At 44.7% G+C, this 122,149-nt stretch overlaps 1 protein-coding gene across 1 annotated transcript; it reads left to right on the top strand.

Annotated features, from left to right (window-relative positions):
• Window positions 1–6,762: 6,762 nt before the first annotated feature.
• Window positions 6,763–113,843, top strand: LOC129818378 (matrix metalloproteinase-17-like). The gene is made up of 10 exons (XM_055874207.1): window positions 6,763–7,376; window positions 55,059–55,191; window positions 65,717–65,852; window positions 87,376–87,662; window positions 92,085–92,261; window positions 99,529–99,631; window positions 101,248–101,330; window positions 104,321–104,473; window positions 108,396–108,653; window positions 112,178–113,843. Exons 1-10 carry the CDS (start codon window positions 7,140–7,142, stop codon window positions 112,504–112,506), a joined length of 1,896 nt encoding a protein of 631 aa, XP_055730182.1. The 5' UTR covers window positions 6,763–7,139; the 3' UTR covers window positions 112,507–113,843.
• Window positions 113,844–122,149: the final 8,306 nt, after the last annotated feature.

Here is a 122,149-nt window from a genome sequence, read left to right as displayed (position 1 = left end):
GCTGCTGGCAAGGTTGGTAGGCTTTAGCCTGTCTAGGATCAGCGTGCCGCTAGCGGCACCCCCCCCCCCCCCCCCACTGAAAAACCAGTGCCGCGTAATTCAAAAAAAATATTTTTTTTAAATATTTAACTTTCACACATTAAAGTCCAATACAGCTAATGAAAGACACAGATCTTGTGAATCCAGTCAACATGTCCGATTTTTAAAATGTTTTACAGGGAAGACACAATATGTAAAGATGTACATCTATTACCTAAAAACACATTAGCATAATCCACCATCTTTTATTTGTCCACCAACACCAGTAGCCATCACCAATTCGGCTAAACTAAGATATTTATAGCCCCTAACCAACAGATGACAGTCTGATAACATATTTATGGTATGGGATAGGTTTTGTTAGAAAAAAGTGCATATTTCAGGTAGATGGCATAGGTTACAATTGCACCCACCGTCACAAATGGAATAGAAAAACTACTTAGAGCAACGTGTTTACCTACTTACTAATCATCAAACATTTCGTAAAAATACACAGCATACACGAATCGAAAGACACAGATCCTGTGAATACAGACAATATTTCAGATTTTCTAAGTGTCTTACAGCGAAAACACAATAAATCGTTATATTAGCATAGCACATAGCACATAGCAGCCCAGCATTGATTCTAGCCAAAGTGAGCGATAACGTCAACATCGCCAAAAATATATAAATTTTTTCACTAACCTTCTCAGAATTCTTCAGATGACACTCCTGTAACATCATATTACACAATCCATATAGAGTTTGATCGAAAATGTTTATATTTAGCCACCAAAATCATGGTTAGACAATGTGAAATGTAGCCCAGCTGGTCAGAAAATGTCCTTGCGCCACTTAGACAGTGATCTACTCTTATACATAAATACTCATAAACGTGACTAAAAAATATAGGGTGGACAGGGATTGATAGACAATTTAATTCTTAATACAATTGCGGAATTACATTTTTTAATTTATCCTTACTTTTCAATACAGTTTGCGCCAAGCGAAGCTACGTCAAAAAACATGGCGTCCTAAGCCACTAAAATGTTTCGACAGAAACACGATTTATCATAATAAAAATGTCCTACTTTGAGCTGTTCTTCCATCAGTATCTTGGGCAAAGGATCCTTTCTTGGGAGTAATCGTCTTTTGGTGGAAAGCTGTCCTCTTGCCATGTGGAAATGCCAACTGCGTTCGGGATGAACTGAAAGCGTGCCCAGCTATTCACAGCGTTAAAGAAATAAATGTCCCAAAATCGCACTTAACGGATATAAATTGCTATAAAACGCTTTAAATTAACTACCTTATGATGTTTTTAACTCCCATAACGAGTAGAAACATGACCCGAGTAATATTACCCCCTTCACTAATGCTTGGAACAGGTGCGGGCCGGTGTCCTCTAGGCGCATGACGCAGCTCCAAAAGAATGACTAGTCTCAGGGTTTTTTCATTTGTAGTGCCTGTGAACGCGCAATCGACCCCATTGAAATCGTCATCACGTAAAGGCATCCAGGGGAAGACGTAAGCAGTGTCTGTATAGTCATAGCAATAACAGTGCCCTTTTAACTGACTTCAGAACAGTGGCCAACATTTCTGAAATCTGACTCCATGTCAGGGAAATTGCTGTAGAATGGGCTCTGTTCCACTTAGAGACAAAATTTCAACTCCTATAGAAACTATAGACTGTTTTCTATCCAATAATAATAATAATATGCATATTGTACGATCAAGGATTTTGTGGGAAGCCGTTTCAAAAATTACCCAATTAGGATAAATAGTCTCAACAGCGCCCCCATCCTCAACAGGTTAAAAAACTAAGCAATAACTAAATGTACTGACTCACATTCCTTTCAATCTTTTGCCCAGATTTTAGCAGAGATGCAGAGAAGCATATTTAGTTTCTTTAAAAAAAGAACCACCAGTCAGGAGGATACAGATAGCTCAAGAGTTAGGCTTAGATATGCAGAAAAAGATGCATATTTTTTACATAGAATTAAGCATAATGATTATGGCTTTAGATTGCAGCAAAAAGCTGTTTCAAGTGTTTGAAAAATGCAACATTTTCCAACCTATGGACGGGGGGCCTAGACCACCTCTGGACCACCCCTCTAGCAATCCTCACTAACTTTGTGCCCCTTCAGATTTTGGGGGTGCATGACGCCCTGGGTGACATCATATGACATGGAAGCCAGTGTCAAGTCGTTTGTTGTAATTGTCATTCACTATTTTTGATTGTTTATATAAACTGTCACAGGCACCTTTAACTTAGTATTCTAGCTTTACTACTGTACAACTAAATATCCAATTAGAAACAACATTTAAAAAACATTAACATAATGTTACTACTAGGTCTGCGACTTGAGATTGTAATGCAGGGATATTACCCCTTGGCTCTGATAACTTAATACTGCTTTTGTCGGGAACAAAGAAAACATTACTTATTTTTTGATAACTGTCTTGGTCCTCAAGGCATTAGATGAATGACAGTCAGAGACTGTTGTACCTAATGTGAACAGACAATGATAGAGGGGAAGGTGTTTGTGTGTGTTGGCTATGCATCTCTGGATAGCTTTAGGCCTCTTTTCGCTTTTATGAACATTCCATGAAATTGTGTTGATAATGAAGTCAAGGTTCAAACAGTCTGGCAGGAATTTTAACAACATCATAGAGACTGCTTAACCTCTCATGTTTTCTGTTTTTCATTGAAAGGCTGTTTTTGTGCATATGTTTCTGAAACATTTCTTTAAAGTGTCAACAGACTATAGTTTAAGCACACATAAAATCAAATCAAATGTTATTTGTCACAAGTTTCGTAAACAACAGGTGTAGACTAACAGTAACACTTTATTTACTCAGAACACCCAAACAAAACAACAAAAGAATAACGAACGTCACGTTCTGAAGGCTTCTCAGAGCTAACAAAAAACAACATCCCACAACCTAAGGTGGCAAAACAGGCTGCCTAGACGATCCATGGCTTCGTGCCATGGATCGTCCCTGGAGGCTTCGTGCCATGGATCGTCCCTGGAGGCTTCGTGCCATGGATTGTCACTGGAGGCTTCGTGCCATGGATCGTCACTGGAGGCTTCGTGCCATGGCTCGTCACTGGAGGCTTCGTGCCATGGCTCGTCACTCGAAGCTTCGTGCCATGGATCGTCACTGGAGGCTTCGTGCCATGGATCACCACTGGAGGCTTCGTGCCATGCTTCGTGCCATGGATCATCACTGGAGGCTTCATGCCAAGGATCATCACTGGAGGCTTCATGCCAAGGATCATCACTGGAGTGAGGAGACGTATAGGCAGCCTGGTGCGTGGAGCTGCCACAGGGCTTACCAGGCTGGGGAGACATACAGGAAGCCTGGTTCTGGGAGCAGGCACAGGACTCACCAAGCTGGGGAGACATACAGGAGGCTTGGTTCTTGGAGTAGGCACCGGATACACTGGGCCGTGGAGGCGCACTGGAGGTCTCGAGCGTAGAGCCTGTACAACCCGTCCCAGCTGGATGGTTACCTTCGCCCGGAAAAGGCGGGGCGCTGGCACAGGACGCACTGGGCTGTGCAGACGCACCGGAGACACAGTGCCCAGAGCCGGTGCAGGATATCCTGGGCCGTAGAGACACACTGGCGGCCAGATGCGCTGAGCCAGCACCACCCGTCCTGGCTGGATGCCCACTCTAGCCCGGCCGATGCGGGGAGCTGGAATGTAGCGCACCAGGCTGTGAATGCACACTGGAGACACCGTGTGCTCCACCGCATAACACGGTGCCTGACCAGAGACACGCTCCCTACGTTAAGCACGAGGAGTTGGCTCAGGTCTCCAACCTGACTCAGCCAATCTACTTGTGTGCCCCCCCCCAAAAAAAAAAATTGGGGGCTGCCTCTTGTGCCTGCTCTGCTGTGCTAACTCCTCGTACTGACGTCGCTCTGCTTTCGCCGCCTCTATCTCCTCCCTTGGACGCCGATACTCGCCAGCCTTTGCCCACGGTCCCTTGCCTTCCAAGATCTCCTCCCATGTCCATTTCTCCAGAAAACGCTGCTCCTCCTTACCACGCTGCTTGGTCCGTTTGTGGTGGGATGTTCTGTAACGCTCGTCTGAAGAAGTGGACCAAGGTGCAGCTGGGTACGTGTTCATGATACTTTATTTACTCAGAACACCCAAACAAAACAACAAAAGAATAACGAACGTCACGTTCTGAAGGCTTCTCAGAGCTAACAAAAAACAACATCCCACAACCTAGGTGACAAAACAGGCTGCCTAAGTATAATTACCAATCAGAGACAACGATAGACAGCTGTCCCTGATTGAGAACCATACCCGGCCAAAACATAGAAACACAAAACATAAAATTCCCACCCCACCTCACACCCTGAATTAACCAAATAGAGAAATAAAACGGCTCTATAAGGTCAGGGCGTGACATGTATAGCCACGTTATCGTTACTCATTGTGTATACACAGGGTACCAGTACTGAGTCGATGCGCAGGGGTACAAGATAATTGAGGTAGATACGTACATATAGGTAGGGGTAAAGTGACTAGACAACAAGATCAATAATAAACAGTAGCAGCAGTGTATGTGATGAATCAAAAGAGAGAACAGTCTGTGGCTGGAGTCTTCGACAATCTTTAGGGCCTTCCTCTGACACCGCCTGGTATAGAGGTCCTGGATGGTAGGGAGCTCGGCCTCAGTGATATACTGGGCCGTACACATTACTCTCTGTAGTGCCTTGCGGTTGGATGCCAAGCAGTTGCCATACCAAGTGGTGATGCAGCCAGTCAAGATGCTGTCAATGGTGCAGCTGTAGAACTTTTTGAGGATACAGACACCCATTTACATACAAAGCCGTGTATCATAGGGCTACCACTGGATATTAATTCAACTTGTTACAGTCTCTCTCCTTACTTGTGACTTTAAACGCCACAACACAAAGATGAAATAATGTATATCCACAACAAGAAAGTGTAACTCATCTGCTTAAGAAGAATATGGATGATCTGATTGTCTGTTTTCCATTGTGAACCCCTCTGTTTTTGTGTAATTGTGATGATCTCTACTTTTTTTCCAAATTGGTTTGTGGTTTTCTGTGATGTCTTTTGAAATGCCAGAGTAATGAGCGGGAGAAAATATAACAGCCTCTGTATTTCAGAGGCATACGCATTATTTTCAGTCCAAGGAGTTTGCTGCTGGCGATATATGTATATTTAATTGGGTGTCAGTTGGCTCCCTGAACACTCACTTGTACATTCTGGGGGCTCCTGGTCTCTAACAACTACAGAAAGCCATAACATGTATCCTTGGTTTGCTAAACACCCCAACTAGTTAACAAATTATGATATATCTATTTATGGTTTTATACAGGAACCGTGTTTGAAATGTAGATCCATAGTTTCAGGAGGAATGGATACTTAACTATTCTTTCAACTTCATCATAGATTCAGCCTATGGATTCCTATAGAGAGAATGATGGATAAATGGGGATCATTAGTGAGGCAGAAATCTGCTTTAGAGGAAAGTATATGTAGTATTCAAATAGATGGAAAACTTGTGTGTGTGTGTGTGTGTGTGTGTGTGTGTGTGTGTGTGTGTGTGTGTGTGTGTGTGTGTGTGTGTGTGTGTGTGTGTGTGTGTGTGTGTGTGTGTGTGTGTGTGTGTGTGTGTGTGTGTGTGTGTGTGTGGTGGGGGGAGGGAGGGTGCGCGCGTGCGTGCGTGCGTGTCTGCGTGCGTGCTTGCCAGACAAAAATAGTAAATTACGTCAGTTAGTTTGCTCTAGAAATAATTGCAGGCCGGTGGGCCCTTATTGCGTATCATCATTTTCTAGATATTGCAAGGCCCCATTTGTCAATCATTTCACCCTGAAAACAAATGTTTGGAGAACATCTTACAAACGCCCTAACATGGTCCTCAATTATGTCCTTGTAACTTGCAGGGAACTAGACAAAGGTCCAACAGAGAATGTTCCCTTGGGACCATCACGTGATGTCCTGAAGACTAGTAAAATGAAAGTCCTGAGAACATGTAAAGATTTTCAAAAAAGCTATTGACATGGTCCTCAGTGATATCCTGGTAACTTACAGGGAACTAGGCAAAGGTCCCCCAAAGAATGTTTCCCAAGGACCATCAAACAAGAGTAGTAAAATGAAAGTCCCGAGAACATCCTAAAAAGGTCCTAAAATGGTCCTCAGTGACTGACATCCTGGTAACTTACAGGGAACTAGACAACAGTCCCCCAGAGAACATTCTCCCCATACACTTAACCTAGCACCTCGCCCATGCTAAGCTTATAGCCTACCTACCCCTCTACACATCGTTGTTTCCACATAAGCTACTGTTGGCTTGCTTCATGTAGTCTATGCATAGGCCTAGATAACTTTGCAACATCACCAGGTACTATAGCCTCTATAAAATCTCTGTGGTAGGCATGGCCATTTAACTATGGGTTTCACTTGTATAATTTTACTTTTGCTAATGATATAGGCCTACATTTTACCCTGTGGACTAACATTGTTTTCATTCGAACAAATGTATTCAGAGATGCCAGACATCTCTAAACTGTGTATGTCTGTCTGATGCACACTGTTGCGCCTGCAACTTTGAAACCGAGGTCACAAAATTAAAAGGGCGTCATAGATTCAATACTATGCCCATTCTATGTGGACTGATTAATGTGCCTTTATTCTCTCCTCCCATCCCTGGCTAAATTCCTCTCCACTCTCTCACCGTGCGTCAGTCTCAGTTTCCAATGCTCCGCGCAGGGAGCGCAAGCCTACCTCTGTTTGCCGGTATTGCAGTGTTGCAGAGGGAATATTAATTGAACGGATTCATTTTCTTTGCTCCGTGGGTATCTTGCACATTCTGAGATACATAGCCTACATACTCCTATGCCGGGAAATATAAGTTATATATCTTTGTAAATAATTGTCGGCGTAATGTGGTCCACTGAGGAACAGCAATAGCCTATGACTGAAATGTTTTTCAGGACGCGGATCTTGGTGGAAACTAACTGCAAAATTCCTCAATGTTTTTATTGGCATCTTCGGCTTTGTGTGATATGTGTTTTATGTGTTTACGCGCAACAGTGAGGTAGACTTATCTTCCATTCCGTTTTGGAAACGGATGCGAGGGATCCGGACCTGGGTGATTTATTTGTTGGTGCGGGGGCAGGGACCCGTGTCTGAGCGCTGCATGAGCAGCGAGTGGCAGGGCATGATGTGTCAATTTTTTCGGAAGTGGAAGTCGGTGCGGCGCGTTTGGATTATTTCTCCAGAGATGCTCCTGCTGCCTATGTTTTGGTTTTTATCTCAGGCTCGAGCGGCACCCTCTCTGACGGCTGAGCAGATGGACATGGGGGTGGTAAGAGCCTATAGTCTTTCGACACTTTTACAATGAATCTTTGAACCTAGGCTACTGCAGTGGACACACATTTTTATGGGTTAAATACGTAGCCTACGCAGATTCTGGAATAATATAGCTGAACTTTTATCCACATAGGCCTACACGTAGGGCTGTTGAATAAACTACCTCATAGTTCATCATCAGCATATCAACATGATGCCATCTCTGGTGTGTAATTGTAAGCTAACTCCTACGTATTCAGTGAACATTGAGAAATCAAATAGGTTGCTTTATAGTCCATGGTATGGCAGTGATGAGGAAACGTCGCATTTTGTTGTAACCTAGTTATTGGCTTCAATCATTTAGAAACAGAAGTAGGGAAGTATCGTGTGTCCTGTAGTTTCTCCGGTGCATTTGCCTAATATATAAAAATAAATGTTCTGTGAAACCAGTCTCACTTTGGGTAAATATTTTAAGGGTAGGCTTATCATAATTATTTGGGCATACTTCATGGGCTATTCTATGTGAGCGATTGCTCCCTTAATGTCTGTCAGTGGTCAATGTATAGGCTAGATGCCAAGCTTGTTTGAGAGAAAATAGCTCTGCATGGTTCTCTATAGCACTGTGCAGTTTGTAATAAATCTTAAAGTGCGGATAAATACAGGAATTACCTATAAATCCATCCCTTTATTTATCCGTGTCCACTTGCACAATGTGATGTAGCCTACACTTCCTTGTGTCATAATCATATGTAACCTGGTCTCAGAGCATTTTGTTTCATTCTGTATATAATTTCGAGTATGATATGTACCTTTGGATGGGGTTTATTCATTTGTGTATGTCCATCATCCATTTCGTATCATATGTGAAGAATAACAATTCGTATGATATGGTACGAATTTGCAAAACATACAATATGTTCCTATTTGCAAAACGAATGATATGTTACGAATTCCCATTTGTTGTGGCTAACGTTAGCTAGGTGGCTAAAGCTAAAGTTAGCTAGCTGGCTAAAGTTAGCTAGGTTAGGGTTAAGGTTAGGCGTTAGGATGAAGGGGAAGGGGAAGGGTTAGATAAAAGGGTTAAGGTTAGGGAAGCTTTTCCCAAACTCGTTCCTTGGCACCCCAAGCGGTGCATGTTTTGGTTTTTGCCCCAACACTACACAGCTGATTCAAATTATCAAAGCTTGATGATTAGTTGATTATTTTAATCAGCTGTATAGTGCTAGGGCAAAAACCAAATTGTGCACCGAGTTTGGGAAACCCTGGGTTAGGGGAAGGGTTAGCTAAAATGCTAAGTAGTTGCAAAGTCGCTAAAAAGTAGCAAGTAGTTGAAAAGTTTCTAAAATGCTAAAGTTGTCCTTGATTATATTTAAACATGCAACCTTTGGGTTGCTAGACGTTCGCATTATACGCCCACCCATCTGTCTTATGTAACTATACCAAGCGTAGCATATCCTACTAATTTGAGTATCCCGGATGTAGTTTTATTATGTTACGTCTAGTCTATGAGACCCTGCTGTGTGGACACATTTATGCACATGCCACAGAACCTTGAATGAATGCTTTGAACATTTAAAGACACAAATCAGAATCATGACTGTCATATCGCCTTAGGGTGGAGAGGTGAGAGAAGAATTTGAAGAACAGTACTCTTGAGAAATTGCTACCAAAATGTTAGCAGATTTCAAACACAATATCGCCCAAGTGTGTAATCATGGAACCATAGGCTTTTGGGGCTCATGGAGAAGTGACCCCTCAAGACATATCTTACTGTGTGAAATTTACTGAGTGGTTCAATATTTCTGCTCGCCAGAGGAGCCACGGATGATGGTGAAACGATGGCGAGGATGCTCATGCCTCTCAGGTAGTTGACAAAAAATCACCACTAAAATAATCAGTTTATAGGTCATTGACACTAATAATCAAAGCATTGAATTAGTTGAGAGTTGATAAATTCTCTAAATGGCCCTCATTTACCCATTAAAGAAGTTGCCCAAAGCTATTTGATTTAGACTGTATTATCAGAGTAAAATATCTATTTTTTCATTCAGGCTTGTATTCAATAAGCACTATCCAAGCTTTATAATGATTGCCCATTCTATTGAGAGGATTATTATCATCCCCAAAATACTTTTGTACAGCATTACAGTAATCTGTGCTGCCCCTACCCACCCCAAATACCTCTCTCTTTCTCTCTCTCTCACAATATGTAGCTGTTCCTCCCTACTTTTCAAAGTTAATTCTCTAATATGGAGCCTGTATGGGCAGAATATTATCTTTTCTCAGTGATAGCCCCTAAACAAGGGTCACACAAAGGTTTTTTCATGTGCTGACCTCCACATGGCCCTTTTGGAGCCCAGTGAATGGTGTAGGTGCTGTACGATCGCACATTTGGCGAAGCTGCTCCATGTCTCTGTGTAGCTGACACATTAAACACAGTGGAAACTCTAATTGCTCAGGTGTTACTGTGTGGACCAGGGCCTGCTGGCACCATTGCTGGGATGTGTCAGTGCAGAAGTTGACCAGCTCAGTGGGTAATAGGTTGGCAAATGACTGAACCTTATCAGTGTGGCACAGCAAGGAAGCAGAGGGCTTAGAGAGGGGATCAATCTGCACAACCAGCCCATCCACAACACATGCTTTACAGCAGAGATGTGATCAGGTGATTACACAGACGATTTAACGTACAATACGTAGAAGTTCCCACTACAGGAGGGTGTTGGTCAATACCCAGACAGATGGAAAGACTTCTGTCCCCTGGATTGCCACCCCATCTCGCCTCCTTCTGCGGCCGGCTGGGTTTAAAGTAAGGTTTGCATGGGGCAGGTGGGTGTGTTGCTCACTGAGAGGCCATTTTCCCTGCTCAGCAGAACCATGTCTGAGACGACAATGCACCAGGGGCTTGTGGTGAGCCCCCTTTCAGACAGCCCATCAGAGACACACCAGACACTGTCTCGATGTCGGGATTATTGTAATTGTACGTCACATGCACAGTTCGATATGCAATTTCACAACATACGTCAAATGGACACATAAAAGGTCTAATTAGCACTATATGCTTTCTGCCCATCATATAATTTTTCCAATATGGTTTTCAGTCTGCTGGTGCTGAGAGCCCTAGCTCCCCAGGGGACAACTCTCACAGCTCTCAGACTTCTCTTTAGATGTCATACAGACCAGCTGAGGAAGCACTGCATTTTTAATCAGCCAGCAAATCACTATTGTATAGGACATGTATTTGCCTACATTACATTTACAATGAATTGCAGTAGAGAGAAAACAACCTCTTTTGCAAAACTAGAGTTGTTATCACACCCTAAATTTAGTCACAGCTCTTATGAGAAACAGTGTGAAATGGTTCTGGCTGAAATGAGTGAAATGTGTGAAGATATGAAGTGCTACTGTTTGACTCTTTCATCCTGTTTGGAGATAGGCAGGATGGTAACGACCATACCTCACCAGCCTGTCTCTGTCCAAAAGTGGAGAATCTCATTTTGCTTTAATATGACAGCACCATCTGGTCCCATCTTCAGTGGAGTGGAGAGGATAGGAGGACACCACTCCCAGAAATATCTCACACAGCCCAGCCAGGCACACCAGCACAGCCACTCTCATTGGGACACTCCCCCCTTGAGCACCACACAGTCCAGCCGTATCACTTTCTCACAGCTCACTCCGTCCCACCTATAGTGCTTCTCCTCTGGAACTCTATAGATAGGATGCATTCCTTCACCAACACCTAGCTGTTCCAATTACCCAGAGATGCGTCGTCAAGAGAGGGATGAAAAATAGGGATTGATTGACGGGTAAAGGAAAATGGGTAGGAGTTAGTGTGGCTCTGAAAGGAGCAATCAAACAGAGGCACAAAAAGTGCACACCAAACAAAAAAAGCTGTCTCACCACTTAGACAAGGGGCCCACATGAAATTAAAATTGTCTCTGCGTCTGGGAAGGAACTGTCTCTCTGGACTAATGATTTGGGGAGAGATTTGCACCTGTGGAGAGGAGAAAGGAGAAGTTTTTATTTAATTGCCCTCGGCAGCTGTAGTCGTGACCAACATCAAATCAAAATGTATTTGCCACATGCGCCGAATACAACAAGTGTAGACTTTACCGTGAAATGCTTACTTACAAGCCCTTAACCAACAGTGTAGTTCAAGGACAAGAAAGTATTTACCAAGTAGGCTAAAATAAAATGTAATAATAAAAAGTAACACAATAAGAATAACGAGGCTATATACAGGGGCTACCGGTACCGAGTCAGTGTGCAGGGGTACAGGCTAGTTGTTGTAATCTGTACATGTAGGTGGGGGCGAAGTGTTTATGCGTAGGTAACAAACAAACAGCGAGTAGCAGCAGTGTACAAGGGGGGTGTCAATGTAAATTGTCCAGAGGCGATTTTTATGAATTGTTCAGCAGGCTTGGGGGTAGAAGCTGTTGAGGAGCCTTTTGGTCTTAGACTTGGCGCTCCGGTACCGCTTGCCGTGTGGTAGCAGAGAAAACAGTCTATAACTTGGGTGACTGGAGTCTCTGACAATTTTATGGGCTTTCCTCTGACACCGCCTATTATATAGGTCCTGGATGGCAGGAAGCTTGGCCCCAGTGATGTACTGGGCCGTTCACACTACCCTCTGTAGCGCTTTGCGGTCAGATGCCAAGCAGTTGCCATACCAGGTGGTGATGCAACCGGTCAGGATGCTCTCGATGGTGCAGCTGTAGAACCTTTTGAGGATCTGGGGGCCCATGCCAAACCTTTTCAGGCTCCTGAGGGGTGAAAAGTTTTTGTCGTGCCCTCTTCACAACTGTCTTGGTATGTTTGGACCATGATAGTTTGTTGGTTATGTGGACACCAAGGACCTTGAAACTCTCAACCCACTCTGCTACAGCCCCATTGATGTTAATGGGGGCATGTTTGGCCCACCTTTTCCTGTAGTCCACGTACAGCTCCTTTGTCTTGCTCACATTGAGGGAGAGGTTGTTGTCCTGGCACCACACTGCCATTTCTCTGACCTCCTCCGTATAGGCCATCTCATCGTTGTCGGTGATCAGGCCTAACACTGTTGTGTTGTCAGCAAACTTAATGGTGGTGTTGGAGTCGTGTTTGGCTCACTCTAAATTGCGCGCATGCTCGGGCAAGCAGCTCCCGGGACTGCCAAGCAGAATAAATATCAGCCCGCACAGAGAAGCACGAGATTGCACTTCACTCAACTTTCTAGAGTTTTCCCCCTTCCTTAACTGTAAGAGTGTTTAACTGGCGGCAGAGAAGTCAGACGCAGGAGAGAAATAACTGTGTTTCCAACGGCACAGTTTATTTACAAAAAAACACCGGAAAACATAATAATAAAAATCAATGGGTAACACATCCTGATGCACACCAGTACAGACGTACACGTACAAAAACAATCACCGACAAGGACATGAGGGGAAACAGAGGGTTAAATACACAACATGTAATTGATGGGATTGGAACCAGGTGTGATGGAAGACAAAACCAATGGAAAATGAAAAATGGATCAGCGATGGCTAGAAGGTCGGTGACGTCGACCACCGAACACCGCCTGAACAAGGAGAAGGAACAACTTCGGCGGAAGTCATGACATTAACACTATTAACGTTTCCCTTTACTGTGGGAATTGTGATCAAATCAACGCAAAATTAGCCACTTTTAATGCAACATACCGAAACATAACAAACTATGCAAGAGATTTTGTTGTTTGCAGAACGCATCGGAGTAGGATTCTATTGCATTGACACAGTCGTGCGTGTCAATGCAATAGAATCCTACTCCGATGCGTTCAGCCCATACCCTACAGACCAGTGCGGCATAACCAATCAGAGCTGCAGTAGGCATACAGTATTTGCAAATAGACCATTGCCCAGTGGTGGAAAAAGTACCCAATTGTCAAACTTGAGTAAAAGTAGAAAATGACTCAAGCAAAAGTGAAAGTCACCCAATAAAAGTTTTTGTTTTAAAATATACCTAAGTATCAAAAGTAAAAGTTTGAATATTAAAAAATTCCTTATATTAAGAAAACCAGATGGCACAATTTTCTTGTTTTTTAAATTTACGGATAGCCAGGGGCACACTCCAACAATCAGACATAATTTACAAATAAAGCATTTGTGTTTAGTGAGTCTGCCAGATCAGGGGCAGTGGGGATGACCAGGGTGTCATCCCCACCCTGGTCAGGGAAAATGTATGGAGTAAACATTATTTTCTTTAGGAATGTAGTGAAGTAAAAGTAAAAGTTGTCAAAAATATAAATAGTCAAGTAAAGTACAGACACCCCCAAAAAATACTTATATAGTACTTTAAAGTATTTTTACTTAAGTACTTTACACCACTGCCATTGTCATATATACATCTGTGCCATTCACAGTGCCATCTGGGCAAGAGAGGTCGTGAGTAGATGCGGTTGTTTTGAGATAAAAGCGAGAGCTGCATGGAGCCACGTGTGCACATTTTGTTCATATCCTTTACTAGTTAGTGAGTTATTAGCCCAGTTATAAATCATTTGTAGTCAGCAATAGGGGAGTGATTGCTTCCTACAAGATCACAAACATGTACATTTGTAGACATCTTTGAAAAGTGAGTCAGGTAAAGAGATTTTTTTCATCTTAAAGGGACAGTGTTGTATTTTGAGACCGGCTTGAATAAACTAAGTAGCCAAAAAGCAGAGGGTAGCATAATTTGTCTGATTCTCTGTAAAAATGGTATGGGAATAATAATGCATTTTATTTTGTAAAGGGATTTCTTGCATCAAACAACACAACAACATTTTCAGTCACCTCCTTGTCTGAAGGACAAGTGGATAAACAGGTTAATGTCAAGCCCTGCATGTTTTTTCAGAAGTCTCATGGAATGTAGGCCTACATTGAACACCATACATTGTCTGCTACTGTAGGTTGAATGATAGAACAGCTATTTCCATGTTGAAATGTTATGGGATGCATTGTCTCCATTGTTTTTGATGGTAGGCCCCTTTGGTAGACCTACATTATGATCAAATAGCCTACTTGGCCACTGTTAAAACTGTAACTTAAGCAGGTACAGCCTCAGTGTTCACAGTAAACTCACGCCGGAAGTTGCAAAGGAATTTTCACAATTTTGCGCTCAGCACACCTGAAATTTGCTCTGTCAAACAGAATTCGAGGGAACATTGGTCTTGACTAAAGTGTGTTGAGTTATGTGACTAGGTCAAAATTGTGTGGGATTTTAATAATAATAGTCTGGTCTGCCTTTTCTTTCTCACAATCCTCTGGTTCCAATGCTGTCCACTTTTAGCACCTCTGTCCTACTTTCAGGAGGCACTGTGGATGCCTGTGACCTCACATCCATTGCACGGTATCGTGGGGGCTCAGATTTGGGGCAAGGAGATTATTTCAGGAACAATGTCTAGGGGGAGGAGGCCACAGTGCAAGAGAGAATATTACGGTACGGAGGAAGAGGGAGAGAAAGAGAGAGAGGCACTCAGATGTGTGATATAGTATAGCCATACCCACTCAGAAAGAAAGTGAGATCTAAGACAGACCTCCAATCCCTCCATATCCAACCTGTCATCCCTTCCTTGTTCAAGTGTATTACGGTGCCGACTGTAGGTTCTTGAGGAGATTGTCAGATTTGCTGAAGGGTTGAGGACAGCATCAAAGGCCCTATCCGTGAGGTTTTGCAGATCCTGACACCTCATTGGCAGGAATCCCAGCTCTGCCTTCTGGGATTCCTGCTTGGCAGCTGTGCTGACCTCATCCTGACCCTGTCAATCAACATGAAGATAGACATATCCAGACCCTTGGTAGATCAAACACTCATACTTTGCAGTATAAGATAACAAAATCAAGAAGTTTGTTCTTGTGAAGCGACCACACGCCGAACAGCCACATAAGCATACATAAACTCACACACACCAAAGTGGATTACCTCATACTATTCCGAGCAACATTGACTATGATCAGAGAAACAATACTTCACTGGCCAGAAAGCTGTACTTGCAATCTCTAGATTTATGACAAGCCATTGTAATCTTGCATGCATCGAAAAAAGAGATGTTCGAGGAAATTCCAAATGCCAGAAAGGATGGCAGACAGTAGTAATGGATCACATTGTGTGGGCGATGGAACGGGAATTACTTTTCGCTGCAACAGAGCTGCACGCAATCTCCCTCTTTCTCCATTCGCTCACAAGGATTTTTTAAACTGAGGTTTACAAACAAAGCTGCTCCACTCCAAGGCAACCATATTGAAAACCCAAAATCAACTCCATATGCTCCCCTGTCTTATGTTATCCAAAGGGGTCCCCCCTCTCCCTGACTCATCTCAGATCAAGGGAATAGTCACCATCACCATCCAAAGGACCACAGACCTCTTGTAATTACTGTGGTTTTTTGTGTTGCGCTGGCTTGCCTGTCGCAGCTTAAAATAACCCAGAGGCCAGCCATTCTGGTAATGCACAACCTTAAAGTACTATCAATGATACGCCAAAGCATGTCTGCATGTGATCGGGTGTGTATATGTGTTGTATGCATGCATAATGCGTTCATGTGAGGGCAAGTCAAAACAGTCAGTAAAGCAGTCACTTCCCACTCTGAGGAACCAGGCCAAATTAATGTAAAAGCCAACCAGTTGCGGATGTGGTTGACAGCCCCCTTTGGCTTTTAATAAGTTTGTTCATTTTCCAAGTTGTTCTGAGCCACGCAGCAGGTTATCCTGCCGTTTGGCTCTCATTAGCATTTGTCAGTTATTAACAAGATGAAGAAGAGCAGAGGAGAGAAAAAATGGAAGCGAAAAAGCTTCTTCAGATGCAAGGAACGTCAGAGAAATCATTTTGGTGAGTGGAGGCGTTTGATGTGCAGCGTAGAATCAGCTTCAAGTCTGGAATGGGGTCTCATGACGAGACCCCATTCCTCTGCTGGTCCTTACGGAAGAAGGAAGGGAGGACCAGGCTGGGTTAGCTAGCAGCTTGTTTTCAGAGGTCTGCTAGTGCTAATGGAATTATGTTTAATTTACAAACACGAGAGGCTGATGGGATCAGGGAATGGAATTGGATTGAGTTATTAGGTGAGAGTAATCAGTATGTGATGAAAATCATCTTAACCACACATACAGTATTGGAGAGTAATTGTTACATTCAAGGTTGCATCTATAGGTCCTCATTAGTGCAACAATTAGTTATTGACAGGATTTTCTCTCAGCAGAGCCCATGGGAGACAAAGAGAGGTGAGAGTCTATTCTCTGTATGGATGTCTTAATGAAAATGTAATGAATTAAAGTGCTGTGTAAAAGTAGTTCAGAAGAAAATAAGTTACTCCTTGATTGACACTGCTTCTCTAGATTTCTCACAGCCCATACAAAGTGCAAAACCACCACATCACAAACCTGTATCAGTCCATGAGAAATGTTCTAGGTGGAGAAGGCAGGCCGGATCCCTGTGTGGACTGGGTTGGCTCAGTAGGGAGCCAACTAAAGGTAATGCCCCTCGCTGTGTCCTTGATATGGACTCCTCACCTCACTGGCTTCAGTCAAAATGGATTTTCAATAAATGGATCACTGCCTCTGAGTAAGACAACAACATTATAAGTCACACTGGAAAATGTAATCTGCTCAGAAAATAGTGTATATAAGCAGGGATAGAAATGGGCTTATGCTTTAACCTCTTTGCTGCTTGTGGCTTTTAGGTGTTCCTGTACTCACATACGTTTCACTGGCTTTGTAGAAAAGTCCACAGATCTGCTAAAGAGCTCTTCCAAAAGTGGATTTTTGTTTCCTGATTAGTTCATTCTCTGATCTTTATAACAGTGTTGCAGTAGATTCAAGCCCTATATAGGGAGTCGGTATAAATGTTTGATGTACACACTATGTTATGTTGTGATACAAGAGGTGCTCAATATCTTACTCTCGTTCTCTCTTTGCCATCTCGTTCTTCTCCCACTCTTTCTCAACTCCCTATGACTTTCATTTAAATAATCTGCACCTCCCTTTTTCTTCTTCTCTCTCTCCCATTCTCCCACCCTCTTTCTCTCAATCCCCTCTATGGCTTTGGCACAGACACTCATCCCTGGGAAGATGCATAGTGATGCAACTGGAAGCCGGTTGGCATTTAATGACCCAACAAGTCAATATGACCTTAATGGTTGGCCGCTCATTAAGTTATGTGCCGCGTCATCAGTTCCATACTTTTTTTGCGCCATTATTAATTTGATTTCAGCCTGGCGCTGATCTGAGGGGCCGTTATTGGCACATCGACCAGGAGTAATGGGCCGAGCCCAGCTAGAATGAAGCTGGTGCACTTTATAGCAGGGTCACAGTAGAGTGTCTTCTATATTTATGTACAGTCGAGGTTCCCAAACTTTTTATAGTCCCGTACCCCTTCAAACATTTCATCTCTAGGTGCATACCCCCTCTAGCACCAGGGTCAGCGCACTCTCAAATGTTGTTTTTTGCCATCATTGTAAGCCTGCCACATACACACTATACAATACATTTATTAACCTTTTATGGCTGCAGCCCGGTGTCGGTACACTTATGACAACAGCCAGCTCAAGTGCAGGGCGCGAAATTCAAAATATATTTTTTAGAAATATTTAACTTTCACACATTAACAAGTCCAATACAGCAAATGAAAGGTACACATCTTGTGAATCCAGCCAACATGTCCGATTTTTAAAATGTTTTACAGCGAAAACAGCACGTATATTTATGTTAGCTCACCACCAAATACAAAAAAGCACTAACATTTTTCACAGCACAGGTAGCATGCACAAAATCAAGCAAACTAACCAAGAACCAACCAAACTAACCATCAAACAACTTCATCAGATGACAGTCTTATAACATGTTATTCAATAAATCTATGTTTTGTTGGAAAAATGTGCATATTTCAGGTATAAATCATAGTTTACATTGCAGCTACAATCAGAAGTTGCACCGAAAGCAGCCAGAATAATTACAGACACCAACGTGAAATACCTAAATACTCATCATAAAACATTTCTGAAAAATACATAGTGTACAGCAAATGAAAGACAAGCATCTTGTGAATCCAGCCAATATTTCCGATTTCTTAAGTGTTTTACAGCGAAAACACAATATAGCGTTATATTAGCTCACCGCAATAGCCAGAAACACAAGCCATTTACCCGCAGCAAAAGTTAGCGATCGTAACAAACCAGCAAAAGATATATAATTTTTGACTAACCTTGATAAGCTTCATCAGATGACAGTCCTATAACATCAGGTTATACAATACACTTTTGTTTGAAAATGTGCATATTTAGAGCTGAAATACGTGGTTATACATTGTGCTAACATAGCATCTCTTTCCTAGAATGTCCGGATATTTTTATGACACTCACCTATTCTGACCAAATAACTATTCATATACTTTACTAAAAAATACATGTTGTATAGGAAATGATAGATACATTAGTTCTTAATGAAATCGCCGTGTTAGAATTCTAAAAATAACTTCATTACCACATCCAGCTTACGTTATAACGAGAGAGAGCCCAATATCTGGGCGCAAAATAATTGTCAACATATTCCGACAGATATATGAAATATCATCATAAAATGGGTCCTACTTTTGATGATCTTCCATCAGAATGTTGTACAAGGGTGTCCTTTGTCCAGAACAATCGTTGTTTGGTTATAGAACGGCCTTCTTCCCTCTCGAATTAGCAAGCTAACTAGCCAAGGCGCGAAGCTCTCCATCTTCACCATACCCAGAGAACGCAAGACGCCTAAACTCCCGAAAATATTTCAATAATCTGATGAAACTATATTGAAAAAACATACTTTACGATAATATGATCACATTTATCAAATAAAATCAAAGCCGGAGATGTAACACGTCTATAGCGATTGCTTTTCAGAAGCCATTACCGGTGACCTCTATGCGCTTCCTGGACAGAGGAATTCTGGGGTCATGTCATTCCAAGAGCTCTCTTTTCACTATAGAAACACCTAGAAACCCCATTTCACCTCTCACAGCCTATGGGACATCTAGTGGAAGGCGTATGAAGTGCATGTATACTCATACATATCAAGCACATTTATAGGCAGGTCCTAGAACAGAGCATCGATTTCAGATTTTTCACTTTCTGACAGGAAGTTTGCTGCAAAAGGAGTTCTGTTTTACTCACAGATATAATTCAAACGGTTTTAGAAACTAGAGAGTGTTTTCTATCCAATAGTAATAATAATATGCATATTGTACGAGCAAGAATTGAGTACGAGGTCGTTTGAAATGGGTACCTTTTATCCGGCTACTCAATACTGCCCCTGCAGCCATAAGAAACATAAGAATGAGTGTGTTTTTGTCACAACCCGGCTCGTGGGAAGTGACAAAGAGCTCTTATAGGACCAGGGCACAAACAATAATAATAATTAATAATTTTGCTCTTTATTTAGCCATCTTACATATTAAACCTTATTTGTTCATAAAAAATTGTGAATAACTCACCACAGGTTGATGAGAAGGGTGTGCTTGAAAGGATGCACATAACTCTGCAATGTTGGGTTGTATTGGAGAGAGTCTCAGTCTTAAATAATTTCCCACACACAGTCTGTGCCTGTATTTAGTTGTCATGCTAGTGAGGGCCGAGAATCCACTCTCACATTAGGTACATAGCTGCAAAGGGCATCAGTGTCTAAACAGTGTCTGAGCGCAGCCCTATCCAGAAATCTGGCAGTGGCTTCTGATTAAATAAAATTTTCACAGAACCGCTTGTTGCAATTTCGATGAGGCTTTCTTGTTCAGATATCGGTAAGTGGACTGGAGGCAGGGCATGAAAGGAATAATGAATCCAGTTGTTTGTGTCGTCCGTTTCGGGAAAGTACCTGCGTAAATGCGCACCCAGCCTACTCAGGTGCTTAGCTATATCACATTTGACATTGTCCGTAAGCTTGAGTTCATTTGCACAATAGAAATCATACAATGATTGAAAGACCTGTGTGTTGTCCTTGTTAATGTAGACAGAGAAGAACTCCAACTTCTGATTCATAGCCTCAATTATGTCCCACACATTGAATATAGTTGCTGAGAGTCCCTGTAATCCTAGCTTTAGATCATTCATGGAAGAAAAAACATCACCCAGATAGGCCAGTCGTGTGAGAAACTCATCATCATGCAAGTGGTCAGACAAGTGAAAATTATGGTCAGTAAAGAAAACTTTAAGCTCGTCTCTCAATTCAAAAAAACGTGTCAATACTTTGCCCCTTGATAACCAGCGCACTTCTGTATGTTGTAAAAGCGTTATGATCACTGCCCATATTGCATAATGCAGAAAATACACGAGAGTTCAGGGGCCTTGCTTTAACAAAGTTAACCATTTTCACTGTAGTGTGAAAATGTGAATCACATTTTTATTTGGCGTACCCCAGTTTGGGAATAGCCCATGTACAGTATAGGAATGGAAATATGAGCAGCACAATAATGCCCTTAAAGTGACCAAGAGTCCTTACTTGCACAAAGACACCTTAAGAGCATGTGTTTATTTATTTATTTAACGAGGCAAGTCAGTTCAGAACAAATTCTTATTTTTAATGATGACCTAGGAACAGTGGGTTAACTGCCTTGTTCAGGGGCAGAACGACAGATTTTTACCTTGTCAGCTCGGGGATTCGATCTTGCAACCTTTCGGTTACTAGTCCAGCACTCTAACCACTAGGCTACCTGTCACCCCAAAGAGATCCTATGTAGCCCAAAGAGATCCTATTAAATTACTATTATGTAATTCTAGGATGTAACCTATGTTCAGTATTTTCTTCCTGTATTCATACATGCACTGTTCCATTTGGTAAACAAATAAAACCTTGCCATGTTCAGCTCTGCAATATCCAATTTTCCTATCTATTACTGAACAAAAATATAAACGCAACATGTAAAATTTTGGTCCCATGTTTCATGAGCTGAAATAAAAGATCCCAGAGTTTGTTATCCATCCAGCTGACAGGTGTGTCATATCAAGAAGCTCTTTTAAACAGCATGATCATAACGCATGTGCACTTTGTGCTGCGGACAATAAAGGCCACTCTAAATGGTGCAGTTTTGTCACACAACACAATGCCATAGATGTGTTACGTTTTGAGGGAGCATGCAATTGGCATGCTGACTGCAGGAATGTCCACCAGAGCTGTTGCCAGATAATTTAATGTTCATTTCTATACCATAAGCTGCCTCCAACGTCGTTTTAGATAATTTGGTAGTACGTCCAACTGGCCTCACAACCACAGATTACTTGTAACCATGCCAGTCCCGGACCTCCACATCCGGCTTCTTCACCTGCGGGATCATTTGAGACCAGCCACTTGGACAGCTGATGAAACTGAGGAGTATTTCTGTCTGTAATAAAGCCCTTTCATGGGGGAAAACTCATTCTGATTGGCTGGGCCTGGCTCCCAAGTGGGTGGGCCTATGCCCTCCCAAGCCCACCCATGGCTGTGCTCCTGCTCAGTCATGTAAAATCCATACATTAGGGCCTAAGGAATTTACTTCAATTGACTGATTTCCTTAAATGAACGGTAACTCAGTAAAATCATTGAAATTGTTGCATGTTGCGTTTTTGTTCAGTATAATTACCTCTGCATCTAAAAAGAAGAGTTCGGAGAAAGAAAGAGATTCTGTTCTTCCGAGTCTTTTGTGGCATGACTGTTCCTTTTCCTTCCCCAGTCCAAGAATATGGGGACCCAGCTGAATCCTCTACTTTTGTGTGCTCTCTCTCTTTGTTCAGTAGAATCTTATACTGGACTAAGTCAGGATTTTCAGCGTAAGGTGAAGATAATAGAGAACAGGCTTAATGTGCAATGCGTCGTGTTATTATCAATTTCTCCAGATCAATTGTCTCCTCCATCTGCCTGTGGTTTGCATCCCGCAGCCCTAACCACCTTTTCCACTTTACCAATACACTGCTTTAATTATATGGTTCTGTTTCACCATGTGCCAATATGTCAGACTATAAATAAATTTGACCGGGAGACAGTCCCACAAAAAATCCTCCTGATTCACACAAAAATATACACTCAAGATTTTCCCTGTTTTTGTGGAACGATCTGAAGTCGATGAATATGGTTTGCGATAACTTATGGAAGTGTGTAAACATGCCGTGTGAAGTGTTAAATTATATATTTATAAATTAACACATAAGCAGGCATTCTATTAATTTGCTAGTCACATTTGTCATAGAGCCCCGTAGCCCACTGCTGCTGCCTGGCTGCCAGACTGCCATTCATGAATGTTATATTCATGTTTCTGTCCTCTTAGATCTCCCTGCTCTGCCTAGGGGTAAGTGTCTGGGGCTGGGGTTTGACAGCAGGCCCTGCAATGAGGCGAGCCCCATGGTCCCAGTGTGGCGTCACAGACTTATATACATGAAGACGGGATTTAGGGAAAGAGGAGACTGAATAGCTAATTAACAGTCATTAGTCTCATTAGTGAGATGGCTACTGTGATCAGTGGGTGCTGCTGTGTGCGGTGGTATCACTACCCACCCTTCCTACCATGCCAGCTAAGCTCTGTATGGGCACCCCTCCTCACCATCCAGCATGGCAAATGAGATCTAATTTAGCATGAGCCAAGCAAGAGGAACTCACAGGCCACTGCATACATTGGATCACTGACACACACGCATGCACACATACACACACGCACACATACCCACACTCACACTTACACACATGCACATAGTGCTGTAATGCCACAGTATGTGGGTTATTTGAGTCCAGACCATTTTATTAATGGGAGTGTTGGTGGAGTTTGAACTTTAGCACCATTTCTAAAAACAATCCTATCTATGGGTGCCAGGTAGCAGCTACTGTCCCCTCAGTCTCCAACCAAAACACAATCTCCTGCCTCACCTTATTTCTTCAGAATTGGTTGTCCATTTTCAATTTAAGAGTTTTTTGCTTCAGCAGTACTTGTTTTAACTTTGTTCATTCAATAGTCTTTAGTGAAGTCTTTGCCTCTGAAAATAGCCCTTTCTCCATCACTGGTTGACGGTGATTCACAGTGGGACATTGTTGTGCTGTTTCATGGCCGTAGGTGTTGTGTTCTCTCCATGAACAAGACACACAATATCTAGACTATGTAGACTGTCTTTGGCCCTGCCATTCTAGTGGCCCCTGGCATTCCACCCACTCTGAAAGCTGCTGGCACAGTCCCCGTACTCAGGTAACACAGGAAAACTTTATGTCACAGTAAGTCCTCGTCACCCAACACTTTGATGCACTTTTCACCACCCGGGGCAATTCTGAAAGGTTGTTTTCATTGTGTTATTGTGATGTTCCACTTCCTACCTTTTCTGGGGAAACTGCTAGTGTGTCTAATGCAGTTTGTTGCAGCTAGGGGTTGTAACATCCTTGTGTGTGAAAATGGCAGTAGAAACTTTCACACTGTCTGCCTTGCAGGATGAACAGTTTGTTTATCCTGTGGCGTTGATGGGGCTTGTAATATCCATTGTCAGGTTTTTTTTGTATGTGGTTTAAGTGTGTGGGGGTTCAAGGCCAGTTTGTGCTGTTACTCAATGTGTTGTCAAGGAGGCTCACGGCTTAAACTAGGAGAGCAAATCTGTCTCTATGCCACTAGTCTTTACCTTCCTGGCCATGAATTACATACAGACACATACATAAATACTCACACACGTAGTTGTACATAGACATACACACCAAAATATAAGCACAACATGTAAAGTGCTGGTACCATGACTCAGGAGCTGAAATAAAAGATCCCAGAAATGTTCCATATGCACAAAAACCTTGTTTGTGCACAAATTTGTTTACATCCCTGTTAGTGAGCATTTCTCCTTTATCAAGATAATCCATCCACCTGACATGTGTGGCATATCAAGAAGCTGATTAAACAGCATGATTATTACACAGGTGCACCTTGTGCTGTGGAAAATAAAAGGCCACTCTAAAATGTGCGGTTTTGTCACACAACACAATGCCATAGATGTCTCAAGTTTTGAGGGAGTGTGCAATTGGCATGCTGACTGCAGGAATGTCCACCAGAGCTGTTGCCAGATAATTGAATGTTCATTTCTCTACCATAAGCCCCCTCCAACGTCATTTTAGAGAATTTGGCAGTACGTCCAACTGGTCTCACAATCGCAGACCTTGTGTATTCACGCCAGCCCAGTACCTCCACATCTGGCTTCTTAACATGCGGGATAGTCTGAGAACCAGCCACCCTGACAGCTGATGAAACTGAGGAGTATTTCTGTCTGTAATAAACCCCTTTTGTGGGGAAAAACTCATTCTGATTGGATGTGGGTGGGCCTATGCCCTCCCAGGCCCATCCATGGCTGCGCCCCTGCTCAGTCATGTGAAGTCCATACATTAGGGCTTAAGGAATGTATTTCAATTGGCTGATTTCCTTATATGAACTGTAACACAGTAAAATCATTGAAATTGTTGCATGTTGCATTTATATTTTTGTTCAGCATATATACACATACTGACACTCAACCTCATTCATTTAAATGGTAACAATAACACTTAAACTTACACAAATAAATGCATATGCATACAGTCACACTAACGCACCCTGGCTAGTACACAAAGTAATAACTCACAGACAAACACAAACCACTCACCTATTCAACCAGCCTGAGGATTTGCATTCTCCCCAGCACACACACACAATTTCCTACTGTCAACACACACACACACACTTAGGGATTCTCCATAACACTGGATGGCGTATAACAGTTATGCAGGTGTTCCTTGGCAGGTCTGGTGGATGGCAGTCAGTCGATGTGTGTGACTGTGCATGTCTTTCTCTTCCCTCTGTGACATATGGAATAAATATCACAGTAGGGCACCAGGCCAGCTTTATTCAATCCTTCAGTGTGTGGCGTTTGGCACGGCGCCATGTCAGATTGGTACCCAACAGAGATCCAACATCAAATGGTTCTAGAGGTTTGGACCCACTTTGGCAGTTAAATAAAACTACTGTTTTATGGGGTCTCTAAATTGGCTCCGACATCACAGTTTGTTTATTTTCTAACTTGAGCTGACTTTAGTTTACTATGCGTGTTCTCCCTGGCGGGGTTTAATTCAGAAGTATACATATAAACCGCTGACTAACTGAGAGCCTCTGATGTGGGATTTGGTGTTTATTTTCAGTGTAAATACTTGCCAAGGGGTGATGGGGCCAGAAATGGGTACTTCCTCCACCACAGTGAAAAGGTGCCAATGGTGGGATGGATGGTATCTTATCAAAGCTGTTTTTAGGTGCGCCTTAGCCTCCATCACTGTCACGTTACCACAGTGAATCAGTCTACAGTTAGGCCTCCTTTGAAAAAATAGTACGCCGGAGGAACAGCTGCCCTCCGGAACAGCCCCATTGCTCCCCCTTCACACACAGACAAACACTTGACCGGTCCAATGCAGATCGCTCTCATCGAGCTGACAACAGTTACCATTAACCGGTCGAGGTTAGCCCCACACAGAGGGCCAGTGTGAAGGATCTGCCATATTGATCCCCCCCCTCCCCCCCTCTCTATCCGTCCCAGTAGGTTTGAATGAATCACCTGTCCTGTGTCTATGAGGGGTGACCTGCCTGTTCAATAGAATCTGATACCCATTAGCCTCGTGTCGCTGATGTACCTGCTGGGACCATGCTGACTGTTCCTTGATTTCCCTCGGTCTCTCTCTTCCTCTCTGTGTCTTTGTCTCTCCATTTCGCTTTTTCTATCTAATTTTCTGTCTCTCCCCCTCTATTTCCTCCCTCTCCCTTCCATCCCCTCTCTCTTTCCACCCGAACCCTCTCGCTCTCCTTCCTCCCTCTCACCATCTCTGTCAGCAGCCAGTCCCTCATCATCAATTCAAATGAAATCAGATTATATTTGTCACATGTTACCTTACCTTAAAAAATGTAATAAAAACACAATAAAATGACATAACAATAACGAGGCTATACAGGGGATACCGGTACCGAGTCAATGTGAGGGGGTACAGGTTAGTCAAGGTCATTTGTAGGTAGGGGTAAAGTGACTTTGATTGGATAATAAACATTGAGTAGCAGCAGTATAAAAACAAAGGGTGAGTGTCAATGTAAATAGTCTGCTGAATCAAATCAAATCAAATGTATTTATATAGCCCTTCTTACATCAGCTGATATCTCAAAGTGCTGTACAGAAACCCAGCCTAAAACCCCAAACAGCAAGCAATGCAGGTGTAGAAGCACGGTGGCTAGGAACAACTCCCTAGAAAGGCCAAAACCTAAGAAGAAACCTAGAGAGGACCAGGCTATGAGGGGTGGCCAGTCTTCTTCTGGCTGTGCCGGGTGGAGATTATAACAGAACATGGCCAAGATGTTCAAATGTTCATAAATGACCAGCATGGTCAAATAATAATAATCACAGTAGTTGTCGAGGGTGCAGCAAGTCAGCACCTCAGGAGTAAATGTCAGTTGGCTTTTCATAGCCGATCATTGAGAGTATCTCTACCGCTCCTGCTGTCACGCCCTGACCATAGTTTGCTTTGTATGTTTATATGTTTTGTTTGGTCAGGGTGTGATCTGAGTGGGCATTCTATGTTGTATGTCTAGTTTGTCTGCTTCTGTGTTTGGCCTGATATGGTTCTCAATCAGAGGCAGGTGTTAGTCGTTGTCTCTGATTGGGAACCATATTTAGGTAGCCTGTTTTGTCTTTTGGATTGTGGGTGTTTGTCTTCTGTGTCAGTGTTTGTCGCCACACGGAACTGTTTCGTTTGTTCACATCGTTTATTGTTTTGTTTAGTGTTCTGAGTTTAATTAAAAAACATCATGAACACTTACCACTCTGCGCTTTGGTCCTCCTCTCTTTCTCCCGAAGACGATCGTTACACCTGCGGTATCTAGAGAGTTGAAAACAGCAGGTTTGGGACAGGTAGCACGTTCGGTGAACAGGTCAGGGTTCCATAGCCGCAGGCAGAACAGTTGAAACTGGAGCAGCAGCACGGCCAGGTGGACTGGGGACAGCAAGGAGTCATCATGCCAGGTAGTCCTGAGGCATGGTCCTAGGGCTCAGGTCCTCCGAGAGAGAGAAAGAAAGAGAGAATTAGAGAGCATACTTAAATTCACACAGGATACCGGATAAGACAGGAGAAGTTCTCCAGATATAACAAACTGACCCTAGCCCCCCGACACATAAACTAATGCAGCATAAATACTGGAGGCTGAGACAGGAAGGGTCAGGAGACACTGTGGCCCCATCTGATGATACTCCCGGACAGGGCCAATCAGGAAGGATATAACCCCACCCACTTTGCCAAAGCACAGCCCCCACACCACTAGAGGGATATCTTCAACCACCAACTTACCATCCTGAGACAAGGCCGAGTATAGCCCACAAAGATCTCCGCCACGGCACAACCCAAGGGGGGCGCCAACCCAGACAGGAAGATCACGTCAGTGACACAACCCACTCAAGTGACGCACCCTTCCTAGGGACGGCATGGAAGAGCACCAGTAAGCCAGTGACTCAGCCCCTGTAATAGGGTTAGAGGCAGAGAATCCCAGAGGAGAGAGGGGAACCAGCCAGGCAGAGACAGCAAGGGCGGTTCGTTGCTCCAGAGCCTTTCCGTTCACCTTCACACTCCTGGGCCAGACTACACTCAATCATTTAACCCACTGAAGAGATGAGTCTTCAGTAAAGACTTAAAGGTTGAGACCGAGTCTGCGTCTCTCACATGGGTAGGCAGACCATTCCATAAAAATGGAGCTCTATCGGAGAAAGCCCTGCCTCCAGCTGTTTGCTTAGAAATTCTAGGGACAATTAGGAGGCCTGCGTCTTGTGACCGTAGCGTACGTGTAGGTATGTACGGCAGGACCAAATCGGAAAGATAGGTAGGAGCAAGCCCATGTAATGCCTTGTAGGTTAGCAGTAAAACCTTGAAATCAGCCCTTGCCTTAAAAGGAAGCCAGTGTAGGGAGGCTAGCACTGGAGTAATATGATCAAATTTCTTGGTTCTAGTCAGGATTCTAGCAGCCGTATTTAGCACTAACGGAAGTTTATTTAGTGCTTTATCCGGGTAGCCGGAAAGTAGAGCACTGCAGTAGTCTAACCTAGAAGTAACAAAAGCATGGATTAATTTTTCTGCATAATTTTTGGACAGAAAGTTTCTGATTTTTGCAATGTTACGTAGATGGAAAAAAGCTGTCCTTGAAACAGTCTTGATATGTTCGTCAAAAGAGAGATCAGGGTCCAGAGTAACGCCGAGGTCCTTCACAGTTTTATTTGAGATGACTTTACAACCATCAAGGTTAATTGTCAGATTAAACAGAATATCTCTTTGTTTCTTGGGACCTAGAACAAGCATCTCTGTTTTGTCCGAGTTTAAAAGTAGAAAGTTTGCAGCCATCCACTTCCTTATGTCTGAAACACAGGCTTCTAGCGAGGGCAATTTTGGGGCTTCACCATGTTTCATTGAAATGTACAGCTGTGTGTCATCCGCTGTTACGCACGCCTCTAAAAGGAGGGAACGCAACTCCCTGCTGCAACTCAACTCTCCGTGAAGCGAAAGAGGTATGGACCGTAGGTGCGAGAAAGGACGACAAAGGCAGAATTTACCGTTACTAGGATTTGTTTCCTACACGGTAATATGGGGAAAAGGGGCTGGACGGAACCAAAGGAAAGAAAGTAAATATCAAAGCTCCTCCTCTCCTATCTAACCTGCCTACCCACTTAACTTACCTAACTTAGCACCACCTGGTGCCCTAACCAAAATACAGGGGGTGGTCCGCCCAGGTCTTACCTAGTGTGCCTAGACATTGAATATACTACGGGTATATGTATGCCCTCGGGCCTCTTGCCTAAGCACTCCCTAAGTCCCTTCCCCTTCCCCCCTGGGAACAAATGAAACAGAATAATTATTAACAATTTCACAAACACTTTACAACAAAACTGAGTAAACTAACTCAGGCCACTAAAGAACTTTTGACAAAGCAACAAACACAGAACATATCAAAGCTGCTACCAACAACAACTAACACATTACATACCACACTTTCTGTTAAACAACCAACACTATATCATAATCTAATTCTCCAGCAAGGATCTCAGCCTGCCTATCATCTCTCTCTCTAATCTCTCTAATCTCTCCAAAATATTCAATCTTCTCTCTCTCTAATCTTTCTCATGATCTTCCTTCTTCTGAACAGAACACTGGCTTTTATATCTTCTGGTGGCAATGGTGATTAGAGTCAGCTGCTTCTTGACGAGGGGGCGGGGTCAGCTCCAATCATCAATTAGCCTGGGGTCGACCAATCAGCTGCTTGGGGAGTTACAGGAATTTCTCCTGAAACGCACACACTCAAATACAAACCAGAACACAGAAACTGGGGAACGTAACATCCGCATAGCAGTGAAAGTTAACATTATGTTTTCGAATGACATCCCCAAGAGGTAAAATATATAGTGAAAACAATAGTGGTCCCAAAACGGAACCTTGAGGAACACCGAAATTTACAGTTGATTTGTCAGAGGACATACCATTCACAGAGACGAACTGATATCTTTCCGACAGATAAGATCTAAACTAGGCCAGAACTTGTCCGTGTAGACCAATTTGGGTTTCTAATCTCTCCAAAAGAATGTGGTGATCGATGGTATCAAAAGCAGCACTAAGGTCTAGGAGCACGAGGACAGGTGCAGAGCCTCGGTCTGACGCCATTAAAAGGTCATTTACCACCTTCACAAGTGCAGTCTCAGTGCTATGATGGGGTCTAAAACCAGACTGAAGAATTTCGTATACATTGTTTGTCTTCAGGAAGGCAGTGAGTTGCTGCACAACAGCTTTTTCTAAAATTTTTGAGAGGAATGGAAGATTCGATATAGGCCGATAGTTTTTTATATTTTCTGGGTCAAGGTTTGGCTTTTTCAAGAGAGGCTTTATTACTGCCACTTTTAGTGAGGTTGGTACACATCTGGTGGATAGAGAGCCCTTTATTATGTTCAACACATGAGGGCCAAGCACAGGAAGCAGCTCTTTCAGTAGTTTAGTTGGAATAGGGTCCAGTATGCAGCTTGAAGGTTTAGAGACCATTAGAGATACACTTAAGTGTCTCTCTTGATCCTAGGTCCTGGCAGAGTTGTGCAGACTCAGGACAGCTGAGCTTTGGAGGAATACGCAGATTTAAAGAGGAGTCCGTAATTTGCTTTCTAATGATCATGATCTTTTCCTCAAAGAAGTTCATGAATTTATTACTGCGGAAGTGAAAGCCATCCTCACTTGGGGAATGCTGCTTTTTAGTTAGCTTTGCGACAGTATCAAAAATAAATTTCGGATTGTTCTTATTTTCCTCAAGTTAGAAAAATAGGATGATCGAGCAGCAGTGAGGGCTCTTCGATACTGCACGGTACTGTCTTTCCAAGCTAGTCGGAAGACTTCCAGTTTGGTGTGGCGCCATTTCCGTTCCAATTTTCTGGAAGCTTGCTTCAGAGCTCGGGTATTGTCTGTATACCAGGGAGCTAGTGTCTTATGACAAATGTTTTTAGTTTTTAGGGATGCAACTGCATCTAGGGTATTGCGCAAGGTTAAATTGAGTTCCTCAGTTAGGTGGTTAACTGATTTTTGTCCTCTGACATCCTTGGGTAGGCAGAGGGAGTCTGGAAGGGCATCAAGGAATCTTTGTGTTGTCTGAGAATTTATAGCACGACTTTTGATGCTCCTTGGTTGGGGTCTGAACAGATTATTTGTTGCGATTGCAAACGTAATAAAATGGTGGTCCGATAGTCCAGGATTATGAGGAAAAACATTAAGATCTGCAACATTTATTCCATGGGACAAAACTAGGTCCAGAGTATGACTATGGCAGTGAATAGGTCCAGAGATATGTTGGGCAAAACCCACTGAGTCGATGATGGCTCCGAAAGCCTTTTGGAGTGGCTCTGTGGACTTTTCCATGTGAATATTAAAATCAACAAAAATGTGAATATTATCTGCCATGACTACAAGGTCCAATAGGAATTCAGTGAACTCAGTGAGGAACGCTGTATATGGCCCAGGAGGCCTGTAAACAGTAGCTATAAAAAAGTGATTGAGTAGGCTGCATAGATTTCATGACTAGAAGCTCAAAAGACGAAAACGTCTTTTTTTTGTGTAAATTGAAATTTGCGATCGTAAATGTTAGCAACACCTCCGCCTTTGCGGGATGCACGGGGGATATGGTCACTAGTGCAACCAGGAGGTGAGGCCTCATTTAACACAGTAAATTCATCAGGCTTAAGCCATGTTTCAGTCAGGCCAATCACATCAAGATTATGATCAGTGATTAGTTCATTGACTATAACTGCCTTTGAAGTGAGGGATCTAACATTAAGTAGCCCTATTTTGAGATGTGAGGTATCACGATCTCTTTCAATAATGGCAGGAATGGAGGAGGTCTTTATCCTAGTGAGACTGCTAAGGCGAACACCGCCATGTTTAGTTTTGCCCAAACTAGGTCGAGGCACAGACACGGTCCCAATGGGGATGGCTGAGCTGACTACACTGACTGTGCTAGTGGCAGACTCCACTAAGCTGGCAGGCTGGCTGACAGACTGCTGCCTGGCCTGCACCCTATTTCATTGTGGAGCTAGAGGAGTTAGAGCCCTGTCTATGTTGGTAGATAAGATGAGAGCACCCCTCCAGCTAGGATGGAGTCCGTCACTCCTCAGCAGGTCAGGCTTGGTCCTGTTTGTGGGTGAGTCCCAGAAAGAGGGCCAATTATCTACAAATTCTATCTTTTGGGAGGGGCAGAAAACAGTTTTCAACCAGCGATTGAGTTGTGAGACTCTGCTGTAGAGCTCATCACTCATCGCCAGAGACAATTACTCGATGCCGACACATCTTTCTAGCTGATTTACACGCTGAAGCTATGTTGCTGAAGCTATGTTGAACAATTAATAAAATGGTCACCCAATCTTATAGCTTTCCAGCAGGTCAGTTCATCAAATTTCTGTCCTGCTAGAGCTGCCCCGGTCAACTGTAAGTGCTGTTATTGTGAAGTGGAAACGTCTAGGAGCAACAATGGATCAGCCTCGTAGTGGTAGGCCACACAAGCTCTCAGAATGGGACCGCCGAGTGCTGAAGAGCGTAGCACATAAAAATCGTCTGTCCTCGAGTTGTAACACTCACTACCGAGTTACAAACTGCGTCTGCAAGCAATGTCAGCACAATAACTGTTCGTTGGGAGCTTCATAAAATAAGTTTCCTTGTGGCTGAGTGGAAGCATGTCCCCGCTGCAATGTTCCAACATCTAGTGGAAAGCCTTCCCAGAAGAGTGGAGGCTGTTATAGCAGCAAAGGTGGGGGGGGGCAACTCCATTTTAATGACCATGATGTTGCATTGAGATGTTCGATGAGCAGGTGTCCACATACTTTTGGTAACTTAGTGTATACTGTGCAGTACCCTGTCCTGTGTGCACTTCTACAGTAGTACTCTAATGAAGGTGGTATGGATGAAGACACAAGCTACTGCAGCAGAAACGTTTTATTGAAGTAGTGAGATATAGTGAAGCACTTGGGAGAAGCATTATAGTGTTTTCTTTCCTTCTTGACTCCCCTGTGTAGAGAAACCCCGAGTCATATGAAAGTAGTCATTTCTCATCAGGTCTCTCGCTCTCTCTCTCGTAGTGTGGTAGATGATATATAGTGAGGAAGCAGTGGGCTTTAATCCTCTCATTATGTACAAAGCCCATTGGAATGATTAAGTGTGTAAATATCCCCTGTACCTGTTTTTCCTCCATGTTAAAAGCTCAAATAAAGCGGATGCCTCTGCTTCGTGTGCATATTATCAATGCGTCCCAAATGGCACCCTATTGCCTATAAAGTGCACTACTTTTAACTAGGCCCATCTCTGGTCAAAAATAGTGCCCTAAATAGTGAATAGGGTGTCAATTGGGACGAAGCCTGTGTGTGTGCTGTGCATAAACATGCTGATGTAATGTAATGTAGGGCATTCGTCTGGATGGGCACACTTAATGGACATGTTATCGCAATTTATTATGCATCCTCTTCTAACATCCACATTATACGCACCTCCGAAGATGCATACATTGTGCTCTCCATTATGCGCCATGCAGCAGCATACCTTTCAGTGGTGTTCTCCAAATGACTGTGTTGTCTATGTGCTTGTTGTTGTACTGTATTATTAATAGATAAGAGGAAAAAGTGTGGTGGTGTAATGATTTTTATATAATCTAACTGTTTGAACATCTAAAAGCAATGTTCTTGTTCATAGCAGACAACCTTTGACTAAGCTGCCTCCCAGTGTAGAAAGTGTCCTCTGTTAATACCACATTTTGGGAGTAGTTTGACTAGGATGCTTTGGAGATCTGTTTGAACATGGAAGGAAGCAGGATAAGAAAAGGTAAAAGTATGCAAATATTTAAATGCATTTGTATTTGATAAAGTGTGTGTGTGTGTGTGTGTCTGTGTTTTTTATTTATTTATTTATTTTACCAGGTAAGTTGACTGAGAACACGTTCTCATTTGCAGCAACGACCTGGGGAATAGTTACAGGGGAGAGGAGGGGGATGAATGAGCCAATTGTAAACTGGGGATTATTAGGTGACCATGATGGTTTGAAGGCCAGATTGGGAATTTAGCCAGGACACCGGGGTTAACACCCCTACTCTTACGATAAGTGCCATGGGATCTTTAATGACCTCAGAGAGTCAGGACACCCGTTTAACGTCCCATCCGAAAGACGGCACCCTACACAGGACAGTGTCCCCAATCACTGCCCTGGGGCATTGGGATATTTTTTAGACCAGAGGAAAGAGTGCCTCCTACTGGCCCTCCAACACCACTTCCAGCAGCATCTGGTCTCCCATCCAGGGACTGACCAGGACCAACCCTGCTTAGCTTCAGAAGCAAGCCAGCAGTGGTATGCAGGGTGGTATGCTGCTGGCTTGTGCGTGCGTGCGTGCGTGCGTGCGTGCGTGCGTGCGTGCGTGCGTGCGTGCGTGCGTGCACTCTCCAGTAGTGGATGGCTTTCGTCTGCTAGATGATCGATCCCCCTCCTGCGGTGTGTATTAATGTAATTCTGTGTTGAATGCTAAGAGGTGCCATTGTATCGATCGACATAGACCTGTTTGTTTGTGCTGCCACCAGCTTCCTGAATATGGATGTACTGGAACAATGGAACTGGCAGCAAGGAACACCCTCTCTTCTCTTGTTCTCCCGCTCTTTCTCTCTCCCTCCCTCTTTCTGTCTCTCTTTCTATTTCTCTCTCTCTCTTTCTCTCTCCCTCTCTCAATCTCTTCATGCGGTTTATTGTTTTCTCAGTTGAATGTTTTATGGTTAAGTTTGATAGGAACATAAAGCATAATCCTGCATCTATCTTGGCTTGTGGTCCCCTGGAGAACTTTGATACTTTGATGGAAGTTACATATAAAGCACATCCCTCTTTATATAAAGTGCCCCCTCTTTATTTTAAGTACACCTACTTTATGTTACTTCTCTATCTGTCACTTTCCTCCACCCTTCACTAGTCAGTACTTTGTCCATCCTATGGTGTTAGATGGAGTTGAGCGTTTGGACTGCTCGCTAGCTGGGTTTCCATTCCCTGCTTCACTTGTTTTGGTGGTTAAATCCCCTCTTTCCCTTTAGCTCCTGTAGCTGTGTGTGTGTGTGTGTGTGTGTGTGTGTGTGTGTGTGTGTGTGTGTGTGTGTGTGTGTGTGTGTGTGTGTGTGTGTGTGTGTGTGTGTGTGTGTGTGTGTGTGTGTGTGTGTGTGTGTGTGTGTGTGTGTGTGTGTGTGTGTGTGTGTGTGTGTGTGTGTGCGAGAGAGAGAGAGAGAGAGAGAGAGCACCTCTGCACCTCGCTCAGTCTCGCTGGTGATCGTTATGGTCCAAAGTATGCCCTCCACAGACTGCACACAGCACAATATGGTTATGAACCAGCTGTCAGTCAGTTGATGTCTAACATACAGTATATACGCTCTATAGCCTTAGTTAAAGGTGTAGGATCATGTTTGGTCCTTTATTATTTATTCAGAACTTGACAGGACATGCATTTTTTTACATTAAAGCTGATCTTAGATATGTTTTTACTGGCAACTTGTAGCCAGAGCCAACAACTGCAGTCAGCAAGTTTTTCCAGTTTTTTCCAGTTATCAGCCTAAGAAACAATTACATCTTTCCTGGGAATTTGTCGCTGGTGAGTTCAACTGAGGGAGTTGTGTTTGATAAGGAAACTTTTGATTAACGTCAGGATGATATGGGAACAGAGACCGCTGGAGACCTAACCTCCCCCCTAACAACCCCCAGTCCCCAGAAACACAACTCCTTCTGTATTTTGAGAGAAGAGAAGATAGAAAAAAGCATCAAAGACGCAAGATAGCATCAAGACAGGGATTAATTTAGCTCACTCATAATCCACAGCACATCTGGTGTTGGATAAAGTGTCTGTAAGGTTCTGAAACCCTCCGAGCGTCGCCTGCACCTCTCTTCTCCATCTACTTCTCTTATTTTCATCCCTTGCTCCACTCGTCGATTTCCACAGGTGAGCTCATCCTTCACTAAACTCTGTTTACTCTCAAACACAAACAGTGTTTTGCTTCTCCACTCCTCTCCTCAGCCAAGCTCAGAGCACACGAGTGTTCCGAATCCTCCCGTCGGTATATCACAGACACAAAGAAAGCCACATAAATCGTTTCTCTGAGATTATAGGGCTTTTGATCGGAAATGGGGAGATGTAACTGCTTTGGCGAACGATAAGAAGTTTTGGGCTGTAATGTAAATGGATCTTGACAGTTATTGAAACTACCCGGCCTCATTCTTAAAAAAAGTTGATGTTGTGATGTAATCTCTCGATCAGGAACAAAGGGCCTCTCTGAATATTCTGAACCGTAACAGTTGTGACTATGTGTGCAAGTGTCACGTTCCTGACCTATTTCTGTTAGTTTGTTGTATGTGTTAGTTGGTCAGGACGTGAGTTTGGGTGGGCATTCTATGTTGTCTGTTTCTATGTTGGTTTAAGGGTTGCCTGGTATGGCTCTCAATTAGAGGCAGGTGTTTGGCGTTCCTCTAATTGAGAGTCATATTTAGGTAGGTTGTTTCACAGTGTTCGTTGTGGGTGGTTGTCTCCTGTGTCAGTGTCTGTATGTTACGCCACACGGGACTGTTCCGGTTTTTGTTAGTTCGTTCGTTTTATGTAGTCTGTTTTCCTGGTTCATGCGTTCTTCACGTTGTATGTAAGTTCGTGTCCAGGTCTGTCTACATTCGTTTATTTGTTTTGTAATTATTCAAGTGTTCGTCGTGTTCTTCTGTTTTTGTTTATTAAATCATTATGTATTCACAACCCGCTGCATTTTGGTCAAATCCCTGCTACTCCTCTTCGGATGAGGAGAAGGAGGAAGCCCGTTACAGCAAGTGTGTGTGTGTCTCCGTAGGAGTGTTTTTGTGTTTAGATGTGTTCGTTTCTTTCTCTTGGCCTTTTCACAAAATATCCAAAGTAAAATCAGCCTTTCTTCGATATCAGATGTGCTACTTTTCTGTTTACACTATCCTTTAATTAGCCTTGGATGTGGTGTGGCCAAAGCCACGTTCACACTTCATTATACTTCATATCGTGGAGGAGCATGGTATCAGCTCATCTGATCTAATCTGACCTGGCCATTGCCATGAAATAGCTGTGTAAACACTATTTGGCCAACACGGCTACTGAGGGCTAGGAAGTACTATGAGAGAGAGGGGTCAGGGGTTGAGTCTGGCTTGATGATTCACTTCCTGTCAATAAGGCAGATGAAGGAGCCCTGGCCTGCAGCTGGTCCTGAGGGCCCCACAGAGAGGAGCATTGTGGGATGGAGAAGGTCATCAGAGGGGGACACAACAGGTCCCGCTGTTCGTAGCGGGTGTAGTGGCATGGTGAGTTGGACCAGCTGACTAGTTACAGTGGGGTGGCAGGAAGCAGGAGGAAGGGGCAGGGTTGTGCACTTTGACCTCTCGGATCTCAATATGAGAGTCCTCCCTTGTTGTCCAATGGAATCTCCCCGCCTCATCTGACAACATGTGTTAAATGTGATCCTGTCAGTGTCCTAATCCACAACAGGAGGGACTGGAACTAAATACAAGGCTCTGATTAAGACTTGTGTTTCTCTCTCTTTCCTTCTTTCCTTCTCTCTCTCTCTCTCTCTCTCTCTCTCTCTCTCTCTCTCTCTCTCTCTCTCTCTCTCTCTCTCTCTCTCTCTCTCTCTCTCTCTCTCTCTCTCTCTCTCTCTCTCTCTCTCTCTCTCTCTCTCTCTCTCTCTCTCTCTCTCTCTCTCTCTCTCTCTCTCTCTCTCTCTCTCTCTCTCTCTCTCTCTCTCTCTCTCCTCCTCCCCCCCCCCTTTCTATATATCTCTCTGTCTTTCCCTCTGTCTCTGGCTCTCTTTATTTATCTCTCTATTGCCTCTACCTCTCTCCCTCTTCTCTATTTACTCTCATTTCTTTTAAATGTTCCCTTCCCTCTCTCGTGGGGAGCTTCACTAATTATGACATCACTCTTGTTTATCAGCGCATGCCAATATACATGAGACATCCAGCAGATGTGCAGCTGGATAGAGGGATAAAGAGGAAGAAAAAGAGGAAGAAACGAGCACTTTTCTTTTTCCTACGTCTGTTTCGAGTCCCTACTGTATCATGCTCCGCTGCATGTTTTTAGACGATTAGGATTACTGTTGGTGACTGGTGAGATTATGGATTACACAGAGAAAAGAGGGAAAGTAGTTTTATTTTACTTTCACAGCGGAATAAAGGAAAAACCTATAACTCCAAATATTACATTCTGTGGATACTAATCTGGTGATTGAAACTCCACATGGGAGTGTGTGTGTGTGTGTGTGTGTGTGTGTGTGTGTGTGTGTGTGTGTGTGTGTGTGTGTGTGTGTGTGTGTGTGTGTGTGTGTGTGTGTGTGTGTGTGTGTGTGTGTGTGTGTGTGTGTGTGTGTGTGTGTGTGTGTGTGTTCTCACAGCCAGGGGCTAGTCTGTGTCCCCTGCCTGCTCTGAAGCTCACTCTGACTCTGTGGTCTAAAGCATGTCCAAGGTCTCAGAACAACCCGGGGGAGCACAGTATCCACCAGTATCCTCTACAGACCTTCTTGGTGTCCCTTTAATCCATATGCTCCCCTAATCTGCCAAATCCGTCCGACCAGGCTTTCAATTTGACCCGTGACCCTGAAAGTGATAGGGTCCAGCAGTGTGGAGCCTAGCTGGCTCTCAGGGGGATTGGGAGTTTAGAGGGAACAGGGAAGTGTTTCCTCTCCAGTGTGTGACTAGAAGTCTGAGACGTGATCAGAGAGCTAGGACAGCAAGACATACTCTACCAGCACTGCCTCTGCCTTACTATACTGCTTCTCACCACCTGTTTTATACATACTCTACCAGCACTGCCTCTGCCTTACTATACTGCTTCTCACCACCTGTTTTATACATACTCTACCAGCACTGCCTCTGCCTTACTATACTGCTTCTCACCACCTGTTTTATACATACTCTACCAGCACTGCCTCTGCCTTACTATACTGCTTCTCACCACCTGTTTTATACATACTCTACCAGCACTGCCTCTGCCTTACTATACTGCTTCTCACCACCTGTTTTATACATACTCTACCAGCACTGCCTCTGCCTTACTATACTGCTTCTCACCACCTGTTTTATACATACTCTACCAGCACTACTTTATCTGGTCTTGTATGACAAATAACATGTACAAATAGTATGTAAAAACACACACATGTTGCCAATGACCTGGTAAAAGACCAACAAATAGTCAGTAGGCAGGTCCTGTACAGTTACAGTACAACATCAGATATCGCCATAGACATGGAAGACATGGACCGGTTCCCCCAGAGGGCTGAGAAAACTTCCCCATCTCACTCTCCTTTCCCCTTCCCTCCTTCCCCCTGCTCCTCTCATGACTGCTAGGCATCTCTGCCAAGAAAGACGGGGGCCAGAGGAGCGAGAGGAGTATAAGGGGGACGGAGGAGGTTTCTCAGGACAGACTGACTGTTTCTGTGATAAGGTCTGAGGCCTAGCTGGTAGACTGACAGTGTTGCCACTGGAGCTCATCACCGATCCCACTTTGGGATCGGCTGAGAGGCTGAGATGGGATTTTTGGAATTCTGTCCAGCGTCTCCTCTCTCTCTCTGGGTTCTTTCCATTAATGAATCAGACAGACCTGAAACAAGGAAGACCCATTGATTTTCCTGCATCTTTCAGAGGTGTGTTTCTGCAGCCAGGACTTATTACTCTGAGACTGTAGCAGGGTTTGGTGTCGTTAGCACCTCCTCGCTTGCCCATCTCCTTACAGTGTCAAACCTCAGGGGTGCTCTTTCACTCTACATGCAGTAGGCTGATGGATGGATGAAGCTCCCTGTGTCTCTCCCCCATATCCAATCTGCATATTAACCTTTTACTGCATCAGGTGGCACAGAGGCAGACATCATGCCAGGTACAACTGGCAGACAGAGAAGACAGAGGGAAGGGAGATATTGTAGGATAGTGGAAGAGAGAGAGAGAGAGAGAGAGAGAGCACCTCTGCACCTTGTGCGAGAGAAGGAAGGGAATGGTAAGATAGTGGAAGAGAGAGAGAGAGAGAGAGAAGGATGTAAGGGAATGGTAAGATAGTGGAAGAGAGAGAGAGAGAGAGAGAGAAGGATGTAAGGGAATGGTAAGATAGTGGAAGAGAGAGAGAGAGAGAGAGAGAAGGATGTAAGGGAATGGTAAGATAGTGGAAGAGAGAGAGAGAGAGAGAGAGAGAGAGAGGGGGGGGGAGAGAGAGAGCGAGAGAGAAGGATGTAAGGGAATGGTAAGATAGTGGAAGAGAGAGAGAGAGAGGGGGGGAGAGAGAGAGAGAGAGAGAAGGATGTAAGGGAGTGGTAAGATAGTGGAAGACAGATACAGAAGGTAGGACAGATCCAGGAGGATCGATTTGTCTGCTTTGTTTCGTCAATAGACAGCTCAGAGGTCAAATGCGATTCCATAAGGCAACAGCAGCAGCCAGGTCTGAATAAAATACTGTACACACTAATCACACAAGGACAAAGACACACACACATCTTTTTGTTTTGGCCTACAGCTAAACGCTTTTTAAGTCCAATCAATTATAAACAACCATCAACATTGCTGTTGGTTTTTGATGCGTTGTCTACAAGGTTGTCTGGGAATAGAAAACCAGCCTGTTATTACCAGTCTTGTTATTGGAGGTCAGGCTCTCTCTCTCCACCTCTGATCTGGCTTGAGGTGTAAATAAATGGGCTTTTGTGCTTGTTAGTGAAGACATACCCATCCCTTTCCTGAGATTTTTCACACACACACACACACAGGTAATCACAGTCACCCATACGCCCCACTACCACCCGACAGTTAGATAGATTACATCGTTCAGGATTCCTGACACTGCACAACACTGACCTTCCTCTCTGCCCACACACACACACACACACGCGCACACGCACACACGCACACGCACACGCACACACACACAAACACTTGGACTGCTAGTATCTTACTGCAAGTAACCCAAGGAGAGTGGTTCTTGGGCAAAGTGCCTGTCTGTCCCTTACACTGATTTGTTGGAAGATGGTTTTCTCATTGCTTGACTGATGGACTGATGATATAGGGTGAAATCATCTGTGATGTGATTGAGTCAAATCCCATATCCAGACAGGCATTATATTCGTATTCCCTTTATCGGTCCAGTGGTGTATAACTCTGATTCTAAAGGGTGTAAACCAAATGCATGCTCTTCAACCGATCGCTGCCTGCACCTGCCCGTCTGTCCAGCATCACCACTCTGGACGGCTCTGACTTAGAATATGTGGACAACTACAAATACCTAGGTGTCTGGTTAGACTGTAAACTCTCCTTCCAGACTCACATCAAACATCTCCAATCCAAAGTTAAATCTAGAATTGGCTTCCTATTTTGCAACAAAGCATCCTTCACTCATGCTGCCAAACATACCCTTGTAAAACTGACCATCCTACCGATCCTCGACTTCGGCGATGTCATTTACAAAATAGAGTCCAATACCCTACTCAATAAATTGGATGCAGTCTATCACAGTGCCATCCGTTTTGTAACCAAAGCCCCATATACTACCCACCACTGCGACCTGTACGCTCTCGTTGGCTGGCCCTCGCTTCATACTCGTTGCCAAACCCACTGGCTCCAGGTCATCTACAAGACCCTGCTAGCTAAAGTCCCCCCTTATCTCAGCTCGCTGGTCACCATAGCAGCACCCACCTGTAGCATGCGCTCCAGCAGGTATATCTCTCTGGTCACCCCCAAAACCAATTCTTCCGTCCTTTGGACGCCTCTCCTTCCAGTTCTCTGCTGCCAATGATGGAACGAACTACAAAAATCTCTGAAACTAGAAACACTTATCTCCCTCACTAGCTTTAAGCACCAGCTGTCAGAGCAGCTCACAGATTACTGCACCTGTACATAGACCATCTATAATTTAGCCCAAACAACTACCTCTTCCCCTACTGTATTTATTTATTTATTTATCTTGCTCCTTTGCACCCCGTTATTTATATTTCTACTTCACACATTCTTCAACTGCAAATCTACCATTCCAGTGTTTTACTTGCTATATTGTATTTACTTCGCCACCATGGCCTTTTTTTTGCCTTTACCTCCCTTATCTCACCTCATTTGCTCACATCGTATATAGACTTATTTTTGTACTGTATTATTGACTGTATGTTTGTTTTACTCCATGTGTAACTCTGTGTTTTTGTATGTATCGATCTGCTTTGCTTTTTCTTGGCCAGGTCGCAATTGTAAATGAGAACTTGTTCTCAACTTGCCTACCTTGTTAAATAAAGGTGAAATAAATAAAATTAAATTGCTGGTGTTTGTCCTAGCCTTTCAATCATAGGCTTTTTTAGAGCTGGATAAGCAGGTGTGAGGACTGTTGCAGGGTAGGTGGCCTGGTGTGGTGTGTGTGTGGGGGGCTATATTGTGTTGTAGCTGGTGAGAGGGATCTCATCTTCCACTTCTTAAAGAACCACACTGGAGTTGATAACTGTACCAGGGCAATGCCACGGAGTGTGCTATAACTCGTCATGCATCGATTTCCAAGCCAGCGGGAGGTGGAGAGCTCACATGCACACATGCACACACACACACACACGCAAACACATGCACAGGATTCAGCAGGTGTAAAACAGTACAGTGAAATGCTTATCTTGCGAGCTCTTTCCAAACGATGCACAATAGAAGGTAGTAATACAGATAAAAACACATGAAATAAAATGTGTGAAATAAGACATGTTAAATGCGAGAGTAGAAAATATTAAATAAAAAGAAACAGGAGAATGCAGTTACTGTATGTACAGGTCTTATATGCAGTGCAGTGTCAGTTCCATTACTTCAATGTGCAGGGCTATTGGAGTGATTGAGAAAGGAATGTACATGTCAACAGGGGTTAAAGTGGCTGGACCAGGATAAATCTTATGGTGATAATAATCATAATAAAAAATATAGCATCATCGAATGGTAATATTAATTACTATAATCAATCAAGAGTGAACTATAATATAATCAATCATTCACATAGAAACGCAAACTCATGCACACATACACAAACACACACACACACAGAAAGAGAGAGGGGGAAAAAGAAACTGTCACACACTCACATAGAAACACGAACATATGTGCACACACACACACAGAGAGTGAGCTCTCTCTCCGTACAGAGACACAGCTGGAAGCCAAGTTAACACACAAACAGTGTAAGCAGGGAGTGGAGCCCAGAACAGTCAACATGAGACTGGGATGAGAGAAGAGGAGAGGAGAGTTGTCACTCTTTCAGTCCTGCTGGTTAATTAATACGTCAACATAACCAGGAAAAGTGACCTGTCATGGAAAACATCTTGACCCTAACGTGACATCCGTCCTGATATCAGTATGTCTCCACAGATGGTAACATATGTCCATTCGTTGTTCCATCCGAGGGTCAGAACAGTGTGGTTTAACTGTTGTATGATCATGTCTTCCTCTGAGTCTGTTGTGTTGATGGTCAGTGATTAAAGAGTCGTGCCTCCACTATCTATACCAGGCCTGTGCAACTCGGGGGCCTGATTGGTGTTACACTTTTCCCCCATCCCTAGAAAACACACCTGATTTAAACTAATTGCATTTTTAACTGAAGATGTTGATTATTGGAGTCAGGTGTGTTAGTTGGGGCTGGGGCAAAAGTGTGACACCAATCAGGCTCCGAGGACTGGAGTTGCCCAGGCCTGATCTATACTGTCCTCCTGCTGCGTCATCAAAGATTTATACACAGTGTTCTCACACACACACACACACACACACACACACACACACACACACACACACACACACACACACACACACACACACACACACACACACACACACACACACACACACACACACAAACCCCTGTCACGAACTCGGATACCTCCTGCGCCTCGACCTGTTGCTTCCTAAGTTTTATTTTGTTCATAAGGGTTTGTGTCAAAACCTGTTGCCAACTAGCCAGCTAGCTAGCTAGTTAGGTTGCAATAGAGCCCGTTTTGCCTGCAATAGCTCCCGAAAGTTTGTATAATCTGTGTTTATTCCTCTCTTGTCCGGGACAATATTGACAATCTGTAGTTCCAATGCAGCAATTGTTTGCTTGCGGAGGATTACAGGAATGAGGTGGCTATCCTTAGCAAGCAATTCTGTGTGAACTTACAAGGAAAATGCAAATTGGATCTATTTTTGTTCTCAACTCCTGTGGCTGGACAGCGCTCGGGCTTGATGGATGTATCCCGCCTTGTCATCTGTCCCTATCTGAATGGCCTGTGCTACCTGGAACTTGCCTGCCAAGGAAGCTGTCTCCATCTGCTTCTCCTCCTCCATCACGTATGGAGCCAGATGATTCTCCAACCAGGGCTGGTCCCATGTCACAAGTTGTGGAAACCGAAGGCAGTGGTATGTTGCTAAGTGGACTGGAGTGTCTGCGAAAGGTTCGGAGCAGATTGACATGAGGAATAGCTTTGCCACCCTGGTGGCTGATGTACCTGTGCCTTCATCGCTGGGACTGCCTCCAACTACGCTGACTCCAGCAGCGGCTTTGTCGTCTATTTCCGGCTCCTTTCCCTCTCTCTGGATCTGACTGGGCTCTGCCTGCTGTGTGAGGTCTGGACCTATCGCCGGGAGCTGCGGACGCACGCTATCCTGCTTCTCGTGGGCCCGTGAAAGGTTCCACAAACTGTGTGAGGGGTAGGAATGGGCGGATTTCTCCATCCCCTTGTATTGTATTGGGCAGTTCAATGGTGAGAAATGTCTCAGTCGCTGGAGCAAAAATGTTGTGCTATCCAAGAGCATGAGTACAGGACATCAATAAGCTGCTCCCAAACATTTTAAACCTGCATCAGGAAAGTGAGTCTATCATAGTTCATGTGGTATTCAATGACATTATGAAGGTCAATTCAGAACAGTTGAAGATAGATTTTAAAGAACTGATTGGGTCTCTGCTTGACACCAACAAAGGCCCATAATATCTCGCCCTCTGCCATCCCTAAATCATAGCATTGAAAGTTTCCGCACACTTTTAGCCCTCCATAACTGGCTGCGTGACTATTGCAGCTCTGTGGGGGTAACGTTTATTGACCATTTTGATACCTTCTGGAAACAAAGCTCAATTTATAAGGAGGATGGGATCCACCCAAATGATTTGGGTTCCTGGATCCTTTCACAGCATTATAAGGCTGCATTGAGACAATGACTTATCAATGACCCAAGCCCAGCTCAGTTAATCCCAACCATTGGGTTGCTGAGTTGTCATAATAATCCAGCAAATGTACATTATCACAGGGGCGTTGGAAGACACAATGTAAGTAACCTAATATATGTCCCTCTAAATGCCCTGAATGCCTCTGCTGATGTTACAGCTTTTGTATGCAGTAATCATGTGCCTATGAACCAGTTATACTGTTAGCACTGAGGTGGTGTGCCGTAGTAGGATGTCCACTGTGTGCAGCTCACCCTGCACTAACATAAATAACATGAGAATTTCTGCTTCTGCTAAGCTTCCCAGTAAAGTAATAAAATCAATCAAGCATCCCAGAAAAGTGCTAAAAATAGCCCACATTCACATATGTAGCAAGGTTCATGAAATCAATACTTTGCAAGTAACAGATCACATTCATATTCTGACAATATCTGAAACTCACTTAGATAATACCTTTGAGAATACAGTGGTAGCAATACATGGTTGTAACATCTACAGAAAAGACAGAAGTGCCAATGGTGGAGGTCTTGTTGTTTATATTCCGGACCACATTCCTGTAATATGGCTACAGGTTCACCTTAAGCCCATTCTTGTGGGAAGCTGCTATAGACCACCAAGTGCTAACAGTCAGTATCTGGATAACGTGTGAAATGCTTGATAATGTATGAGATATCAACAGAGATCTATGTTTTCTGGGTGATTTAAATATTGACTGGCTTTCATCAAGCTTCCCACTCAAGAAAAAGCTTCATACTGTAACTAGTGCCTGCAACCTGGCTCAGGTCAACCTATACGGGTAGTTACAAACAGAACCACGTCACGGGCACCGACATCTTGCTTCCAGACAAACTAAACACCTTCTTTGCCCGCTTTGAGGATAACAGAGTGCTACCTACGCAGCCCGCTACCAAGGTCTGTGGGCTCTCCTTCTCCGTGGCCGACATGAGTAAGACATTTAAACGTGTTAACCTTCGCAAGGCTGCCGGCCCAGACTGCATCCCTAGCCGCGTCCTCAGAGCATGCACAGACCAGCTGGCTGATGTGTTTACAGACATATTCAATCTCTCCCTATCACAGTCTGCTGTCCCCAAATGCTTCAAGATGGCCACCATTGTTCCTGTACCCAAGAAGGCAAAGGTAACTGAACTGAATAACTATCGCCCCGTAGCACTCACTTCTGTCATCATGAAGTGCTTTGAGAGACTAGTCAAGGATCATATCACCTCCACCTTACCTGTCACCTTAGACCCACTGCAATTTGCAACCCTCCCCAATAGGTCCACAGACGAGGCAATCGGTATTACACTGCACACTGCCCTATCCCATCTGGACAAGAGGAATACCTATGTAAGAATCCTGTTCATTGACTACAGCTCAGCATTCAACACCATAGTACCCACCAAGCTCATCATTGATCTTAAGGCCCTGAGTCTCAACCCCGCCCTGTGCGATTGGGTCCTGGACTTCCTGACGGGTCACCCCCAGGTGGTGAAGGTAGGAAACAACATCTCCACTTCGCTGATCCTCATCACTGGGGCCCCACAAGGGTGCGTGCTCATGCCACTCCTGTAATCCCTGTTCACCCATGACTGCGTGGGGATGCACGCCTCTAACTCGATCATCAAGTTTGCAGATGACACAACAGTAGTAGGCTTAATCACCAACGAAAATGAGACAGCCTATAGGGAGGTGATGAGGGCACTCGGAGTGTGGTGTCAGGAACATCAACAAAATAAAGGAGATGACCGTGGACTTCAGGAAACAGCAGAGGGAGTACCCCCTTATCCACATTGACGGGACAGCAGTGGAGAAGGTGAAAGTTTCAAGTTCCTCGGCATACACATCACGGACAAACTGAAATGGTCCACCCACACAGACAGTGTGGTGAAGAAGGTGCAACAGCGCCTCTTCAACCTCAGGAGGCTAAAGAAATCTGGTTTGTCATCTAAAACCCTCACAAACGTCTACAGATGCACAATTGAGAGCATCCTGTCGGGCTGTATCATCGCCTTGTACGGCAACTGCACCGCTTACAATTGCAGGGCTCGCCAAGGGTGGTGCGGTCTGCAAAACACATCACCGGGGGAAACTACCTGTCCTCCAGGACACCTACAGCACCCAATGTCACAGGAAGGCCAAAAAGATCATCAAGGACAACAACCACCCGAGCCACTGCCTGTTCACCCCACTACCATCCAGAAGGCGAGGTCAGTACAGGTGCATCAAAGCTGGGACTGAGGGACTGAAAAATATCTTCTATCTCACGGCCATCAGACTGTTAAACAGCCATCACACACACGGAGAGGCTGCTGTCTACATACAGACTTGAAATCATTGGCCACTCTAAGAAATGGATCACTAGTCACTTTATTAATGCCACTTTAATAATGATGTTTACATATCTTGCTCTACTAATCCCAGATGTATATACTATATTTGATAAACTATCAAAATAAAGAAAGTCGCACACTGGCTGCACATCTGATTGGCAAACATACTGCAAATTTACAAATCATGTGACTAAAATGAATGAAAAGAGTAAGAAACAAAGATAAATGGTGTAAAGAATGATAGTAAAAATCTTTGGAGCACCTTAAATGAAATTTTGTGCAAAAAGGCAAACTCAGTTCCATCATTAATTGAATCAGATGGCTCATTCATCACAAAACCCACTGATATTGCCAATTACTTTAATGATTTTTTCATTGGGAAGATTAGCAAACTTAGGCATGACATGCCGCTAACAAGCACTGACACTACACATCCAAGTATAACTGATCAAATTATGAAATATTTCTGTAAAGTGAGTGTGGAAGAGGTGAAAAAATTATTGTTGTCTATCTAAGCCTTCTAGAAAGTGTGTGCCTTCTGGCCTGGAGGGAAGCAAAAGTAATTCCGCTACCCAAGAATAGTAAAGCCCCCTTTACTGGCTCAAATAGCCGACCAGTCAGCCAGGTACCAACCCGTAGTTAACTTTGGGAAAGAATTGTGTTTGATCTGATACAATGCTATTTTACTGTAAACAAATTGACAACAGACTTTCAGCATGCTTATAGGGAAGGTCATTCAACAAGCACAGCACTTACTCAAATGACTAATGATTGGCTGAGAGAAATGGATGATAAAAAGATTGTGAGAGCTGTTTAGTTAGACTTCAGTGCGGCTTTTGACATTATTGATCATAGTCTGCCGATGGAAAAAATGTATGTGTTTTGGATTTACACCCCCTGCTATATTGTGGATAAAGAGTTACCTGTCTAACAGAACACAGAGGGTGTTCTTTAATGGAAGCCTCTCCAACATGATCCAGGTAGAATCAGGAAGTCCACAGGGCAGCTGTCTAGGCGTCTTACTTTTTTCAATCTTTACCAATAACATGCCATTGGCTTGGAGTAAAATAAGTGTGTCTATGTATGCAGATGACTCAACACTATACACGTAAGCTACTACAGTGAGTGAAATCACTGAAACACTTAACAAAGAGCTGCAGTTAGTTTTAGAATGGATGGCAAGGAATAAGTTAATCCTAAATATTTCAAAAACCTAAAGCATTGTATTTAGGACAAATCATTCACTAAACCATAAACCTCAACTTAATCTTGTAAAAAATGATGTAGAAATTGAGCCAGTCATGGTCAAAACATATTGATACAACAGTAGCTAAAATGGAGAGAAGTCTGTCCATAATAAAGCCCTGCTCCACCTTCTTAACAGCACCATCAACAAGGCAGGGCCTACAAGCTCTAGTTTTCTCGCACCTGGACTACTGTTCAGTTGTGTGGTCAGGTGCCACAAAGAGGGACTTTGGAAAATTACAATTGGCTCAGAACAGGGCAGCACGGCTGGCCCTTAAATGTACACCGAGTGCTAACATTAATAATGTGCATGTAAATCTCTCATGGCTCAAAGTGGATAAGAGATTGACTTCATCACTGCTTGTTGAAGTGTTGAAATGGGTGAATGCACCGAGGTGTCGGTTTCAACTACTAGCACACAGCTCGGACACCCATGCATACCCCACAAGACATGCCACCCATAGTCAAGAAGAGACTATGGGAGGCGCACAGTACTACATAGAACCATTGCTACATGGAACTCTATTCTACATCAGGTAACTGATAAAAGCAGTAGAATCAGATTTTAAAAAACAGATACAAATACACCTTATGGAACAGCGGGGACTGTGAAGAGACACACACAGGCACAGACACATGTACACATGATAAGACACACACTCTACACACACGTACACATGGATATTGTATTGTAGATATGTGATAGTTGAGCAGTTCCCTGAGGGAACACACTTAGTGTTGTGAAAGTTTTATGAAATGTGTTATTTTAAATTGTATATACAGTTGAAGTCAGAAGTTTACATACACTTATGTTGGAGTCATTAAAACTCGTTTTTCAACCACTCCACAAATTTCTTGTTAACAAACTATAGTTTTGGCAAGTCGGTTAGGACGTCTACTTTGCGCATGACACAAGTAATTTTTCCAACAATTGTTTACAGACAGATTATTTCACTTATAATTCACTGTATCACAATTCCAATGGGTCAGAAGTTTACATACACTAAGTTGACTGTGCCTTTAACAGCTTGGAAAATTCGAGAAAATGATGTAATGGCTTTAGAAGCTTCTGATAGGCTAATTGACATAATTTGAGTCAATAGAAGGTGTACCTGTGGATGTATTTCAAGGCCTACCTTCAAACTCAGTACCTCTTTGCTTGACATCATGGGAAAATCAAAAGAAACCTCAGACCTCAGAAAAACAATTGTAGATCTCCACAAGTCTGATTCATCCTTGGGAGCAATTTCCAAATGACTGAAGGTACCACGTTCATCTGTACAAACAATAGTACGCAAGTATAAACACCATGGGACCGCGCAGCTGTCATACCGCTCAGGAAGACGCGTTCTGTCTCCTAGAGATGCAAAAGGTCAAATCAATCCCAGAACAACAGCAAAATACCTTGTGAAGATGCTGAAGGAAACAGGTACAAAAGTATCTATATCCATAGTAAAACGAGTCCTATATTGACATAACCTGAAATGCCGCTCAGCAAGGAAGAAGCCACTGCTCCAAAACTACCATAAAAAAGCCAGACTATGGTTTGCAACTGCACATGGGGACAAAGAACGTACTTTTTGGAGAAATGTCATCTGATCTGATGAAACAAAAATAGAACTGTTTTGCCATAATGACCATCGTTATGTTTGGAGGAAAAAGGGAAGGCTTGCAAGCCGAAAAACACCATCCCAACCGTGAAGCACGGGGGTGGCAGCATCATGTTGTGGGGGTGCTTTGCTGCAGGAGGGACTGGTGCACTTCACAAAATAGATGACATCATGAGGACGGAAAATTATGTGGATATATTGAAGCAACATCTCAAGCCATCATGAAGTTAAAGCTTGGTCGCAAATGGGTCTTCCAAATGGAAAATGATCCCAAGCATGCTTCCAAAGTTGTGGCAAAATGGCTTAAGGCCAACAAAGTCAAGGTATTGGAGTGGCCATCACAAAGCCCTGACCTCAATCCTACAGAATATTTGTGGGCAGAACTAAAAAAGCATGTGCGGGAAAGGAGGCCTACAAACCTGACTCAATTACACCAGCTCTGTCGGGAGGAATGGGCCAAAATTCACCCAACCTATTGTGGGAAGCTTGTGGAAGGCCACCCAAAACGTTTGACCCAAGTTTAACAATTTAAAGGCAATGATTCCAAATACTAGTTGAGTGTATGTAAACTTCTGACCCACTGGGAATGTGATGAAAGAAATAAAAGCTGAAATAAATAATTATCTCTACTATTTTTCTGACATTTCACATACTTAAAATAAAGTGGTGATCCTAACTGAACTATGACAGGAAATTTTTACTAGGATTATGTAATGGTCTGGGTGTAGCTGGTGCAGAGGAGTCAAATATTCCAAAAACATGTCATAATACCGATCCCACAATAATGGACCGAACATACATAAAACAATCACGCATAAAAACCATGGGGAAAACAGAGGGTTAAATAATGAACATGTAATTGGGGAATTGAAACCAGGTGTGTAAAACAAAGACAAAACAAATGGAAAATGAAAAGTGGATCGGCGATGGCTAGAAGGCCAGTGACGTCGACCGCCGACCGCCGCCTGGACAAGGAGAGGGACCGACTTCGGCGGAAGTCGTTTCAGATTAAATGTCAGGATTTGTGAAAAACTAAGTTTAAATGTATTTGGCTAAGGTGTATGTAAACTTCCGACTTCAACTGTAACTGCCTTAATGTTGCTGGACCTCAGAAAAGGTAGCTGCTGCCTTGGGGATCCTTAATAAATACAAATCCAAAATACACACACATTGTTGCATCTGTCTCTCTCATTGTGCTTTCACTTTCCATTTTCTCTCACCCCCTCACTCTGTCTTTCTCTTTCTCTTATTACCTCTTTCCTTAATCCCACACTCTGTTTTCTCTCTGATGATGTGGTGTCCTCCTTTAGGGTCTGTTCTCTCAGTACTAAGCACTGTCCTCTCTCCATCCTTCTCTCGCATCATCTCTCTCTGGGTATTAGGAGTCTCTTAGAGGCAGCATGATGAATGCCCAAGCCAGTGTACAGTATGAAAAGGCTTAGACTTATGCGTTATTCTACTAAATCCAATCCATTAACAAACTGGGGAGTGTGGTGGCAGTTGGACTATTGGGCGACACAGAACCTACCAGCTCAGCAGAACCGCACCGAATCAGAGCAAACCCCTCGGCCCACAATCTTCCATTCTCTCCACTCTCCAGTCAGCAGACGACTGAAATGCTGATGTCTTCATTCTTCTAAATCAGCTGCTATAGATGTAAAAATGTTCCATTTCAGTTTTTTCTCTAGTAGCTTTTGCAGCTTTCAGATGTGTTAGATTGGCTTCCATAAATCAGACAGTAAACAGAGTCTCTGGTCCAGTGGCTGTGTGTGAGTGTCCATATGTGGTAGAGTGATGAGTTGTCAACTAGCTGCTGAGTTAAGCAAGCAGGAAGTCAGAGTGCTTTGGTTTGGTTTGACAGAACGGTTAAGGTGCATACACACTGCTTACAGCTGCCTCCTTCGCAGAATCAACGCTTCAGAAGTGTCACTTTTCTCTTTCACACTCCAGGATTTGAGATGTCAAACATACACTTACGCACGTGCGTGCACACACAGACACACACACATATACACTCACAGACACACACACACACTGAATAGTGGAGTCCAAGTGACTCATTTTATAGTTTTGTTCATTCGGGGGAGTTGGTTTGAATCTGATTCATTTTGGTATTTTACGAGGTAGGAGGAGTTGTACATTTTGATTAAAAAACGTAACTTGATGTGTTTCTAGTGCAAGTTAGAGTCCCTAAAACTTAGCCAGAAAGTTTTCGCAGTTTGGAGCACTGAACTTTAATAATTCCATGGACGGGGAGGCACATATCATTGGTAGAATTGTGGTGTCAGCACAAAGCAATTTGACTAATGGAATATGTGGAGTGTTGTCAATAGAAGGGGGGGGGGGGGGGGTTCCTGGCTATCGATCCAAGTCATTTATCACTCAACGCTGATCAAAAGCCCATTTAAACCCAAAACCAGCTCTGACTGCATGCCCAGAGACGGAGGAGAAAATGCTTGAGTGGATATGACTGTTTAAGAGAGGAGGTCAGAACTCTCATTAGAGCCAAACATGATTAACTCTCTGGAGATTTATCTCTCTAGTCATCAGTGTTAGGTGTGAGTAGTGTGCATTTACTGGAAACACACACACATATGCAAGCTCAAACACAGGGATGCACAAACACACACACTCATTGTGGGCCGCAGATACGAGATCAAACTGAGTTTATACTTTGGTTACCTGTTCATAGGCACCTTTTCCACACATACACCTACACACCAGGGTTTACGTTAGCTGGCAATAAATAAAAGCCGATAAATAAAACTGTTACCGGACAAAATGACAGAGAAAAAAAATCCCATTGCAAAATAATTATTTTTATTCATTGATGGAAATACATTTGATCGTCATGCTTATCAGTCTATAGGTTAATTAGTGGAATTAAATTGGCCTGTGTGTATTTTTGTTAGTCATCATGTAGCCTATCTTATTTATCCAACACAACTATCACACGTGCACAGCATACAGAACCTATGTTGAGTGGGATTTCTCCTGCAGCTCCTCGGCTGGTTGATGCTGGAGTAAAACATGTGCTTGTATAAGCCCATCCCAATTCTAAATGCAATCACGTGTTAAAACCTGTTTTGGTGTACGATTAAAAAGAGCTGGGCCTACTATTTTGATTTCTTAACTGGTAATTGAAGCACGCCTCCCATTCACCATTCAAGTGCAGGCAATAGGCTATCAGTTTGTCACCACCACTTTACAATGTAAGCTGAAGACAGTATGTATTTTGAAAACATAGGCCTACTTAATTGTTTGATACCTGAATGTTTTACTTCATATTATGAGACATATCTTACCTTGATTCATAGTAGCTTATAGGCAAATCCGACCATAGAAACATGGAGGCAATTATTTTATAAAGACTTCATAGGCGGTGAGTGAATTTGGGGAAGTTTGGGGAAGCTTACAATTTATCCTAACATTACTACCGATCTAAATGCCAGTTATGATTTTCATATGCGCATTTTCGTGGAACATTTTGATTTCAATAATAACGTTTTAGTTTCTCAAAATCATTGTCACATGATTAATCATAAAAATCTGAATTAAAATTGTAAAAATGTAAAAGTTCAAATTCAACTAATGCGAGAGCACCAGGCTCTACCATATGGACACATTGATACACTGTGATCCATTGGCTGCTAAAGAAATGAGTGCATGGAACTCAGCATGTGGACTATAACTTCCATTGTCATCTAAGTCAAAATACATAAAGCAGACAAATAAAAACAGTAGAAAATATAATAAATTCCCGTTCTTTAAATTGCATTAATCTCTCTACTCAGCCTTTCTATATATCTTGACTTGAGCTACTCTTTATTTAAATTCCCCATTACATATATTTACTACTTGTGATATATGTAGTGGGGAATTGATTTTAAAAAACTATCAAAGGGCAAACCATTCACACAATGAAACAGTGAATGTGCAAGAATTAGCGGTAGACAGCTGAGCCATTCTGGAGAGAGACTTGCCTATATCTTTGCCACACACCCCTCCCCTTCTTTTGTCTCAATTTTGAATTATACTCAAGACACTATCTTCACACTTATTTTAAATGCTTTTAACTAACAGACCTAACTTAATAATCAGCTAGGCCTATTGCCACGCGTTCTGTCCAAATTGCATGCTTCCCAAGTAGGCATACAGTAGGCCTACAAGCTGGTGATTTGAAACAATCGATAGCTATAAAAGAAATTATCCTCGATTCCTCTGTGGCTAAGTCATGCTTTCTGGTGAAGTATTTTGAATGATTTTTTTTTATTTCTGTATAGGCCGGAGTAATTATATTATTTTGGCAAATTTATTTCAATTGACTTCCCCAGCCTATTTGAAGTGCCACCTATGCAAGACTTCCTCATATGCCATTTCTCTCCTGTGCTTTTGGTTTTCATATCAACTTTCCTTCGTTGTCCAGAAGCCAAAGGCATAATCCTAGTCATATTAGCAACCGATCCTAGTTGCATCTTAGCATCTTTTGTTCCCCCTCTTTCTAAGTTTCTAACAGAGATTTTCATTTTGGTCAAATATGAAACTGCTCTCATCAGTTTTCCCGCGAATTGCATTCTGGCAAATGTGTGAAAATTATGTTTTATTGTCCGCTTCATTACAGGAGTGGAATGTTCTGTTAAGATGAATTACCATAATTTAAATGTGATTTCTGTCATTCTGAGCACCGTGGGTGGACGGCACCACAACAGAAACCCTGCAACACACATAAACACATTCTAACAAACAACAATTGAATTCATAAAAACACTCACAGGAATGATTGGATTGGCTTTTAACACTTCCTGTTGTCTCTTCCAGGATTGGCTGAGTAAGTATGGGTACCTCCCGCCCCCTGACCCAGTGACTGGACAGCTCCAGACCAAGGAGGCCCTGACCAAAGCCATCAAAGCCATGCAGAAGTTTGGAGGACTGGAGGAGACTGGGGTGCTAGGTGTGTGTGTGTGTGTGTGTGTGTGTGTGTGTGTGTGTGTGTGTGTGTGTGTGTGTGTGTGTGTGTGTGTGTGTGTGTGTGTGTGTGTGTGTGTGTGTGTGTGTGTGTGTGTGTGTGTGTGTGTGTGTGTGTGTGTGGCGCGTGTGTGTGTGGCGCGCGTGTGTGTGTGTGTGGTGCGCGTGCGTGCGTGTGTGTGTGTGGCGCGCGTGTGTGTGCGCGTGTGTGTGTGTCTGTGCTAGGCTTGGGCGATATACCATATACCGGGGTATTTTGGGGGGGCTGCGTGCTACGCAACAACAAGTATAACTGTAAGAAATCTAAGATGTGTCAAATAAGTTATATCCTGCTCATAGCTCCAGCCTTGCATTTGGTTTCCTAACTTGCTAGATAAGTGGCTAGGTGTCAAGATCAAACTTCTTGGTTACAGCAGTGACATTCAATCCCCTTCGAGATCAAGATCACTGTTGCCTAAATAGATTCATTTTTTTAATAGTGCCCCTTGTGCACATTCAGAAATACCATATAACCCAGAATGGTACAGAAACGGTATGACGGATATCACCAAACCAATGTTCCCTCAAATAAAATTTGCCAATTTGGTCTGCTGAGCCCAAACTAGAACATTGTGAAATTTCTGTTCAACTTCCGGCGCACGTTTACTGTGAACACTGAGGCTGTACTCGCTTTAAGTTACAGTATTAACAGTGGCCATGTAGGCTATTGTGGCTATTTGATCATAATGTAGGCCTACCAAAGTGGCCTACCATCAAAAACAATGGAGAAAATGCATCCCATCATTTTTTATTATGTAAATAGCTGTTTTTTTGTTGTTGTTTTATTTAACCTTTATTTATACAGGTTTTTTCTCATTGAGATAATATCTCTTTTCCAAGAGAGACCTGGTCCAATAGCAGCAGGGAGAACAACGCTTCAGACAAAACAACTTACATACACTAACACAACATTAAACAAAACTATAAACACACAATACAGTACAACAATTACATATTATATTAAAAACACAAACATCTTGACTAAAAACAGCTGGCCTAAAACAATTACACTCTTCTATGATATATACATCGATCAAGTGTTTAAACTCCACCAACGAAACTCGATCATCACATTTTAAAATGTTCAGGAGTGTCACGTTCCTGACCTATTTATGTTAGTTGTTATGTGTGTTAGTTGGTCAGGACGTGAGGTTGGGTGGGCATTCTATGTTTTCTGTTTCTGTGTTGGTTTTGGGTTACCTGGTATGGCTCTTAATTAGAGGCAGGTGTTTGGCGTTCCTCTAATTAAGAGTCATATTTAGGTAGGCGTTGTCACAGTGTTCGTTGTGGGTGATTGTCTTCCGTGTTTGTGTTATGTCTGCACCATACGGAACTGTATACGGTTTGTTCGGTTTATGTAGTCTGTTTCCTATTCGTGCGTTCTTCGTGTTTATGTAAGTTCTCATGTTTAGGTCAGTCTACGTTGTTTGTTATTTTGTATCATTTCAAGTGTAGTTCGTGTTCGTTTTTCGTCTTGTCATTAAATTCATTATGTGTTCAAACTTCGCTGCGCCTTGGTTCAATCCCTGCTCCTCTTCGGATGAAGAAGAGGAGGACAGCCGTTACAGAATCACCCACCACGCTAAGACCAAGCGGCAAGGGAAAAATAAACGGAGTAAGGGACAGGAGAAAAACAAGGATTTCTGGACATGGGAGCAGATAATGAATGGAGAAGGTCCCTGGGCTAAGGCAGGAGAAAATCGCCGTTCTCAGGAAGAGAGGGAGGCAGCTAAAGCCCAGGAGCGGTGGTTTGAGGAGGCAGCAAGGAGACGTGGCTGGAAGCCCGAAAAGCCATGGGAGCAGCTGGAGGCACTGGGGAGTGCAGAGGCTACCGGAGAGAGGAACCGGAGCTATGAGGGAACGCGTCTGGCACGGAAGCCCGAAAAGCCCGTAAGTAATTCCCAAAAATTTCTTGGGGGGGGGGCTAGGAGGTAGTGGGCCAAGGGCAGGTAGGAGACCTGCGCCCACTTCCCAGGCTTACCGTGGAGAGCGGGAGTACGGGCAGGCGCCGTGTTACGCAGTAGAGCGCACGGTGTCTCCTGTACGAGTGCATAGCCCAGTGCGGGTTATTCCACCTCCCCGCACTGGGAGGGCTAGATTGGGTATTGAGCCAGGTGTCATGAGGCCGGCTCAACGCGTCTGGTCTCCAGTGCGTCTCCTCGGGCCGGCATACATGGCACCTGCCTTACGCATGGTTTCCCCGGTTCGCCTACATAGGCCGGTGCGGGTTATTCCACCTCCCCGCACTGGTCGGGCAACCGGGAGCATTCAACCAGGTAAGGTTGGGCGGGTTCAATGCTCAAGAGTGCCAGTACGCCTCCACGGTCCGGTATTTCCGGCACCACCTCCCCGCCCCAGCCTAGTACCTACAGTGTCTACACTACGCACTAGGCTACCAGTGCGTATCCTGAGCCCTGTTCCTCCTCCACGCACTCTCCCTGTAGTGCTGTATCTAGCCCGGTGCCTCCAGTTCCGGCCCCACGCACTAAGCTACCAGTGCGTCTCCAGAGCCCTGTACAAACTGTATATTCTCCCCCTACTAATCCTGATGTGCTTGTCCTCAGCCCGGCGTCACCAGTGCCGGTACCACGCATCAGTTATAGAGTGGGCTTTGAGAATACAGTGTGCCCTGTCCCTGCTCCCCGCACTAGTAGGAAGGTGCTTATCCTTAGCCCGGTGCCTCCAGTTCCGGCACCACGCACCAGGTCTACAGTGCACCGTATCCGGCCAGAGCCATCCGTCTCCCCAGCGCCATCTGAGCCATCCGTCTCCCCAGCGCCATCTGAGCCATCCGTCTCCCCAGCGCCATCTGAGCCATCTGTCTCCCCAGCGCCATCTGAGCCATCCGTCTCCCCAGCGCCGTCTGAGCCATCCGTCTGCCAGGAGCCTGCAACGCCGCCCGTCTGCCATGAGCCTGCAAAGCCGCCCGTCTGCCATGAGCCTACAGAGCCGTCAGCCAGACAGGAGCCGCTAGAGCCGTCAGCCAGACAGGAGCCGCTAGAGCCGTCAGCCAGACAGGATCTGCCAGAGCCGCCAACCAGACAGGATCTGCCAGAGCCGCCAACCAGACAGGATCTGCCAGAGCCGCCAACCAGACAGGATCTGCCAGAGCCGCCAACCAGACAGGATCTGCCAGAGCCGCCAGCGAGCCATGAGCAGCCAGAGCCGTCAGAGAGCCATGAGCAGCCAGAGCCGTCAGAGAGCCATGAGCAGCCAGAGCCGTCAGAGAGCCATGAGCAGCCAGAGCCGTCAGAGAGCCATGAGCAGCCAGAGCCGTCAGAGCGCCATGAGCAGCCAGAGCCGTCAGAGCGCCATGAGCAGCCAGAGCCGTCAGAGCGCCATGAGCGTCGAGAGCCGTCAGAGCGCCATGAGCGTCGAGAGCCGTCAGCCTGCCATGAGCGTCGAGAGCCGTCAGCCTGCCATGAGCGTCGAGAGCCGTCAGCCTGCCATGAGCGTCGAGAGCCGTCAGCCTGCCATGAGCGTCGAGAGCCGTCAGCCTGCCATGAGCGTCGAGAGCCGTCAGCCTGCCATGAGCGTCGAGAGCCGTCAGCCTGCCATGAGCGTCGAGAGCCGTCAGCCTGCCATGAGCGTCGAGAGCCGTCAGCCTGCCATGAGCGTCGAGAGCCGTCAGCCAGCCATGAGCGTCGAGATTCGTCAGTCAGCCATGAGCTGCCCTTCAGCCTGAAAAGGCTAGATACCCAGAACTGCCCATCAGTCCAGAGCTGTCTCTCTGTCCGGAGCTGCCTTTCAGTCCGGAGTTGCCCCTCTATCCTGATCTCCCTCTCTATCTTCATCTACCTCTATATTCTTATCTATCCCTCTGTCTTGATTTATCTCTCTGTCCCGGTGTTGTCCTTATTAGGTATGTTATTAAGAGGATTTTGTGGGGGAAAAAAGAGGGTGGACATTCTTGGAGGGAGGAAGCTAGGATGGATTATGGTGGGGTGGGAACCGCGCCCGGAGCCTGAGCCACCACCGTGGTTAGATGCCCACCCAGACCCTCCCCTAGACTTTGTGCTGGTGCGTCCGGAGTTCGCACCTTGTGGGGGGGGTAATGTCACGTTCCTGACCTATTTATGTTAGTTGTTATGTGTGTTAGTTGGTCAGGACGTGAGGTTGGGTGGGCATTCTATGTTTTCTGTTTCTGTGTTGGTTTTGGGTTACCTGGTATGGCTCTTAATTAGAGGCAGGTGTTTGGCGTTCCTCTAATTAAGAGTCATATTTAGGTAGGCGTTGTCACAGTGTTCGTTGTGGGTGATTGTCTTCCGTGTTTGTGTTATGTCTGCACCATACGGAACTGTATACGGTTTGTTCGGTTTATGTAGTCTGTTTCCTATTCGTGCGTTCTTCGTGTTTATGTAAGTTCTCATGTTTAGGTCAGTCTACGTTGTTTGTTATTTTGTATCATTTCAAGTGTAGTTCGTGTTCGTTTTTCGTCTTGTCATTAAATTCATTATGTGTTCAAACTTCGCTGCGCCTTGGTTCAATCCCTGCTCCTCTTCGGATGAAGAAGAGGAGGACAGCCGTTACAAGGAGAGAATTCCAGGACCACGGTGCTAAAACTATTTCTACCATGACCTGTTCTAATTTTTGGTACTGTTAGAAGCAAATGAGAATGGGACCGTAATTGATATTTATTTACTGACCTGACTAAAAAAGAACAGAGATAAAATGGCATTTTACCCAATATGGCATTTTACCCAAAATCAGTGTATACCAGTGTTTAAGCCTATGCAAGGTCAATGACGACCAGCCAACAGCGCTGTAGAGATCATAATGATGTGTTAGACGTTTCTGATTTGTAATGAACCTGAGGGCTGCATGATACACTGTATCAAGTGCTCTCAGGGTAGTGGCTGAGGCCTGCATATATATAACATCACTCAAATCTAAAACCAACAGTAATGTACATCGTACCAGCTCCTTCCTGGCCTCAAAAGAAAAACAAGCCTTATTTTCAGCTTGAGCTTCCTTATCAAGTTCTCTACATGCACAGTGAAGCTCAGCTTATCATCAACCCACACCCAAATATTTGTACACTTTAACTTGCTCTATAGTATGTCCAGCCAATGTAGCAATGACATGATTAGTAACATGCCTGGCATTTGAAAATACCATGCATTTTGTTTTACCGAATTTAGAATCAGCTTTAAATCATACAGATTCTGTTGTATGATGTTAAATGCTCTTTGGGCGTTTTCAAAAGCTAAAGATAAACTACTACCACTTGAATAAAGAACAGTATCATCTGCATAAAAATGAACATCAGCTGTTTCAATAAGATCCCCAATGTTGTTGATATACAAAATGAACAACAGTGGGCCCAAAATAGAACCTTGCGGAACACCTGAGCACACCTCTATGGACTCAGATTTACAACCATCCGCCATTCCACATTGTGTACAATTTGATAGGTATTTTATAAACCAATCTAGAACATGACCAGTAATTCCACAACATTTTAACCTTTGCACTAACACAGCATGGTCCACGGTGTCAAAAACCTTCGACAAATCAATAAAAACAGACACAAAATGTAACTTCTTATCAAGAGCACAGTGGATGTCATTTAAAACCTTCAATGTTGCTGAAACAGTGCTGTGGCCAGACCTAAAACCTGATTGCATTCCATTTAAGATGTTGTTTTCTTGGAAGTAGGTCTTTAGCTGCCTACTAACTAAGGACTCCAGTATCTTTGACAGTACAGACAATTTTGATATAGGTCGAGAGTTGTCAAGTAGCGAAGGATCTCCACCTTTCACGAGGTGCAGTACAAAAGCAGATTTCCATTACTTGCGTTAAAGGTTAAAAATACATGTTAAGGGGGGAGCAATGATGTCTGTGGCTAGGTGTAGGAGGCGGGGGTCTAGTTCATCAGGGCCAGGGTATTTTTTTAAATACATTTCTTTCAGGGCTTTACACACTTCTGAAAGAGAAGGATGAAAAAGAGAGCCCGGTGAAGGAGTGCACAGGGCTGCCAGGTACATTTATAGGGGGCTCAATTATACCTTTGACCTTTTCAAATAAACTGCCTGCATCTAAAAAATGCTGGTTCAAGGCTTTCAGAATGGAGGTTCTCTCAGTGACAATCTGTGTGTCGACCAACAATTGTTTAGGAAGCTGTGTATCTTTTCTGCACTCCAAACCTTTCACTACTTGCCAAAATTTGGATGGATTATTTAAATGTTGTGAAGTAGATTTCAGGTAGTGGTCTGCTTTCAATTTACGGATCATAGCCACACCCATATTTCGAAGACGTTTATAAGCCATCCAATCATCTGCCAAACCAGTCCCTCTTGCTTTAGCCCACATAGCATTTCGTTCCCTTATGATTTTAGTAAGTTCCTTAGTAAACCAAGGGTTCTCTCTGCCCTTAATCCTGAATTTTTTAAAAGGGGCATGCCTATTGCATACATCCTGGAATGTATTGTGGAAGTAAGAAAAGGCTAGTTCAACATCAGGGATTAATTCCATTCTATTCCATTCAATGCTAGATACATTGTGTAAAAAACCTTGAATATCAAACCGCTTCCAGTTTCTTTTCGTAATAACACGTGGAGATTTCATAGGAATTTTACCATCTCTCTCACAGGCAATAGCACAGTGATCACTTACAGTGGGGCAAAAAAGTATTTAGTCAGCCACCAATTGTGCAAGTTCTCCCACTTAAAAGGATGAGAGAGGCCTGTAATTTTTATCATAGGTACACTTCAACTATGACAGACAAAATGAGGAAAGAAAATCCAGAAAATCACATTGTAGGATTTTTTATGAATTTATTTGCAAATTATGGTGGAAAATAAGTATTTGGTCAATAACAAAAGTTTCTCAATACTTTGTTATATACCCTTTGTTGGCAATGACAGAGGTCAAACGTTTTCTGTAAGTCTTCACAAGGTTTTCACACACTGTTGCTAGTATTTTGGCCCATTCCTCCATGCAGATCTCCTCTAGAGCAGTGATGTTTTGGGGCTGTTGCTGGGCAACACGGACTTTCAACTCCCTCCAAAGATTTTCTATGGGGTTGAGATCTGGAGACTGGCTAGGACACTCCAGGACCTTGAAATGCTTCTTACGAAGCCACTCCTTTTTTGCCCGGGCGGTGTGTTTGGGATCATTGTTATGCTGAAAGACCCAGCCACGTTTCATCTTCAATGCCCTTGCTGACGGAAGGAGGTTTTCACTCAAAATCTCACGATACATGGCCCCATTCATTCTTTCCTTTACACGGATCAGTCGTCCTGGTCCCTTTGCAGAAAAACAGTCCCAAAGCATGATGTTTCCACCCCCATGCTTCACAGTAGGTATGGTGTTCTTTGGATGGAAGTCAGCATTCTTTGTCCTCCAAACACGACGAGTTGAGTTTTTACCAAAAAGTTATATTTTGGTTTCATCTGACCATATGACATTCTCCCAATCTCCTGCTCAAGACCTGCTGCTCAGATTTTTTTTTTACATGGCTTAAAAAGCATAAACCTGTGCAACATTAACCAATTAAAAACAGTACTGTAACAATGAGGTTTGTGCAGTAAGCTATAGGCCCAATACATTATCACCGCATGTTGGCTTTGCTTGAATTTCCCTGCCAATGCACTGTAGTTCGGGAGATTTTTTTTAATTATATAAAAAAATGTGACGTAGGCTATATGATCACGCCGATAATAGATCCTTTGTAGCATTACTTGTGAAGCACAGCTGAGTGAGCATACATTTAAATCATTTGCTTTTCATTTTTATTTTACTGGGCTGATGGTGCCTGCATCTGATGGTCAGTCTCAGAGGAAGGAGAGAGCAGCAGACTCTCAACATCCCTTCGCTCTCCTTTTCCTCCACTGACAATGACCAAAAAGGAACACTGTCTTCCAGATGATGGCGAAACTCAAATCGCACCGCATTTTCCGATGACACAACAGTGGTAGGCCTGATCACCGACAACAACGAGACAGCCTATAGGGAGAAGGTCAGAGACCTGGCCGAGTGGTGCCAGGACAACAACCTCTCCCTCAACATGATCAAGACAAAGGAGAAAATTGTGGACTACAGGAAAAAGAGGACCGAGCACACCCCTATTTTCATCGACCGGGCTGCAGTGGAGCAGGTTGAGAACTTCAAGTTTCATCACCAACAAACTAACATGGTCCAAGCACACCATGACAGTCATGAAATGGGCATGACAAAACCTATTCCCCCTCAGGAGACTGAAAAGATTTGGCATGGGTCCTCAGATCTTCAAAAGGTTCTACAGCTGCACCATCGAGAGCATCCTGACTGGTTGCGTCACTGCCTGGTATGGCAACTGCTCGGCCTCCGACAACAAGGCACTACAGAGGATAGTGCGAACAGCCCAGTACATCACTGGGGCCAAGCTTCCTGCCATCCAGGACCTCTATACCAGGGGGTGTCAGAGGAAGGTCCTAAAAATTGTCAAAGACTCCAGCCACCCTAGTCATAGACTGTTCTCTCTGCTACCACACGGCAAGCAGTACCGGAGCGCCAAGTCTAGGTCCAAGAGGCTTCTAAACAGCTTCTATCCCCAAGCCATAAGACTCATGAACATCTCGTCAAATGGCTACCCAAACTATTTACATTACCCCCCCCCCCCCTCTCCACACCACTGCCACTCTCTGTTGTCATTTCTGTGTCATAGACACTTTAATTAACTCTACCTACATGTACATACTACCTCAACTAACCGGTGCCCCCGCACATTAACTCTGTACCGGCACCCCCCTGTATATATTGTTATTTTTTACTGCTGCTCTTGAACTACGTGTTACTTTTCTCTTATTCTTATCCATATTTTTTTCAAACTGCACTGTTTGTTAGGTGCTCATAAATAAACATTTCACTGTAATTTGTATTTGTTGTATTTGGCGCATGTGATTAATGAAATTTGATTTGATTATTTCTGCCTCATGGACAAATTCATGTTGTTACTCTATTAACTTATTATGGCTGCAGGGGCAGTATTGAGTAGCTTGAATGAAAGATCCACAGAGGTGCCCAGAGTAAACAGCCTGCTCCTCAGTCATAGTTGCTAATATATGCATATTATTAGTAGTATTGGATAGAAAACACTCTGAAGTTTCTAAAACTGTTTGAACTATGTCTGTGAGTATAACATAACTCATATGGCAGGCAAAAACCTGAGAAAAAATCCAAACAGGAGGTGTAAATTCTGAGGCTGGTCGATTTTCGACCAAGATCCCATTGAAATCATAGCGAGATATGGATGAGTTTGCACTTCCTACGGCCTCCACTAGATGTCAACAGTCTGTATAACCTTATCTGATTCCTCTACTGTGAAGGGGGGCCGAATGAGAGGGGAATTAGTCAGGTCTGCCATGACCTGACCATGCTTTCACCATGCGCGTTGACATGAGAGGGAGCTCTGTTCCATCGCTCATCTGAAGTCAATGTAATTCTCCAGTTGGAACGTTATTCAAGATTTATGTTAAAAACATTCTAAAGATTGGTTCAATACATCGTTTGACATGTTTCTACGGACTGTTACGGAACTTTTGGACATTTCGTCAGGTTTTAGTGAACGCGCTTCCCTGACGTTGGATGTGTTTACCAAACACGCTACAAAAATAGCTATTTGGACATAAATGATGGACATCACCGAAAAAAAATAACATTTCTTGTGGAAGTGGGAGTCCTGGGAGTGCATTCCGGGAGTGCATGAATGAAATATGAAATATTGAAATATTCCTTGATACTAAAAAAAAACCCAAGCCACTAATAATAACACCAACGTATGCCTGTAGACACACGTTCCTACTCATTCATTACTGCTGCAGGGGTTGTTGTAGCACTGAGTGGAAATAGGAAAAACGCACATTTTATGGCTCATAAAAGTGTTGAATACAAAGTGTTGACAGTGCTGAGTAAGAACTGAAACATGAGCTCACATCTCTTTGCTGTATTCGTTGACAGTCTCTCTCTAGTCATGGTTCTAAACGTGTTGAAATCTCACAGCATTAACTTTGCTGCAGCTTTCTTTTATGCCTGCTATTTTACTGCAGACACAGTCATCTGAGCCACCCGATTGGCCAGCGGTAAGCTTATAGTGCACCTAATTTACTCTCTGGGCCCACCGGGAAGGCAGAGTTTGTACCTTCAGACACATGAAATGGTTCAAAATGGAAACTGTTCACCTGTTCACAGGGCAACTGAATCGGGTGCACCTACCGCCAATAGGTTTTTTCGCAAAAATGTTTGGCGATCGACTAGGAATGCCTTGGAGACAGGTTGGTGACCACTGCTCTAGAATCTCGTACTTCTGTCTGTGGGCTGATATTTCTGCCAACCCTAGTGTGTGTGTGTGTGTGTGTGTGTGTTGAACACATTGTCTTTGCCTTTGTTGTTTTCGTTCTGCTAAAACAATACAAGAAATGTAATGGATGGACATGCTCACTTGTTTATGACTCTATATGAATGTGTACATCTGTTTCTGTTCCCCTGATCAGACAAAGCTACCCTGGGCCTGATGAAGACCCCGAGGTGTTCTCTCCCAGACCTGTCTGAGACGGAGGTGATGGTGGGCCGCAGGAGACGAGCTCTGGTCGCCCAGAACAAGTGGAGCAAGAGACACCTCTCCTGGAGGTATAGTCCCTGTCACAGTTTCTGTGTTATTTGATTGTTGTTTCCTTAGATTACCGCTGGAGGGCACCCTTACCCTGTTTTCTAGTTTCCAGGTTACCCTGATTATTACTTTTTAGATTCACCTGTGTTTAATTACCTTCTCTGTTCACCTGGTTGCCTTGTTTCTGTTAATACTCTAAGTAAAAGTTCTGGATTTACCATTACCTCTGCTTGCTGTGTTTCTCTGCGCCTGGGTTCAAGTTCGTACAAGCATTATTGTTACAGTAGACCAACGCCTACAATGGACCCATCAGAGATTTCTCAGTCGTCCGAGGAACATTCCAAACTCCACCATTTACGGTCGGCTCTCACCCACCATGGAACTGTGATTGGTCGCCATGAGGCACGGCTGCAGACATTGTAGGAGGATTTAAGAACTCTTGTGTCCGCTCTGCAGACAGGACAGACGGGAGCAACTGCTGCTGCATCTGTGGCTGTTCCTAATCCTCCACTCCCTACCAGCTCAGCATCTTCCTACCTTCGGGAGACTCATCTCCTGGCACCGGAGCGCTATGAGGGGCATCCTGGGAGGTTTTGTGGGTTCCTGCTCCAATGCTCGCTGGCCTTCGAGCTGCAGGCATCAACGTTTCCGACCGAGCGTTCCAGAGTGGCATACGTTATCTCCTTGCTCTCAGGACGGGGTCTGGCCTGGGCCACAGCCATATGGGAGCAGCAATCAGACATTTGTTTTAATTGGCAAAGCTTCACCCAGGAGATGAAGGTTTTTGATCACCCCATCAGTGGCAGGAACACTGCTCAAAGACTCATTGCGCTTCGGCAGGGCAGCCGGAGCGTAGCTGACGCCATTGACTTTCGGACGCTCACCGCTGAGAGTGGTTTGAATACAGAGGCACTTCACTCAGCCTTTCTGAACGGACTCAGCGAGGTTCTCAAGGATGAACTGGCTTCCCGGGACAACCCTGACACTCTGGATGAGCTTATCGTTCTGGCCATCGGGATTGACAACCGGCTTCGGGAACGTCGTCGTGAGAGGACGGATGGGCTCCGAGTTGTTTCCAGTGTATTGGGTTCCGCTGAGGGAGTCAATTCTTTGTTTGTTCCACTGCCTTATCCGTTTGTCCTGTACCCCATCAGAGTTCTCAATTAGGCTATGGGTTTCCTTCATATCCTTCATAGGAGCCGATGCAATTGGGAATCACCAGACTTTCCGCTCTGGAGATAAGGCGCAGGATTAACGAGCAACGTTGTCTTTACTGTGGACAGTCTGGACATTTCCGTGCCTCCTGTCCTGAGCTGACGGGAAACGGGATGACTCGTCAGTAGACGGGAGAATACTGGCGAGTCAGATACAGTCTCCAGCTGCCGACACGGTACGCACCTTGCTTCCAGCCAACCTGCGGTGGGACAATGGGCAGTTGGACATTCCTGCTTTCATAGACTCTGGGGCTACCGGCTGTTTTCTGGATCACACATTAGCTCGCCAACAGGAGCTGCCTCCCACTAAGCTGGACATTCCGTTGTCGGTCACTGCGCTGGGTGGTCAATGCCTAGGGTCTGGGAAGGTGAAGCAGCTCACCATGCCATTTCAGCTACGAGTTCTGGATTATCATGTGGAGTTTATCCAGTTAAATTTGGTGCACTCTCCTGAGCTTCCCCTGGTTCATGGACATCCGTGGCTTTTTATCCATAATCCTCAAATTGACTGGCCCTCGGGAAGAGTTATGGGATGGAATCCCCCTTAAGTCCACCTGCCAGCAACTCTCTCCACATCTTTCCGTCCCTGCTCGTCTGGAGGCTTCTGAATCTCCTGTTCGCCCGACTGGGAATGACAAGCCTGATCTTTCCCGCATACCTCGCGATTACTGGGATCTGTGTCAGGTCTTCAGCAAACAAAGGGCCAGTGAACTGCTTCCTCACAGGTCCTACGATTGTGCCATCGACCTCCTGCCCGGCACCACTCCTCCGAGAGGAGGGCTGTAATTCTCTCTCAGGTCCAGAGACTGTTTAAATAACATTACCATCAAGAACCGTTGCTCTCTTCCTCTTATGTTATCAGCCTATGAGAGACTCCAGGGAGCTATGGCTTTCTCAAAATTGGATTTACAGAACGTGTACAATCTGGTGCGCATCAGACAGGGAGACAAGTTGAAGACAGCGTTCAACACCCCAAATGGACATTATGACTACCGTGTCATGCCGTTTGGACTTACAAATGCCCCAGACGTTTTCCAGGCCCTGTTTAATGATGTGCTGCGCGACTTCCTTCACCAGTTCGTGTTTGTATACCTGGATGACATCCTCATCTTCTCCAGGTCCATGGTTGAACACATCCAACATGTTCGCCGTGTTCGTCAAGGACTCCTCTCATCACTTGTTCGTGAAGGCCGAAAGTGTGAGTTTCACGTTCCTCAGATCTCCTTCCTGGGGTACATCGTGTCTCAGGGCTGTGTACGGATGGACTCCCAAAAGGTAGAAGCAGTGGTCAACTGGCCGCGACCCAGCACAGTCAAGCAAGTCCAGCGTTTTTGGGTTTTTTCTCATTTCTACCCGGAGATTTGTGAGAGACTTTAGTTCGGTGGCTGCGCCATTGACAGCGCTCACAGAGGGCTCGGCTGGGCATGTAAGCTGGACCCCTGCTGCTGAGAAGGCGTTCCAGGGCCTGAAACGTCAGTTTTCTTCTGCACCCATTCTAGTTCATGCAGATCTTTCTCTTCCCTGGGTGGAGTACGCACACAGCACTCTCCAGTGTTCCTCCAATGGCCTGTCACCATTCCAGGTTTTGTACGGATACCAGCCTCCTCTGTTTCCACATCAGGAGATTGAAGTGGTGGTTCCATCCGCTCAACATCTCTCGTTGCCGCCGGACCTGGAAGAAGGCTCGGTCAGCGTTCCTGAGGTCCTCAACTCGGGTTCAACGTCAGGCCAACCGTCATCGCCGTTCGAGTCCTCTCCTGCGTCTACTAGGGATCTGCGTCTGCGCGTGGAATCAAGGAAGTTGGCACCCAGGTGTGTTGGGCTATTCACGGTTCTACGGCGCATTAATCCAGTGGCCTATCGTCCTCGTCTTCCCCGGTCCATGAGGGTTCATCCCATCTTCCACATCTCCAGACTCAAGCCTGTGGTGTTCAGTCTTCTGGTTCAGGCCACTCGGCCTCCACCTCCACCTCACATGATAGCGGGACAGCAAGCCTACACCGTGCGATGCATCCTCTCCAGTCGCCAGTTCCGATGTTGGACTCAGTATCTCGTGGACTGGGAAGGTTCCGGTTCTGAGGAGCGATCCTGGGTTCCGGCTTGGGACATTCTGGACCCCGGACTCATTCAGGTTTTCCGTCGACGTTCAACTACCCCTGGTGGAATGTCAGGAGCCGTTCCTTGTGGGAGGGGTCCTGTCACAGTTTCTGTGTTATTTGATTGTTGTTTCCTTAGGTTACCGCTGGAGTGCACCCTTAACCTGTTTTCTATTGTCCTGATTACCCTGATTATTACTTTTTGGATTCACCTGTGTTTAATTACCTTCTCTGTTCACCTGGTTGGCCTGCATCTTTGCTTAGGTCTCATGCTTTATTACTGTGTTCTTGTGTGGTTGCCTTGTTTCTGTTAAGAATCTAAATAAAAGTTCTGGATTTACCCTTACCTCTGCTTGCTGTGTTTCTCTGTGCCTGGGGTCGAGTTCATACTAGCATTATTGTTACAGTACCTCTACGATAGACTAAACACACGAGACAACATCAGTCTGTTCTATCAATGTGAAGCTGACTGGGGATGGAGATGTATGGTGGACATGGTATGGTAGAGAGTACGGTACTAGGATGGTATAGAACATATACATACCTGCTTTGCATACAGATGTAGGATCTTAGTGTGTTCACTCATTTGTTACTGAGAATTTTCCTGCACTACAGGAAATGCAAACTTGTAGTTAATTCAAGGTTTAAAAAGGCTTCTAAAGTCTGTAATTTACACTTTAAAATGTCAGACTTGATTTGCAAAAAAAATCAATTAATTATAATGTACATAATAATTCACATTTCCTGTTGCTGCAGGGTTATTTTCCTGCTGTAGCAAACTTGCTCAAGATCCTACATCTGTAATACAGTCTAGTCCATGGCTGATGATGTACATGATTTTGAGAAATGTGTATTGGATATCAGGGAGGATGTGGGTTGGATGTGTTGGGATACTTTAAAAAATGGGTGAAACATTGCACGAACACCTGCATGTGGACCTCTGTGCTTGGATGTGTGTTCAGGCCAGGGTCATGGGGAGGGGAGGATGATACCATTACTAGATTGCATGGTAATGGACAATTGGACAGTTAATTAGCCAATGAGTTGAGTCATAGGGTCATGGAAGGGGTCATCAATGGGTTAACAATGGGTTGACAGCAGCTCGTAACATCTGTCCAAGATGTACCTCAACCCAAACATAGGGTTAGTAAAGAGAAGGGGAGTAGAAGGTCTGCCTTTATGGTGATATAAGCATGCTCTGAAGCTTAACCAGCAAGAGCAGGAGGTAGATTGGATACTGAGCTGCTATAAGCTGGTTTGTGTGTGTGTGTGTGTGTGTGTGTGTGTGTGTGTGTGTGTGTGTGTGTGTGTGTGTGTGTGTGTGTGTGTGTGTGTGTGTGTGTGTGTGTGTGTGTGTGTGTGTGTGTGTGTGTGTGTGTGTGTGTGTGTGTGTGTGTGTGTGTGTGTGTGTGTGTGTGTGTGTGTGTGTGTGTGTGTGTGCATTAGAGAGCTGAGAGAGATGGATGGTAATGTTGCTGACAGCTACATGCCTTTATCCTCTCTCACTCGCACACATACTCACTCACACACACACACACTCTCTCTCTCTTGCTCTCTCGCCTGCGTTTTAGTGCCAATCATATGCCTTGCTCCTGTCTGCTTGCTCCTGCTCTCCTCTCACCTGTACTGTCTGTCTGTCGAGACCAGGGAGAGTGTGTGTTTATACACACTAGTACTGATCTGTACTGTACAAGAGTCCTGAGGACACTGGATGCAGAGCTGGACTTTTCCTTCCCACGTTTGTTTGTTTGGGCTGTAGAGCTCAGAGAGGAAGAATATATTTTCTATGCTTCTTTACCTGGGGTGGTTGCATTGTAAAGTAGCACCCATTGATTATCTATTGACTTATATCCAGTCTGGCCTCGCTGCATGGTGCAAATGAAAGCATCCCAGAAAAGATGTTGAATCCATGTACCCTTCAGTCATCTATAGTCAACAGGAGTTGTTTAAACAGGTGAAGTTCTCTCGCAGGAAGTTATTCTCTCCTCTCTCAGTCACTGACTGGCCTCGGGGTCTACTACCCCCAGTGAGAGTAAGGTCAGGAGTCAAATACTTTAACAAGGTTCCTTAATGGTTTGTTTGAGAGCGCTGGAGATAAGATTCTGGAGTAGAGCAGAGGGTCATGGGGCAGAGGCTTGGCTGGGAGTGTAGTGGGCAGAAATATTTTATATGTGTATGATATACAGTATATTATATACACATCACATGCAATTCGTAATAAGACTAAGCAATTAGCCTACTAAAATGTTTATCTGACTCTATAAAGATAATTAAAATAAACAAGCAATCATTAGGCAATGAGTTGATGTTCACTAGCAAGAATTGGTCTGAGAATTGTCTATATCATAGGCTAGATATTCATTTAATATTGTACAATGGATTCACATACAAGGTATAAAGCTTAAGTTACAAGTGATTAACAAGCATTACAAGGCATTATTCTAAGCATATACAGTACCCGTCAAAAGTTTGGACACACCTACTCATTCAAGGAATTTTCTTTATTTTTACTATTTTCTACATTGTAGAATAATAGTAAAGACATCAAATCTATGAAATAACACATATGGAATCATGTAGTAAACAAATCAAAATACATTTTATATTTGAGATTCTTCAAAATAGTCACCCTTTGCCTCGACGACAGCTTTCCCACATACAGTGGGGCAAAAAAGTATTTAGTCAGCCACCAATTATGCAAGTTCTCCCACTTAAAAAGATGAGAGAGGCCTGTAATTTTCATCATAGGTACACTTCAACTATGACAAACAAAATGAGAAACAAAAATCCAGAAAATCACATTGTAGGATTTTTAATGAATTTATTTGCAAATTATGGTGAAAAATAAGTATTTGGTCACCTACAAACAGGCAAGATTTCTGTCTCTCACAGACCTGTAACTTCTTCTTTAAGAGGCTCCTCTGTCCTCCACTCGTTACCTGTATTAATGGCACCTGTTTGAACTTGTTATCAGTATAAAAGACACCTGTCCACAACCTCAAACAGTCACACTCCAAACCCCACTATGGCCAAGACCAAAGAGCTGTCAAAGGACACCAGAAACAAAATTGTAGACCTGCACCAGGCTGGGAAGACTGAATCTGCAATAGGTAAGCAGCTTGGTTTGAATAAATCAACTGTGGGAGCAATTATTAGGAAATGGAAGACATACAAGACCACTGATAATCTCCCTCGATTTGGGGCTCCACGCAAGATCTCACCCCGTGGGGTCAAAATGATCACAAGAACGGTGAGCAAAAATCCCAGAACCACACGGGGGGACCTAGTGAATGACCTGCAGAGAGCTGGGACCAAAGTAACAAAGCCTACCATCAGTAACACACTACGCCGCCAGGGACTCAAATCCTGCAGTCCCAGACGTGTCCCCCTGTTTAAGCCAGTACATGTCCAGGCCCGTCTGAAGTTTGCTAGAGAGCATTTGGATGATCCAGAAGAAGATTGGGAGAATGTCATATGGTCAGATGAAACCAAAATATAACTTTTTGGTAAAAACTCAACTCGTCGTGTTTGGAGGACAAAGAATGCTGAGTTGCATCCAAAGAACACCATACCTACTGTGAAGCATGGGGGTGGAAACATCATGCTTTGGGGCTGTTTTTCTGCAAAGGGACCAGGACGACTGATCCGTGTAAAGGAAAGAATGAATGGGGCCATGTATCGTGAGATTTTGAGTGAAAACCTCCTTCCATCAGCAAGGGCATTGATGATGAAACGTGGCTGGGTCTTTCAGCATGACAATGATCCCAAACACACCGCCCGGGCAACGAAAGAGTGGCTTCGTAAGAAGCATTTCAAGGTCCTGGAGTGGCCTAGTCAGTCTCCAGATCTCAACCCCATAGAAAATCTTTGGAGGGAGTTGAAAGTCTGTGTTGTCCCAAAACATCACTGCTCTAGAGGAGATCTGCATGGAGGAATGGGCCAAAATACCAGCAACAGTGTGTGAAAACCTTGTGAAGACTTACAGAAAACGTTTGACCTCTGTCATTGCCAACAAAGGGTATATGACAAAGTATTGAGATAAACTTTTGTTATTGACCAAATACTTATTTTGCACCATCATTTGCAAATAAATTCATTAAAAATCCTACAATGTGATTTTCTGGATTTTTCTTTCTCATTTTGTCTGTCATAGTTGAAGTGTACCTATGATGAAAATTACAGGCCTCTCTCATCTTTTTAAGTGGGAGAACTTGCACAATTGGTGGCTGACTAAATACTTTTTTGCCCCACTCTATGCTAAGACCTCGTTGGCTGATTTTCCTTCACTCTGCGGTCCAACTCATCCCAAACCATGTCAATTTGGTTTAGGTTGGGTGATTGTGGAGGCCAGGTCATCTGATGCAGCACTCCATCACTCTCCTTCTTGTAGAAAATAGTAAAAAATAAAGATAACACCTTGAATGAGTAGGTGTGTCCAAACTTTTGACTGGTACTGTAGATCCTACAGTTAACTTACAGGATAAGAGAATTGATCATACAACCTTCCTCTATTCACTAGATACAGGATAAGAGAGAAAACAAATGCATTTAATTAAATTCATAACATCTGAAGGTATAACCTTTCAACCCAAAACCAACCACCATTGACTAATAAAACAATACCAAGTTTACAGTAACCTTAACACTCCCAGGCCAAATTTCCAAAGTGTGTCACATTATTTAAAGGCTTGTGTGAGAGATGAGACCTATGTAAATAAGACAGAATTCCTGAGAGGATAATAAAACCTCTTTGAGAATAATTTAGAGTTCACCCTGTACAGATACAAGTTACCAGAGAGATCATACATCCATATAGATAGCATCAGAGGTATCCTTAGTGAACAAGTTTCACGTAGATACCAAACATGTATAGTATAGTATTATTCTATCACATTGAATATTCAGTCCTCTGAATACTGTAACAGAGATATTTACATGTTGGCCCCTCAGAGGAAAAAGGGCTGACTAGTCCTTGGGCATTGTACTTTGTTCCTGAAATATTAGCCATGCAACTCCTGGTGTCAGAGAGCACATAAATTAGGGCCATACCTACAGGAGCTGTGTTGGGAGGGACACACACTCAGTTAAGTACAGCAGAGTCCACCCTGCAGAGTTCCACAGATAGATACTGTAGATATATAGTATTGTCAGTGGGCTAGCACCCCTAGCGTGTACTCTGTGAAGGTTATTCTCCAATGGGCTGGATTCCCATATTGACAAAGTAAAGGAAAGGGTATTTGGCCTGGAGTGAGTAGCAGAATCAAGACAGAACTCACAGCAAATCCAAAACAGGCTCTAACTTTAGTAAGTTGAGTTTCCATCTGAGATTTACCCCAGTAAATCCCAGTACATAACAATGGCTAACTGTGAACTTTAACACCTCACAAAGCAACTCTCTTGATGATACAGAGGTTGTTGATTCTGCTCGCCCCAAGACTTTATCAAATCAAATGTTATTGGTCACAGACACATATCTAGCAGATGTTAGTGGCCAGTGATTCCAAGTCTATGTATAAAGGGAAGCGGCCTCTAAGGGTCAGGGTTGCGTAACCGGGTGGAAGCCGGCTAGTGATGGCTATTTAACAGTCGGATGGCCTATAGATAGAAGCTGTTTTTCAGTCTCTCGGCCCCAGCTTTGATGCAGCTGTGCTGAGCTCACCTTCTGGATGATAGTGGCATGAACAGGCTGTGGCTCGGGTAGTTGATGTCCTTGATGATCTTTTTGGCCTTCCTGTGACATCGGTTGCTGTAGTTGTCCTGGAGGGCAGGTAGTTTGCCCCCTCTGGAGAGCCCTGCGGTTGCGGGTGGTGCAGTTGCCGTACCAGGCAGTGATACAGCCCAACTTGAAGCTTTCCACCTTCTCACACTCCTGATCAATGCTTAATTTGATTGATCAGGATCCGGCAACTCTCCGTCTTGGACTGTTTCGTTCCGGAACCTATTTGGCCAGATCCCGTACATCTCGTGGCATGAAAAATAATGTTCACTTTTTGCAATGTGAAAAATTATAATTCTACGCACCCCCCCGTGGACGTAGCCATGGCTGTGTGAGAAGCTTGCCTGTATCTCTCACAGAACTAGAATGAGATTTTCTTTCTATGATCTCTCTGCTGTGATAGACATGAGCCTGCAACTCTCATCTCTCCAGCGTTGCACTTCATCATTTATTACCTTATAGAATAATAGACACGGGAAGGGTTCTGGAGTACCTAAATTTGCCAACATTATAGAATTACTGCTGTCTGTTCAGAAAGAAATTAAATAATTCAGAATATCCTATTACACGATGAGAAGGCCCATTATTTAGCCACAGAGGATCAATAGCTTTTTTCTTTAATAGCCTAGCTGTGGATTGTGTGTAGCCCAATAACATGGCATAGCCTACAGTCGGGAACGTGCAGCAAATCTGTCAGTGAACAAACAGCATGCAGACAAAACAGGCCTTTGGCAATATTTAAAATCCAATTGCACAGGTTGGAAAGCAAATGCTCCTGCTGAAAATAGAAGACTTTAATCTGTCTGCTGTAGGCTACCAAAATATTTGATCTACTTCCAAATATTGTTTTAGACTTTTGACACAAACGCATCGGCAATCACCAGTGAGTGAGCTGCGCATCAGTGGGGGAGTCAGTGAAACTGGAAAGCATTCTTAGGACTATTATTTCCTCGTCAGATTGTAGCCTACAATATTTGTCTCCACACACCTAGGCCTAGGCTATTGATGGATTCAAGACAATGTAGTTTTTGTTGATTTCAGATACTCAGTTTGTCAGTGTCAAAGTAGCCTGTCATTTTGATAATTTGTGCGGTTTAAAAAAAGATTCTGCCAAGGTCTCCAGTCATGTAAAATTACATAGAATTGCATGAATTGCATTTATAAAGGGCCACATTTTCCTGGGCCTTAGGCTACAAAATAATGTCCAAAGCTGAAGAACATCGGCACATCCAGGTACTTTCCGCAGGTGCTGGAGTTGTAGGAAAGCCCATGGAAAGCAGGAAGGAAAACACTGCACACTGCTGCTCATGCTCCCAGGTGAAATGTATTCATAACAATGATTCGCCCCTTAGGTCTTCATCAGGCATCCAAATCCCAGGAGGGGGTGGAAGGTATTATATATAGTGGCACTACTCAGTGACATCACTTCCTGAAACAGCCTTATTCTAAAATGGATTAAATAAATGAAAATTCTCAGCAATCTACACACAATAACCCATAATGACAAAGTGAAAACAGGCTATTATAAAGTAAAATAAAACAGAAATACCTTATTCAGACCCTTTGCTATGAAACTTGAAATTGAGCTCAGGTGCATCCTGTTTCCATTGATCATCCTTGAGATGTTTCTACAACTTGATTGGAGTCCACCTGTGGTAAATTCAATTAGAGAAAAAACCAAGCCATGAGGTCGAAGGAATTGTCCGTAGAGCTCCGAGACAGGATTGCGTCGTTGCACAGATCTGGGGAAGGGTACCAAAAAATGTCTGCAGCATTGAAGGTCCCCAAGAACACAGTGGTCTCCATCATTCTTAAATGGAAGACGTTTGGAACCACCAACCTTCTTCCAACTGGCCACCCGGCCAAACTGAGCAATCGGGGGAAAGGGCCTTGGTCAGGGAGGTGATCAAGAACCCAATGGTCACTCTGACAGAGCTCCAGGGTTCCCCTGTGGAGATGGGAGAACTTTCCAGAAGGACAACCATCTCTGCAGCACTCCACCAATTAGGCCTTTATGGTAGAGTGGCCAGATGGACGCCACTCCTCAGTGAAAGGCACATGACAGCCCACTTGGAGTTTGCCAAAAGGCACCTAAAGACTCTCAGACCATGAGAAACAAGATTCTCTAGTCTGATGAAACCAAGATTGAACTCTTTGGCCTGAAAGCCAAGCGTCACGTATGGAGGAAACCTGGCACCATCCCTACGGTGAAGAATGGTGGTGGCAGCATCATGCTGTGGGGATGTTTTTCAGCGGCAGGGCCTGGGAGACTAGTCAGGATGGAGGGAAAGATGAATGGAGCAAAGTACAGAGAGATCCCTGATGAAAACCTGCTCCAGAGCACTCAGGACCTCAGACTGGGGCGAAGGTTAATCTTTCAACAGGACAACGACCATAAGCACACAGCCAAGACAAAGCAGGAGTGGCTTTGGGACAAGTCTCTGAATGTCCTTGAGTGGCCCAGCCAGAGCCCGGACTTGAATCCGATCGAACATCTCTGGAGAGACCTGAAAATAGCTATGCAGCAACGCTCCCCATCCAACCTGACAGAGCTTGAGAGGATCTGCAGAGAGGAATGGCGTCATACCCAAGAAGACTTGAGGCTGTAATTGCTGCCAAAGCGGCTTCAGCACGTACTGAGAAAAGGGTCTGAATACTCATGTGAATTTGATATTAATGTTTTGACTTTTGAACAAATTTGCAACATTTTCTAAAAACCCGTTTTTGCTTTGTCATTATTGGGTATTGTGAGTAGATTGATGAGGGGAAAAAACAATTTAATACATTTTATAATAATAGGCCAATTGATAGGCCAATTTCAGACCTGAATGGCGTAAGGATAAAGATTGATTGGCTGGTGAGAGCAGGGGTTGGTGGACCCAGCTGTTGGGACATGTACCCGTAACAGCCCCAGCATTAGTCAGACAGATGACACAGCCTCCTAATCACACTGTTAGCCCAGTTCATCACCCAGCAGACTGCCTCCTGCTCGTTAGCGGCTAGATTAATCACCTAAACAGATAGGTGGGGAAAGCAGAGCAGCCTCCCTCCCTCCTTATCTGTCTGTCTACTGCTCTAATTCACTTCCCAAAGGATCCTACTGGCTGGCTGGCTGTCTGGCTGGCTAGCTGTCTCGCTAACTGGCTGGCTGGGTTAACATGCTGCAGTGGAAGAAGGAGACACTCATGATAAGCATCAGTAACTCTGTCAACATGACCTTACTGTACCTTCTGATTCCTATCTGAACCGACATTCAATAAAATGAGTACAATGGGGCTGAGAATAAGCATGGATAAGAGTGATAGGTTAGACACAGTATAGGTTGTCCACAAGTGTCCAGCCAAGATAGGTGTTAGGGATACAGTATAGGAGAGGAGAGAGTCGGGTGTATGTGAACCAAAGGACAGACCAAAAGAACCTAAGGAAGCCCCATCACATGAGCATTATACCATAGCTGGGTGATCCAATAAGGCTGTTTCCATAAAGAGATACCTATAACAAGGGGACACCACATTAATCCCTCCCCTCTCCCTGTGCTGCCATCATTAGAGCTGTGATTGACAGCTGAGATAGAGGAAGAGGGACCTCACTCCTGACAAATGATGGATTATTATCCTATTATTATCCTAAATCCCATAAATTCACAGATATGTAACTTTGTGATGAGTTTTTTTACCTCTCAGTTGTTATTCAGCCCAGTGTGACAAAGTTGAAGAATAAAGGCACTGTTAAGTTCCTGTGTCAGCGGTCACTGAGGTGTGAGAATAATTCTTCAAATTTTCTCTTCGTCCTAGACAGTTTAGAAAATCAAATCAAATCAAATGTTATTGGTCACGTACACGTGATTAGCCAATGTTATTGCGGGTGTAGCGAAATGCTTGTGCTTCTAGCTCCGACAGGGCAGTAATAGCTAACAAGTAATATATAACAAATTACACAACATATACCCAATACACATAAATCTAATTAGGAATGAATTAAGACTATATACATATATGGATGAGCAATGTCAGAGCAGAACGGACTAAGATACAGTAGAATAGTATAGAATACACTATATACATATGAGATGAGTAATGCAAGACATGTAAACATTATTAGTGACTAAGATACCGTAGAATAGTATAGAATAAAGTATATACATATGAGATGAGTAATGCCAGATATGTAAACATTATTAAAGTGACTAGTGTTCCATTCCTTGAAGTAGCCAGTGATTTCTAGTCTTTACCTATAGGCAGCAGCCTCTAATGTGCTAGTGATGGCTGTTTAACAGTCTGATGGCCTTGAGATAGAAGCTGTTTTTCAGTCTCTCGGTCCCAGCTTTGATGCACCTGTACTGATTTCGCCTTCTGGATGATAGCGGGGTGAACAGGCAATGGCTCGGGTGGTTGATGGCCTTGATGATCTTTTTGACCTTCCTGTGACATCGGATGCTGTAGGTGTCCTGGAGGGCTGGTAGTTTGCCCCCGGTAATGCGTTGGGCAGACTGCACCACCCTCTGGAGAGCCTTGCTGTTGCGAGCAATGCAGTTGCTGTACCAGGCGGTGATACAGCCCGACAGGATGCTTTCAATTGTGCATCTGTAACATTTTGGGAGGGTTTTAGGTGGCAAGCCAAATTACTTTAGCCTCCTGAGGTTGAAGAGGCTCTGTTGCGCCTTCTTCACCACACTGTCTGTGTGGGTGGTCCATTTCAGTTTGTCAGTTATGTGTACGCCGAGGAACTTGAAGCTTTCCACCTTCTCCACTGCATCCTTTGCTGTTTCCTGAAGTCCACAATCATCTCCTTTGTTTTGTTGACATTGAGTGAGAGGTTGTTTTCCAGGCACTACACTCCCAGAGCCCTCACCTCCTCCCTGTAGGCTGTCTCGTCATCGTTGGTAATCAAGCCTACAACTGTTGTGTCGTCTGCAAACTTGATGAATGAGTTGGAGGAGTACAGAAGGGGGCTGAGCACACACCCTTGTAGGGCCCCTGTGTTGAGGATCAGCAGAGTGGAGGTGATGTTTCCTACCTTCACCACCTGGGGGCGGCCCATCAGGAAGTGCAGGACCCAGTTGCACAGGGCGGGGTCGAGACCCAGGGCCTCAAGCTTAATTATGAGCTTGGAGGGTACTATGTTGTTGAATGTTGAGCTGTAGTCAATGAACAGCATTCTTACATACTGTAGGTATTCCTCTTGTCCAGATGGGATAGGGCACTGTGCAGATTGATTGCATCGTCTGTGGATCTATTGGGGCGGTAAGCAAATTGAAGTGGGTCTCGGGTAGCAGGTAAGGTAGTGATATGATCCTTGACTAGTCTCTCAAAGCACTTCATGATGACATAGGTGAGTGCTACGGGGCGATAGTCATTAAGTTCAGTTGCCTTTGCCATCTTGGATACAGGAACAATTGCCATCTTGAAGCATGTGGGGACAGCAGACTGGGATAGGGAGAGATTGAATATGCCCGTAAACACACCAGCCAGCTGGTCTGAGCATGCTCTGAAGACGTGGCAAAGGAATGCCCACAATCCTTGGTAGTGGGCCGAGTCAGTAGCACTGTGTTATCCTCAAAGCGTGTGAAGAATGTGTTTAGCCTGTAATGTGTTTAGCCTGTCCGGAAGCAAGACGTCGATCTCGGCGACGTGGCTGGTTTTCCTTTTGTAGTCTGTAATGGTCTGTAGTCCCTGCCACATATGTCTCGTGTCTGAGCCTTTGAATTGCGACTCCACTTTATCTCTATACTGATGTTTAGCTTGTTTGATTGCCTTGCGGAGTGAATAACTACACTGTTTATATTCTTCCATATTCACAGTCACCTAGCCATGGTTAAATGCGGTGGTTCGCGCTTTCAGTTTCGCGCGAATGCTACCATCTATCCAGGGTTTCTGGTTAGGGTAGGTTTTAATAGTCACAGTTGATACTTGGTACATGTCCTATACACTTCCTTATAAACTCAGTCCCCGTATCCGTGTATGCGTCTAGATTATTTTCGCAAGTTACCCGGAACATATCCCAGTCCATGTGATCAAAACAAACCTGAAGAGTGGATTCCGATTGGTCAGACCAACGATGAATAGTTCTAAACACGGGTACTTCCTGTTTGAGTTTCTGCCTATAGGAAGGGAGGAGCAAGATGGAGTCGTGGAGGGCGGGTGAGTGCCTTGTAAGCATTCCAGAAGTTTGAATAGCAATGGTCGAGAGTCTTAGCAGCGCGAGTAGTACAATCGATATGTTGATTGAACTTCAGCAGCCTAGTCCTCAGATTTACTTTGTTAAAATCCCCAGCTACAATAAATGCAGCCTGTGGTTTCCAGTTTGCATAAAGTCCAGTGAAGTTCTTTGAGTGCCGTCGTGGTATTGGCTTGAGGGGGGATGTAAACGGCTGTGTCAATGACGGAGGAGAATTCTCTAGGGAGATAATATGGTCGGCATTTGAATGGGAGGTATTCTAGGTCGGGTGAACAAAAGGACTTGAGTTCCTGTATGTTCCTAGAATTACACCATGAGTCGTTAATCATGAAACACACCCCTCCACCCTTCTGCTTCCCGGAGAGATATTTCATCCTGTCTGCGCGATGTACTGAGAATCCTGTTGGCTTTATCGACTCCGACAGAGTATCTCGAGAGAGAGCCATGTTTCCGTGAAACAAAGTATGTTACAGGCCCCGATGTCTCTCTGGAAAGAAATCCTTGCTCTAAGCTCATCAACTCTGTTATCCAAAGACTGAACATTAGCGAGAAATATACTTGGAAGCGGTGGGTGGTGTGCGCACCTCCTAATTTGAACCAGCAGGCCGCCTCTAGTGCCTCTCCTCCTCCAGTGATGTTTTGGGTCGGCCTCTGGAATAAGTTAAATTGCTCTGAGGAGAGTGAACAAAGGATCTGCTCCAGGGAAGTCGTATTCCTGGTCGTAATGCTGGTAGTCCTGGTGAGTTTCCGCCGCCTTAATATCCAATAGTTCTTCCCGGTTGTATGTAATGACACAAAACATTTCCTGAGCTAATGTAAAAAATAGAGCAGAAAAAAACAAATTACTGCAAAGTTTCCTAAGAGCTAATCGTGATGCTGCCATTTCCGTTGTTCACCATCATACAGATGGATGTGGGTGTAAGGGGCAGGGGCTGTCCCCTTCAGAGGAACAAAGAGAAGAGGACCTGTCTCGTCAGGGCTGATAGAGACTCACACAGGGGTCTCTTTTAATTTAGGAAACTCTCTTTGGAGCTTGATGTGCGTGCGCGCACGCGTATGTGTGTGTGTACGCGCGCGCCTGCCTGCCTGCCTGCCTGTGTGTGCATGTGTGTGAGCATGTGTCTGTCAGTAAAGAGAATCTGTGTGTGTGCATGTGTGTGTCAGTGGAGAGAGAAAAACAGCTTGTTTCAAATCGGGGCCAGGGAGCCATGGGAGGTGAATCCTGATGACAGATTTAAGTGGGAAAGAGAAAAATGACTTAGTTTCAGCACTCTTAATCTGAGTCATCAGACTATGGGAGAGGCAGTGCAGGAGCTGTGGCTGGACTTGCAAATTAAAAGTCAACATTTGAGTTGCGTTTGGAAGACTTCGGGGAGGCCGGCAGCCAGTGCTTACTGTATATCCATCTCCGGTCAGAGTCACTGACTGCTCATCCCTGTACGGACTACCTAATGGTCAGCCCTCAAAAAAGACTGCACTTAGTCATCCATCAAATGAAGGTGTTCATTGCTCAGAAATCCTGCCATGGACAAATTGTGAGGGATGGGGAAATGGCACAGGAAATAAGCTGCCGTTATCAGACCCTCTGTAGCTTATTGATGACCTAAGCGACCCTGAAAGCATTTGTACAGTGTTTCCTATCTAGAGTGTAGTAGGGCTGGGCGGTACACCATATTTTACTATATACTGGTATTGATGAACGGACCGGTTAGGGTTTTTACTTTACCTTCTATAACGGTATTTGAAGGTTTGGTTTCTTAAACTGGATAGGCCTTGTGTAAAGTACATTTTTATAGTTTACTTCGCCACTTAAGTCATCTCTCTCTGCTCTCTCTCCATGCCGCATTACACACAGACCTAGCCCCGCCCCCGTCGCTCAAGGAGCGCATTTGTTGTTCTTCGACCACGAGACACTTGCGTTCAGTCTGCAGGGTCAATGCAGCACATGCAACAATGTTGATGACAACGATGCTGTTTTCACTTTGCTTCTAAATATAAATTCAATAACGTTCTATAATTACACTATGCGTTTGTGTTTCTTATATCTGCAAACAGCTAGTTTGTCTTTTCTTAGAAAGTTGGGCCTAAATCTTGTTAGCCGCTAATGCAAAACGCTAGTTAGCTACGTGGTTAGCTAGCTATTAAATGTACTGAACCATAGCAAACGTAATTAGCTATACAGCCTAATAATGCCAGTGATGGTGTAAACATAAATCAACATGTTGTTAGTGCAACAGTGTCTTCTAAATCAAAGAGGAATACGTGAAGCATGGATATGTTCGTTACATGAAGTAGCTAAGAGAAAACGTTCAATTCCTACCCTGTCATAATAACTCCTCCCTGGCATTTTAATTTGTTGTCATGTCGAACAACACTATTCTATTATAGAATTAGAATAATAATTATATTTCCATGATTCCTACAGTTCACCCAAGTGTTTTGTTGTAAATTGCAAGTAAATTCGCAATTGCAACATTTGGTTAAAAATAAGGCCTAGGTTGTTTGCCAATATCGTGCAACCCTACGTGGCAGTGTTGAAATGATCTCATATTAGTGCAGCCAATTGAGAAATATATTTTTTTAATAAAACAATCAGAATGGAGAAAGACTCATTGAAATCACTTAGAATGTATGTGTTGCAACTCTAGGGTCACTCACTACTCATGAAGCTTTTATTACTTTTATTATTAAAGAACAAAAAATACCATCAAATATCATCATTACATACCGTGATATGATATTTTGACCATATCGCCCAGCCCTAGTGTGCTTTAGCATTTAGATTCTGTTCTGGAGAATAATGCATGCATCTTGTGCATGCGTCTAATGCATGCGTGCGTGCATGCGGGTGGAGTGCGTGCGTGCATGCGGGTGGAGTGCGTGCGTGCATGCGGGTGGAGTACATGCATGCATGCGGGTGGAGTGCGTGCGGGTGGAATGTGTGTGTGCGGGTGGAGTGTGTGCATGCTGGTGGAGTGTGTGCGTGTGGGTGGCATGTGTGCATGCGGGTGGCATGTGTGCATGCGGGTGGAGTGTGTGCATGCGGGTGGAGTGTGTGCATGCGGGTGGAGTGCGTGCGTGCGTGCGGGTGAAGTGTGTGCATGTGGGTGGAGTGCGTGAGTGCGGGTGGAGTGCGTGAGTGCGGGTGGAGTGTGTGCGTGTGAGTGGAGTGTGTGTGCGGGTGGAGTGCGTGCAGGTGGAGTGAGTGAGTGCAGGTGTAGTAGGTGCTTGTGGAGTGTGTGCGTGCGTGCGGGTGGAGTGCGTGCGGGTGGAGTGCGTGCGTGCGGGTGGAGTGCGTGCGTGCGGGTGGAGTGCGTGCGTGCGGGTGGAGTGCGTGCGTGCGAGTGGAGTGCTAGTGTAGTACACCCTCTTCCAAAATTCTACCACTGTAAAGCCCCTCAGTCAAACTACAGCTCAGGGTCAATTATCCCTTTGTGTGTCATAACCTTATGTCTCCACAAGGATTTACAGTGCTCACACACACACACACACACACACACACACACACACACACACACACACACGGATAGCCTCCAGTTGCCATGCCCTGTCAGCACAGCCAATGATGTGACACCATAATGGTTCCAGACTCATCCAGGCTGGTTGAAAGTGTCAGAGTCAGAGTCAGAGTCAGGGCCTGTGGTCGAAACAGCAGTCTGTCACACACAGAAAGGTTACCTCTGTCTGTCTTAAGTTTCTAAAGCATAGAAATAAAAGTAATTGTAATTCTATGGTCTAAACTTCTCAAGGTTCTATCGTCTATTACTCACCTCCAAGAATTGGAAAATGTTTTGTTTGTGCTGTTTGCTCTTGCTTTGTGCACTTGCATTGTGAATGTCAAATAAAGGTTTCACAATATTACTAAAGTATTTATTCATTAAAAGGTTTTTATCATACACACATTATGTTGGACTTCGCCAGCGGGTATAGAAATTCTCAGCGTAGCAATCATATTTCCTACTTAATGCTATTCCTAGACCGGCTCCAGGGCCATGATGGTCAATGTATTTTTAATGTACTTGCTCAGATAGCGGGTGTGAACACAGCCAATGTCATGGGATTCTAGAGCTCATCTGTGATGCAGGGGAGGCTGCCTCTGACCTTGGCTAGCAGGCTGCTATTACCCACCCTTCCACTACTCCCCACTCCCTGACTTCACTGCCCTCCCCGTCCCTGCATCAAAAGCTATTGAGCATGTGAACTATCTATGGGTTCCTTTAGCCATATACACTGAAAAAAAATATAAACGTAATATGTAAAATGTTGGTCCCATGTTTCATGAGCTGAAATAGAAAATCAGATATTTTCCAGATGCACAAAAAGCGTATTTCTCTCAAATTTGGTGCACAAATTTGTTCACATCCCTGTCAGTGATCATTTCTCCTTTACCAAGAGAATCCATCCACCTGACAGGTGTGGCATATCAAGAAGCTGATTAAACAGCATGATCATTACACAGGTGCACATTGTGCTGGGATCAATTAAAGGCAGTATAAAATGTGCAGTATTGTCACACAACACAATGCAACAGATTTGTTACGTTTTGAGGGAGCATGCAATTGGCATGCTGACTGCAGGAATGTCCACCATAGCTGTTGCCTGAGAATTAAACGTTAATTTCTCTACCATAAGCCACCTTCAACGTCATTTTAGAGAATTTGGCAGTACGTCCAACCTGCCTCACAACCGCAGACCACATGTAACCATGCCAGCTCAGGACTTCCACATCCGGCTTCTTCACCTGCGGGATCGTCTAAGACCAACGACGCGGACAGCTGATGAAACTGTGGGTTTGCACAACCAAAGAATTTCTTCACAAACTGTCAGAAACCGTCTCAGGGAAGCTCATCTGTGTGCTCGTCGACCTCACCAGGGTCTTGACCTGATTGCAGTTTGGCGTCGTAAACGACTTCAGTGGGCAAATGCTCACCTTCCATGGCCACTGGCACACTAAAGAAGTGTGCTTTTCACAGATGTATCCCAGTTTCAACTGTACCAGGCAGATGGCAGACAGCGTGTATGGCGTTGTGTGGGCAATGGTGGTGCCCCATGATGGTGGTGGGGTTATGGTATGGGCAGGCATAAGCTACAGACAACAAACACAATTACATTTTATCGATGGCAATTTGAATGCACAGAGATACCGCGACGAGATCCTGAGGCCCATTGTCATGCCATTCATCCGCCGCCATCACCTCATGTTTCAGCATAATAATGCACAGCCCCATGGCCTGCATACTCACCAGACATGCCACCTATTGAGCATGTTTGGGATGCTCTAGATGACAGCGTGTTCTAGTTCCCGACAATATCCAGCAACTTCGCACAGCCATTGACGAGTAGTGGAACAACATTCCACAGACCACAATCAACAGCCTGATCAACTCTATGTGAAGGAGATGTGTCACGCTGCATGAGGCAAATGGTGGTCACACCAGATACTGGCTGGTTTTCTGATCCACACCACTACCTTTTTTTTATGTATCTGTGACCAACAGATGCATATCTGTATTCTCAGTGAAATCATGTGAAATCCGTAGTTTGGGGCCTAATGAATTTATTTCAATTGACTGATTCCTTATATGAACATTAATTCAGTAAAATCTTTGAAATAGTTGCATGTTGCGTTAAGATTTTTGTTCATTGCACATATTGAGTAGCCAGCAACATTGGCTAATGGTAGTTATATGACTCTGGTTGCTAGGAAATAGAAAGAGGAGAATGGAAGAGAGAGGGCGAGAGTATGACTGCCCCACTGTTTATTCAAATCCTATTACTGCTGTAGCAGAGGGAGAGACAGAGATACGAGGGAGAGAGGGAGAAAGAGAGTGAGAGAGAGAAGGGAGGAGAGTGCCTCGAAAGCTATTCCTGAAAGCTCATTTTGTGTCTTTCTCCTCTCTCTCATCTCTCCACAACTCAGTTCAAAGATGTTGATGCATTTGAACGCTATGGTCAATCTGTTTTCCACTGCGAGGGCTCACCAAGCCATGACATGGAAAAGGAGATACAATCAGTGGGTATCTGCAAACAAGCGCTATACTCATTCATGAACTGACAACCTGTTGCCATCAGCTAACATTTTGTTGACCAGTGAATGCAGCTCTGCCAGTGTACTTGTACAGTATTCTAATGTTGACCTTTCCTCTCCCCGTCTCACTCTCTCCTCCTCTTATCTTTTTTCTCCTCTCTCGCCCTCCTCTCGCCCTCTTTTCCTCTACTCCTGTTCCTACTTTCATCTGCTTCCACTCTACTTCTCTCATCCTCTCCTTCTTCCCCTCTCCTCTTCTCCCACTTTGTCTCTTCCTCTCCCTCTTCTCCTCTCGTTCCTCTCCACCTCCAGGATACGTACCTTTCCTAAGGAGTCTCCTCTGTTGGGTCGAGATACGGTACGGGCTCTCATGTACTACGCTCTCAAGGTCTGGAGTGACATCTCACCCCTCAACTTCCATGAAGTGGCGGGCAACGACGCAGACATCCAGATCGACTTCACCAAGGCTGACCACAACGACGGGTACCCCTTTGACGGGCCGGGGGGCACTGTGGCACACGCTTTCTTCCCCGGAGAGAGGTTCACGGCAGGGGACACCCACTTTGATGATGATGAGGCCTGGACCTTCAGATCACCAGGTGAGTGGTTGGTAGTTTACTGTGCCTTCAGTGACTAGTGTGTATTGTACATGGATTGTATATGTGCTATACTGTTCATTTTTTCATTATATTTATTTGTATGAAGTACATTTCCAGAAGTTTGTGTGTGCGTGCGTGTGTGCGTGTGCGTGTGTGCATGAGTGCATGCGTGCGTACAATGCCCAGTGACACCTCACGGCTCTAGCAGTTGGTTGGTCAGCCATGGGTCACTCAGTCTGACTAGCCGCTCCCAGACTCACAGATGCTCTCATTAATCATTAAGTCCGCCTGCTGCTGCTAGGCTGATCGACTGCCCACCACTTCCCCCTCTTCCATCTCCCATTCTCATCAGCCTGAGCAGACTCAAGGTGCCCCCCTCCATCTCTCCCTTCCTGTCCATCTCTGATGGAGAAACTAATGCATTTTCTGTTATGTCCTTACCTCTCCTTCCTGCCTGAGACAGAAGGAGGAAGAGGATAGCAGGTGAGCATAGACAGTGTTGGTTAATGTCTCTTTTTCTCAAGTAAGGTAAAAGAGAACGAGCTCCCCCTTCGTCTCCCCACCTATGATGAGACTAGAACTACTGAGAGCACCCAGAGATCCAGATCCTACAGTTCATAGAGTCATATTCCACTCTAGCCAAGGCCAATACCTCCACATCGCTTGCCTTGATAAAGATAGAAAGACAACCAAACACATCTGGAGAGGTGAAGTGATGTAATGCGTGATGTATGCTGGCCCCATGACCTATCTGACAGGACAGATACAGTACATCACCCTCCCAAAGATACACCAAACCAGACCTCAGTGTGGGGGGGTGGGAGAGGAGCAGGGCTGCGTGATGCAGACTGACCCAGCTGGTGTGCCATGTTGATGGGGACAGGCTGCCAGGCCGTGCCCTGGTCTCCCCCTGTCCTGCAGGAGGCCTCCTGGACAGCGGCTCAGTCTGCTCCAATTAGGCCTCCACAACAGGCCAGACCAGGCAGGCAGCAGATGCTTACACGGCGCCTGGAAGGTGGAGTACAGGGGGAGGGAGGGGAGAGACGGTGGTGGTCAGGGGAATACACTTAGAAGATGGGCGGATAGAGCGGTAGATTCACTGATGTGGGAGAAAATGGAGGAAGGAAGATTATTGAAAAATCCATATTTTCTCCAAGAATCTCACATCATTGGCACACCGCATGAATAAATTATGATGATGAGGAGGAAGTGAAGGATAATGGTAATGATGAAAATTATGATTTACCCTTCTCAACCCACACAAGGAATGAGATCGCTCCAGTTTTTGCTTATGATATGAATGCTTTAACTGAAACTATTGAATGCCCCACACCACCATCTAGATTTCTAGTATAATTTCATTGCTTGGATCGAACAAGGAATTTAGTCCTCTATTTATTTGTGTTTGTTTGCCTTGACTCTCTGGCGGCAGACGTGAGTCGCCGAGGCAGAGGAGCCAGTTAATTAAACAGCTCTTCATTTCTTCTCAGCTTCACAGTCCGTCGGGTGGACACCACGGGTCTTAGTCCCTCCACTCAGTAGGCTGTGCTAACCACGAAGCTCTCTTACTAAAACTGACACCAATGCCTTGCCTTGGTGAGTGTTATGTATGTGTCGTATGGTAAATGTTGTGTTTACGACACTGAAGGATTGTGTGCTTTGACATGCGTCCCGAAAATGTTGTTGGTGCTTTGGTTTAGATAAGGGAGTTAAACGTTAACTAGTTGTCCCTAGTTTTCTGTCATAATAGCGAGTCATACAGGTGATTCTTTTATCAAGGTGCTTTTTAGTCAGTCTGCAACAGGATTCAAGGCCTGGCCTTGGATCTCTTCCCTATCCCCTCCTAGATATTGGAGTGGGTTGTTGTTCCTGCAACTTTCGAACAAGAAGATCATCTTTGGAGAAGTTGTAAACTTGTAAGGTCAGGAGCTAGAAGTGAAACATGGCAGTTCAGCAGATTTCTGGGGCCCTAATCTTCTTAAGAAGGATGGACCTTATCAGAGAAATAAGGATTCCAGTAATTGCTTTCCCTTTCGCCCTTCTTTTCTCTCTCCCCTTGCCTATTTTCTAAAAACTTATCCCAGTGTATTGTTCTTGGCAGAGCCTTAGAACATTCCCCCCTATGAGGGCCATCTGCTAATGTGTTGTAATTAGCAATGAATTGAATCTGGTTGTTTGGAGAACAGCGTAGCTACCAGAATGCTAAATTGTCCATTTAAGTTTGCTAGCATTCTGCTCTCCACTGGTTGATTGACAGGGGAGACATCCAATGGGGTGGCCGGGGCAGACGCTCGGGGTCCGGGTCACATAAGTGGAGCCAGGGAAAGGCTGTTTTTGTTTTGACAGCAGGCAGATTGCTTTAATTAATTATCTCTCCTCTGGTTGCTCGCTAATGCAGAATGATTATGCTGGCTGAAACAAAAGGCTCATTAAGCAGGTGTGTTTTGATGACATTCGCTATTTGGCTTTGGTTCGCAATGCGTGTGCACGCGTTAGTGTGTTCATGTTAGTGAGAGAGAGAGAGAGAGAGAGACAGAGACAGAGACAGAGACAGAGACAGAGACAGAGACAGAGACAGACAGACAGACAGACAGACAGACAGACAGACAGACAGACAGAGAGACAGACAGACAGAGAGACAGACAGACAGAGAGACAGAGAGACAGAGAGAGAGAGAGAGAGAGAGAGAGAGAGAGAAAGAGAGATCAAGAAAGAGATGCAGAGAGACAGAGAACCAAAGAGAGAGAGAGAGAGAGAGAGAGAGAGAGAGAGAGTGAAATTATAGTGTAGAAGGGAGAAATTGCTCCACACTGCTCATCCACAATATCAAGCTGTCAGTCAGTCACTTAGTCTCCCTGCTCTGGCTGACTGGCTCCTCAGCTCCTCAGGGACCAGGCTGCACACCATGGCCAAACAGGCTGTACTCCATCACCACCACCACCACCACCACAGAGGAACAGCAGCCCTCTCTTGAGGAATGAAGAGAGACATCAGAATGGGGCGCTATTCATATTTGGAGATGGAGTAACAGGGCATGGAGTGAACTAAAGCGTCCCTCTCTCTCCCCCGATTATATCAGTTTCCACAAAGCTGATAGCATTTTGGCTGAGTAAACAGTCACAGGGCTGAACCAGATGTAGTCTAAAGGAAATATGGTCTGTTCCTCTCATCACACACACAGCCTTTACTATCATCCTCCACAGACCTCCTAAAGCCTACCAAGCAGGACCCTGGCCAGCTGTGGCTTGCTTTTAGAGGGTCCCCAGCCTGCACTCTTTCTCTCCCTCTCTCTGCACCGCCTGCTGCTAACCATCCCAGACCAGACACCTCTTTTACCAGCAGGGTCCAACTGAATGAATACAGCATTTAATTGAATCTAGAACACCAGCCAAATCTCTGTGTGGCAAGGTTGGACACAGGCAGTCAGTCTGTTGTGTAGTCACAGGGATGAACACCACAGTGACTCTGTGTAAAATAAATGGCACCGTAGATACCATGACCTCCCTGCTTGCTTCCCCCTCTCTCCCATCCTCTCTTTCGCTCATCCTACCTTCGTCCTCCACCCTGCATACTCCTTGTAAATTAAATGGTACCATAACCTCCCTCCCTCCTTCCCTCCCTTCCTCTCATACATACTCCATTTCTCCACTACATTTCTGCACAATGTGCTCCTGTAGATTAGGACATTTATTGGGCCTTCAATCACCCTGGTGACTAACCAGGAGGGAATATACCAGCACCTCGCTCCATTGTCTGTGTTTGAGTATGACACTGCCTGTCTGTGAAGCCTGTGCTAATCTAAGGCTAGCCACGCACACAGAGACAGGGAACCTAGCTAGCTGTGGCATGCTGACACACACACCACACCAACGAGTTTGGTGGATGGTGGAGCCGCAATCTAAATCTCTTAGCCGCAGGTTTGAACTCTTAGTCTCGCTTAGCAGAGCCAGACGAGCAGGTTTTCTTTCTTTTTTTTGCAAATTCTGCCGAGGAGGGAAGAGGTGTTTTTAGCCTGCTGCAGTCGCTCCAGGTGTCCCTGCATGCTCTGTGGATGACAGCTTGTGGCTCAGACTGTATTTCCATAGCTATCTCTCTATGCTTTGTGCCTAAAAGCATTAAAAGCGTTTGTGCCTGACTGCTTCTCCTCTTAACTCTAACAATATGGAGATGAGTTCAGAAGTAAGAGAAACACACTCTGCAATCCCCACACTTGATAGTAGAGGTGTAGTAGGTCAGTCCAACACTCAAAATGGAGAGTTGAGAAGGTAGTAATAGCATTCTTCTGTCTGTCAGTGAGGTGTGTTTTCATGATATGAAAGCCATATCAAAGCTTTTCTCTGCTCCGATGGATGGAGAAATCTCATTGTTATCTTTCTCACGTCTATCCTCCCTCTCTCTCTTTCTCTCTCTCTCTCCCCTCAGACTCTCACGGGATGGATCTGTTTGCGGTAGCAGTGCATGAGTTTGGTCATGCTATTGGCCTGGCCCACACTTCAGCCATAGAGTCCATCATGAGGCCGTACTACCAGGGCCCTGTGGGGGACCCACTCAAGTACAACCTCCCCTATGAGGACAAGGTCCGCGTCTGGCAGCTCTACGGTACGTACCTCAAATCGCCTCACCATCATTGGAAAAGGGCTGCTAAGATGTATACAGTACATAGCGACATAACACCACAGCTGCTTCTTACCCCGCAATGTTTCCCAACACTGAGTGTAATACATACAGTGCATTCGGAAAGTATCCAGACCCCTTGACTTTTTCCACATTTTGTTACGTACAGCCTTATTCTTAAATTGATTAAATAGTGTTTTACTTCATCAATCTACATACAATAACCCATAATGAAAAAGCAAAAACATGTTTTTAGATTTTTTTTGCAAATTTATAATAAAAAAACTAAACTGAAATATCACATTTACATAAGTATTCAGACCCTTTACTCAGTACTTTGTTGAAGCACCTTTGGCAACGATTACAGCCTTGAGTATTCTTAGGTATGACACTACAAGCTTGGCACACCTATATTTGGGGAGTTTCTCCCATTCTTCTCTGCAGATTCTCTCAGGCTCAGTCAGGTTGGATGGGGAGCGTCGCTGCACAGCTATTTTCAGGTCTCTCAAGAGATGTTCGATCGGATTCAAGTTCGGGGCTGGTCAGGCCGCTCAAGGATATTCAGAGACTTGTCCTGAAGCCACTCATGCATTGTCTTGGCTGTGTGCTTAGGGTTGTTGTCCTGTTGGAAGGTGAACCTTCGCCACCAGTCCGAGGTCCTAAGCGCTCTGGAGCAGGGATCAAGGATCTCTCTGTACTTTGCTCCGTTCATCTTTCCCTTGATCCTTACTAGTCTCCCAGTCCCTGCCGCTGAAAAACATCCCCACAGCATGATGATGCCACCACCATTCTTCACTGTAGGGATGGTGCCTGGTTTCCTCCAGACATGATGCTTGGCATTCAGGCCAAAGAGTTCAATCTTGGTTTCATCAGACCAGAGAATCTTGTTTCTCATGTGCCTTTTATTGAGGAGTGGCTTCCATCTGGCCACTCTACCTACCATAAAGACCTGATTGGTGAAGTTCTGCAGAGATGGTTGTCCTTCTGGAAGGTTCTCCCATCTCCACAGAGGAACTCTGGAGCTCTGTCAGAGTGACAATTGGGTTCTTGGTCACCTCCCTGACCAAGGCCCTTCTCTCCCAATTGCTCAGTTTGGCCGGGCGGCCAGCTCTGGGAAGAGTCTTGGTGGTTCCAAACTTCTTCCATTTAAGAATGATGGAGGCCACTGTGTTATTGGGGACCTTTAATGCTTCAGAAATGTTTTGGTACCCTTCCCAAGGTTTGTGCCTGGACTAGAAACCGATTCAACATCTCTGGAGAGACCTGAACATAGCTGTGCAGCACCACTCCCCGTCCAACCTGACAGAGCTTGAGAGGATCTGCAGAGAATAATGGGAGAAACTCCCCTAATACAGATGTGCCAAGCTTGTAGCGTCATACCCAAGAAGACTTGAGGCTGTAATCGCTGGCGAAGGTGCTTCAACAAAGGACTGAGTAAAGGGTCTACATACTTATGTAATTGTGCATTTTCAGTTATTTCGAAAAACCTGTTTTTGCTTTGCCATTATAGGGTATTGTGTGTAGATTGACGAGGAGGGGGCGACAATTTAATCAATTTTAGAATAAGGCTGTAACGTAACAAAATGTGGATAAAGTCAAAGAGTCTGAATACTTTCCAAATACACTGTATATATACCTGCCTATCTATCTACCTCTCCCCCCACCCTCTGTCCATCTCGCATATTCCAGTCATCTGCCGCTCCACTCTCCTCTTGTAACGGCTCTCTTTCGGTGAGTTAGTAGACCAAGGCGCAGCGGGTGATGAATAGATAATGTTTTAATGACAAGACGGAAAAACACGAAACGAAATACACTTGAATGATTTACAAAATAACAAAACGAACTAGACAGACCTAAACTATGAACTTACATGAAACGAGGAACACAATAAACAGGAACGACCGAACGAACGAGACGAGACAGTACCGTGTGGTGCAAAATACACAGACACAGCGACAATCACCCACAAACAAACAGTGAGAACCTCCTACCTTAATATGACTCTCAATTAGAGGAAAACGCAAAACACCTGCCTCTAATTAAGAGCCATACCAGGCAACCCAAAACCAACATAGAAACGGAAAACATAGACTGCCCACCCAAAACTCACGCCCTGACCATCACACACATACAAAACAACAGAAAACAGGTCAGGAACGTGACAGAACCCCCCCCCTCAAGGTGCGAACGCCGGGCGCACCAGCACAAAGTCCAGGGGAGGGTCTGGGTGGGCATCTGACCACGGTGGTGGCTCAGGCTCCGGACGCTGTCCCCACACCACCATAGTCACTCCCCGCTTCTGTATTCCCCTCCCAATGACCACCCTCCAACTAAAACCACCTAAATGAAGGGGCAGCACCGGGATAAGGGCCAGCACCGGGATAAGGGGCAGCACCGGGATAAGGGGCAGCACCGGGATAAGGGGCGGCAGGTCCTGGCTGAGGGACTCTGGCAGGTCCTGGCTGAGGGACTCTGGCAGGTCCGGGCTGAGGGACTCTGGCAGGTCCGGGCTGAGGGACTCTGGCAGGTCCGGGCTGAGGGACTCTGGCAGGTCCGGGCTGAGGGACTCTGGCAGGTCCGGGCTGAGGGACTCTGGCTCTAATGGCTCGGGACAGACGGGCGGCTCTAATGGCTCGTGGCAGACGGATGGCTCAGAAGGCGCTGTGCAGACGGATGGCTCAGAAGGCGCTGGGCAGACGGATGGCTCAGAAGGCGCTGGGCAGACGGATGGCTCAGACGGCGCTGGGCAGACGGATGGCTCAGACGGCGCTGGGCAGACAGATGGCTCAGACGGCGCTGGGCAGACAGATGGCTCAGACGGCGCTGGGCAGATAGATGGCTCAGACGGCGCTGGACAGACAGATGGCTCAGACGGCGCTGGACAGACAGATGGCTCAGACGGCGCTGGACAGACAGGCAGTGCAGAAGGCGTTGGGCAGACGGCCGACTCTGCCCTGCTGAGGCGCACAGTAGGCCTGGTGCGTGGTGCCGGAACTGGAGGTACCGGGATGACGGCACGCACTTCAAGGCTAGTGCGGGGAGCAGGAACAGGGCACACTGACCTCTCGAAGCGCACTATAGGCCTGGTGCGTGGTACCGGAACTGGAGGTACCGGGCTGAGGGCACGCACCTCAGGGCGAGTGCGGGGAGAAGGAACAGTGCGTACAGGGCTCTGGAGACGCACAGATGGCTTAGTGCGTGGTGCCGGAACTGGAGGCACTGGGCTGGAGACACGCACCATAGGGAGAGTGCGTGGAGGAGGAACAGGGCTCTTAAAACGCACTGGAAGCCTGGTGCGTGGTGTAGGCACTGGTGGTACTGGGCTGGGGCGAGGAGGTAGCGCCGGAAATACCGGACCGTGCAGGCGTATTGGCTCCCTTGAGCACTGAGCCTGCCCAACCTTACCTGGTTGCATGCTCCCCGTAGCCCGTCCAGTGCGGGGAGGTGGAATAACCCGCACTGGGCTGTGTTGGCGAACCGGGGACACCATGCGTAAGGCTGGTGCCATGTAAGCCGGCCCAAGGAGACGTACTGGTGGCCAGATATGTAGGGCCGGCCTCATGACATTTGGCTCAATGCCCAATCTAGCCCTACCAGTGCGGGGAGGTGGAATAACCCGCACTGGGCTATGCACCCGTACAGGAGACACCGTGCGCTCTACTGCGTAACACGGCGTCTGCCCGTACTCCCGCTCTCCACGGTTAGCCTGGGAAGTGGGCGCAGGTCTCCTACCTGCCCTCGGCCCACTACCTCTTAGCCCCCCCCCAAGAAATTTTAGGGTAGTACTTGCGGGCTTCCAGCCTTGCTTCCGTGCTGCCTCCTCATAACGTCGCCTCTCCGCTTTCGATGCCTCCAGCTCCGCTTTGGGGATGCGACACTCCACTGGCTCTGCCCAGGGTCCTTTACCGTTCAGGATCTCTTCCCATGTCCAATCCTCCTTTTCCCACTGCTGCTGTCGTTGCTGTCCGTTAACCCGCTGCTTGATCTGGGTTTGGTGGGTGATTCTGTAACGGCTCTCTTTCGGTGAGTGAGTTGACCAAGGCGCAGCGGGTGATGAATACATAATGTTTTAATGACAAGACGGAAAAACACGAAACGAAATACACTTGAATGATTTACAAAATAACAAAACGAACTAGACAGACCTAAACTATGAACTTACATGAAACGAGGAACACAATAAACAGGAACGACCGAACGAACGAGACGAGACAGTACCGTGTGGTGCAAAATACACAGACACAGCGACAATCACCCACAAACAAACAGTGAGAACCTCCTACCTTAATATGACTCTCAATTAGAGGAAAACGCAAAACACCTGCCTCTAATTAAGAGCCATACCAGGCAACCCAAACCAACATAGAAACGGAAAACATAGACTGCCCACCCTAAACTCACGCCCTGACCATCACACACATACAAAACAACAGAAAACAGGTCAGGAACGTGACACCTCTCCACCTTTCTTTCCTATTACCTTATGTTATTTATAGTACTACATTGACATTGATTACTGCATTGCTGAGTTAGAGCTTACAAGAAAGGCATTTCACTGTACTTGAACACGTGACAATTAAACCTGAAACTATTTCAGTCATCCTTATCCTTCTCTCCACAAATCAGAACACATCTTGCCTAGCTACTCCTCTATGATTATTTTATACCCGCCCCTCCACACGCCTATCTCACTTATACTAGACATACATCAATGGACTGGCATTCTGCCATCCCTTCTATGTACATACACTGTGCAGAAAATCCTAGAGGTACTGTATACATTAACTGTCTAATCTACAGGCGCAGACCGCCCCACCACCACCCCTCAAACCTCTCAATGCAAATGTCTCCTAGAATTATCCATGATTCCTAATGGGACGTGTCCGCCCATCCCTTAGTGCAACATGGCGGTGTAGAGCAGGAAACCCAAGGCCTCGGCACAGGAAGCAGAATTGATTAGTTTGTATGCAGTGATAATCGATTTAATTAGCGTACTGGTTAATGTGGGAGGGAGTGGAGAGAATGCTTTAATTGGTCATCCCTGTGGCACAGACCCTGCTTATCACTGTGTGCCATGCTACTGAGAGAGGGAGGAGACGAAGACGGATAGGTGAGGGGAGATGAGAAGAGAGAGAGGGAGGGAGGACAGGAAGACTGATAGGTGAGAGGGGATAAGTGGCTGGAGGAGAAGGGAAGAGACTGGAGAGGTAACAGGCGAGGTAGGACAAAGAAGAGAGAGAGAGGTGAAATAGAGAGGGAAAGGAAGGGAGGGAGAGAGAGGTGAGATAGAGACAGGGAAAGGAAAGAGAGAGAGAGGTGAGATAGAGACAGGGAAAGGAAAGAGAGAGAGGTGAGATAGAGACAGGGAAAGGAAAGAGAGAGCGAGGTGAGATAGAGACAGGGAAAGGAAAGAGAGAGAGAGGTGAGATAGAGACAGGGAAAGGAAAGAGAGAGAGGTGAGATAGAGACAGGGAAAGGAAAGAGAGAGAGGTGAGATAGAGACAGGGAAAGGAAAGAGAGAGAGAGGTGAGATAGAGACAGGGAAAGGAAAGAGAGAGGTGAGATAGAGACAGGGAAAAGAAAGAGAGAGAGAGGTGAGATAGAGACAGGGAAATGAAAGAGAGCGAGGTGAGATAGAGACAGGGAAAGGAAAGAGAGAGAGAGGTGAGATAGAGACAGGGAAAGGAAAGAGAGAGAGAGGTGAGATAGAGACAGGGAAAGGAAAGAGAGAGGGAGGTGAGATAGAGACAGGGAAAGGAAAGAGAGAGAGGTGAGATAGAGACAGGGAAAGGAAAGAGAGAGAGAGGTGAGATAGAGACAGGGACCTGAAAGAGAGAGAGAGGTGAGATAGAGACAGGGAAAGGAAAGAGAGAGAGAGGTGAGATAGAGAGGGAAAGGAAAGAGAGAGAGGGGTGAGATAGAGACAGGGAAAGGAAAGAGAGAGAGAGGTGAGATAGAGACAGGGAAAGGAAAGAGAGAGAGAGAGAGGTGAGATAGAGACAGGGAACGGGAAAGGAAAGAGAGAGAGATGTGAGATAGAGACAGGGAAAGGAAAGAGAGAGAGGTGAGATAGAGACAGGGAAAGGAAAGAGAGAGAGGGGTGAGATAGAGACAGGGAAAGGAAAGAGAGAGAGAGGTGAGATAGAGACAGGGAAAGGAAAGAGAGAGAGAGGTGAGATAGAGACAGGGAAAGGAAAGAGAGAGAGGTGAGATAGAGACAGGGAAAGGAAAGAGAGGGAGAGGTGAGATAGAGACAGGGAAAGGAAAGAGAGAGAGAGGTGAGATAGAGACAGGGAAAGGAAAGAGAGAGAGGTGAGATAGAGACAGTGAAAGGAAAGAGAGAGAGGGGTGAGATAGAGACAGGGTCAAGGAAAGAGAGAGAGGTGAGATAGAGACAGGGAAAGGAAAGAGAGAGAGGTGAGATAGAGACAGGGAAAGGAAAGAGAGAGAGAGGTGAGATAGAGACAGGGAAAGGAAAGAGAGAGAGAGGTGAGATAGAGACAGGGAAAGGAAAGAGAGAGAGAGAGGTGAGATAGAGACAGGGAAAGGAGAGAGAGAGAGGGGTGAGACAGAGACAGGGAAAGGAAAGAGAGAGAGGTGAGATAGAGACAGGGAAAGGAAAGAGAGAGAGGGGTGAGATAGAGACAGGGAAAGGAAAGAGAGAGAGAGATGAGATAGAGACAGGGAAAGGAAAGAGAGAGAGAGGTGAGATAGAGACAGGGAAAGGAAAGAGAGAGAGGTGAGATAGAGACAGGGAAAGGAAAGAGAGAGAGAGGTGAGATAGAGACAGGGAAAAGAAAGAGAGAGCGAGGTGAGATAGAGACAGGGAAAGGAAAGAGAGAGAGAGGTGAGATAGAGACAGGGAAAGGAAAGAGAGAGAGGTGAGATAGAGACAGGGAAAGGAAAGAGAGAGGGAGGTGAGATAGAGACAGGGAAAGGAAAGAGAGAGAGAGGTGAGATAGAGACAGGGAAAGGAAAGAGAGAGAGAGGTGAGATAGAGACAGGGAAAGGAAAGAGAGAGAGAGAGGTGAGATAGAGACAGGGAAAGGAAAGAGAGAGAGGTGAGATAGAGACAGGGAAAGGAAAGAGAGAGAGGTGAGATAGAGACAGGGAAAGGAAGGGAGGAGAAAACATGTTGAATCATGCTGCCGCTGTAGAGTGGGGCTGTGTGCTTGGAATGTGTGTATGTGAATGTGGGGTTGTGTGTCTCTAAGTACAGTTGAATTGACCCTTGACCTCTCGTCCTTCCCAGGGGTGAGTGATTCAGTGTCACATACGGCCCAGCCAGATGACCCCTCCCAGACCGCTGACCCACCTGTACTACTGGACCTCCCTGAGAACAGATCTACTGTCCCGTGAGTCACACCCACACAAACACACACACACACACACACACACACACACACACACACACACACACACACACACACACACACACACACACATACACCTTAACACTCCATATAATACATCTGCTGACGCACATACACTCACCCACTCACATACACTAAGAGGCCAGTTTATTAGGTACTTCACCCCTTTCACGAAAATGTTTCACTCCTACAGACAGTGAGTCAGGTGGCTGTGGCTTGCTATATAAAGCAGGCAGACGAGCATCATCGAGGCATTCAGTTACTGTTTGATTGAACTTTCGAATGGGCAAAACGAGTGACCTAAGCGACTTTGAGCATGGTATGATTGTCAGTGCCAGGCGCGCCGGTTCCCGGTATCTCAGAAACGGATGGCCTCCTAGGCTTTCACGCACGACAGTGTCTAGGGTTTACAGAAAATGGTGTGACAAGCTAAAAACATCCAGTCAGCGTCCAGTCAGTTCAACATCCAGTCAGGTCGAAGGAGAATGACAAGAATCGTGCAAGCTAACAGACGGGCCACAAGCAGGAAAATAACTACACAGATCAACAGTGGTGTGCAGAACAACATCTCGGAATGCACAACTCATCTATTCTTGTCACGGATGGGCTATTGCAGCAGACGACCACAGCGGGTTCAGCTAAAAAATGTTTAGCCATTCCCCTGAGAATTCAGGCTGTTCTGGATGCAAAGAGGGTCTGACCCGGTACTAGATGGGTGTACCTAATAAACGATCCACTGAGTGTATATCCACACACACCCGTATACATCCATTCTCTCTCCCTCTGTTTCCAGACTGTCCTGCAGTTCAGCGAGTTTGGACATTGTCACAATGCCACAGAGAGAGATAACAGTCCTTGTTTCCCCGTGTGCTCAGTATTAAATGTGTATGTTTATACCACACCACGTCGCCAGTGTTCACACACCAGACTACACAGCACTCAACAGCAAGTGTCAGAACAGAAGCCCCAAGAAAATAATAGATTTTCATACTTGACTGGTAGCAAGTGGATACTTTGTCCTCTTTTTTGTTATTTTTCCCCACTCCTCTCTGTAGCTTTCCCTTATAATTTCTCGGCCACTCCATCTTGCAGGATGATGTGTTGACAAGATGGATTTAGCCTGACAAAGGTCACTAATATAGTCCTCTCTGCGCAGCTCCTCTGTTAATACTCCCTGAATAGAGATCTTTGTTAATAAGGAGCTAGGCGAGTAGCGTCTCACAAAAGCAGCCCTGTTGTGGTAATTGCCTCGTCATTTGCAGCCCGAACACGTCAGGCGCTTAAAGTCAGTCATTAGCACTGGGATAATGCATGTGAGGACCTCGGTCTCCTGCGTCAGGACGATAACATCTCCCCGGATGTTTGGCCTGTTTTTTTAAGTGACACACACACATACACTCAGTAGATAAACACACAAGCATAGTGTGCATGAGCGCTCTGCACACATAAACACAAACAGAAACATGCGCAGAATGATTTAAGATGAGAAGACATTGATTTAGACTGGCATAGTGACTGGGGATAGAGAAGTGGTTTGGTGTACATTCTGTCTGAGTTTCCTTAATTAATTCCCCCCTCTCTCTCTCTTCTTCTCTTAGGCCAGCACGAGATTCCCCTGACAGGTGCACCAGTCACTTTGATGCAGTGGCCCAGATTCGCGGGGAGGCCTTCTTTTTTAAAGGTACAGAGAGGGGCCAGAGGGAGAGAGAACAGTTTGTGGCGTTGCCTGCGATCAATATAAAAGGCAGCCAAGCATCTCTCTCAGAGTTCCACACACACCTTCACACTCAACGGACAGACAGACAGACAGACCCTGGAGGGGCCCATGGTCCAATGTTGACTGTAAAACTATAGATAGATTCTTAATTAACACCTGTTAACCTCAAGAGATCTCCATGGTAATAAAAAAAGTTTTATTTGGTCTGTATGTTATGGACGATGTTAATAGCTTGTAGAGCTGCAGATTAAAAAGTATTATACAACGGGTGGGTCTAATCCTGAATGGTGATTGGTTAAAACTGAAATCTAGCCAGTGTCTATTCCACAAGTTACCACCGGCTAAATCTATGACGTTGAAATGCCTATTTACGCTGTCCCATCTGACTGCGCAGCCAGGCAATTTATGAACTTGATCTCCAGTATCTCACATTTCTTTCAGACCAGCATTTAGATTTCAACAACAATTTGTATAAACTCGCTATCTGTCTCCGACATTTGCAACATTGTTTCAATATGCAAATTCAATCTCCAGCTGTCCCATAGTAATGAACTTGTCGGGAGTCGGGATGAGACAGACAGGCAACTTTTCTCAGCCATTCGAAATCATGAATCAGCATAATTTTTATGGATATATACAAAGAACTATCAATAGAAAAAAGGTAAAACGAAACGAAGTGAAGCTATTTTGCAGTCTTTCCAGCTTCAGTTTGAAGTGATTGTGTCAGCTGTGTTGTTGGCTAGCTTCCCTGAACAACAGTGTTCTGACGAGAGAACACATTTTCTATGCCAGGTGAAATCGTGCCTCATTAGCTCATTGTTATGGATGTATCCAAATAAATGTCACTAGACAACAGCTTAAACAAACGCAAATGTAGCTACTTTGCTGTTTGACGTGACTGTAAGTCAGCTGTAGTTGGCTAGCTAGCAAGCAAGGGATAAGAACGTTGTCAGGCAGTATGGCAATGAAACATTTAGAACAAACGACTGGGTCGCGTCCATAGATACAGAACAAAAAGACTGAACGACTGGGTCGTTGCTCTGGCAACCGAACCTATACAATGAATGACCAGCTGGCTTGGGTAGCAACCCTAGATTTGTGTCGGGACTATATCTTGTGGAAGGATGAAAGTATGAATACATTTATCAAAATATCACTATTTGAATATGTTGGTAACACGTTGTATAAAAGTGATAATGACATTGAAACCGGTGTTTGGAGGATATATTGGCACGGTATGCCGGCCCTCGACCTTGTCTTGGGCCTAACAACACCCGTGCCAATAGATCCTCCAAACACTGGCTCCTCTGGCATTATCACTTAAATAATACAGAGGCTGTGACCCAACTCAGACAAACTTAGACTAAAGTTGTCCAACACAGATACTGGAAGCCAGGCTGAATCTGCCTCTCTGTGTTCGCTTGGTTTGTTCAGCCAGTTGAGTGCCTAACCGGGGACAATATCCTCTGCGGCATCCACACATGTTTGTCCTGTGGACCATTTGAATATGGACAACAGCGTAAACCAGCACACTCACAAATAAACATTGACACACAGGATGTATACAAACACACACTTTTCACTAGTGTACACACATACTGTACACTCCCACACATACACAAGTGTGTACCCACATTCACACAAACACCTACACAAACACTTAATCAGGCCACAGGGCCAGATGGATTACCAGGACATGTACTTAGAGCATGAGCGGACCAAGTGGCAAGTGTCTTCACTGACATTTTCAACCTCTCCCTGACTAGTCTGTAATACCTACGTTTCAAGCAGATCACCATAGTCCCTGTGCCCAAAAAAGTGAAGGTAACCTGCCTAAATGATTACCGCCCGTGACACGCACGTCAGTAGCCATGAAGTGCTTTGAAAGGCTGGTCATGGCTCACATCAACACCATCCTCCCAGAAACCCTAGACCCACTCCAATTCGCATACCGCCGCAACAGATCCACAGATGACGCAATCTCAATCACACTACCCTTTCCCACCTGGACAAAAGGAACACCTATGTGAGAATGCTGTTCATTGACTACAACTCAGTGTTCAGCACCATAGTGCCCTCAAAGCTCATCACTAAGCTAAGGACCCTGGAACTAAACACCTCCATCTGCATCTGGATCCTGGACTTCCTGACTGGCCGCCCCCAGTTGGTGAGGGTAGGCAACAACACATCTGCCACACTGATCCTCAACACGGGGGCCCCTCAGGGGTGTGTACTTAGTCCCCTCCTGTACTCCCTGTTCACCCATGACTGCATGGTCAAGCACGACTCCAACACCACCATTAAGTTTGCTGACGACACAACGGTGGTTGGCCTGATCACCGACAACAATGAGATAGCCTACAGGGAGGAGGTCAGAGACATGGCAGTGTGGTGCCAGGACAACAAGCTCTCCCTCAATGTGAGCAAGACAAAGGAGCTGATCGTGCACTACAGGAAAAGGAGGGCCGAACACCCCGCCATTCACATCGACGGGGCTGTAGTGTAGAGGGTTGAGAGTTTCAAGTTCCTTAGTGTCTACATCGCCAACAAACTATCATGGTCCAAACACACCAAGACAGTCGTGAAGAGGGCACGACATCGCCTGAAAATATTTTGCATGGGTCCCCAGGTCCTCAAAAAGTTTTACAGCTACTCCATCGAGAGCATCCTGACTGGTTGCATCACCACATGGTATGGCAACTGCTCAGCATCTGACCGTAAGGCGCTACAGAGGGTAGTGAGTACGGCCCAGTAAATCACTTTTCTTAAAACTGCATTGTTGGTTAAGGGCTTGTAAGTAAGCATTTCACGGGTAAGGTCTACACCTGTTGTAATTGGCGCATGTGACAAATAAAATTTGATTTGATTTGAATGACTTTGTACCCGTCCTCCTTTACCTATTTTTTCTCCCTACATTTATGTTCTTCCTACTTTCTCTCTCTTCCTCCACCTAGGGAAGTATTTCTGGCGTCTGACGCGGGAGAAGCACCTGGTGTCTCTGCGTCCGGCTCAGATCCACAGGTTCTGGAGAGGCCTGCCTACCAACCTAGACAGTGTGGATGCTGTCTACGAGAGACCTGGGGACCATAAGATAGTCTTCTTTAAAGGTACCCAACCCAGAAACCCAACCATGGTTGTGGTGGTGGCAAGGAGGTCAACCATATACCAACTATGTTACATCAACTATGAAAGGGAGTGTTGTGATGTAATTTGAAGGTTTTTGATTTGTTCGAGGAGACTGTTATGACTATTATTCTGAAGTGTCAAGGCTGTTCAAGTAAATGTGAAGGTGTTCTGAGAAACACATGAAAAGAGGTCCATCAAGTGATGTGTCATTATGGGCTTTGAACTTTGATAACGGTTTTATGGATGATAGAGGGCTTAAAAATGCAATCAACCTTACAAAATCACAAAAACAAGGACATCTCTCTTACACCTCGTAGTAAAAATGTTTCTTTCTCTGTCTGTATTTCAAGGTCAATTGAATATTTTCATCACAAAACACATGTATTTTTTATTTATTTTTTGAGTTTACGGCACCTGGTATTTCCAGGCGGTCTCCTGTCCCAGTACTAACCAGGTCTGACCCTGAACAGGTGTGTTCAGGGTGGTATGGTCACAAGCCTATTTTTTTACCCCGTTTTCTCCCTGAATTTGGTTCCTTGGCTCATCTCTGTAATTCCTCAATAGGCTCGGGAGAGGCAAAGGTGTTTTCTGAAACATGACTCACCTGGCCACCTATTTCTTATCACATTGCTCTCTAACCCGGATGTCAGCCGCACCAATGTGTCGGAGGAAACACCTTTCGACTGATGACCGGAGTCAGTTTACAGACGCCCGGCCCAGACACAACATAATCCAGCCTCTCCAACAGAATCCAGGTAGAATCAGGAATTCCCCAGGGCAGCTATCTAGGCCACTTACTTTTTTCAATCTTTGAGTAAAGCCAGTGTGTCTATGTATGCAGATGACTCAACACTATACACGTCAGCTACTACAGCAACTGAAATGACTGCAACACAAAGAGCTGCAGTTAGTTTCAGAATGGGTGTCAAGGCATAATTAGTCCTACATATTTAAAAAACTAAAAGCATTGTAATTGGAACAAATCATTCACTAAACCATAAACCTCAATTAAATATTGTAATAAATAATGTGGAAATTGAGCATGTTGAGGTGACTAAACTGCTTGGAGTAAGCCTGGATTATAAACTGTCATGGTCAAAACATATTGATACAACAGTAGCTAAAAGGGAGAGAAGTCTGTCCATAATAAAGCTCTGCTCTACCTTCTTAACAGCACTATGAACAAGGTAGGTCCTACAGGCCCTAGCTTTGTAGCACCTGATCTACTGTTCAGTCGTGTGGTCAGGTGCTACTAAGAGGGACTTAGGAAAATTGCAATTGGCTCAGAACAGGGCAGCACGGCTGGCCCTTGGATGTACACAGAGAGTGAACATTAGTAATATGCATGTCAATCTCTCCTGGCTCAAAGTGGAGGAGAGATTGACTTCATCAATACTTGTATTTGTGAGAGGTGTTGACATGTTGAAAAAACAGAGTTGTCTGTTTAAACGACTAGCACACAGCTCAGACACCCATGCATACTATGGGAGGCGCAGACTATGGGAGACGCACAGTACTACATAGAGCTATGACAACATGGAACTCTATTCTACATCAGGTAACTGATAAAAGCAGTAGAATCAGATTTAAAAAACAGATACAAATACACCTTATGGAACAGCAGGGACTGTGAAGCAACACAAACATAGGCACAGAGACATGCATACACACACATGATAACCGATGCACTATACACACGTACACATGGATTTTATGTGGTAGTGGAGTAGGTGCCTGAGAGCAGAAATCTGTTATAAATGCATTGTAATGTTTTTAAAATTGTATAACTGCCTTAATTTTGTCAGACTCCAGGAAGAGTCAGCAGTTAATGGGGTTCCATAATAAATACAAATACAAATAACTACAAGGAGTTGCTAGAGCATGATGAGCCAAGGAAAGCACCACCGTCAAACCCTCCCCTATCCCGGATGGCCAATTGCGCGCCGTTCTATGGGGCTCCCTATCACGTCAGATCTGCCCCACCCAGGACCCACAAAACGCATTTAATCACTTTTATTTAGCTGAGTTATCAAATGAGTTGTTTTTTTCTTCGGTTTGGTGCTATTTTCACAAGTATGTGGTGAATGCCCCCTATCTTCTATTCAGAACCTTTGATTGGGCATTCATTGGGGTTTCACACATCTTTCACCCCGCAGTCATTCATGCAAGTGTTTTCTGGTAAATACCATGAGAACATTTTGTTTAGTCACCAATACATAAGATAATGTTAAGCTCACCATTTAGACATTTTAACTACCATTAAATCCAATAGCTAAAAATACAAGATACAAATTTCAAAACTGAATAGTAGATTTCCATACAGAATTTGGCTATAACTTGACATAAACAATTTTTTAAATAATTTGTATCCAATGGCAGGTTGTGAACATGTGGAGAAATGTCAGGCCCTGTGATGGACTAGTTTCCTGTCCAGGGGGTGTACTTGTACATCAAACAGCCTCGCCCAACAGAAACAGGAGATAGGCTTCTGCTCCGATGAGTGGCGGCTCGTACAAGCCAAGGCTACTTTTACAGTTTCATTATTCTTATGCAATACATACATAGGAAAATCCATGACATGCTTTACAATACCCCCAGTATTGTAAAGCAGTTGGCTATTGTAAAAACATAGTCAGTGTTGTAGGCCATTTCTTCCCCATGCAACATTGTTAAGATCACCTTTTTTATGTGACTTGTCAACTGATACAGAATCGCCTGTCTCTCTGCTTGAAATTCATCAGCTTACAGTGCAACAATGAAATTCAGATAATGAGTGGAATATATGCAAATCAAATCAAATTGTATTAGTCACATGCGCCGAATACAACAGGTGTGCGTACACCTTACAGTGAAATGCTTACTTACGAGCCGCTAACCAACAATGCAGTTTAAAAAAATAAGGATAATAAGAAGAAATAAAAATAACAAGTAATTAAAGAGTAGCAGGAAAATAACAATAGCGAGACTATGTACAGGGGGGTACCGGTACAGAGTCAATGTGCGGGGGCACCGGTTAGTTGAGGTAATATGTACATGTAGGTAGAGTTATTAAAGTGACTATGGATAGATGATAACAGAGAGTAGCAGCGGTGTAAAAGAGGGGCTGGGGGGGCAATGCAAATAGTCTGGGTGGCCATTTGATTAGATGTTCAGGAGTCTTATGGCTTGGGGGTAGAAGCTGTTAAGAAGCCTTTTGGACCTAGACTTGGTGCTCCGGTACTGCTTGCCGTGTGGTAGCAGAGAGAACAGTCTATGACTAGTGTGACTGGAGTCGTTGACAATTTTTAGGGCCTTCTACAACCCAGGTAAATCAGTGCATTGTATACTACACTATAATTCCAAATGGTAGCACATGGTGGCTATTTCCACTTTGTCCTACTGAAGCACCCTGGCTGATGGAGAAGAATGGTTTTACCTTCCAACACAAATTAATGTCAAATTGATACATTTATGAGGTGAAAATATATAATTTTATAGTGTTCAGCAGAATCAAACTATACGTTAACTAGGCAATACAACATTTTGGTTCAGTAGTTATCAGTTTTGAGCAGTTTAATTACTGTAAGTGATAGTTTATTGTATTGTTAACAAATGACAAGAAAATCATATCAAAAGTAAGGTAAATATAGAATTTTGAAAAGCAGATACATGTACTTAGAAAGAGTGATTTGGTGCAGTGAACAAGTGACTTTGCGAATGTATTTATTGTATTCAGTCTATTGAAAATGTGCTTCGAGTTTGAAACATGAGCCATTTTGATGACCTGTTTAGATTTTTGTGATTAGAGTTGGGAAAATGTACCACGTACTTCTGAAAATTGCACCAAAGTGATTGGGGAAAAAATGTAAACAACTTATCCAGTTATCTCTCTTTGATTGACGTTCCTTTGTCCCGCCTCCTCAGGACTAAAGTATTGGATATTCAAGGACAACAACGTGGAGGAGGGTTATCCTCGGCCAATCAGTGACTTCGGCCTGCCCATGGAGGGCGTGGACGCAGCCTTCGTGTGGCTCCACAACGACAAGACCTACTTCTTCAAGGACAACCACTACTGGCGCTATGACGACCATCTACGGCGTATGGATCTGGGCTACCCCAAAGACAGCACACTGTGGAAGGGGGTCCCTCCCCAACTAGACGACGCCATGCGATGGTCGGATGGTGAGTATTAGACAAATGCACACACACAGTTCCTCTGCGTCCACATCACAGAGGACTTGACATGCACCAACAACACCACCACTCTTGTCAAGAGGGCGCAACAGCGTCTCTACTTCCTAAGGCGGCTGAAGAAATTCGGCCCTGGGTCCTCTCCAAATACTACCGCTGTACCATCGAGCGCGTCCTGACTGGTTGCATTGCGGCCTGGCACAGGAATTGCTCCGTCCACGACCGCAAGGCACTCCAGCGGGTGGTGAAGACGGCCCAGTACTAAACTGGGAACGTGCTCCCGCCATCGGAACGGTGTGGAAAGGACTCCGCATTATCAAGGACCCACACACCCCAGTCATGAGCTGTTCACTCCCTTACCGTCGGGCAGTCACTTGAACTGGACTAACCACCTGCACTGATTCTCCGCACCTTAGCACACATACACTCACTCATGCAGACAGACATATACACTCACTTCTCAGTTTATTAGGTACACCCATCTAGGACTGGGTGGGACCGCCCTTTGCCTTCAGACCAGCCTGAATTCTTTGAGGTATTCTACTGAAAATTTCCACAAGGATGTTGGTCCATGCTGAAGCGATGGTATCACTCAGTTTCTGCAGATTGGACGGCAGTACATTCATGCTGCGAACAGCCTGTTCTCTCATCCCAAAAAATGCTCTATTGGGTTGAGGTCTGAGGACTGCGCAGGCCACTCAAGTAAACTGAACTCGCTGTCATGTTCTAGGCAATACTTTCCCCTCCTCAATTGTACATTGTTGGTGATCGCTTGCCTACTGAAGCCGCTTCTTCTTGTTTTTAGCTGATAGGAGTGGAACCTGTTGTGATCGTCTTCTGTAATAGCCCATCCATGACAAGGATCAACGAGTTGTGCGTTCAGAGATGCCGTTCTGCACACCACTGTTGTACTGCACCGTTTATTTGTCTGTTTGTGTCCCGCCTTTTCACTTGCACGATTCTTGCCATTCTCCTTTAACCTCTCTCATCAACGAGTAGTTTTCGGCCACAGGACTTCAGCTGAATGGATGTTTTTTGTTTCTCACACCATTCTTGGTAAACTCTAGACACTGTTGTGCGTAAAAATCCCAGGAGGGCAGACGTTTCTGAGATACTGGCTCCGGCACGCCTGGCACTGACGATCATACCATGCTCAAAGACGTTTAGGTCATTCGTTTTGCCCATTCTAACGTTCAATCGAACAGTAACTGAATGCCTCTGCCTGTCTGACTGCTTTATATAGCAAGCCGCGGCCACGTGAATCACTGTCCGCAAGAGCGATCCATTTTCGTGAACAGGGTGCCGAATAAATTGTACCTAATAAATTGGTCGCTGATTTTACATTCATGCTACACACGTCACAGCTGCTTCTACCAGACTTATTTTAGTGCTCAGTTTTTACACTGCCCCCCCATCCCCTCCTTCCCCAATATATGTGTAAATATTGGACTATACATTGTGCCTTCCTGTACTATACTTATGATAAAAAATGTATTCTATTCTACTACTTTTCTATTATTATCTTTTATTATTTATTATTGTCGACAAGGAACCTACAAGTAAGCATTTCATTGGATGATGTATACCATACAAATCCCGTATGACTAATAAAACTTGAAACACACCAGTGGAGGCTGCTGAGGGGAGGACGGCTCATAATAATGTCTAGAACGGAGCAAATAGAATGGCATCAAACACATGGAAATCATGCGTTTGATCTATTTGATACCCTTCCATTAATTCCACTCCAATCTTTACCACGAGCCCATCCTCCCCAATAAAGGTGCCACCAACCTCCTGTGACACACACACACACATCATCAAGCTAATCATACACATATACTCTCACATACACACTCCATATACACACGACACTCACTTCTAAACACTCACACAATACAAGCTAAATACTTACACATACAGTACACTGCACTAACACAAAAATAACAAGCATTTGTCAAAAAGAACGCACAAATAATGGAGTACCTCACTGTATTTTATTAATGCTTGCCCTTAGGGTACTGACAGGAGGTTTAGTTCCACATCCACTAGACTAGCCCACACTGGATACTTTTTCTCTCCACTCCCTCCTGCTTATAATATAATAATAATAAATGCTCTTTAGCAGACAGCTTTTATCCAGAGCGACTTACAGTCATGTGTGCATACATTTTATGTATGGGTGGATTTGAACCTATTATCCCGGCATTGCAAATGCCATGCTCTACCAACTGAGCTACAAAAGACCAGGGCCCATAGGGCTCTACTCTGGTCAGAAGTAGTGCAAAATAGGGTGTCATTTGGGAAAACCATAGTGTTTGGGTGAATGGGGCTGGCTGGTCCAGGAAGGAGAGCGAAAGTAGCTGAGCTGAGTCTGTATTTTCATTGTTGGGTCGTCATGGCAGCAAGCGTCTGCAGCTGGGATATGTTTGTGAGTGTGTGTGTGTGTGTGTGTGTGTGTGTGTGTGTGTGTGTGTGTGTGTGTGTGTGTGTGTGTGTGTGTGTGTGTGTGTGTGTGTGTGTGTGTGCGTGCGTGCGTGCGTGCGTGCGTGCGTGCGTGCGAGAGAGCAGGATGGTGCTAGGGCATCATGTCTCAGCTCATGCACAGCATTCTCAGCAGTGAGCTCCATATTCATGCCTATCTCAGAGTAAGACCCTTAATCATGGAGGGCCAATCTAACTGCAATTAAAGTACACTCAACACCTTAAACATTGGGAAATATTTACATAAATCATATCACACCAAAGCACACATGCATTATACTCACCTCTCCATCTGTCTCACACAAACTCAAGCCCACACACACACAAACAAACAGTCAAGCCTTCACTGTAGCTTCGTAGCACACGCATATCAAATAGCTTATCAATTCTTCAGTAACACACAAAGGCATTACACACAAACATGGCACGAGCCCAGTCTTCACATGAGCGCTACCCTCATTCAGGGTCCGGGCTCTTTACCACTTCCAGCTCCAGAGGTCCTGCTCAGAGCTGATTGATGTGTGTGTGTAAGCACAAGCCAAGTATAAAAGCAAGAGTCCCCATACAGCCTGAGCTACCAGAGTGGAAGCACACACTCACACACACAGACCTGTGGGCCTGGGAACTGGAAGCACATCAGAGAGCTCTCTCTCCAGGCCTATTCCATCACCTCAGGAAGAGAGAGAGCTGTGGCGACAGGGATGGAGAGAGGGAGAGATAGTGCTAGGGAGGATGAGAGCTAGGGAGGGAGGGAGAGAGAGGGAGAGATAGCGGCTGGGAAGGAGGAGACAGATAGACAGGAAGGGATGGAGAGAGGGAGAAAGACAGAGATAAGGGAGGAAAAAAATGACATGCGAGAGAGGGAGAGTTTATTTTGTGTAAAAAACGAACTGGTGGATAGAGAGAGCAGCCTGGTAGGAAAACAGTGCGACAGAATCAAGCGACATTGATGTATTACCATAGCAATAGCAATCATCATCACAGTCCCCTTGTAGTCCTCATGCAGCCTCTGTCTTCTTCCTCTCCTTCAGATTCCTCATACTTCTTCAAGGGGAAGGAGTACTGGCGCGTGGTTGGCAGTGATATGGAGGTGGAGGCTGGGTACCCACGGCCCATAGGAAAGGACTGGCTGGTGTGCACAGAGATGCAGTCGGACTCCCCAGCCACAGAGGCCAATAACACAGCTAACACGCGGCTACATGGGCAGCACCACGCCGACCATGCCGAAAATGGCTACGAGGTATGCTCCTGCACTTCTGACTCTGCTTTACCCCTGGGAGCCCGGCCCTCACCGTCCCCCCTCTGGCTGCTCACCCCTCTTATGACTCTCTCAGTGGTAAAATCCTACGTCCCTCTATGATGTAAGTAGAGGTGAGCAGCCTCACTCTGTGACATGAAGTACAGCAGCCAATCTGATGAGAGTGGGGAAGTGGCTTCAGGGGTACTGTCAGACCAGCTTCACCGTCCGACAAAACGATGACTGGAGGAATTAGCTCTTATTGTTATCATTATCTGAATTGGAATCCTCGTTGTTAATTTGTTTTTTTGTGTTTTGTTATTTATTATATTCAATGGATCAACATGCTTTTAAACTATTTATGTTAAAATTATGATATTGGATTGAATTAGAAATGTGATAACAAGACAAATGAAAATAGTTTGTCAATTTGATTATAGTTATGATAAGTTCACAGCAAAATAGTTCCTCTGTGACTAAGCAGTCTAGCAAGAGAGTGGTACTCTGGGATGCCGCACGCCCTGTCCCCTTGTTCCTGCAATCACTATAAGTGCTTTAAGAACCCTCGCACATACACAGACCACTCCATGTGCGGTTTCTATGGACTGAGCTAGCTGGGAAATAATGTTCCGTCTCTGCTCACTCGCTCAAATGGTTATGTCTGGTCTGGCCGGATGGACACTACGCTCTCATTGGACAGCTTGCTCTCATACTGAGTTTTTAATGTCAGGACTATCTGGATGGAATGAACACTACTTCCTGTAATGACACTGACTGTCCTTCCTTGACTGCACTCACGTGCCCTTTTGTGACCTTTGCACCTGTATCTTTTTTTTCTTTTCTCAGCTCAGTAACAGTAGCACCTCCTGCCGTTATCAGAGAGGGTAACCTGTTAGTATTGATTATTAGGACGTATTTTTGTAATAAACACAGAGGGATTGTGGTTGAGCCCTACTCGGGGATGTGCATGATGTGGTTTTCATAATGCCTTGGTCTTGTCTGGTCTGTGGTCAGGTCAGTGGTCACCACAGCAATCAGCGGTCAATAATAACCAACAGTCACCCTGGGACACCGTTCTCCTTCTCCAGTGGACATCTCTCCTAACATGAACTTTCTGTAAGGATAGAGGGGATGCCTGGGTACAGGGCAGTGGCAGGACATGGATATCCACCAGAGACCTGCCTGCTGAGAGGAGTGCACCCACTCACTACACAACTGGATTTATTAATATTGCTAAGATATATTTACTTACAGTCTATATATATATATATTGAATATAAATTGAACTTTTCAGCTCAAATATATCTGTATATATTTGAAAATATATATGTATATATATATACAGATATATTTGAGCTGAAAAGTTCAATGGCAGTTGCCTTAAAAAAACATGTAAATTTTAAGCCGTCTTTTCTAAGGTGAAATATTTTTGTAGGAAAATAAAGAGGGGGTAAGAGAGAGAGTGTGTGCTGGGTTGTGTAATGATTTTGTGTCATAGGGAGCCCAGGACACGCGACAGCTGCAGTCACAGGCTGGCAGTTACTTTCTGGTTTGAGTTGTTGGGAGCCATGTTTCCCATGTACAGGCAGGTTATTGTTTCCTCACTCCAAAACCATGCTAATCAAGATGTGCTCTCCTCCTGGTAATAAGACATCTTCTTCTACATGGATTCCTTGTTTCAGATCTGTTTATTCAGGATTATGTGTATACATAATATATTATACGTATGTATGTTTTGTCATAGGAATCAGTGACTTTTGAGAGGAAGACTGAACAATGTTGACTTAGTAAATAGAGACCATAAAACTCCAGATATTATTGACTCAAGGATAAAGAAATGTGAGGCAGACACTCAGGAAGCAGACACGCACACAAACAATGCATGCCGTGAGGATTGAAACAAACAGTTGTCTTGGTAGCCAGATTTTTCAGCATTAAAACCTGTTAGATGTAAAGTCCCCTGTTTTGGGGCCCTGCGTGGTTCTGGTACCGGTTCCAACCAACATTTTTGCTTATAAATCGTTATGTGGACATCATACTTTAGATTGAAATGGCTTGCATTGAGCGGTAGCCTTAATTCTCAGGGACACAGGAGTATGTCTCTTCTGCCTGTGTGACGCAGGATGTCAAATCTGACACCACTTGAAGCTGGGATTTCCTTCCTACCATTTAATTTGCTCTTCCAACTGTCCATCAACTCCTGGTTGAACCCTATGTTACAGCCGCTAACAGATATGCCTGGAATCCTTACGTCATAACGCAAAAGGAGAAAGTGGTTTCGTCACTGTAGCACATTCAGAGATCGATTTACAACCAGTAATCTAAAATAAATCATAGATTTTAAACAAAAAACACTTTCTGTTTGTCCTAGACTGACAATATTAATATGAGATGAAAGGCAAGTTCCTAGCACGCTAGAGCTTTGTGAGGCATTCACAGCGATGGAGGCAGACGTTTTGCTCAAGAGAGACATTTAGAAAATATGCAAATTTGCTCAAACACTAAATATATCACCTGAACAAAAATATAAACGCAACATGCAACAATTTACAATTTCAAAGATTTTACTTAGTTACAGTTCATATAAGAAAATCTATTTATAAAAATTCAATAGGCTCTAAATCTACAGATTTCACATGACTGGGAATAAAGATATGTATCTGTTGGTCACAGATACGCAAAAAAAAAAGGTATCAGAAAACCAGTCAGTATCTGGTGTGACCACCATTTGCCTTGTGTAGCATGACACATCTCCTTCGCATAGAGTTGATCAGGCTGTTGATTGTGGCCTGTGGAATGTTGTCCCACTCCTCTTCAATGGCTATGCGAAGTTACTGGATATTGGCGGGAACTGGAACACGCTGTCATGCACGTTGATCCAGAGCATCCCAAAAATGCTCAATGTGTGACATGTCTGGTGAGTATGCAGGCCATGGAAGAACTGGAACATTTTCAGCTTCCAGTAATTGTGTATAGATCCTTGCGACGTGGGGACGGTATTAACATGCTGAAACATAAGGTGATGGTGACGGATGAATGGCATGACAATAGAGTCCCACAGTGGAGGTGTCATAATACCCATAAAACCTAGCGTCAAACAGGGAAATGGTTCCAATCGTTTTTCCACTATTTTAGAAACACTTTAAATAAGGGCTGTGTTTGATGTAGGCTTGTACAAATGTACAAATATGTATTTTACATTTAGGAAGGTAAAATCTTATAGTTAGTCGTTTTATAAATTGATTATACTATATTTAGAAAGAAAGAATTTCAAGCCTGATTCATACAGGTTTGTTGAATAGGAAAAACATCATATAAAATATTTAATATTCTCATGTTTGTATCATATTTGTACTAACTATGAGCTTGTGTCCTCAAAACTGACTAAACCTCAGCAATTTATATCTATTACGACCCCAAAGGCTGAGATTTTTTCATTTCTTGGAGTATGTATTACTATTTATTGTTTATGGTCCTCTCATGATAAAGAATTACTTTTGGGGATTACGTAATTACATTTTCGATGGCATTAAGTTACGTTTAAGACGTTAAGAAATGAGCAGCCAGAGAAAAGCAGCAGTGGGTGTGGTGTGTGTTTATTGCACTCCAGGGTCTGGATTTATGCTGTCTTGTAGTTAAATTTAGTTTTAAAAAAGCCACTTAATCCATTTCTGCTTAGAGCAGTTCTGCTTTTCCCTCCATGCCACACTGGTACTAATGAGTGCCCACAGGCCCAGGTAGGGAGATGGGCACGTTGCAGTGGGTCTGACTCATTTCATGGGCAACATAAGCAGCACAACGCCACTTCAAAATAAAGGATCCACAGAGGAGGAAGGAATAGGGCTGTTGCGGTGACCATATTACCAGCAATCATGAGTCATGACCGCGGTAAAATTCCATGTGACCATTGAGTCACTGTAATCTCCTTTTATGCACTCTGTACATACATGCTGTGGTAGTACCCAACTTGCCAACTTCCATCAGGTCCTAATGGCCTGGTACTCGGGGCTCTATTGTCCCTCTAACCACTCTGACATCAATGCAAATGCAATCAAAAATCACATCAAACACACATCAAAACAGTAGTCCTATAGTACTTTTAAAACTCACCTTTCTAAGGTGATGATTCATTGAAAAACACCCATATGCATATTAGAGCTTATTCATTTGCACAGGCTTATGAGCCAATAGCCAACATAGCCTATCTCATATTACAAATAAGGATTTACTGAGGTTGGGCACTGATTTTGGGCGATTAGACCTGGCTTGCAGTCCGCGTTCCAATTCATCCCAAAGGTGTTCGATGGGGTTGCAGTCAACGCTTTGTGCAGGGCAGTCAAGTTATTCCACACCGATCTCAACAAGCCATTTCTGTATGGCCCTCGCTTTGTGAACGGGGGCATTGTCCTGCTGAGACAGGAAATGGCCCTCTCCAAACTGTTGCCACAAAGTTGGAAGCACAGAATCGTCTAGAATGTTATTGTTTGCTGTAGAGTTAAGATTTTCCTTCACTAGAACTATGAAAATCAGCCCCAGACCATTATTCCTCCATCACACTTTACAATGGGCGCTATGCATTGGGGCGGGTAGCTTTCTCCTGACATCCGCCAAAGCCAGATTCATCTGTTGGACTACCAGATGGTGAAGTGTGATTCATCACTTCAGAGAACACGTTTCCACTGCTCCAAAGCCCAATGGCGGCAAGCTTACACCACTCCAGCCAAGGCTTCCCAAGAAAGCTAAGGTAACTAAACGACTACCGCCCCGTAGCACTCACTTCCGTCATCATGAAGGGCTTTGAGAGACTAGTCAAGGACCATATCACCTCCAGCCTACCTGACACCCTAGACCCACTCCAATTTGCTTACCGCCGCAATAGATCCACAGACGACGCAATCGCAACCACACTGCACACTGCCCTAACCCATCTGGACAAGAAGAATATCTATGTGAGAATGCTGTTCATCGACTACAGCTCAGCATTTAACACCATAGTACCCTCCAAACTCGTCATCAAGCTCGAGACCCTGGGTCTCGACCCCGCCCTGTGCAACTGGGTACTGGACTTCCTGACGGGCCGCCCCCAGGTGGTGAGGGTAGGTAACAACATCTCCACCCCGCTGATCCTCAACACTGGGTCCCCACAAGGGTGCGTTCTGAGCCCTCTCCTGTACTCCCTGTTCACCCACGACTGTGTGGCCATGCACGCCTCCAATTCAAATCATCAAGTCTGCAGACGACACTACAGTGGTAGGCTTGATTACCAACAACGACGAGACGGCCTACAGGCAGGAGGTGAGGGCCCTCAGAGTGTGGTGTCAGGAAAATAACCTCACACTCAACGTCAACAATACAAAGGAGATGATTGTGTACTTCAGGAAACAGCAGAGGGAGCACCCCCCTATCCACATCGACGGGACAGTAGTGGAGAGGGTACTAAGTTTTAAGTTCCTCGGCGTACACATCACGGACAAACTAAATTGGTCCACCCACACAGACAGCGTTGTGAAGAAGGCGCAGCAGCGCCTCTTCAACCTCAGGAGGCTGAAGAAATTCGGCTTGTCACCAAAAGCACTCACAAACTTCTACAGATGCACAATCGAGAGCATCCTGTCGGGCTGTATCACCGCCTGGTACGGCAACTGCTCCGCCCACAACCGTGAGGCTCTCCAGAGGGTAGTGAGGTCTGCACAACGCATCACTGGGGGCAAACTACCTGCCCTCCTGGACACCTACACCACCCGATGTCACAGGAAGGCCATAAAGATCATCAAGGACAACAACCACCCGAGCCACTGCCTGTTCACCCCGCTATCATCCAGAAGGCGAGGTCAGTACAGGTGCATCAAAGCAGGGACCGAGAGACTCAAAAACAGCTTCTATCTCAAGGCCATCAGACTGTTAAACAGCCACCACTAACATTCAGTGGCTGCTGCCAACATACTGACTCAACTCCAACTCACTTTAATAATGGAAATTGATGGAAATTGATCAAAAATGTATCACTAGCCACTTTAAACAATGCCACTTAATATAATGTATATGTATATACTGTACCCGATACCATCTACTGCATCTTGCCTATGTCGTTCTGTACCATCACTCATTCATATATCTTTATGTATATATTCTTTATCCCTTTACACTTGTGTGTATAAGGTAGTAGTTGTGGAATTGTTAGGTTATTACTCGTTAGTTATTACTGCATTTTCGGAAATAGAAGCACAAGCATTTCGCTACACTCGCATTAACATCTGCTAAGAATGTGTATGTGACAAATAAAATTTGATTTGATTTGGCTTGGCATTGTGCATGGTGATCTTAGGCTTGTGTGCGGATGCTCGGCCATGGAAACCTTAGCTTATTCATTAAAATCAGTCGAGAGGGGATTAAACATTAGCTAATGTTACATGTCAGTTACAGTACTAGCTCAGCACTGCAAATAAACACTAGTTTAGTTTTTTCTGTTAAGTTAAACAGAAGTTACCTTGCCAGCTACATCAGCCAACTAAAGAGTAGCCAGTCTCTGCTCTGCTTGCTTTTACGACTCAGTGAAAGAGCGCAACACATACACATTGAACTATGCTCAACTCTCCCGTGCTGGTCCAGCCAGCCTTCCAGAAGCTTTGCATTCACACAGCCTGTCAGCCCGCTCTGTGTTGTCCGCGTGGTCCTAAATCCAGTCGGCTGAACACTCCACACAGCCTACCCAACCGAGTTTGGAACCATCAAGACTCTTCCTAGAGCTGGCCGTCCAGCCAAACTGAGCAATTTCGGGGAGAAGGGCCTTGGTTCGGGAAGTGACCAAGAACCCAATGTTCACTCTGACAGAGCTCCAGAGTTCCTCTGTGGAGATTGGAGAACCTTCCAGAAGGACAACCACCTCTGCAGGAATCCACCAATCAGACCTTTATGGCAGAGGGACCAGATGGAAGCCACTCCTCAGAAATAGGCAAATGACAGCCCGCTTGGAGTTTGCCAAAAGGTACCTAAAGGACTCTCAGACCATGAGAAATAAGATTCTCTGGTCTGAAGAAAGCAAGATTGAACTCTTTGGCCTGAATGCCAAGTGTCACATCTGGAGTAAACCAGGCACCATCCCTACGGTGAAGCATGGTGGTGGCAGCATAATGCTGTGGGGATGTTTTTCAGCAGCAGGGACAGGATCGAGGGAAAGATGAACGGAGCTGCTCCAGAGTATTCAGGACCTCACACTAGGTGTGAAGGTTCACCTTCCGACAGGACAACAGCCCTAAGCACACAGCCAAGACAACGCAGGACGGGCTTCACGGCAAGTCTCTGAATGTCCTAGAGGGGCCCAGCCAGAGACCGGACTTGAACCCAACCAAACATCTCTGGAGAGAAGAATGGGAGAAACTCCCCAAATACAGGAGTGCCACGCTTGTAGTGTCATACCCAAGAAGACTTGAGGCTGTAATCACTGCCAAAGGTGCTTCAACAAAGTACTGAGTAAAGGGTCTGAAAGATTTTGTAATTTTATGTAAATGTAAATCTGCTTTTGCTTTGTCATTATGGGGTATTGTGTGTAGATTGATGAGAAAAACAACAACAATTTAATCAATTTTAGAATAAGGCTGTAACGTAACAGAATTTGGAAACACTCAACATAGCCACTTCAAATTGCGCATTCGCACTTGTAATGGGAAAAATAACCTTTCTATTTTATTCAGCTAAGTTAAATGGCTGCGATCCCCGTACAGGGATCAACATCCGGGGAAATTTCAGAGTGACTAACTAAAAATACAACGTCGTAACATTAAACATTCTTGAAAATGCAAGTGTCTTACATCCTTCAAAAGATTAGAATCTTGGTAATCAAACTACGTTTTCCGATTTAAAATAGCTATTACAGAGAACAAATGCCATGCTTTTGTTTGAGAAGAGCGATCAACAATAACAAACATTTTCCGCCATGACAGTTTTGACAAATTCACATCTGAAGGTAAAATTATGACTTACATTCTGATATCTTGCTCTTATTTCTCTTCCTGAGGGTCCCAGTGATCAAATGAAGTGCCGTTTTCTTTGATAAAATCCATTTTTATAGCCTAAAACGAAACATTTTGTAAACCGTTTGTGTCGTGATTTCCATCTCTATCAACTTTTTACGGAGCATTCGACGTAATTACACACACTAAACAATAATTTATCTAGTCATGGTTGGTTCCATTGCAATCCTCTGGATGTTTGTAACACAGCCAAACTTGATTGTTTTTTTGCGAGGAGTATTGACCGAAGTTAACTGATTTGAAGACAACGAGCAATGAGTTCATTGCGCACCAATAATATTAGCGAAGCTTCGTTGATTGACTGTATTTCTGCCCAATGACCACTGATCTTCTTGAAATCTAGCTGGGTATATAGCCAATGAGCTGAGGTAAACGCCAGTATGTGATGGTTATGGGTTGGACCACCATCCCTTGTTTGTAAAAGCACGCGTAACGAAAACATTCTCGCCATTGACCTACAGAGTAGTTGCAGTCACGCTTGTTACGCACAGCGGTGTTTTGGAAAGTAGTATTTTGGAAAGTGTTTTTTCAACAATTTCATTGAAGACATCATGGCGAATAAATCAGGGAAAGCGAAGTCCAAGTCTAAGTATACAGATTTGCACCAGATTATAGAAGAGATTGATCGGGAAAGTGAGACACATTTTTTGTTTGAGGAATCTTTGAGTGAACACAGTTATGATCCAAACATTGAGGAGCTGTTTCTGCAAGGACAGGACGTACTTCTGGACTGGTAAGTGCTAATGCCGTTTTGTGAAATATAAATATATATATATTTGCTTTTTTTGCAACAAAAAAAGAATGTCATTTTTTTTTGCAATTTGCAATGAAATGTGTGATGAAATGTGTAAAGTACACATTGGCTATAGTGTGTCTGTGTGTATGTATGTGTACGACCCTGTGTGTGTGTGTGTGTTATTTGTTTGTTGGTTTGTTTGAGCGTGTGTGTGTGTGTGTGTGTGTGTGTGTGTGTGTGTGTGTGTGTGTGTGTGTGTGTGTGTGTGTGTGTGTGTGTGTGTGTGTGTGTGTGTGTGTGTGTGTGTGTGTGTGTGTGTGTGTGTGTGTGTGCGTGTGTGTGTGTATATGTATGTGTATGTAAGATATATAGATTTTCCATTTTTTATTCAAATGGAATTGAGTAGAACAGCAAACACACACATATGTGTTCATATGCCACAGTTCATTACTGCAGGCATGACTGTGCCTCAGGGCCAAAAGGGCAAAGCATGGAGGCGTCGTTGTGTTCTGTGTCGCATGAAGTCCCCCATCACCTGCACCACTTGTTCAGTTTGCTTCTGCTTTACATCAGAAAGAGACTGCTATGGGACATGGCACAGGCAGAAAAATATTGTGTAGAGGACTTCCAAAGGGTCTACCTCCGTTTTTTTTGTTTTTTTTCTAATACTTTTTTAAACATTTTTATAAATGTTTTTGTGTGTTAGAATTGCTTTTTGATATGTTGTATATTGTTATTTGCACTGTTGTATATAGTTATAGGTCATTTCACCAATTCGGCCACTTGGGTACATTTGGGCAGCTTGTGTGGGACACCTGGGTGAATTCATGCTAAATGTCATGTAGCTCGCCCATTCCGGAAGTTATCAGTCTGAAACGTTGTACACCTACAGTTGCCCTCTTGTGTTATCCATAAAAATTATCTCCAGCATCATATCTGACTGTGTGGCTATTCTAGTACATGTGAAAGATGATGCTACAACAATAAAAAACAAAAAACG

This window comes from Salvelinus fontinalis, chromosome 21 (genome assembly GCF_029448725.1).
Source record: "Salvelinus fontinalis isolate EN_2023a chromosome 21, ASM2944872v1, whole genome shotgun sequence".
Lineage (NCBI taxonomy): Eukaryota > Metazoa > Chordata > Actinopteri > Salmoniformes > Salmonidae > Salvelinus > Salvelinus fontinalis.
This window is presented reverse-complemented; position numbering and strand designations above follow the sequence as displayed.

Excerpts from the sequence above, each read along its gene's own strand:
- LOC129818378 (XM_055874207.1), top strand. The coding sequence starts at position 7,140 with ATGCGAGGGATCCGGACCTGGGTGATTTATTTGTTGGTGCGGGGGCAG. Across the intron at positions 7,377-55,058 it reads AGCAGATGGACATGGGGGTG|GATTGGCTGAGTAAGTATGG; the intron begins GTAAGAGCCTAT and ends TGTCTCTTCCAG. Across the intron at positions 99,632-101,247 it reads GAGAACAGATCTACTGTCCC|GCCAGCACGAGATTCCCCTG; the intron begins GTGAGTCACACC and ends TTCTTCTCTTAG.